Source organism: Leguminivora glycinivorella, chromosome 27 (genome assembly GCF_023078275.1).
Source record: "Leguminivora glycinivorella isolate SPB_JAAS2020 chromosome 27, LegGlyc_1.1, whole genome shotgun sequence".
NCBI lineage: Eukaryota > Metazoa > Arthropoda > Insecta > Lepidoptera > Tortricidae > Leguminivora > Leguminivora glycinivorella.
The window spans coordinates 3,559,259-3,703,437 of NC_062997.1; the positions used below are offsets into that span (position 1 = coordinate 3,559,259).

The 144,179-nt window shown below is 40.7% G+C and overlaps 3 protein-coding genes and 1 non-coding gene across 4 annotated transcripts in view; 2 read left to right on the forward strand and 2 right to left on the reverse strand.

Moving 5' to 3' along the window:
- Nucleotides 1–5,291: 5,291 nt before the first annotated feature.
- Nucleotides 5,292–76,020, reverse strand: LOC125240238 (GTPase-activating protein CdGAPr). The gene is made up of 26 exons (XM_048148068.1): nt 75,351–76,020; nt 66,549–66,646; nt 64,743–64,819; nt 63,668–63,768; nt 61,747–61,882; nt 60,656–60,812; nt 59,592–59,770; nt 42,947–43,038; nt 42,203–42,260; nt 41,633–41,759; nt 39,710–39,888; nt 38,089–38,272; nt 31,298–31,426; nt 26,644–26,794; nt 25,735–25,824; nt 24,237–24,325; nt 22,410–22,557; nt 20,598–20,658; nt 19,322–19,446; nt 17,781–17,911; nt 17,045–17,177; nt 16,276–16,385; nt 15,235–15,351; nt 13,943–14,014; nt 9,881–11,638; nt 5,292–6,183 (listed from the first exon to the last, which is right to left on the reverse strand). Exons 1-26 carry the CDS (start codon nt 75,402–75,404, stop codon nt 6,105–6,107), a joined length of 4,635 nt encoding a protein of 1,544 aa, XP_048004025.1. The 5' UTR covers nt 75,405–76,020; the 3' UTR covers nt 5,292–6,104.
- Nucleotides 76,021–104,405: 28,385 nt separating this feature from the next.
- Trnak-cuu lies at nt 104,406–104,478 on the forward strand. The gene has a single exon. It is a non-coding gene; the product is annotated as a tRNA-Lys (tRNA).
- Nucleotides 104,479–131,396: 26,918 nt separating this feature from the next.
- LOC125240324 (leucine-rich repeat-containing protein 34-like) lies at nt 131,397–132,916 on the reverse strand. The gene has a single exon (XM_048148211.1). It carries the CDS (start codon nt 132,821–132,823, stop codon nt 131,447–131,449), a length of 1,377 nt encoding a protein of 458 aa, XP_048004168.1. The 5' UTR covers nt 132,824–132,916; the 3' UTR covers nt 131,397–131,446.
- Nucleotides 132,917–137,342: 4,426 nt separating this feature from the next.
- LOC125240323 (ankyrin-3-like) overlaps nt 137,343–144,179 on the forward strand; it is a 37,541-nt gene continuing 30,704 nt past the window's right edge. The window contains exon 1 of the mRNA XM_048148207.1: nt 137,343–137,375. Within this exon, the coding sequence (XP_048004164.1) occupies nt 137,358–137,375 (18 nt within the window). The 5' untranslated portion in view covers nt 137,343–137,357. The remainder of the gene's footprint in view (nt 137,376–144,179) is intronic.

Here is a 144,179-nt window from a genome sequence, read left to right on the forward strand (position 1 = left end):
TTAAATAACAATAAATAAGAAATGTTGGCTGGGACAGTCTATCGTTTTAGATAGAATTTATGTTTTGGATGGCAGGAAATCCGTTCCAACAATGTCATGTTCATTATGTGATACGGTGATAGTAACTTACTTCATATAGGTACGAGTAACATGCTGTACAGTACAATAAACTGTTACATAGGTGCGAAGTATCCAGTTCTTTAAACCGGTATATTTTGGTAGTGTTCTCAAATTTTGTTTTAACAATAACGTTGTATGTACCGGTAGGTATATATTTCACCACACCAACTGGTAAAGACTATTTGCTATTCAAAAACAGATAGCAAAATCATCTTTGCTGTTTGAAAGGTGAATTAGTCGGGAGTGTGCTTAGCCATGGTTCATGGAAATCGGTCTACTATGTCGCGGTCGGGGTTTTTTTTTAATTTTAATTTTGTGGTTTGGTTTTATAGGCTTATGCCCGCAGCACAAGCCGTAATAGCGAAATACCTGCCCATTTTTTTTCACCACACCAACTGGTAACGGCTTACTTTGCTATTCGAAAACAGATAGCAAAATTGAATTTTATCCACGAGAGCGCAAAGTAATTTCATACAAATTTTAACTTGATATCTTAAGCTGCCTTTACCTAGGTCACCAGGTAATCCAGATCTTCGACTATCCTAGGTTTTATAGTTTTCCCTTTATGCCATTAAACCCTAACTCTGTACCAAATTTCAGCTCTCTGAGTATATGGGAAGTACTAGTTCTACTCTGATGATCATGAGTATCATAAATGCGAAACTTTGCTTTCACTTAACTTCGGGACTAAATGATCTACCGACTTGAAATTTTGGATTTCAAGTATGTGATCATAGCTTACTGGATGACAAAAATTTCTGCGTTCTGGTGGTCTTATCCAGAGGTTCTCAAATAGGGGCCCGAAAATGCGGCGAAATGGTTCCAGTAAAGGATGGTACGGCAGTATTCACTTCGCGCTCGACTTGGCGGGGCACTACACCCCCCCCTCGATTATAGATGCCAAGTGTCAAAGAATATCCAACACTTATAGTTTAGTCCGTGGTGTCCTAATTGACAGAATAAAGAAGAAGAGTAGAAAAAAGGTTTTTTTCTACTTCTCGACTATAATCTGTCAATTAGGACACCACAGACTAAACTATAAGTGCTAACTTTTCAGTGTTGGATACTCTATGGAAGTTCCGACTCAATTATAATAAGCTCATTATAGTTGACTTTAGTTAACTGTAATAAATTCAAAAATAGAACTTCATACAATTTCTATACTAATTTGCGATACCTGGCAAATTTTCCTGCATCTGAAACACATTTTTTTTTATCTGTCACGTTATCGGCCAATCAGAGGCGGTTTTACAAACAATTGGTTGCTAGGTAATTCGATGTTGATGCAACGGTGAACGACTCTATTACCATTAATATTAACTTGCATGAATGATGATATTTCCGTCCATTGAAGATGATGACTCGTAGAAAAAGGATTGTATACAATAGTGATATAATTAAGCTTTTCACTCTCATGATATAATACAAAGCTTTTCAGTCGAGTACTATGTTTAGGCCACGAAGCTTGCTGAGTGGCCTAATAGTACGGTACGAGAGTGAAAAGCTTAATTATATCACTATTGTATCAATACTTTTTCTAAGAGTCATCATCTTCATCATCAATGGACAGAAATATCATCATTCATGCAAGTTAAAATTAATGTTAATAGAGTCGTTCACCGTTGTATCAACATCGAATTACCTAGCAACCAATTGTTTGTAATAACCGTCTCTGATTAGCCGATAACGCGACAGATAAAAAAAAATGTGTTTCAGATGCAAAAAAAATTGCCAGGTATCGCAAATTAGTATAGAAATCGTATGAAGTTCTATTTTTGAAATTATTACAGTTAACTAAAGTCAACTATAATGAGCTTATTATAATTGAGTCGGAACTGCCACAGAGTATCCAACACTGAAAAGTTAGCACTTATAGTTTAGTCTGTGGTGTCCCTAATTGACAGATTACAGTCGACAAGTAGAAAAAATACTATTTAAGTAGATATATTTATAGGTAGGATTTTAATAAAATGCGATATTTTATTTATTGTCCATATTTATGTGTTTTTCGTGTGATTTTCCGTTATTTTGTTACAAAATGTGCAGATTTGATGTTATCATTATTATATACAGATAAGCTTAAATTATATAAATGACTGGCAAATTATGATATGAAAATCTAAAAATTCCCAAAAGTTGATGTAAAAATATGACAAAAGTTTAATAATGAGTACGTTATCAAGATAATGGAGTTTTCACCACACCAACGGGTAAAGGCTTACTTTGCTATTCGAAAATAGATAGCAAAATGACGTTTTATCCACAAGAGTGAAAAATAACTAATATCAGAGAGTTTTATTGTCAAAGTAATAAAGTTTGTCGCAGTACATTGACTGCCATTTTCGACATATTTTGTTCTACGCGACCATGTTATGTTTTCGCTCATTATCATTCATGGAACTAACTCCCTTACACCTAACAGATTTAAATACTGCTTACAAAAATAATGATAAATGCATTCAGTGTGTACTTTTAGAGGTAAAACGTGGGCACAGAATCCAGGCAGGCAAGGTCGCGCTATAAATGATAAATCATCAGGCTTCCTTATCAAACTTACGAATAGTGCGATAAGGACGGCCTGATGTTTTATCATTTTTTCTACTCCCGAACTGTTATTCGTCATTTACAGGGTCGTGCATAGATCTTTAAAACCCTACATAAAAGTCTATTCCCCAAAGCCAGCGTCCGCCGGCTTTCCGCGCATGCGCGGAGTATCGAAAAAACTGAAAACGCATTGTTTGGCTCTGTAACCATGGCAACGCATTGTTATAACGATAGTGCGCGCGTGCGTGGGAAGGCTTTGGGCAGCTGAGCTGACAGTGCAAACCTTTGCGTCAAAGTACAGGAAACAGTTTGAATTTCACGAAAGTTATTATTAGTGTTAGTTAGTGTTTAGTTATTTGTTTTGTTTCTTGTGTATTACTTGTAAACTATGTGAGGTGTGCAATAAAGAGTATTGTATTGTTATTCGAGAAAACTATTAAAAACTAAGTGCATGGTCGTAAAAAAAGTATTGTATGCAACGGTGTTTAACTGAGTCAAAAAGTACTCGTGGCGTCTTAATAACAATTTTCGGCTTCGCCTCAAATTGTTACCCACGCCACTCGTCTTTTTTGACCTCCTTTAAACGCCTGTTGCATAAAATACTATATCGCGCGACCATACTTGCTTGCCAGAAATCCGTAAGCTCAGTACACAGTTTTATGTTACTTCGCTTTCACGCATGACATGATTGTGTAGGTACCCGAATTTTACATTTTAAAGCACTTGCTATGATGTTTAATATGGCAACGAAACCACTACGCTACCCGCTCGCAAAACTTCAACACAATATAAGCAAAGTCATGTATTTCCGGAAAAATGTATTTTGTTTCCTAAAAGAATAACCTTTATTTTCAATAAACAGTCAGCCATGAGACCTCGTTCGGCTCGGTCAAAAAATAACTCTTGCATAGTCAAATGCGAGTGAATGACATAATTAAATAATAAACACAATAATTAATAATAGTTAATAATACTCAAGTTGTGATGCTCGTGCATTCAATAATCGCTTAAATGCAGTCGTTTTAATAATAGAGAGTAATAAATAAATTCAACATAACAATTAACCTAACAGTTAAATTGAATTAGTTTAAAGAAAATACCTCATTCATGATAATATTCAAATTCATATGCGAAGCATTAAAATTTCAACCAATTGGAACCCTAGGCCACCGTATAACTATGTCATAGTGACGTTATAAATAAGATTGTAAGAAATCTCTTACTGCTTGTCATTTAGACATGGTTGTAGTGGCTTAGGGTTCCAATTGATTGACTGTACATACGCCACTCGGTCTATGAAATTGGTTATAATCATTTGCAATACTTGCAAAGCTTTTTCTTATTCAACAAAATGTATTAAGTTAACCTTTGTATGTATTAGCCTAGTAGCTATTCCAAAATTTATATAGATTTTTTCTTTAAGCAAATTCTTCAATATAAAATAATATTTGGATACATTATTTCAAAGTCTAATCTATTTTTTTTTTATAAAACAATATACCGTAGATAGTCATTTAGAAATTCATTTTTAGCCCCCGACGCAAAAACGACGGGGTGTTATAAGTGTGACGTGTCTGTCTGTGGCATCGTAAGTCCCGAACGGATGAACCGATTTAGATTTAGTTTTTTTTTATGTTTGAAAGCTGATTAGTCGGGAGTGTTCTCAGCATGTTTCATGAAAATCGGTCCATCGGAATCGGGTTTTTTTTTATATTTTAATTTTGTGGTTTGGTTATATTTTAAGCTTTTAATTTTATATTATCAGTGTTTGTATATTGCCAGTATCTGCACATGTAGAATCAATAACCGAAACTATAACCGGCGTAATACCATACTATACATTATACATTGAATATCCAATCTAGCGAAAACTTTAAAATAATACATACAAACGTATTCACAATGAGTAGAGTATTAGTTATATTCACAGTCGCAGTATACACCGTGTTTCACTTAACACTAAAAACCTGAAAACAGTTTGTTCAGAATCGAGAGTAGAATCGATTGAGCTATATCTTGATGGGGGTAAAATTTTTATTTAAATTAGTATTATTAGTTATTTTTTACGTGCCCATTCTATTGTACTCGTAATACAACATTGTGTATATCGCATTGCTAGAGGTTGTTTACCTTTTTTTCAGTATTTAGGGGTATTAATACTGGCCGGTTACTTGGACGATTATTTTTTCCGCTACTAGTTTGACGTTGTTTGTCAGTTTAATCTTAATGTTTATCATAAGTCATAACAAATTGAACTCATACCTAATTACAACCTTGACATTTTGAATATTGAGTTTATTTGCTTACTGCGATTACCTGTCCAATTTGAAGTTTACTGTGACAAAGCTTTAAAGTGTTTTACAGTGACATCTTAGCTGTCTATTGGTAAACCTTATGTCGTTGCAGTAACGTACACAAATAAATAGTCTTATGGTTTATGATGGTAGTTAGCAATTATTTTATTGAGTGTAGAGCTAAAAGTCAAGTAGAGCTGTACAGAAAATTAAAAATTCAATTAAAAATAAAGTAACGATCAGATTAAAAGATGAATACTCTAGATGAGTTTAAAAAAATAAAAATCAGTTGGGGTGTCTGAGGTTTTGAGTGATACCGGAAACACCGTGTATAATAACATTAAACGCGCGACGCACTAGTCAAACGTATCACCGACTGTCAATGATTTATTTAACCCCATTCATGACTTGACAATAACTTATTCAAATTTGAATTTTAAAATATAGAGTTAAAAATATATGATGCATCACTATGAATTTAAGGGTTACAACTAAGTTCGCTCAAAACATACATTCGAGATTTCTTAAACGAGATTCATCGAAACCTTCGATATATCCTCTTGAGTCCCAGGTCAATTTTCCGATAGTAAATTTGAAACTTTCTTTTATTTCTATAAGAGTTCGAAACTTGAATTTAATTTGTACTTCTACAAGTACGCCGGGACTTACCGAGGCTGAAACATTGTAATGAAACAAACATTAAAATCTCTGTTAAATGCCATAGTTAATTACATCGGAGCACTTTCCACCAATATGAAATAATACCTAAGTTATATTAAACATGTAAAGTAGGGTGACTCGCGTAAAATTGTCTGAGATCGCTCGACATGTTTCGCTCACGATTCGTTTACATGTTTAATACGAGTATGTCAGTGTCTCACGGTAGATTTATTATTAAAAACACCTAGGTTCTACAGAAAGCTAGTAAATTTCTGTAATATTATATTCTTTAAGCATGTATCGATCGGTTTACATTATGTGAACCACAATTAAACAGTACAGTCGGTGTTAGGATATCACGCCGCGATGTCGCCCGTGTGTCGCCGCGGTGTGGACTGTGTGTCGACGCGAAGTCGCCGGTGTGTCGCCGCGGTGTGGACTATGTGTCGTCGGTATGTCGACGCGAAGTCGCCGGTGTGTCGTCATTCAGCCGCTGTTCTGCGTCTTCTGCTCAAAAATGGCGGCCATGTCTCGAATGTTGTACGATGGAGACATCTTCTCTTTCCTGAAATGATTAAATGCCTCAATTATTATCAGAGAAATTTATTTAGCCAGGTCCACACAGAGTGACGCACGACGCGAGCATCGGCCGAGGCAGTGTGTGCGTTTTGAGTTTTGAGCCTCTGCCGCGGCACGCCTACATAGCACGTTTGCCGCGCGAGCACATAGCCTCGCCACGTGCCTCGCTATCTGTGGGACCGGCTATTACCGAAACGATTTTGATATCTTAACCTTTCGAAACCCATACGTCAAATATGAACACTCGAGTTTTGAATGATTCACGGTTATTTTCATTAGACTTATATTGACCGGGAACCCGACGCATACAGATCGTTACTTGCATGCGAGCTCACACCATCATCCCAGACAGTTAAACTCGGTCGTAACATCACTAACCAATCGAGCACACGCTTTGTGTGACTCCTCTCATCTTGTACAGGAGTTGAACCATGTTCAGAGAGTCCTGAGGAGAAATGGTTACCGAGTTAACGTTAATAAACGGGATGCAAAACCCAAGCACCTCACTCATCGCGTAGAGAGACAACCAGCGTTTATGCCGTACGTAAAGGGAGTGACAGATAAGACCTCTAAAATACTAAACAATTACTCTGTAAAAACTATCTTCACCCCACACAGGAAAATTGCACAGTTCTTGCGGTCACCTAAGGACAATTTTCCTCTGGAAAAACCTGGTGTGTACAAAGTTGAGTGCAGTTGTGGCAGTTCTTACATAGGGCAGACCAAGCGCACTATTGCCTGCAGAATTAAAGAACACATTGCTGCAGTCAAAAAGAACGATACTCGCAAGTCTGCTATTGTTCAACATCTCATTGAGTCGGGTGCAAATCATTGGATCGAGTTGCATAGTCCTAAGGTAATTTCGACGGAACGCCACTACATACCGAGATTGGTAAGAGAAGCCATTGAGATTCACAAATATAAAAATTTCAATCGTGAGGATGGCTTCAAACTATCTAATGTATGGAATCCAGTGATTTGTTTGTGTAAAAAACCGGTGAAGTCAGAATTGAACAAACGTAGTGACACTGTGAGTGTAGTGTGTTTGGACAGACCATCGAGTGTGAACGCGACCAGTGGTAACGCTGAAAGTGAACGCAGCCGACGCGCGCGAAGGAGGGTAGATCGCGCGCTGTCTATACAACTTTAACATCCACCCGCCTTCGTCAGTTTTCCGTGATCATGATGCATGCAACTGCGTCGAAATATCGGGAGCTCGACAAAAATCAAAAAGGTAATCACGGTCTATATCCCGGTCAATATAAGTCTAATGAACACTCGATTTTGAATTATGCCAATAGTATTTTATGCAACAGGCTATTAAAGGTGGTCAAAAAAGACGAGTTGCGTGGGTAACAATTTGAGGCGAAGCCGAAAATTGTTATTGAGACGCCACGAGTATTTTTTGACTCAGTTAAACACCGTTGCATACTAGTATTTTATGCAACTGGTGGTTAAAAGAGGTCAAAAACCGGCCAAGAGCGTGTCGGGCCACGCTCAGTGTAGGGTTCCGTAGTTTTCTGTATTTTTCTCAAAAACTACTGAACCTATCAAGTTCAAAACAATTTTCCTAGAAAGTCTTTATAAAGTTCTACATTTGTAATTTTTTTCATATTTTTTAAACATATGGTTCAAAAGTTAGAGGGGGGGGGACGCACTTTTTTTTCCTTTAGGAGCGATTATTTCCGAAAATATTAATATTATCAAAAAATGATCTTAGTAAACCCATATTCAATTTTAAATACCTATCCAACAATATATCACACGTTGGGGTTAGAACGAAAAAAAATATCAGCCCCCACTTTACATGTAGGGGGGGTACCCTAATAAAACATTTTTTTTCCATTTTTTATTTTAGCACTTTGTCGGCGTAATTGATATACATATTGACACCAAATTTCAGCTTTCTAGTGCTAACGGTTACTGAGATTATCCGCGGACGGACGGACGGACGGACGGACGGACAGACAGACATGGCGAAACTATAAGGGTTCCTAGTTGACTACGGAACCCTAAAAAGGTGAGTGGCGTAGGTAACAATTTGAGGCGAAGCCGAAAATTGTTAATAAAGACGCCACGAGCATTTTTTGACTCAGTTAAACACCGTTGCATACAATACTTTTTCTACGACCAAGCACTTATTTTGAAAGAAAATTATAAATTCAACAAATACCTACTTTCAGTCATCTTAGTTATCTAGGTGGACCGCCTACCATTTTGAATATGCAGTTTGAGTGCAAACATGAAAATAAAACTGTCTATGGTATGGTTCTTTGAAGCCTGGCCACTAAGACGAATCGAGCCGAGTTGAATCGAGTTCTATACATTTGAATGCGATTCGACGCGTCGCCAATGAACGCAGCAGAAAACGAAGGAGTCTCGACTCTGCGAATTGGTTTGTTAAGTTGGTAGCAATGTATTTACTGAACTGTAAAACAGCTATATCGTGCGACTGCTACTAAATGTTTTCAGGGTATAGACTAGATAGACTTGTCCTGACATCTTTTATGTAGGGTTTTAAAGTTCTATTCACGACCTTGTAACTCACGAATAACAGTACGGGAGTAGAAAAAATACTTTTTCTACGACCAAGCACTTATTATGAAAGAAAATTATAAATCAACAAATACCTACTTTCAGTCATCTTAGTTATCTAGTGGACCGCCTACCATTTTGAATATGCAGTTTGAGTGCAAACATGAAAATAAAACTGTCTATGGTATGGTTCTTTGAAGCCTGGCCACTAAGACGAATCGAGCCAAGTTGAATCGAGTTCTCATACATTTGAATGCGATTCGACGCGTCGCCAATGAACGCAGCAGAAAACGAAGGAGTCTCGACTCTGCGAATTGGTTTGTTAAGTTGGTAGCAATGTATTTATTGAACTGTAACAGCTATATCGTGCTACTTCTACTAAATGTTTTCAGGGTATAGACTAGATAGACTTGTCCTGACATCTTTTATGTAGGGTTTTTAAGTTCTATGCACGACCTTGTAACTCACGAATAACAGTACGGGAGTAGAAAAAATACTTTTTCTACGACCATGCACTTAGTTTTTAATAGTTTTTTTGAATAACTTTCGTGAAATTCACACTGTTTCCTGTATTTTGACGCAAAGGCTTGCAGTGTCAGTTCGGCTGCCCAAAGTCTTCCCGCACACGCGCGCAGTGTCGTTATAAGTCGTTGCCATGGTTACAGAGCCAAACAATGCGTTTTCAGTTTTTTCGATACTGCGCGCATGCGCGGAAGCCGGCGGATGCTGGCTTTGGGGAATAGACCTTTATGTAGGGTTTTAAAGATCTGTGCACGACACTGTAAATGACGAATAACAGTTCGGGAGTAGAAAAAATTAATCAAGGTGTCATTTAAATGATCTAGCTGGCTCGTTGGGGAGCCGGCGGGTCTTGAAAGGTTAATGAAACTATAACTCACATTCCAAGATAAGAATAGTTATTTGTTTTACAAGGGGGCAAAGTAGTTGTTTAACCGCACGTGCCAATATTGATACCCGAGCAAGCGAAAGATTCCAATATTGAACCGCGAGTATTTTGTTCGTGTTGGTGAAAAAAATTGTGTTTCACTTGTAAAACAAATAACTATTTAAACGTCATTATGGTCATTATTGATGAAATTTGAAAGCATCATAGAGGGTTTAATATGTGTGTAGGTGAATAATATTACCTCTCGAAATGGCGTCCAGCGCTACTTTCCCCCCTTTCCGGGCTAGTGGGGGAGGGGATAGAGTCCAACTGCTGGCTACTTCTAGCAAGTGAGAATCTCATTCTTTGTCCCAAATCGACGGTGTTCCGTCTCTCAAACTTAGGACTTTCCTCTTTCTTAACCTTAACCCTAGTAAGCTGTTCCGGGTTACTCCTAAAAGATTGAGAACTATATTTCTCTCTCAAGAAGTTTCTTCGTTCTTCTTTATACTTCTCTATTCGTTCTCTACTTAATTTCTTTTCCGTGTCAAATCCTATTAAGTTTTTAATGTCTTTCTTAGTATCAAATCTTTGTATTAGAGATATTTTATTTTCAGTAGTAGGCGTGGTCGGTTGTTTGTCTTCCTCCATGTTTAAATTGAGATTTAAATCCGGTAGGAATTTGTTTTGCTTTTTAACGTCTTTCACTTCTAAACTTTTTCTTCTGTCTACGTAATTCTTTTCAGGGCCGAACTCTTTTATAAAAGCGTTTTCGTCTAAAGATCTCGCGTTGGATGAGTTTTTAGATAATTTGTAACATTTTGGCGAAGGCGGCGGTTGAGATTCCTCTTTGTCGGGATATTTAACTTCAGTTTTAAACTTTTCGAAGAAGGGGCCCTTCTGTTCTGTAGGACTTTCAAATCTGTTGGCCAGTTCTCTTACGTTTAGAGATTCTTTTGGTTTAATAATATTACCGTTTTCTTGTGTGGCCTTCATATCGACATTTTCGTATTGTCTACCGTCAAAGGACATGTTTTCATAGTGAGTTTCCTTCGGCGGCGATTCTAATATCATAGCGTTGACTTCTTCTATACTTTTCTTGAAGAACTTTACTTGGCTGTACACGTCTGTGTTATCCACATCGGAGTCGGTGGGCGTTTCTAGAATGATCAGATCTTCGGTGAAGCTGTGAGGTTGGCACGCCTGTTGGGTCGGGAGGCTCGCGTCCGCTTCCGGCACCGTAGCTTCCTCTACGATCGAGAGATTCTTCTCTAAATCTATATCTTCGTAGACAGAATCTCTCTCATTCGTCGGAGTATCATTTTCAATAGGTTCATAGTCTGGAGACTTTTTAGTGGGCGATCTGAACGTGATGCTTATTGTGCTTTTGAGCGGGCTCTTTAAAGGACTGCCGGGCGAGCTTTTAGAGCTCGATGACTGCAGATTGATATAGTTCGGGCGGCTGAAACTGTAGCACTCGTAAAGTTCGTCAGGTTTGGGGCTAATGTTGCTGTAACTGGAAGAGCTCTCGTGAGACGAAGTCATGACTTTCATATCACAGTTTTCGTACGACGCCTCCTTTTTACCTGTTCCCTCTGAAGTCGAGGAGGAGAGAGCGGAGAGCCTGTTGAGATTGTGGTAGCTGATGTTGGTGGAATTGGCGGGACTGGCCTCCAAGCTATCCTTTAGAGTGTCGGTGTAGTCTTCGACTTTGATGTTTTCGTAATCGGCCGCCTTGAGCTCGCACTTGAGGCATTTCTCATCGCAACTGTCGCAATTGTTGATAGTGATGGTGTGTTTGTTGTCGCTGAGTTCGGAGTCGCTCTCTAGAGGGTCGTAGAGGGGGGTGTTGAGAGTGGAGCTGGTGAGATTGGTGGCGGAGGCCTCGGCGGGCCAGTCCACCTTGATGAGAGTTGAGTGGTTGTCGTGGGGCCAGCTGAGACGCGCCACGGTCGCGTCCTCCTGCTGGTGCAGGTTGCTGTAGCGCGCCGATTTGCACTTCGCGGGCGATGTTCGCTCTCTGTTGAGTTAATGTGAAGCGGAAAATTAGGGTTTGCGACGTTGATTGTTAATCAACGATTTGGTTGGTGGTATGTTTTTAATTTCAGTAAAGTGTAGCAACTGTCGCGCTTTATTGAGAATGGCTTTTATTATTTATGCATTTTAAGAAATATATATCGATAAATTGGACAATCGAATTGAATGCAAAAGGGCATTTTCAGAATTTGGGACCCCCCAATTAGCGAAAGTTGTTAACAAGAATTAACTCACTGTCAGTTTTGTGATGATAATTAAGAATGAAATTTCAATAAAAATATTATTTTTGTGTTAATTACATAAACTTTACGCGATAATCTACATTCAGAATGTGAAAGAAATTTTTAAACAGATTTCATGCTTAACTGTCGTCACAAAACTGACAACGAGTTAATTTTTGTTTACAACTTTTGCTATTGGGGGGACCCAAACTCTGAAAATGCCCAAAAAAACAAAACGATTGATACTACGACACCTTTCACTCTCGCTGTATTTTAACACCAACCAAATCGTAAAGCCAATAGATAAACAAACAGATTTTATTTCGTGTGAGTTAAAACGCTTTTTTAGGGTTCCGTAGTCAACTAGGAACCCTTATAGTTTCGCCATGTCTGTCTGTCCGTCCGTCCGTCCGTCCGTCCGTCCGCGGATAATCTCAGTAACCGTAAGCACTAGAAAGCTGAAATTTGGTACTAATATGTATATCAATCACGCCAACAAAGTGCAAAAATAAAAAAACCGGCCAAGTGCGAGTCGGGCTCGCGCACAAAGGGTTCCGTAGCAGCAAATATAATAAACCAATAACTTAACCAAAATTACAGTTAAATCAACCTATCTCAAAAACTATAAGAGATACTTTGATCAAACCAAAAATCGTTGAAAGAGTTAATTAGCATGCATCACCTCTATTTTTTTTAGAATTTTATACCCCGTAGTTATAAAAATAGAGGGGGGGGGACATACTTTTTACGACTTTGAGAGCTGATATCTCAAAAACCGTTCACTTTAAGAAAAATGTTTTTTAGAAAACTTTATATCATTTTAAAAGACCTTTCCATTGATACCCCACACGGGTATGTACATCGAAAAAAAAATTTTCATCCCTCAGTTACATGTATGGGGGCCCCACCCCCAATTCTTTTTTTTTTTTTTTACTATTTAGTGTCATAATTTTGTAGCGGTTCATACAACACATATTCCCATCAAATTTCATCACTGTAGTACTTATAGTTTCCGAGTAAATCGGCTGTGACAGACGGACAGACGGACAGACGGACAGACGGACAGACGGACATGACGAAACTATAAGGGTTCCGTTTTTGCCATTTTGGCTACGGAACCCTAAAAAATGGAAAAAAATGTTTTATTAGGGTACCCCCCCTACATGTAAAGTGAGGGTTGATATTTTTTTTCATTCCAACCCCAACGTGTGATATATTGTTAGATAGGTATTTAAAAATAAATAAGGGTTTACTAAGATCGTTTTTTGATAATATTAAAATTTTCGGAAATAATCGCTCCTAAAGGAAAAAAAAATGCGTCCCCCCCTCTAACTTTTGAACCATATGTTTAAAAAATATGAAAAAAATCACAAAAGTAGAACTTTATAAAGACTTTCTAGGAAAATTGTTTTGAACTTGATAGGTTCAGTAGTTTTTGAGAAAAATACGAAAAACTACGGAACCCTACACTGAGCGTGGCCTGACACGCTCTTGGCCGGTTTTTTTTACCCCCGACGCAAAAACGACGGGGTGTTATAAGTTTGACGTGTCTGTCTGTCTGTGTGTCTGTCTTTTAGATTTAGTGTCTTGTGTTTGAAAGCTGAATTAGTCGGGAGTATCTTAGTCATCCATACTAATATCATAAATGGGAAAGTGTGTGTGTTTGTTTGTTTGTCCGTCTCTCACGGAAAAACGGAGCGACGAATTGACGTGATTTTTGAAGTGAAGATAGTTGAAGGGATGGAGAGTGACATAGGCTACTTTTTGTCTCTTTCTAACGCGTGCGAAGCCGCGGGAAAAAGCTAGTATGACAATCGGTCCACTATATCGCGGTCGGGGGTTTTTTCAAAATTTAAATTTTGTGGTTAGGTTAGTCGCACTACATCTTGTATATCGTCACTACTTTAAAAAAATCTCGTATCTCACGCTGCTCCTCAAAGTTAAAACGCAGTAAGTCTATATGCATTCCATACATACTTACTACAATTTTCTTTTCATTGACAGACGAAGATACAAGTAGTGACGATATGCTAGGAAGCAAAAGTGTGCGTAGATTGAGTGCTCACCTCATTTTGACGCTGTTCGCGGTATTCTGGAACTCCGAGCTGGCGGTGGGACTGTCGCGGTCTTTGCACAGGCTGTCAACAGAAATACGCAAACACGGTGTAATCTTTAGCGTAGGCAAGTAGTTCTGTAAATATAAGGCACTGGGTCCACCGCGAGCTAGTAAGCTATGAGCTATCGGCTATAAAAACGAACAATAGTATATTGTGCAACAAGGGGGATTTTGTCGACGAGTGTTCATAATTCGCGACAGCCGCAGACTGGAGAGAGTTATAGTCACAAGTTTACAAAATCCTTACCTCCTTGAGTTACACACAATATTTTTCATCACATTTGTCAATCAATCAATCAATCACCTTTGAAAGGAAAACACAGAGAAAAAAAATCATAAGGCAAAACAACCTTCAATGAATGGCGGTGTTGTACTGCCCGTTGCTATGGCAACGCGATTAAGCTCAAATCGAGATGGCCGTCACAATTTCCTGCCTTGCAAATTATAACGATTTATCTACGTGAAATTTACAAAATTATAGTCAAATTTTAGTTGTGCAAAAAAATCCTTGGCTGATTGAAACATGAAACATCCTTCGCCTGAAGTACCTACGGATTGTATTAATTTTTAAAACTAAATCCATTACTCCCTTGGGAATAAAATAGTACATTATTCTTCAGTACACGTGGACGCAATGAGACCTTTAAACAGCAAATGTGATGAAAAAGATAAGCACTCCCATGCAAATAACAGAGACACGGCGATATTAATAGTAATAGCTCACCGCTAGGCGGATAACTAAAAATAGCGATATAGCGTCGTAAGGCCCACCATAGTCAGTTTTCCCATTTTGAATTTGAACCTAGTTCTATAAGTAAATTGGTACGAATTTCGTTTGTTTCAAAAATCAATGTATCAATGGAAATTCTTCTTTATTTGGTTCATGAAAGATTCAAATTAGATTGCAACAATATGTACACTGGGCCTTATGAGGATAGGTAAAGTATTAGACACATTTTGCGTTCTACACACGTACCCTACACCTGAGAGCACTGTAACGTGTGAGTGCTAGTTGTTGGCACTGACTGCTTGGCGAGGTTGTCACCACGATGTACCCTACACCTGTGAGCACTGTAAAGTAGGAGTGTCGTGTATCTGTGCTACTTGTTGGTACTGACTGACTGCTTGGCGAGGTTGTCACCACGATGTACCCTACACCTGTGAGCACTGTAACGAGTCGCAGTCGATGTACCCTACACCTGTGAGCACTGCAACGCGTGTGTTCTAGTTGTCGGTACTAACCGTTTGGCGAGGTTGTCGTGTCGCGCCGAGTGTCTCTTCTCCGCGGGTTTGGCGCGCGGCGAGTCCCCGTCGATGTAGCCGATGCCAGCCAGTTGCTCCTCCAATGCACTGCGTTTCCTGTTTAAAGCAGAAAGATTCAATACTAATCAGCAGCGACTGGTCCATACAAGCCGATTTCCACCGGCTTGCCTAAAATTGATTACTAGTAAAGTACCTAATGTTAAGGTAGGTTTCTTTTTGCTTTGGTGTTGCCTAGCAGAAATTTTCACCAGCCACCACTGATACTAAAATAAATAAGAAAATACAATCGAAAACGTGATAAGTTTCTTAAATAGGAGTCATGCAAGTCCTGCATAAATCAGGCGAGGTTTTTTTTGGCACGTGATAATACACGTGAGGTTTTCTTATAAGGTGTGTGTGTGTCCTGCCTGATGTGTCGGGCGCGCTGTGAGGCGAGCATGTGTGTGTGTGTGCTGATGTCTCGGGCGCGCTGTGAGGCGAGCATGTGTGTGTGCTGATGTCTCGGGCGCGCTGTGAGGCGAGCATGTGTGTGTGTGTGCTGATGTCTCAGGCGCGCTGTGAGGCGAGCATGTGTGTGTGTGCTGATGTCTCGGGCGCGCTGTGAGGCGAGCATGTGTGTGTGTGTGCTGATGTCTCAGGCGCGCTGTGAGGCGAGCATGTGTGTGTGTGCTGATGTCTCGGGCGCGCTGTGAGGCGAGCATGTGTGTGTGTGTGTGCTGATGTCTCAGGCGCGCTGTGAGGCGAGCATGTGTGTGTGTGCTGATGTCTCGGGCGCGCTGTGAGGCGAGCATGTGTGTGTGTGTGCTGATGTCTCAGGCGCGCTGTGAGGCGAGCATGTGTGTGTGTGCTGATGTCTCGGGCGCGCTGTGAGGCGAGCATGTGTGTGTGTGCTGATGTCTCGGGCGCGCTGTGAGGCGAGCATGTGTGTGTGTGCTGATGTCTCGGGCGCGCTGTGGGGTGAGCATGTGTGTGTGCTGATGTCTCGGGCGCGCTGTAAGGCGAGCGTGTGTGTGTGCGTACCTCTCGGCCAGGTCGGCGGCGGCGTGCACGTCGACGCGCAGCTGCCGGCGCGGGCTCGGCGCCGCGCTGTCCGCGCCGGACTCGCCCGGCGTCGAGCACAGCGAGTCGTCCTGCCAACACATGCGTACGTCCCTTAGGCCGCCTTTACACCTATAAGTCACTTACGTAAATATTTCGTAAGCTTATGGTTCCATTTACACTTCAGCAGTTCTCAAAAAGTTTGTACAAAAATTAAGGAAAGAGTTAAATTTGTTTTTTTTTTTATTCCTATTTTGTTACCAAGATTTTTCTGATGAATTGAGATTTTCGTAAGTTTTGTTTCGTCATTAAGGTTCTGTAGTATCTATATTTTCTTAATTATAACAATTATCCTGTATATATCTATTTTTTCGCCTACAGTCGGCGATAAAAGCTTGTGCCTTTCTTTCAACAGTCATCTACTGCTCTCCGAGACGTTTCTAAAAACCCCTTACTCAATGCGGACACGACGTTTCATGACAGAGTTCCTATGACCACCTTTCTGCTCCATCATCATATCAGCTCCATGATACCATAAGAGTGCATTGTCACGTGATTTACATATGTGTGCAAAATTTCAGCTCGGAAACCGGGAAGTGGGTCAAATTTAGCTTCTACGTTTTGGCGCACACTAACATACTACAAGGCAGGTTGAATAAAAGCTTGTAAAAATGCTCTTAAGGTGCAAAGATGCATACGGCTCAAAGTAAGAGTAGCCCGCTGACGAGCTATACTCGCTGTAGTATAGTACCTGCGCGGGCAGTGCGTGCGTGTCGTCCTCCTCGCTAAACATATGTCTGTCCCTCTCTTGAGGAGACAGCCGCAGGCGCATGTCGGCCAGCTCGGCCTGCCACGGCTCGAAGTAAGAGTCGCACGATGACGATCTGCAACAAAACATACAGTTTAGAATTGAAGCTACTGATAAACTTAGAAATATGTGTAAAAAATACTATCTTGGGTGGAATTTAAAAACACGACCATTGGACCGTTAGCCCAGTGCTGTTTCATCTGAGCTACCGGGAAGACATCCAAAATCTGATGGCATCGAAAATGAACTGGGCTATTAGATAAAAAACCTTATGTCATGGACTTGACAGTTCGTAAACTCTTTATTACAATATATATAACCTAACCACAAAATTAAAATTTTGAAAAAACCCCCGACCGCGACATAGTGGACCGATTTTCATGAAACTTCTCTGTTTGTCTGCATGTCTGTGTGTGTCTGTCTGTGGCATCGTAGCTCCCGAACGGATGAACCGATTTAGTTTGTTTTTGTCTGAAAGCTGAGTTAATCGGGAGTGTGCTTAGCCATGTTTCATGAAAATCGGTCTACTATGTCGCGGTCGGGGGTTTTTTCAAAATTTGTATTTCGTGGTTAGGTTATAGATTCCATTGACTCTCAAATAGTTCTTACACCCATGACACGGGCAAGGATAGCAGCCGGCCCTTGCCCGTGTCATGGGGCCTCTACACGTTGAATTTACCTGGTGTGGTGTTTGAGCGGTTTCATGGCCCGCTCCGCCAGGGGCGCCACGGTGTCTCCGTCGGACGCGAGCGACTCGCACGACTTCACCGGCCGCAGGCCCGCCGGGTTCATCGGTATGTCCTGCGAACACTAACATCAATGGTTATTACCAAAGAGGATCGAGTATAATAGAGAGTTACTGTCAAAGTAAAATGTGTAATCACAGTGCATAGACTGCCACCTCTCAACACAGGCTTAAAACTTTTGAACCTCAGTTTTGACAATTTGGCCCATATTCTTAGCTTGATATGTTTTAAAATGTCAAATATGAATATTAGCGCGCTCTAGCTGAGCGTACCCCAAAGGTGTAATGCCATCTAGGCCACCGTACCTTTTTCTGTATGGTACTGAGGTACGTTTTTAGGGTTCCGTAGTCAACTAGGAACCCTTATAGTTTCGCCATGTCTGTCTGTCCGTCCGTCCGTCCGTCCGTCCGTCCGTCCGCGGATAATCTCAGTAACCGTTAGCACTAGAAAGCTGAAATTTGGTACCAAAATGTATTTCAATCACGCCGACAAAGTGCAAAAATAAAAACTGGAAAAAAATGTTTTATTAGGGTACCCCCCCTACATGTAAAGTGGGGGCTGCTATTTTTTTTCATTCCAACCCCAACGTGTGATATATTGTTGGATAGGTATTTAAAAATTAATAAGGGTTTACTAAGATGGTTTTTTGATAATATTAGTATTTTCGGAAATAATCGCTCCTAAAGGAAAAAAAAAGTGCGTCCCCCCCCCCTCTAACTTTTGAACCGTATGTTTAAAAAATATGAAAAAAATCACAAAAGTAGAACTTTATAAAGACTTTCTAGGAAAATTGTTTTGAACTTGATAAGTTCAGTAGTTTTTGAGAAAAATACGGAAAACTACGGAACCCTACACTGAGCGTGGCCCGACACGCTCTTGGCCGGTTTTTTTTTAGACTTTATCTGTCTATACGGAGTTATATATGTCTTTGTTATTACACATTTGTCTTATTCTCGTAGCGCCCACCATACAAAATTTTTTGCTAGGGAATTCTTATTGTACTTGAGATAAGAGATTGAATTCAATTTCATTTGTTCGAAAAATTTTAGAAATAAAAGAAATTATATTTGTTTACATGAAAGTTAAAATTCCATTGAAACCAAATGTACTTCAGAAAGTCCATTGGGCGCCAAGCTTCTAGATTAACTTCAATAGTAGTTAACCAAAGGAGAATTGCTGGCTTAACGGTAAGAGTGTGTGACTTTCAATCCAGAGGTCGAGGGTTTGCACCAATGAGTTTTTCTGAACTTATGTGCGAAATGTCATTTGATATTTGCCAGTCGCTTTTCGGTGAAGGAAAACATCGTGAGGAAACCGGACTAATTCCAATAAGGCCTAGTTACTCTTCGGGTCAGATCAGATGGCAGTCGCTTTCGTAAAACTAGTGTCCACGCCAAATCCTGGGATTAGTTGTCAAAGTGGATCCCAGGTGATGAGTCGTGGGGAAGCCGGGATAGCGCAAGGATTGAGATACCTCTACGGGAACCGGTGCGGGGGCTGTGACTTGCGGTCGCAGGGCTGCCTTGTGCCGTTGCAGTTTGCTTCGCGAGAACAGACCGCGCCAGCCTGACGGAGATCTCTTTAGGCCACGCTTCGCTCCTGTACGGTAATGCATTTCAAATCAAAAACTATGTAAATACAATCTCAACACACAAGAATTTAATGAATGTAATGCGTTTATAGATCCACTAGCTTTTGCCCGCAGCTTCGCTCGCGTTAGAAAGTGGCCTATATCACTCTCCATCCCTTCAACTATTTCCACTTAAAAAATCACGTCAATTCGTCGCTCCGTTTTGCCGTGAAAGGAACACACACTTTCCCATTTATAATATTAATATGGATGTACAATCAGCAAAGATATGGATATACGATCAAAATGACAATAATATGTACAGGAACTTAATGTACTTAAGTCCTGTATATATATTTTTGGAAGCTTGGCTGTATTCATATATTTAATGCTGACTGTAAATAATTCCTGCACGGGAAGCATGGTCGCGCGATAGACGATAAAATATCAGGCCGTCCCTATCGCACTTACAAATTGTGCGACCCAACCATACACAGGCTGGTACCGACTCCAAAAATAATTGATTTGTTTATAATTTGGATGTTTAGATTATTGCAATACGATAAGAAATCTGAATTCAAAGGTTTATTATTTTTTGCTTTTTAGTTTCTCCGTGTTTTGTAACGCGCTTATTTTTGAAGGCGGTTTTATTTTTTGTTAAAAAGTTAATTTATTTGTTGATTTTTAGTGGTTCCTAGTGATATTATATGTATCAGTCCGAATATATGTACAGTAGTGAAAGAATTATCCTTTAACTCCTAACCATTGAGGAGTTGACCTTCCATCATCAGCTCAGCCACATAAAATTACTACCGTCAGGCGTAAATACTGGTGTACCTTTGAAAAATACACTAAAAACATTACATGTGCCTATAACATTTGAAGAGTTCCCTCGACTTCTCCAAGATCCCATCATCAGACCCTGACTTGGTGCCAATGGGACCATCTCGGGGTTATACCCGTTCGATCAAAAAAAAATTTTTGAAAATCGGTCCACGATTCTCGGAGATATCGAGTAACATACATACAAAAAAAAAATAAAAAAAAAAACATTCAGTCGAATTGAGAACCTCCTCCTTTTTTGAAGTCGGTTAAAAAGTTAGCATAATACAACTGTTCAACTGGGAGGCTAGATTTCATGGATTTTATAGTTTTCGTTTTTCATAACCAACTAACGAACCTGATAACGGCAGATCTAATACGGTGTGGTACTGCGGAAGGTTGTCTGGCCCCGATCCGACCTGTGAAAACACAATAATTATATAAAAGTGGAAAAACTAAAAAGGAAATATCTAATAAAACATTGTTTTCTCAAACATGCAATGAAATATTGTCTTTACGTTCCTTAAAATGGGCTGGGAAGTATCGCTTTTTGGGCGCAACAACTCGAGAGGACTGTAAAGGGATTTCATATTATTTTTTAGGCCTAGGCCTGCAAAGTAACTTTTTTTTTATAAAATATTGTCCTTTAGAGCATTTTTATTTTATTTCATTGTATGTTTGAGAAAAGCACTATACATGCCTCGGCGTGAAAACGGATTCCCGGCCTCGTATCCCTATCCGTATATACCCACTTGGCCGAAAATCCTCATTTTCCCGGCCTCTGATGTAATGTACTATTTATGAACTTCGAGGTATTGAGGTAGCAGTGTGGTCGACAAGAGGTTAACTCTAAATATTATTCTTTTAAACGAGCAATTCTGTATATTTATTTATTTATTTATATATTTATTTACACTGACGATCTCGGAAACCGCTCTAACGATTTCGCTGAAATTTGTTATGTGGGGGTTTTTGGGGGTGAAAAATCGGTCTAACTTATCCTTAGGTCCCGGAAAACGCGAATTTTCGAGTTTTCATGCGTTTTTCTTCGCGCGCCATCTCGTGTGCAGTAGTTGTACTGTTAAGACAGAATTCTTTCGGTCGACGTAAGTACTATTTATTGCAAACACTAGATGGCAACACAGGTCAAGGCTAAAACGAATAGAAAAATACACTATTTGAGTTTTTGTGGCGAAATGCGCGCCATCTCGTGTGGAGTAGTTGTGTTGTTAAGGCTGAGAATTCTTTCGCTCGATGTAGGTACTATTCATTTTTGAACTAGATGGCGACACATGTCAAGGATACGAAACAGAACCGAGCGAAGCTCGGTCGCCCAGATATTAGTAATATTAAATTAGATCTTTATAAAAGTCGAATTCGAGTCGTACGGTCACTATTGGGTTAAAATTGGAACACTTGAAGAAAAAGAGTCGAAAGAAATATTTGCTACCGTCAGGATTGGCGGTGCGGTGCCCTCATTTTGAAGGCTGTCCTATGTTAAATCTTATCGAGTCTAATCTGTCTCAATGACTAAGACCGTGAACAAGATTAAGAGTACTTCTGATAATTGGCGTTTCTTTTTCACTTAGTAACTCAATATATTTGGGTCCCCGGTTTTATACTCGACCGTTCGGGACTCAAACCCTTATAGATAAGTTTCATCGTACGATTCAACCTCGTATCGCAGATCAATCCGCACACTAAAGTGACCGGGGTAAACCGGCTCTCGAGCGGAGATCGCCTCTCGGCAAGCGTAGCGTGGGACGCCGTAGGGCAAGGCGGGGATGGCCGGATGTCGCATGATAAATGGTATATAGAGGTATAGTTGTAAGTAAATTGCAGTGCCCTTTTCGGTTCAGCCACGACATCGGTCTAAGCGCGACAGCGGTGAGCGGCGGCCATACATTGGAGCGAGTCACAGTGGTGGGACTTTTCATTCGCACGTATGGCTGCCGCTCACAGCTGTCGCGCTTAGACCAATGTCGTGGCTGGGCCGTTACAGGGTTGTGTTGAAACATTATTTAGTAATAACACCTACTGTACACACAAGCAATTAAATAAATGAAATGAAATGATGCGAGTAGCCGAAGATCGAAACGGCGGCGTGAAGTCGGGGAGGCCCACGTGGAGTGTGATAGGAGTTGGCGCGGTAGGACGGCGAGGGCGGTACCTCGATGTACTTGGGGCGCAGATGCGAGGCGGGGCGCAGCTGCGGCTCCGGGCGCGCGCGGGCGGCGGCGGCGATGGCGCCCGACGGCGGCGGCAGGCGCGGCGCCGCCTGCGACGCGCACTTCTCGCGCCGCCGCGCCTCCTCCAAGCTGCAATATGACACCACTAGCTTTAGCCCGAGTTCGATGACCCCACGCTGACATTTTATCCCGCCGAGCGCCTGTGCGAGTGCGTAGGCGTGTCGCCGTCGTTTATATGTAAACAATTTTTTTTTAAATTGTCCACCCCACTTTTTTTGTAACGTGGGTATTTTTTTTCGCGGTTAATACTCAAAATCGCGAGTTCTTTCGATCCTGATAGGAAAAAAAATGTCCCAAGATTTTACATTTTTTTCGAACCTTCCATTCCGTTCCCGCCATACAAAATGTATGAAAAAATGGTAACGGAATAGGAAAAAAACCTGGGGACACTTTTTTCTCCTATTAGAAATGAAATAGCTCGCGATTCTGAATAGAAACCACATAAAAATATCCAAATCCAAAAAAATGGGAAAATCAACTTTGAAGAAAAAATGGCCCATGTGAGAAACGGAAGAAATAGTTATTTGTTATACGAGGGTGCAAACTTGTATTTTAACGCAGTGTGGAATTGAAAAACGAGCGAGTGAAAGGATTCTATAGTTGAAGTTATACTAAGTATAGGTTCGACGATAGGATCCTGAACTTGGCGAATTTTTTGACACGCGTTTGAGAAATCGAGGGAATTAAATACGTTTGCACCCGTGTGTGACACGAAACTTTTCCCCTCACTGCGAAGAAAGTACGACAACGCAAAAATCGCGTTTACCACTGCTTCCAGTAGTTCCACAGGCGGTAAAGCATCTTCATCACGAGATCTACCCACTTTTATCAATTTTGAAGCAAAAAATTTAACTATATTCAAGGTCTATCCACTAGTGGATAAAATGCGTTTTTACCCGTTTATAATAAAGGATAAAACACGTGTTTCCGAGCTAGTGAGGCGAAAAGAACATGCCATGCCCTAGCAAATTACATTATTTAAACGAAACTGAAATGACCAAATCCTTCGTATAACCCTGCCAAAAAAAATTTTTTTGAATTTTTCCCCATTTTCATATGAAAATGAAATCATTCCGTTTCACAAATTTCAATTTCCTATTTTTCTTGTGAAACTTATATGAAATGTCCAAGAACTGATAAGCTTTTTCGAAAACATTCCTCAAATTAAGATACAAATAAATCAATATCCAAAATCTTAACCCTCAAAACAAGTTGTGTGATACAGTTGTTTATCCTATAACTATGTATATATTTTTATCCACTGTCTTTATGGTACCTTGTTGTACAAATTGCTAGATTTTGTTACCCTCTTTAACTCTTTCCTCTCATTTACTCAAAGGTTAACTGGAAGAAATCCCTCTAAGGGATAAGGTCGCCTTTCTACTTCACATCTCAATGTATGTTATTTTTAATGTATTTTTGTACAATAAAAAGCTACTACTACTACTACTAAGTACAAGTAGTAAAAGACATATATTTTCAAAGATTTTCAAAGATTTATTGAACATAAAAAGCATACATACACAAAATCAACAAAATCAAAACAACAGAAATCTTTGAAAATATATATGGCCTTAGCGTCTAATTCAGACGATTTATGGTGCAATGTCCGAGAGACATCGCTTTTGATGACTAAAGAGACCTGCGAGAGCGCCACATTTTGTCACACAGCTGACAAGGGAAGCTTGCAACCGATTGCGACGTTTCGCTATGGTGTCTTCTTTCCCTTTTGTCAGCAAGTGCCGTACCTGAGTAATTTTGTAGGCGGGTTGAGCGGCAGACTCTTCGGGCGGCGACACGAATCGTGGCCGCGTAACTCCACGTGTTCCAACTGCTCCTACACAAATACATAAAAAATAATAGTTTAGTAACCTAAACACAAAATTAAAATTTTGAAAAAAAAACCCCCGACATAGCGGACCGATTATCATAAAACATGGCTAAGAACACTTCCGACTAGTTCAGCTTTCAAACAAGTGCGAGTCGGGCTCGCGCACAAAGGGTTCCGTAGCAGCAAATATAATAAACTTATTATGTCAATTTATACACCTGCCAAAATTACAGTTAAATCAACCTATCTCAAAAACTATAAGAGATACTTTGATCAAACCAAAAATCGTTGAAAGAGTTAATTAGCATGCATCACCTCTATTTTTTTTAGAATTTTATACCCCGTAGTTATAAAAATAGAGGGGGGGGGGGGGACATACTTTTTACGACTTTGAGAGCTGATATCTCAAAAACCGTTCACTTTAAGAAAAATGTTTTTTAGAAAACTTTATATCATTTTAAAAGACCTTTCCATTGATACCCCACACGGGTATGTACATCGAAAAAAAAATTTTCATCCCTCAGTTACATGTATGGGGGGCCCCACCCCCAATTCTTTTTTTTACTATTTAGTGTCATAATTTTGTAGCGGTTCATACAACACATATTCCCATCAAATTTCATCACTGTAGTACTTATAGTTTCCGAGTAAATCGGCTGTGACAGACGGACAGACGGACAGACGGACAGACGGACAGACGGACATGACGAAACTATAAGGGTTCCGTTTTTGCCATTTTGGCTACGGAACCCTAAAAAAACCGGCAAAGAGCGTGTCGGGCCACGCTCAGTGTAGGGTTCCGTAGTTTTCCGTATTTTTCTCAAAAACTACTGAACCTATCAAGTTCAAAACAATTTTCCTAGAAAGTCTTTATAAAGTTCTACTTTTGTGATTTTTTTCATATTTCTTAAACATATGGTTCAAAAGTTAGAGGGGGGGACACACTTTTTTTTACTTTAGGAGCGATTATTTCCGAAAATATGAATATTATCAAAAAACCTATCCAACAATATATCACACGTTTGGATTGCAATGAAAAAAAAAAATCACTCCCCACTTTACGTGTAGGGGGGATACCCTAATAAAACATTTTTTTCCACTTTTTATTTTTGCACTTTGTCGGCGTGATTGGTATACATATTGGTACCAAATTTCAGAGATTATCCGCGGACGGACGGACGGACGGACGGACAGACATACATGGCGAAACTATAAGGGTTCCTAGTTGACCACGGAACCCTAAAAAACTAAATCTAAATCGCTAGGGAGTTACGATGCCACGGACAGACACATACACAAACGGACATACAGACAGACAGACACGTCAAACTTATAACACCCCATCATTTTTGCGTCGGGGGTTAAAAACGATAAAAATCCCAAATAAGTAACGACAAACGTCAAAGTTATCTTACCGAATTGAGCGATTCAGGTCCAGAGTCCCAGTCTTGCTCCTCGGCGAAGAGTTCCTCCGCGTAACAGATCAGGAATTCTGTGACCACCGCCTGTAACCAAGAGGAAACTTATTAAACTAGTCTAATTACACAACAACAACAACAACAACAAAAACAACTAAAACCAACAACAACTAAAAGTGTAAACTAATGTTATAAATTTCATTTTCTACAAATTTTTACAAATATTTAGGATTTATAAATTTAACAGAATTTTCTTTATATAACAAATAATAAATACAGATAAATATATAATTGACTACCAAATGTAATAACAATTTAAAGTTTTCTTAGTTAATACTAGAAATTAATTATTGACGTGTAAAATACTATTTTTTACCAATAAACGCTATCTATCTTATCTAATTCTAATATTGTCTTCGGTTACCGCGATAGTTACTCATGAAATAAAACTATGGAAACGACGTTTCGAACTCTCATTCATTATACGCGATTTAATCCGTTTCCATAGTTTTTTTAGTCTAATTCTGTTTTAAGCATATCTAAGGCCAGATTACAGCGAAATCGATTTCATCATCCTCCTTGCATTATCCCGGCATTTGCCACGGCTAATGGGAGCCTGGGGTCCACTTTGACAACTAATCCCAAGATTTGGCGTAGGCACTAGTTTTACGAAAGCGACTGCCATCTGACCTTCCAACCCCCCTCGGGTAACTAGACCTTATTGGAATTAGTCCGGTTTCATCACGATGTTTTCCTTCACCGAAAAGCGACTGGCAAACAACAAATGACATTTCGCACATAAGTTCCGAAAAACTCAAATCAACAGCGAAATCGATTTACTGAAAGTAAATTTCTAGTGGCCGTGCGGGGAGAGCGGGGCAGGTTGGCACAGGGGGCTAGTCGTACCTGCACGGACACGTGCTGCAGCGCGTGCTGCGGGCGGGGAGAGCGGAGCAAGTTGGGCGCCCACACGATGGCCATGTTGCGCGCCGTCATCCCCGTCACGTCGCCCAGGAGCGACACGCGCCGCAGGTGACGCATCAGGTACGCCAGAGTTCTGAAATGTACAGAGAATTAAGTACTTTCGTAACTATAACTTTGAGAGTTTTTACTTCGGAAATAATGAATAACCTAACCACAAAATTAAAATTTTGAAAAAACACCCGACCGCGACAAAGTAGACCAATTCATGAAACACTCCCGACTAACTCAGCTTTCAAACAAAAAAAAACTAAATCTAAATCGGTTCATCCGTTCCGGAGCGACGATGCCACACGTGACACCCCTTGAGTTGCGGGCGTCCATAGGTTACGGTGACCGCTTTCCATCAGGCGGGCCGTATACCTGTTTGTCACCGACGTGGTATTAAAAAAAAAACCGGCCAAGAGCGTGTCGGGCCACGCTCAGTGTAGGGTTCCGTAGTTTTCCGTATTTTCTCAAAAACTACTGAACCTATCAAGTTCAAAACAATTTTCCTAGAAAGTCTTTATAAAGTTCTACTTTTGTGATTTTTTTCATATTTTTTAAACATATGGTTCAAAAGTTAGAGGGGGGGGGACGCACTTTTTTTTCCTTTAGGAGCGATTATTTCCGAAAATATTAATATTATCAAAAAATGATCTGAGTAAACCCTTCTTCATTTTTAAATACCTATCCAACAATATATCACACGTTGGGGTTGGAATGAAAAAAAATATCAGCCCCCACTTTACATGTAGGGGGGGTACTCTTATAAAACATTTTTTTTTATTTTTTATTTTTGCACTTTGTTGGCGTGATTAATATACATATTGGTACCAAATTTCAGCTTTCTAGTGCTTACGGTTACTGAGATTATCCGCGGACGAACGGACGGACGGACGGACGGACGGACGGACGGACGGACAGACAGACAGACATGGCGAAACTATAAGGGTTCCTAGTTGACTACGGAACCCTAAAAAAGACAGTCACACACACACACAAACAGACAGCCACGTCAAACTTATAACACATCGTCGTTTTTGTGTCGATGGTTAAAAGTAAGATTGTTTGCAAAAAATTCATTTTTAACCCCCGACGCAAAAACGACGGGGTGTTATAAGTTTGACGTGTCTGTCTGTCTGTCTGTCAGTTTGTCTGTCTGTCTGTCTGTCTGTCTGTCTGTCTGTTTGTCTGTGTGTGTGTCTGTCTGTGGCACCGTAGCTCCCGAACGGGTGAACCGATTTCGATTTAGTTTTTTTAACCCCCGACGCAAAAACGACGGGGTGTTATAAGTTTGACGTGTCTGTCTGTCTGTCTGTCTGTCTGTCTGTCTGTCTGTTTGTCTGTGTGTGTGTCTGTCTGTGGCACCGTAGCTCCCGAACGGGTGAACCGATTTCGATTTAGTTTTTTTTTGTTTGAAAGCTGAGTTAGTCGGGAGTGTTCTTAGCCATGTTTCATGAAAATCGGTCCACTAGGTCGCGGTCGGGGGTTTTTGATAGCTGAGTTAGTCGGGAGTGTTCTTAGCCATGTTTCATGAAAATCTGTCCACTATGTCGCGGTCGGGGGTTTTTTCAAAATTTTAATTTTGTGGTTAGGTTATTGGCACAAGTTTTTATCGCCGACTGTACCTCGGAGACGTTTCTAAAAACCCCTTACGCGATGGGGATACGACGTTTCATAACAGAGTGCCTATGACCACCTTTCTGCTCCATCATCAGATCAGCTCCATGTTACCATAATATTACATGTCACGTGATTTACATTGTGTGCAAAATTTCAGCTCAATCGGAAACCGGGAAGTGGGTCAAATTTAGCTTCTACGTTTTGACGCACACACATACTAACGAGGCAAGTTGAATATAACCTAACCACAAAATTAAAATTTTGAAAAAACCCCCGACCGTGACATAGTGGACCGATTTTCATGAAACATGGCTAAGAACACTCCCGACTAACTCAGCTTTCAGACAAAAAAAACTAAATCTAAATCGGTTCATCCGTTCGGGAGCTACGATGCCACAGACAGACACACACACACAGACAGACAAACAAACAAACAGACAGACAGACAGACAGACAGACAGACAGACAGACAGACAGACAGACGGACAGACAGACAGACACGTCAAACTTATAACACCCCTTCGTTTTTGCGTCGGGGGTTAAAAAGCTTGTAAAAACTTTTTTCTACTCCCGTACTGTTATTCGTGAGTTACAAGGTCGTGCATAGAACTTTAAAACCCTACATAAAAGATGTCAGGACAAGTCTATCTAGTCTATACCCTGAAAACATTTAGTAGCAGTCGCACGATATAGCTGTTTTACAGTTCAGTAAATACATTGCTACCAACTTAACAAACCAATTCGCAGAGTCGAGACTCCTTTGTTTTCTGCTGCGTTCATTGGCGACGCGTCGAATCGCATTCAAATGTATAGAACTCGATTCAACTCGGCTCGATTCGTCTTAGTGGCCAGGCTTCAAAGAACCATACCATAGACAGTTTTATTTTCATGTTTGCACTCAAACTGCATATTCAAAATGGTAGGCGGTTCACCTAGATAACTAAGATGACTGAAAGTAGGTATTTGTTGAAATTATAATTTTCTTTCAAAATAAGTGCTTGGTCGTAGAAAAAGTATTGTATGCAACGGTGTTTAACTGAGTCAAAAAATGCTCGTGGCGTCTTTATTAACAATTTTCGGCTTCGCCTCAAATTGTTACCCACGCCACTCACCTTTTTTGACCTCTTTTAACCACCAGTTGCATAAAATACTATAATTTTATACTATAATTTAATACTATAATACTATAATTTTATAGTATTTTATGCAACTGGTGGTTAAAAGAGGTCAAAAAAGGTGAGTGGCGTGGGTAACAATTTGAGGCGAAGCCGAAAATTGTTAATAAAGGCGCCACGAGCATTTTTTGACTCAGTTAAACACCGTTGCATACAATACTTTTTCTACGACCAAGCACTTATTTTGAAAGAAAATTATAAATTCAACAAATACCTACTTTCAGTCATCTTAGTTATCTAGGACCGCCTATCATTTTTTTAACCGACTTCAAAAAAGGAGGAGGTTCTCAATTCGACTGAATGTTTTTTTTTTTTTATTTTTTTTTTATTTTTTTTTTGTATGTATGTTACTCGATATCTCCGAGAATCGTGGACCGATTTTCAAAATTTTTTTTTTGATCGAACCGGTATAACCCCGAGATGGTCCCATTGGCACCAAGTCAGGGTCTGATGATGGGATCCTGGAGAAATCGAGGGAACTCTTCAAATGTTATAGGCTTATGTAATGTTTTTAGTCTATTTTTCAAAGGTACACCAGTATTTACGTCTGATGGTAATAATTTTATGTGGCTGAGCTGATGATGGAAGGTCAACTCCTCAATGGTTAGGAGTTTAAGGATAATTCTTTCACTACTGTACATGTATTCGAACTGATACATATAATATCACTAGGAACCACTAAAAATCAACTGAGCTGATAATGGAAGGTCAACTCCTCAATGGTTAGGAGTTAAAGGATAATTCTTTCACTACTGTACATGTATTCGGACTGATACATATAATATCACTAGGAACCACTAAAAATCAACAAATAAATAAACTTTTTAACAAAAAATAAAACCGCCTTCAAAAATAAGCGCGTTACAAAACACGGAGAAACTAAAAAGCCAAAAATAATAAACCTTTCAATTCAGATTTCTTATCGTATTGCAATAAGCTAAACATCCAAATTATAAACAAATCAATTATTTTTGGAGTCGGTACCAGCCTGTGTATGGTTGGGTGGGGCAAACAGGCAATAGCAAGCCGACGAACAGGTCTGGTACCGACTACAAAAATAATTGATTTGTTTATAATTTGGATGTTTAGCTTATTGCAATACGATAAGAAATCTGAATTGAAAGGTTTATTATTTTTGGCTTTTTAGTTTCTCCGTGTTTTGTAACGCGCTTATTTTTGAATATGCAGTTTGAGTGCAAACATGAAAATAAAACTGTCTATGGTATGGTTCTTTGAAGCCTGGCCACTAAGACGAATCGAGCCGAGTTGAATCGAGTTCTCATACATTTGAATGCGATTCGACGCGTCGCCAATGAACGCAGCAGAAAACGAAGGAGTCTCGACTCTGCGAATTGGTTTGTTAAGTTGGTAGCAATGTATTTACTGAACTGTAACAGCTATATCGTGCTACTGCTACTAAATGTTTTCAGGGTATAGACTAGATAGACTTGTCCTGACATCTTTTATGTAGGGTTTTAAAGTTCTATGCACGACCTTGTAACTCACGAATAACAGTACGGGAGTAGAAAAATTACATATAATTAACCATAGAATGTCGTTCGCTAGTTTGCAGATGACACAGCGACATCTAGCGAAAAATTTGGATATCAAAAAATACTTATAAATTTTACGACAACAAGTCGTTACCCAGTTTGCGGGGGTAACAGTGACATCTAGCGAACAGCTTGCACTACGGCATATAATTGTTTTTCACGGCCCCTGTCGTTAAGTTTCCTAAACATATCCTAAGTACAGAATTTACTATTTCCTTTGACTGAAAAGACCGTGCATATCCTGACCTGTAGTGTGGCGGCGGCAGTTTGACCACGACGTCCCTCACCGCCTTGAGCCGCCTGGGCTCCTCTGTCTGGACGGCGGACACGAAGCTCTCATACAGCTGGTACGTGCACAGCGGGTTCGGTAGCTCTCTGGAATGAGAAATTATAGTACATCATTGCCAAGGTACGGAAAGAGAGGAACTCTCTGACGAGGCACTAGTTCAGAGTCAAATTCCCATTTCCGCTGAGGTAGTGCTTTTCTAAAATATGCGCGCAAATATAATAAACGGTATAATTTTTTAACCATAGAGGCATAGACCAGACACAGTAACTACGCGCATGCACGTTGATACCAAATTAAGGCCTCGCCACACGACTGTTTAAACGCGCGGCTGTAGACGACGAGATATTATATCGTGACCTGTTTTATTGACCCCCGACGCAAAGCCCAGATCTCCAGATCTTCTAGGTAGATGCCTCTATAGCCCTAGTGTACACTATAGTCGATAGTCGACATCAGATATATTATGCCCAAGTGATATAAACTCACCTGAAGTACATCTTAAGCAGGGAAGCAGTGGCGTGCGGGTCCTGCGGCAGTTCGGGCGCCTCGCCGCTGTCGAAGGCCGCGCGGAGGCGCTGCGTGAGCCCGGAGCCCCCGGACAAACGGTAGATGCCTCTGTAGCCCTAGTATACTATACTAGGACTAAACTTGACATCAGATATATGGTAACCTACTGTTTCAGACTGACCTGAAGTACATCTTAAGCAGGGAAGCAGTGGCGTGTGGGTCCTGCGGCAGTTCGGGCGCCTCGCCGCTGTCGAAGGCCGCGCGGAGGCGCTGCGTGAGGCCGGAGCCCCCGGACAAACGGTAGATGCCTCTGTAGCCCTAGTATACTATACTAGGACTAAACTTGACATCAGATATATGGTAACCTACTGTTTCAGACTGACCTGAAGTACATCTTAAGCAGGGAAGCAGTGGCGTGCGGGTCCTGCGGCAGTTCGGGCGCCTCGCCGCTGTCGAAGGCCGCGCGGAGGCGCTGCGTGAGCCCGGAGCCCCCGGACAAACGGTAGATGCCTCTGTAGCCCTAGTATACTATACTAGGACTAAACTTGACATCAGATATATGGTAACCTACTGTTTCAGACTGACCTGAAGTACATCTTAAGCAGGGAAGCAGTGGCGTGTGGGTCCTGCGGCAGTTCGGGCGCCTCGCCGCTGTCGAAGGCCGCGCGGAGGCGCTGCGTGAGGCCGGAGCCCCCGGACAAACGGTAGATGCCTCTGTAGCCCTAGTATACTATACTAGGACTAAACTTGACATCAGATATATGGTAACCTACTGTTTCAGACTGACCTGAAGTACATCTTAAGCAGGGAAGCAGTGGCGTGCGGGTCCTGCGGCAGTTCGGGCGCCTCGCCGCTGTCGAAGGCCGCGCGGAGGCGCTGCGTGAGCCCGGAGCCCCCGGACAAACGGTAGATGCCTCTGTAGCCCTAGTATACTATACTAGGACTAAACTTGACATCAGATATATGGTAACCTACTGTTTCAGACTGACCTGAAGTACATCTTAAGCAGGGAAGCAGTGGCGTGCGGGTCCTGCGGCAGTTCGGGCGCCTCGCCGCTGTCGAAGGCCGCGCGGAGGCGCTGCGTGAGCCCGGAGCCCCCGGACAAACGGTAGATGCCTCTGTAGCCCTAGTATACTATACTAGGACTAAACTTGACATCAGATATATGGTAACCTACTGTTTCAGACTGACCTGAAGTACATCTTAAGCAGGGAAGCAGTGGCGTGCGGGTCCTGCGGCAGTTCGGGCGCCTCGCCGCTGTCGAAGGCCGCGCGGAGGCGCTGCGTGAGCCCGGAGCCCCCGGACAAACGGTAGATGCCTCTGTAGCCCTAGTATACTATACTAGGACTAAACTTGACATCAGATATATGGTAACCTACTGTTTCAGACTGACCTGAAGTACATCTTAAGCAGGGAAGCAGTGGCGTGCGGGTCCTGCGGCAGTTCGGGCGCCTCGCCGCTGTCGAAGGCCGCGCGGAGGCGCTGCGTGAGCCCGGAGCCCCCGGACAAACGGTAGATGCCTCTGTAGCCCTAGTATACTATACTAGGACTAAACTTGACATCAGATATATGGTAACCTACTGTTTCAGACTGACCTGAAGTACATCTTAAGCAGGGAAGCAGTGGCGTGCGGGTCCTGCGGCAGTTCGGGCGCCTCGCCGCTGTCGAAGGCCGCGCGGAGGCGCTGCGTGAGGCCGGAGCCCCCGGACAAACGGTAGATGCCTCTGTAGCCCTAGTATACTATACTAGGACTAAACTTGACATCAGATATATGGTAACCTACTGTTTCAGACTGACCTGAAGTACATCTTAAGCAGGGAAGCAGTGGCGTGCGGGTCCTGCGGCAGTTCGGGCGCCTCGCCGCTGTCGAAGGCCGCGCGGAGGCGCTGCGTGAGCCCGGAGCCCCCGGACAAACGGTAGATGCCTCTGTAGCCCTAGTATACTATACTAGGACTAAACTTGACATCAGATATATGGTAACCTACTGTTTCAGACTGACCTGAAGTACATCTTAAGCAGGGAAGCAGTGGCGTGCGGGTCCTGCGGCAGTTCGGGCGCCTCGCCGCTGTCGAAGGCCGCGCGGAGGCGCTGCGTGAGCCCGGAGCCCCCGGACAAACGGTAGATGCCTCTGTAGCCCTAGTATACTATACTAGGACTAAACTTGACATCAGATATATGGTAACCTACTGTTTCAGACTGACCTGAAGTACATCTTAAGCAGGGAAGCAGTGGCGTGCGGGTCCTGCGGCAGTTCGGGCGCCTCGCCGCTGTCGAAGGCCGCGCGGAGGCGCTGCGTGAGCCCGGAGCCCCCGGACAAACGGTAGATGCCTCTGTAGCCCTAGTATACTATACTAGGACTAAACTTGACATCAGATATATGGTAACCTACTGTTTCAGACTGACCTGAAGTACATCTTAAGCAGGGAAGCAGTGGCGTGCGGGTCCTGCGGCAGTTCGGGCGCCTCGCCGCTGTCGAAGGCCGCGCGGAGGCGCTGCGTGAGCCCGGAGCCCCCGGACAAACGGTAGATGCCTCTGTAGCCCTAGTATACTATACTAGGACTAAACTTGACATCAGATATATGGTAACCTACTGTTTCAGACTGACCTGAAGTACATCTTAAGCAGGGAAGCAGTGGCGTGCGGGTCCTGCGGCAGTTCGGGCGCCTCGCCGCTGTCGAAGGCCGCGCGGAGGCGCTGCGTGAGCCCGGAGCCCCCGGACAAACGGTAGATGCCTCTGTAGCCCTAGTATACTATACTAGGACTAAACTTGACATCAGATATATGGTAACCTACTGTTTCAGACTGACCTGAAGTACATCTTCAGCAGGGAAGCAGTGGCGTGCGGGTCCTGCGGCAGTTCGGGCGCCTCGCCGCTGTCGAAGGCCGCGCGGAGGCGCTGCGTGAGCCCGGAGCCCCCGGACAAACGGTAGATGCCTCTGTAGCCCTAGTATACTATACTAGGACTAAACTTGACATCAGATATATGGTAACCTACTGTTTCAGACTGACCTGAAGTACATCTTAAGCAGGGAAGCAGTGGCGTGTGGGTCCTGCGGCAGTTCGGGCGCCTCGCCGCTGTCGAAGGCCGCGCGGAGGCGCTGCATGAGCCCGGAGCCCCCGGACAAACGGTAGATGCCTCTGTAGCCCTAGTATACTATACTAGGACTAAACTTGACATCAGATATATGGTAACCTACTGTTTCAGACTGACCTGAAGTACATCTTCAGCAGGGAAGCAGTGGCGTGCGGGTCCTGCGGCAGTTCGGGCGCCTCGCCGCTGTCGAAGGCCGCGCGGAGGCGCTGCGTGAGCCCGGAGCCCCCGGACAAACGGTAGATGCCTCTGTAGCCCTAGTATACTATACTAGGACTAAACTTGACATCAGATATATGGTAACCTACTGTTTCAGACTGACCTGAAGTACATCTTCAGCAGGGAAGCAGTGGCGTGCGGGTCCTGCGGCAGTTCGGGCGCCTCGCCGCTGTCGAAGGCCGCGCGGAGGCGCTGCGTGAGCCCGGAGCCCCCGGACAAACGGTAGATGCCTCTGTAGCCCTAGTATACTATACTAGGACTAAACTTGACATCAGATATATGGTAACCTACTGTTTCAGACTGACCTGAAGTACATCTTAAGCAGGGAAGCAGTGGCGTGCGGGTCCTGCGGCAGTTCGGGCGCCTCGCCGCTGTCGAAGGCCGCGCGGAGGCGCTGCGTGAGCCCGGAGCCCCCGGACAAACGGTAGATGCCTCTGTAGCCCTAGTATACTATACTAGGACTAAACTTGACATCAGATATATGGTAACCTACTGTTTCAGACTGACCTGAAGTACATCTTAAGCAGGGAAGCAGTGGCGTGCGGGTCCTGCGGCAGTTCGGGCGCCTCGCCGCTGTCGAAGGCCGCGCGGAGGCGCTGCGTGAGCCCGGAGCCCCCGGACAAACGGTAGATGCCTCTGTAGCCCTAGTATACTATACTAGGACTAAACTTGACATCAGATATATGGTAACCTACTGTTTCAGACTGACCTGAAGTACATCTTAAGCAGGGAAGCAGTGGCGTGCGGGTCCTGCGGCAGTTCGGGCGCCTCGCCGCTGTCGAAGGCCGCGCGGAGGCGCTGCGTGAGCCCGGAGCCCCCGGACAAACGGTAGATGCCTCTGTAGCCCTAGTATACTATACTAGGACTAAACTTGACATCAGATATATGGTAACCTACTGTTTCAGACTGACCTGAAGTACATCTTAAGCAGGGAAGCAGTGGCGTGCGGGTCCTGCGGCAGTTCGGGCGCCTCGCCGCTGTCGAAGGCCGCGCGGAGGCGCTGCATGAGCCCGGAGCCCCCGGACAAACGGTAGATGCCTCTGTAGCCCTAGTATACTATACTAGGACTAAACTTGACATCAGATATATGGTAACCTACTGTTTCAGACTGACCTGAAGTACATCTTCAGCAGGGAAGCAGTGGCGTGCGGGTCCTGCGGCAGTTCGGGCGCCTCGCCGCTGTCGAAGGCCGCGCGGAGGCGCTGCGTGAGCCCGGAGCCCCCGGACAAACGGTAGATGCCTCTGTAGCCCTAGTATACTATACTAGGACTAAACTTGACATCAGATATATGGTAACCTACTGTTTCAGACTGACCTGAAGTACATCTTCAGCAGGGAAGCAGTGGCGTGCGGGTCCTGCGGCAGTTCGGGCGCCTCGCCGCTGTCGAAGGCCGCGCGGAGGCGCTGCGTGAGCCCGGAGCCCCCGGACAAACGGTAGATGCCTCTGTAGCCCTAGTATACTATACTAGGACTAAACTTGACATCAGATATATGGTAACCTACTGTTTCAGACTGACCTGAAGTACATCTTAAGCAGGGAAGCAGTGGCGTGCGGGTCCTGCGGCAGTTCGGGCGCCTCGCCGCTGTCGAAGGCCGCGCGGAGGCGCTGCGTGAGCCCGGAGCCCCCGGACAAACGGTAGATGCCTCTGTAGCCCTAGTATACTATACTAGGACTAAACTTGACATCAGATATATGGTAACCTACTGTTTCAGACTGACCTGAAGTACATCTTCAGCAGGGAAGCAGTGGCGTGCGGGTCCTGCGGCAGTTCGGGCGCCTCGCCGCTGTCGAAGGCCGCGCGGAGGCGCTGCGTGAGCCCGGAGCCCCCGGACAAACGGTAGATGCCTCTGTAGCCCTAGTATACTATACTAGGACTAAACTTGACATCAGATATATGGTAACCTACTGTTTCAGACTGACCTGAAGTACATCTTAAGCAGGGAAGCAGTGGCGTGCGGGTCCTGCGGCAGTTCGGGCGCCTCGCCGCTGTCGAAGGCCGCGCGGAGGCGCTGCGTGAGCCCGGAGCCCCCGGACAAACGGTAGATGCCTCTGTAGCCCTAGTATACTATACTAGGACTAAACTTGACATCAGATATATGGTAACCTACTGTTTCAGACTGACCTGAAGTACATCTTAAGCAGGGAAGCAGTGGCGTGCGGGTCCTGCGGCAGTTCGGGCGCCTCGCCGCTGTCGAAGGCCGCGCGGAGGCGCTGCGTGAGCCCGGAGCCCCCGGACAAACGGTAGATGCCTCTGTAGCCCTAGTATACTATACTAGGACTAAACTTGACATCAGATATATGGTAACCTACTGTTTCAGACTGACCTGAAGTACATCTTAAGCAGGGAAGCAGTGGCGTGCGGGTCCTGCGGCAGTTCGGGCGCCTCGCCGCTGTCGAAGGCCGCGCGGAGGCGCTGCGTGAGGCCGGAGCCCCCGGACAAACGGTAGATGCCTCTGTAGCCCTAGTATACTATACTAGGACTAAACTTGACATCAGATATATGGTAACCTACTGTTTCAGACTGACCTGAAGTACATCTTAAGCAGGGAAGCAGTGGCGTGCGGGTCCTGCGGCAGTTCGGGCGCCTCGCCGCTGTCGAAGGCCGCGCGGAGGCGCTGCGTGAGCCCGGAGCCCCCGGACAAACGGTAGATGCCTCTGTAGCCCTAGTATACTATACTAGGACTAAACTTGACATCAGATATATGGTAACCTACTGTTTCAGACTGACCTGAAGTACATCTTAAGCAGGGAAGCAGTGGCGTGTGGGTCCTGCGGCAGTTCGGGCGCCTCGCCGCTGTCGAAGGCCGCGCGGAGGCGCTGCGTGAGCCCGGAGCCCCCGGACAAACGGTAGATGCCTCTGTAGCCCTAGTATACTATACTAGGACTAAACTTGACATCAGATATATGGTAACCTACTGTTTCAGACTGACCTGAAGTACATCTTAAGCAGGGAAGCAGTGGCGTGTGGGTCCTGCGGCAGTTCGGGCGCCTCGCCGCTGTCGAAGGCCGCGCGGAGGCGCTGCGTGAGGCCGGAGCCCCCGGACAGGCGGTAGATGCCGTCCACGGCACCGCGGGCTTCTATCGCCTTGGCGCACTCGACTAGCACTAAGGGCACTGTGGACAAATGAAATATTATTTTCTCAAACATGCAATGAAATATTGTCTTTACGTTCCTTAAAATGGGCTGGGAAGTATCGCTTTTTGGGCGCGACAACTCGAGAGGACTGTAAAGGGATTTCATATTATTTTTCAGGCCTAGGCCTGCAAAGTAACTTTTTTTTATAAAATATTGTCCTTTAGAGCATTTTTTTTTAATTTCATTGTATGTTTGAGAAAAGCACTATACATGCCTCGGCGTGAAAACGGATTTTCCCGGCCTCTGATGTAATGTACTATTTTTCAAGTAGGCATATTACAATGCGCATTTTTTTTAATTTATTTAGGCAACAAACAGTCATACAAACAATAATGTAAAAATACATGATGTGTTAATAGACCTCGAGTGCCCTAACTTAAACATATTATATTCTTATCTAAAATATAAGCTATTTTAGGAGCGGATATGAACGTCAAATAAATTGTCAATTTGTTGAAAATTGAGAATATATTTGTGAATCCCCATGGTTGGAAGGTCAGATGGCAATCGCTTTCGTAATAACCTAACCACAAAATTAAAATTTTGAAAAAAGCCTCCAACCGCGACATAAAAGACCGATTTTCATGAAATATGGCTAAGAACACTCCCCACTTACGGCTCAGCCACGACATTGGTCTAAGCGCGACAGCGGTGAGCGGCTTCCATACATTGGAACGAGACACAGCGATGGGACTTTTCATTCGCACGTATGGCTGCCGCTCGCCGCTGCCGCGCTTAGACCAATGTCGTGGCTGAGCCGTTACTCAGCTTTCAGACAAAAACAAACTAAATCCAAATCGGTTCATCCGTTCGGGAGCTACGATGCCACAGACAGACACACACACAGACACACACACACAGACAGACAAACAGACGGACACGTCCAACTTTATAACATCCCGTCGTTTTTGCGTCGGGGGTTAATAAAATGGTGGGTTAACCCTCCATTTTCGTTGGTGCAAGTGGCCCTTAATCGCCTAAATCACCAAAATACCAACAGAGATACTCTCGTATTTTTTTCTCGGATCTCTATGCATATATTTATAAGATTTTTTTTGTCAAGGTTTACAGCTCACAAACCCACTAGTAAATGCCTAAGTAAGACCAAAGAGGATCGAGTATTATAGAGAATCACTGTCAAAGTAAAACGTGTAATCACAGTGCATAGACTGCCATCTCTCGACACATGCTTTAAACTTTTGTACCTCCGTTTTGACAATTTGGTCCATATTCTTAGCTTGATATGTGTTAAAATGTCAAACATTAATATTAGCGCCATCTAGCCGAGCGTACCCCAAAGGTGTATCGCCATCTAGCTCACCGTACCGTTTTCTGTGTGGTTTTGAGGTAGGTACGTTTTTTCCTTAGACTTTATTGGTCTATACGTAGTTATATAAGTCTTTGGTAAGAGTTACCATCATGTTCGAAATTGAGTAAATGCTCCCCGAGGTCGCAGCCAAAGACTCGCTCCCTCAGGATGCCTTGCTGCTTGAGCCGCCGTCTCGAAGGCCGGGACAGTATGAAGCTCCGGAACAGCGAGATGAGTTTCCCGTGTTTGCGCAGGACTGGCTTTATTGGGGCCACTGCTACGGAACTGTGGAAATAAAAGCTATGTTAGGAAAGAAAAATATTGATATTGTTTGAAAGCTATTGTAAATGAACGTAGAGAGTGGACTACATCATCACTACATAGTATAAAACAAAGTCGCTTTCTCTGTCCCTATGTATGCTTAAATCTTTAAAACTACGCAACGGATTTTGATGCGGTTTTTTTTAATAGATAGAGTGATTGTAGAGGAAGGTTTACATGTAGGTATAGTACCCGTGCAAAGCCGGGGCGGGTCGCTAGTTAAATAATAAACAAATGTGGGGGACACCTTTACCTTACACAGATCAACTTAGCCCCAAACTAAGCAAAGCTTGTACTCTGGGTGCTAAGCGACGATATACATACTTAAATAGATAAATACATAGAAAACATCCATGACTCAGGAACAAGTATCTCATCAGACAAATAAATGCCCTTACCGGGATCCGAACCCAGGACCGCGGCTTAGCAGGCAGGGTCACTACCGACTGAGTCAGACCGGTCGACATTATGTCTCTGGTTCGCAAAAGTAGGTAGGTGTGTGGTGGTAGGAAAATATGTGGATGAATTATGGATCAACATTAACACTAATTAGGTAGAACTTAGTAGAGTGCTGTAAAGCATTTTGGTATTGTTAACCCCCGACGCAAAAACGACGGGATGTTATAAGTTTGACGTGTCTGTCTGTCTGTCTGTCTGTGTGTGTGTGTGTGTGTGTGTGTGTGTGTGTGTGTGTGTGTGTGTGTGTGTGTGTGTGTGTGTCTCTGTCTGTCTGTGTGTGTGTCTGTCTGTGGTATCGTAGCTCCCGAACGGATGAATCGATTTAGATTTAGTTTGAAAGCTGAGTTAGTCGGGAGTATTCTTAGCCATGTTTCATGAAAATCGGTCTACTATGTCGCGGTCGGGGGCTTTTTCAAAATTTTAATTTTGTGGTTAGGTTATAACATATTTTTTACGATTTAACACTGTATTGTGCATCTTTATTAAAATATAGGTTATTTTAATAAAGATGCACAATACAGTGTTAAATCGTAAAATAGTATTTTATGCAACAGGCGTTTAAAGGGGGTCAAAAAAGACGAGTGGCGTGGGTAACAATTTGAGGCGAAGCCGAAAATTGTTATTAAGACGCCACGAGTATTTTTTGACTCAGTTAAACACCGTTGCATACAATACTTTTTCTACGACTATGCACTTAGTTTTTAATAGTTTTCTTGAATAACTTTCGTGAAATTCATACTGTTTCCTTTATTTTGACGCAAAGGTTTGCACTGTCAGCTCAGCACGCGCGCAGTATCGTTATAACAATGCGTTGCCATGGTTACAAAGCCAAACAATGCGTTTTCAGTTTTTTCGATACTGCGCGCATGCGCTGAAAGCCGGCGGACGTTGGCTTTAGGAACAGACTTTTATGTAGGGTTTTAAAGATCTACGCACGACCCTGTAAATGACGAATAACAGTTCGGGAGTAGAAAAAATATGTTATAACCTAACCACAAAATTAAAATTTTGAAAAAGCCCCCGACCGCGACATAGTAGACCGATTTTCATGAAACATGTTTAAGAACACTCCCGACTAACTCAGCTTTCAAACCAAAATAACTAAATCTAAATTGGTTCATCCGTTCGGGAGCTACGATGCCACAGACACACACACAGACAGACAGACAGACACGTCAAACTTATAACAACCCATCGTTTTTGCGTCGGTGGTTAATAAATCAGGATTGTTTTTGATGACAACACTTACCCGACTATAGGAGGCGGCTGCGTCATGTGGCGAGGCACTTTATCCCCGATGACAGCCACGCAGTGATGCGGGAAGAACCCCACTCGGAACCCGCGTTTGCCGCGCCACCAAGTGGATTCTTGAGGGCCTGAACACGAATTTCATTAATTTTTTCTACTCGTCGACTATAATCTGTCAATTAGGACACCACAGACTAAACTATATGTGCCGACTTTTAAGTGTTGGATAGTCTTTGACACTTGGTCAACTATAATATTTCATTACACTTTAGTTAACTGAAAAAATAAAAAATCAAATAGAGCTTTGCCATAGCAACGGGCAGAACAACACCGCCATTCATTGAAGGTTTTGCCTTATGATTTTTTTTCTCTGTGTTTTCCTCTCAAATGTGATGAAAAATATTGTGTGTAACTCAGGAGGTAAGGATTTTGTAAACTCGTGTCTATAACTCTCTCCAGCCTGCGGCTGTCGCGAGTTATTAACACTCGTTGACAAAATCCCCCTTACCTCCCTTGTTGCACAATATACTATTATGTGAAGTACAGATCAAGAAATAAATATTACACTTACCGGGCATGTCAATAATTGAGATCATATCTCCAACTTCGAAACTGATTTCGTCCCTCGCCTGTAAAAAGATATAATTTTAAAATAAATTTGTATTCGAATATATAATATCACTTTTGTAGGGATCATCACTTAGGTATCACTTAGGTAGTACCTCCGCTAATCAATTAATTTGAGACCGTCATTTCGTTAAAGTACAGTGGGGCAAAAATCTCGACTGGGGGCAATTGCAACTGATCCATTATTACACTATTAAGTTGAGTTGCACATGTATGCACTGAACACGCATTTCATATATAACCATTGGACACTCTAATTAATAATGCAAACATTTTAAAACATAGAAAAAAAATGGATCAGTTGCATTTGTCCCCTAGTCGAAATTGTCCCGCTGTACCTTACTCGAAACGTTTAGATAGATAGATAAATTCTTTATTCAACCACAAACTTACATGCTTTGCAACACAAAACAAAATAAAGAAAGACGAAATACTAAAAAGACTTAACATAACATTATACAATAATTGCCACACTTATTATTTTAACTGAAGTATTGGTTGTGGAATGTTAGTTGTTGTGGTATAGAATAGGCGCTGACTCAGCATACATGCTACGGAAGCCGCAGCGCTGATCTTCCGTCAGAACCTTACAAACTTAATACAAAGGGAACGACCTAGTGCAGCGCAAGTCGATATATATTATATTTATAAAGTGTACGAGTAGATAGTTTATTATTATTAATATTACCTGTGAGACATATTTTCGTACGGAATAGGCGGCGGCGACTGCCGGCGTGTTTATGGAGCTGGAATCTTCGTTGGCTACCAACAGCTTGTGGCCTGCAACCATAACAAAATTAATGTAAATTTGTTTTTTATCATGCAGAAACGTCTGCGAGCGATATTACATATATTTTCCCCTCACTAGCTCGGAAACACGTGTTTTGTCCTTTGATACCAGCGGGTAAAAAGGCATTTTATCCACTAGTGGGTAAAGTAATTTGACCTTGAATAAAGTCAAATTAACTGCTTTAAAATTGATAAAAGTAGGTGAATCTAGTAATAATGATGATTTACCACCTGTGGAACTACTGGAAGCAGTGATAAACGCATTTTCTCAAACATGCAATGAAATATTGTCTTTACGTTCCTTAAAATGGGCTGGAAAGTATCGCTTTTTGAGCGCAACGACTCGGGAGGACTGTAAAGGGATTTCATATTATTTTTTAGGCCTAGGCCTGCAAAGTAACTTTTTTAAGTAAGCTGTCAGTACTGTCATGTCACTTTTTATTTTATTTTTGTGTGACCTGGATACTTGTCACACTTGACGTTTGAGTGTATTCCAATTTGGTTCCAAAATGGATCCTAGCGTATCGTTCACAAACAATGTATTGTAATGTAATTTTAGAATAAGCTTTTTATCGTTGACGTTTGCACGTGAAATTCGTTTAATTACTAGTATTCATATGTCTATTTGTATTTTGTCACTTAATAAATAAAATATTGTCCTTTAGAGAATTTTTTTTTATTTCATTGTATGTTTGAGAAAAGCACTATACATGCCTCGGCGTGAAAACGGATTCCCGGCCTCGTATCCCTATCCGGCCTCGCTCGCACGCTCTCTCGGCCGTATATACCCACTTGGCCGGAAATCCTCATTTTCCCGGCCTCTGATGTAATGTACTATTTCATCACATTTGCTGTTAAAAGGGCTTATTGCATCTACGTGTACTGATGGACAAAGTACTATTTTATTCCCAAGGGAGTTATGAATTATTATAACTCCCAAGGGAGTTATGGATATAGTTTTAAAATTCGGACCCACCCGTACATTATTTCAGACTAAGGATACTTCAATCAGCCAAGGATTTTTGTTGCCCCACCATAACTTGACTAATTAAGTTATAAAAATGCTCTAAGTATAAAAAGTGCATTTTATTTATGATTTAGAATTATTTCTGTGTATTTTGCATTTATTTATTAAATTTCATTCGATAAATCGTTATAATTTACAATCTGCCAGAACATCTAATGTCACACGAACGAAACGCAGATCCTAGCATTGTCTGTGGTACTAGGAAAAAAAATTGACAATCGTTTTTCACGGACATAAACAAATTCTTTTCTTGTTTGGTTTAATTACATGTTTTTAGACATTGCATTGAATACATATAAGTAATTTACTGTGTGTTTGTTTAAAAAAGTGATTGCCAGCAAAAACTATGGATTCATCGGAGGAATCCGATATTACTGAAGATCCGCTAGTTGCAACGCCGCCGGAATTATTAAACGCGGCCCAAATCCTTCAAGAAAATCTATTTCCAGCTAAATCTAAGGAAAAGTACATCGCGAGTTATGAGAACTTTATGAAATGGAGGGCCGACAAAAACGCCACATCACTTTCAGAAACAATTCTATTGGCATATTTCGGCGAACTTGCCGATAAGTACAAAGCCAGTTCATTATGGGCCATATATTCCATGTTAAAAAGCACTTTGAAAGTGAAAAATAACGTAAATATTGATCAGTATTTAAAACTAAAGGCTTTTTTGAAAAGAAAGAACGAGGGCTACGTCCCGAAAAAGTCGAAAATACTAACAGGTGTAAATATTGAAAACTTTATAAATGAAGCTCCTGACGAGATCTATTTAGCTACAAAGGTAATTTTAATTTGTATAATAGATCATAAAATTTATGTTAGGTGCAAAAAATGTTAAAGGTTAGACAGACAGAACAGATTTTTCTGTGATTGCTGGATGTTTTACACTAATTCATTTTTTTTTACTAATTAATTTATAGCTTGAGTTTATTCTATAACCATAGATTTAGAATTATTAAACTAGATTGTTTAGTTAGGTCAAAAAGTGTGTCCACATGAGAGGTAATTGTTTGGGCTGGTGTCCCTCTCGCACTTGCTGACAATGTCAACATTATTCAGTGACGTCATCACTGTCATAAATTGGGGATACCAGTCAATTTTCAAAGTTACTACTAAATCTACTAACACCCAATTGAAAGTATTTTTTAATTATACAAATCTTTGATTTACTGGCATCAAAATAATCACATTATAATTATTTTCAAATTTTTTGAAATATATCGAAACCCTAGTTTGAATATAACACTAAAATAATATAAGAAGTTATAAAATCAGGTAATATACAGATAAAAATACTACTACTATGGGAACCTCATTAACACTGGCAACACGTGCGAGAAGGACACAAGCCCACACAATGCCCTCTCATGTGGACCGTTTTCGCTAGTCTAATACGATCGACTTTCTGTTTCAGTAATAAGGTTCAATTTCGTATGGCAAAAAATGTGATTGAGCTGTCCCCTGTAAAGGTCTTTGTCTATAACATAGTTTGAATTTACAGCACTATCTTTAAACTATGTTTGGTTTGTTACAGGTTGCACTTATATTTGGAATTACTGGTTGTTATTTTGGAGGGAAAAGGGGTGCCGAGAAATGAGACACGGCCAGTTCACGTATCGGTATATTTCGACTGACGATGACAGTTGCCGGGCACAGCCGGCTGGCGGGGAGATCTCATCTACCCGATATCTTAAACCTAACATCCCTCCACCAATAGTTTCAAACAAAACTAGAAGAACTTAAACTAGAAAAATTGTCTATAATCCACCAGGTTCCGTGTGCGTTTGGTCTTTCCCGGGGCCGCGCTTTGTGCCGCGGGTTCGCAGGGTATTACCGTCTCCGATGTCGATGATGGCGGTGTGCGGACCTCGACAGATTCGCTCGTGCCCGGGGCCTGTGGTTCTTGGCAATCGGGCCATTCCTCTACATCTGTCGTAGTAGTTGTCTCTGGTATCGTTGCCTGAGCGGGTTGATTACCGAGTTCCGACGCGGCCGCTGATAGAGGAGGTACAATAGGTCCAGCTGGCACTGGAGAAGCAAGAGGTGCTTGCGGTATTACAGAGACCGGAGCTACGGCTGGTACCGCTGACGCTTGTGGAATACTTGTTGGGGTAGTTTCCATGACTATAGCTGGCACGTGGTCGGAGGCCATGGGTTTTTTCCCTTGTTGGGCAACATCAGGGTTTTCCGGTTGCGGTTGCCCTATCGCATCTTCTTCCCCCTTATACTTGTAGATTTGATTTTTATGTCTTTTTATTAAACGGTCCGATTGCTCACAATGAACTAAAAATGTCGATCTTCCTAATTGTTTTTTCACTGACGCTTTAGACCAAAACGCTTTCTGTCCCTGGTACACTTTCACTATAACTACGTCATTTGGCTTGAAATCAATGTTCTTACTGCCACGGTAGTGCTGCATCTGCGAACACTGATTTTTACGAACGGTTTCATACAATGCTGCATCGGATGAATCCCGAGGTAATGGATTCATTAAGTCTAATCTACATCGCAGGTTCCTACCAAATAAAACCTCCGCCGGTGATCGGTTCGTGGATGAATGTTTAGAATTTCGATACTGAAATAAAAATTCGTGTATTTTCATTTTTAAATCCTTTTTTTGGACACCACTAAGAAGAATAGCTTTGAAAGCTTTCTTGAAAATCTTCACGTAGCTTTCAGCCTGGCCGTTGCTCGCCGGATTGTATGGAGGAATCGTGACATGAGAAATACCATTAGTTTTACAAAATGCTGCGAATTCTGTTGACGTGAAGGATGTGCCATTATCCGTGCAAATAGTGTTTATTAATCCAAACCTAGACATCAACTCGCATAAACAACCTATGACAACTCCCGAGCCGAAGCCGTTGCTAACGTCAAAGACCTCAACCCATTTGGAATAAGCATCGACGGCTATTAAAAACATACTATTATTAATAGGACCTGCAAAATCAAGATGAACTCGATAAAAAAAATCAGGTGGGAATTCCCAAGGCGTGAGCGGCGCGCGGCGGGGCGCGGGGCGCAGCTGCGTGCACACTGCGCACGCGGCGGCCGCGCGCTCCACGCACGCGCTTTGCCCGGGCCACCAGAATCGATCGCGCGCTGCCGCTTTCATTTTAGCTACCCCTAAATGGCCTCGATGCAAATCCGTTATAACTTGGCTTATAAGGGACTGTGGAACTACTAACTTAGCGCCCCTCATTAAACAGCCGTTTTCTACCGAAAGTTCCACCCTACAGTCAAAATAAGGTTTAATCTCTTTATCTGTTATCTTACTTGGCCATCCGTTTAAAACATAACCTACTACGCGAGACAAAACAGTGTCTGTTTCTATAGCACGGCGCACATCACAAACAGAAACGGGCGGCGAACCGGTTTCCGCTACGAAATGCATATAGGAGGCACGATCTGCTGGTGGCGGTGGCGCGACCGCCTGGCCACTTCGCTCGGGTTGCAATGATGACGTCACTGCCATGGAGCGGCTAAGAAAATCGGCCGTGTTATGCGCACTACTAACGTATTCGATAGTGTAATTGTACGCGGCCAAGAACAGGGCATACCGCTGAAGTCTATTAGCAGTTACTTCTGGTATCCCTTTTTGGGGATTAAAAATTGATAAAAGGGGCTTATGATCTGTTCTCAAAATAAAGGGTGTTGCTCGGCCATACAAATATTGGTGGTATTTTGTGATACCGAAAACGATTGCAGTAGCCTCTTTTTCAATTTGACTATACCTTTTTTCCGCGACGTTTAAACTTCTAGACATAAAGGACACGGGTTGCTCAACTCCATTATCCCCTATCTGTGATAAAATCGCCCCAAGACCGAAGGGTGACGCATCTACTGTCAGAATGATTCGTGCATCAGGGTTAAAATGCGCGAGCGTGTTATCTGCCGCCAACGCATTTTTAATAGCGACAAATGCGTCCTCTTGCTGCTGGAGCCACTGCCATCTAGCATTTTTTTTGTAAAAGCTCATGTAATGGATGCAAAATAGCAGATGCGTTTTTTATGAATCCCCTGTAGTAGTTCACCAACCCTAAAAACGATTTTAATTCAGTGACATTACTCGGTTGTTTTGCACTCAAGATTGCTTTTACTTTTTCTGGGGACTTATGTAATCCGTGCCTATCAATTATATAACCTAAGTAAGATACGGAATCCTGAAAAAAACTACATTTTTCTTTTTTAGGACTAGACCTGCATTTTCAAGGCGCCTAAATACTTCTCGTAATCTTGTAACGTGCTCCTCCTTCGTTTTGCCCGTTATCAAAATGTCATCAAGGAATTGGAGAACGCCATCTATTCCTGAAAGTATTTTCTCTAGAGTGCGCTGAAAAATAGACGGAGCACTCGCCAGTCCAAAAATTAGCCGCTTATACATGTATAACCCTTTGTGTGTATTGATACAGGTCATGGGTTGCGAGTCGGGGTGCAATTTAATTTGGTTATAGGCCCCCGATAAATCCAGCTTTGTGAATTGCTGACCACCGTGAAGTTTAGAAAATAACTCGTCAATCCGTGGCAAGGGATACTTTTCTATAATCAGCTGTTTGTTAAGAGTTGCCGAATAGTCCGCGCATAACCGAATACTACCGTCCGGCTTCAATACGGGTACAATGGGGCTCGCGAAATCAGAAGAGGTTGCGGGCTCAATTATACCTAACTCTAATAACCGGTTCAATTCTAATTCAAGCTTTGGTCGAATTGCAAACGGCACGGATCTAGCCTTTGTGAATATCGGAATCGCATCTGGTTTTAAATGTAATTTTACTTCCACATTTTTGCAACAACCTAATTTGTCTGAAAATAAATGCGAGTAGTTTGATAACATTTTACCGCACTCATCCCAGTTACACGCATTTATCTTTGAAGTGACCTCTAAATGGAATTTTAAAATGAAGTCCCTCCCTACCAATGGAGGTCCTCCATCTGTAACCACATGTACTTCTATAAGCTCGGTCTGATTTAAGTAAACAAATGGTAGTGTCATTACTCCAGCCAACCCGATAATACCGTTATTATAACTACGGAGTATTTTATTACTTTTGCGTAAAGGATGTTTTGAAAAATAATTAAAATACACGGATTCATTAATTGCCGTCACTGCAGAACCCGTATCTAATTCGCATGTTAAAGGGACATTATCCACGACTACCGACACCAACATTGGCTCACCTTGGTTAGTACGAATATTATATTATTTGTGCCGTTTGTATATCCGAGGTCTTATATAGAGAGTACGTCGTAGACGTCGCATCGGACCGATAGATGGCGCCATCGTTCGTTGTAAGTCGCTCCGGCGTCACACCGCCGCGATGTTGGTAGTCCCGTTTTCCCCACCTGCAACATAAGGCTCCTACGCGCCCCGACCCGCCACCAGCCACCCTCATTGTTTCGTCGAACGCCGAAGTGACCGGTTGTCGCGTATTCTGTTCGAACATTTTTACAGCATGGTGTCTCGAAATTAATCTTTTAGTTTCTATTTCCTTGTTACTCCTGGTCAAACCAGAGTTATTCGTGTTTTTATTTAAAAAGTGGCTTATAACGTTTCGGAATTATGAAATATTTCAATTTTCACCGTCAATTCTTTCTTCCCTTTTAATTTACGCTCGTTCGTCTTGAATAATGAGATATATTATGCCTCGCTAGCGATCATTATTCGTCTTTCGGGGTTCTCACGATAGAAATGAACGAGCGGTGCTTTATGATTCTACCCACTTTTTTGTAAGAAAGTTCCATGCTGCAAAAATCGTTACCGTTAATCAGTTTTCTTTTTAAACTATTCGCATTTCCGAGACTAAAGTAGGAAGTGTTATCCGCGTATTAAAAGTTTCGCGCGAGAATATAAGCGGTAACGTAGGTAAGTTGCTCCGCCGGGGACCACGTGCTCCGGGGACCACGTGCTTCGCGACCGCGGGCTGCGCGACCTGCGGGCTGCGGCGGCGGCGGCGGCGGGCGCGGTGGAGGAATACCGCGCTCCAAGGAGGTTTGAATTTCTCCGACGAATGGGTGAGCAGATTCATATTATTTTAGAAAGAACATGTTCGGTTTCCGATTCGGTGCGGAGGCCCCAAGCCACGTGTCGGCGCCGGAACTTACTGTAGCGCTGCGATAGCGCCACTGACCGCGGCAGTGTTGTCCGCCGCGTCGGCGCCGCCGAAGTTGCGTAGAAGTTGCCTCCTCGTTAACGATGGCCATCTCTGCGGTGCCGCCGAACAACGTTGTGGCCGCCACATAGGCGTCGCGTGCGACGCTGTAAGTATGTCTGCTGCTGCCCCGACGCGAGCGCCGCGCCGTTAGTGATCTGTCGTCAATATGCAGGCTACCAGCGCGGCCACCTTCTGCCCCGCCACAACGCCGCGAGCCTGCTGAAGCTGTCCACCAATATCGCTGGCCGCCACGCTTATGCTGGCGCCTCGATGGTGATGCAGAGCGTTCGTCTGCCGTGACAACGCCGCGATCCTGCTGAAGCTGTCCACCAGTATCGCTGGCCGCCACGCTTATGCTGGCGCCTCGATGGTGATGCAGAGCGTGCGTCTGCCTTGACAACGCCGAGAGCCTGCTGAAGCTGTCCACCAATATCGCTGGCCGCCACGCTTATGCTGGCGCCTCGATGGTGATGCAGAGCGTTCGTCTGCCATGACAACGCCGCGATCCTGCTGAAGCTGTCCACCAGTATCGCTGGCCGCCACGCTTATGCTGGCGCCTCGATGGTGATGCAGAGCGTGCGTCTGCCTTGACAACGCCGCGAGCCTGCTGAAGCTGTCCACCAATATCGCTGGCCGCCACGCTTATGCTGGCGCCTCGATGGTGATGCAGAGCGTTCGTCTGCCGTGACAACGCCGCGATCCTGCTGACTGTCCACCAGTATCGCTGGCCGCCACGGTTATGCTGGCGCCTCGATGGTACTGCAGAGCGTGCGTCAGCCCTGACAACGCCGCGATCCTGCTGTAGCTGTCCACCAGTATCGCTGGCCGCCACGCTTATGCTGGCGCCTCGATGGTGATGCAGCGAGCTCATCTGCCGTGACAACGCCGCGATCCTGCTGAAGCTGTCCACCAGTATCGCTGGCCGCCACGCTTATGCTGGCGCCTCGATGGTGACGCAGCGCGCTCATCTGCCGTGAAAACGCCGCGACCCTGCTGAAGCTGACCACCAGTATCGCTGGCCGCCACGCTTATGCTGGCGCCTCGATGGTGATGCACAGCGTTCGTCTGCCGTGACAAGCCTCAGTGGTGATGCGGAGCGTAATACTGTTAACCGCTGCACAGGCGTCGCAATCCTTCTGCTGCGTCTGCCGTGACATCGCCGCAAGCTACTTGAAGTTTTCCACCGGTGTCGTCGGCCGACACGCTGATGCTGGCGCCTTGATGTCGCCTCGATCGCACGAGGTAAGATTGCAGACGCGGCGACCTTCATCGCGCCACCGAGCGCAATACTGCGGCTGCCGCGAAGGCGTCGCTAATTTTCCTGCCGCGTCTGCCGTGACGACGCCGCGAACTCTGTTGATGCTGTTCACCGATGTAGCTAACTGTCATGCTGGCGCCGGTGCCTCCCGCGCTGACGGCGGCGACTTCGAGAGGGCCACCGAGCACGATACTGCGTGACGCGACAGGGGCATCGAAGACGCCTTTCGAGCTGACGACGGCCGTCTCAATCTCACCGCCGAACGTAACATCGTCTGCTGCAGTGACAAGCTGGTAAGATTGCTGATGTGGTCCCTTGGTACTGCTAGCCGCCACGCTGATAACGCCCGTCGCGCCTAAGATGTCACGCTCACCGCGAGCACTGTCTTCCCCTACAATGGTGCCACGACCATATCCGGGCTCCGTCTGCTACGGTATCGTTGCAGACTCTGTTGCTGACCAGGCTGATACTGCCCTCCAATGTGACGCCGGGCGCCGCTATCAGCTGACATCCCGTACACTATGGTATCCACTCTTCTCTTTCCAGTTCCCGTGAAGTACTTCGACAGTATTTACACTCTATTTTGACCAATGACTCCTCCGTCGCCGAAGTGAGAACAGATAAATTCTAAAGATGCTACGTCCTAACGTGGCTTGGCCACCCATAGTTGAACGAGGTAAGACGTCAATAACCGGACGAGGAGCCGCACTGCTGCGAGGGTGTCCTGACGATGTTCGCGAGCTATCTAATCGGAGAGGCGCCTCGCGAGACGACCCTGTGATTCCTGTACGTCGCTCATTGTGTAGGTCAAAGACATCGTAAAGGTTTGCGGAATTTAAAAAAAAAAAACTCTTTCAGAATGTCCAGATCTGAATTCGAGCCAGCGTGCTGCATCCTGAGCGTGCGTCTGTTTACCGGGCGGACACCAAAACCGATCGGTAATCTGGCCGCGGGGTTCCAAGTACACGACGATTTCCCGGAGGCTTGTGGCGCCCCCTGTCCATTCGAGAGATTAACTTATTCGCCGAGCCTCTAATAAACAAATTGGGAAAAATAAACCCGCTTCGCCTTAGTGAACTTGAGATTCCAGCTCAAAGCGAAAGGGGCCAGGAACTCAGGAGGACTTCAGTAGTTATCATCTGGCTCGACTATACTGAATTAATATAGTGCTTGATTCGATCGTAGAACCTGATTTCATCAATTTCACAACTTTCGTAGTCTACAGAGGGAGGTTGGTTTCCAGCATTACCTCGTACAGCTGCCGATAGCTGTAGGCCAATCGCTCCTGTTTTGCTTGCATTTGCAGCCCGATAAGACCTTCAATAATCGTAACATTGTACGAAGTAAAGCTCTTCCGATGGAAAATAATCTTCAACAGGCGGTGGCGCTGGCGACTGAAGTGACATGCAGCCGGATTAAGGTTCGCATAGCACTATATGCTATGCACAGTTCGGTTGTATGTTATGTTATGCTGTACGATGGCAGGACTACATCTCTTCTGTTACGAGTAACTACGACAGTAACTGCTGACTCCAACAGACTGTCGTACGAGGTCAGTATGCACCCCCTGGGAGCAAAGTAAGTGACCTTCGGTGACCTCGCCTTCTTCTGCTTCGCCCGTCATCGTACCTCTTCGTCTGCGAGAGCCCTGCATTACGCCGTACAACGGTACGTATTAAGCCTCCGCCACACATAAAGCGCATTCCGCTTCGCTAACGCTACGCTATCAGCGCGCTGTATGCGCGCGCATTCCGCTCGCGTCCCGCGCGCGTTGCGCTCGCAATCCGCGCTCGTTAGTTCCCGCTAGTGCCCACTGGGCGCAACGCCAGCGTTTGTGCGGTGCACCGCCATTATTGCGCTCCGCCTACGCTCTCAAAGCGCGCATGTGTGGCGGTGTTTTAATTCACCCCTTGACCTGCTACCACGACGTGTTCAGCAACCACCAGCGATGCGACACGGACGTCACCTCTCAGTCTACACTGTCGACCTTCATTGCACGAAGTAGAAATCCGTCGCATCGGGTTTTGGATTAGGTAATGGATTACCCTAAGAGTCAATGACTGACTTGAAGAAATCGACTGATACCTCCGTCCAGTGTAGTAGCAATCGACAGCGCTCGTACTTTTCATCTTCTAGGCTAGTTTTACCGAGCGATCAGTATCCTCAAATGCCCTCACTAAAAAGAGTTCAGAGTTCAGGAGTCTCGCTTGTAACCGCGCTCGCTTGACGCGAAATAGTCTGATCGAAAATACCAGTATCGTAACAAATAGCCCTCGGGCGCGTGAGTGATGACCTTTTTCCGTGTTTGATATGGACGTAAGACGTTGGACTTTAAATAGTCATATCAAAGCTAATATTGATTTAGATAATTTTTACGAAGGGTTGACAAAAGCAGTATCAATTACGTTACCCTGCTACAGTACAGATAGTTACACTACTTTTACAGTTAATTTCCACACTTTGTGTCTGAAATTGGGTTTATAATAACCTGATAAAATAACGTGTCTGTTAATAATAAAAGTGTATCTAAGGTTTTTGTATCTTGTTCAAGTCAGCCTCGCCTACAATGTATAATAATGTCATTTCTCTAACTATTCGCTGACTAAAGCTAAACGTCATCACGAAAATCTCTTTAGGCGTTTCTGGCACCGAGATATTCGCGGATCGAAGGCGATTTCGACTGATACATCTGTCAAATCGGTTCAACAACCGATTCACTTATTCTTCTATGCTATGCCAATAGGGCTACCAAAGGCTTGCGCGCCAGCTGACTCGCCACCAGGAGATAATAAACAGGTCTCTATATAAGACCTCGGATATACAAACGGCACAAATAATATAAAAATTTTACCTTCCAATAAAATTGTTATTATTTTGCCTGGTATATCCGAGGTCTGAGTGATGCCTTCCTGGTAGGCTTAATATACCGTCGGCACTTCTCCTCAACAATGAGGGTGGCTGGTGGCGGGTCGGGGCGCGTAGGAGCCTTATGTTGCAGGTGGGGAAAACGGGACTACCAACATCGCGGCGGTGTGACGCCGGAGCGACTTACAACGAACGATGGCGCCATCTATCGGTCCGATGCGACGTCTACGACGTACTCTCTATATAAGACCTCGGATATACCAGGCAAAATAATAACAATTTTATTGGAAGGTAAAATTTTTATATATTAATTGCTCACCCTCATCGGCCTCATCCGTGCAACATTGTAGGAAATGATGGTTAGATGGCCCATTTTTCGCGTTGCAAACGCGCATCAAATGGCCTTTAATACCGCACAACTTGCAAGACGCATTCTTAAATCTACACTTTTTTCCATCATGGTTAAAGTATCCACACACTGAACACTGTACTCCCTTATGGTCCCGCGAGTTGCTCGCCTGCGGAACCCCGTTATGTCGGTGCGCGGCGGCGGCGGCGTGCTGCGGCGGGCCGGCCGCCCGCGCCGACACCTTGTGCACGTCCGCTGTGACGCGCGCCGACGCCTGCTGCGCTCCTTCTCTAGCGCAGCGGATGCTTTCCGCTAACTGCAACGCCTTCGCTAACGTGAGATCCTCCAAAGGTTCTCTAAACAGCCGGTCCCGCTCCGGGCCTCCAGACATGCCCAGCACGAACCGATCTCGCAGCGAATCTTCTAAACTCGCAGCCACGAAATTGCAATGCAATGATAACCCCCGCACTCGCGCCGCCCAGTCCGCTAACGACTCGCCCGACGATTGCACAGCACTATAAAATTTATAACGTTCCGCGAACCCGCACTGCCCGGTTTTAAAATGGCCGTCGAGCAAGCCCGTTAACGTAACAAACTCGACCGATCCCAATTCGGTTGGAAGCGCGAGATTTTTTACGAGTCGATACGTCGGCTCCGCTAGACTACTTAACAAAATAGCACGACGTTTTGCACCCGATTTGTCCGTGTTTTCATTAATGTCATTTGCTATAAACCATTGTTCAAGGCGGCCCTTATATAATAACCACTCCTGTTCTTCATGATTGAACACACTCAAAAATCCGACTGACACCTTTGCCATGATTGAGAATATTGTTTTACAACCAAACACACGCGCAGTTCGTTAAATCGTCGCCACTGTTATTTTGGAGGGAAAAGGGGTGCCGAGAAATGAGACACGGCCAGTTCACGTATCGGTATATTTCGACTGACGATGACAGTTGCCGGGCACAGCCGGCTGGCGGGGAGATCTCATCTACCCGATATCTTAAACCTAACACTGGTGCACTAAGGGGCCAAGAACTTTGTGATATCACTGTTGATGACGTTAAAAACCAAGGAGAAATTATACTAGTGAATATTCGAAACACCAAAAATAGGGTCCCAAGATCTTTTGTAATTTCAGGAAACTACTGTACAAGGGTAAAAAAATATCAATCTTTACGATCCCCGAAATCAACCAGCAACCGCTTTTTTCAACAATTCAGAAATGGAAAATGTATTGCCCAAGTAATTGGCAAAAATAAACTGGGGAGCATGCCAAAAGAAATTGCCCATTACCTCAATCTACACGATGCATCCTTGTACACAGGTCACTCTTTTCGCCGCACTTCTGCGACATTACTAGCCGATTCTGGAGTCAATATTGAAACCCTCAAGCGACATGGAGGGTGGAAGTCATCTACTGTTGCAGAGGGCTATATTGATGATTCCATCACTAATAAAATAGATGTTAGCAACAAAATTAAACAATCAATACAGTTAAGTCATAATATAATGCCGGAGCCTGTCAAACCAATAGCATCTACTTCAGCTGCACCTATACAGAATGCTGGCATATCCAAGGTCTGAAAATCTCAAACCGTCTAAATATAGTAGTACCAGAGCCTGTAGCACCAATAGCTTCTTGTTCATCTGCCCCTATACAGAATATGCCAGCGCAAGTTAAGCAAGATCCAAGAATTTCAAACCGTCAAAACATAGTACTCGTACCAAAGCCTGTAACACCAATAGCAACCTGTTCATCTGCTCCCATACAGAAAATTTCAGCAACTGCAAAGCAAGATCAGAGAATCTCAGACAACCAAAATATTATACTGGAACCTGCTCTATCTCAAAACCAGCTCCTATCACAGACAATAGACCTGGATCAAGTACCACCACCGGACCAAGACATAGAACATCAAGCAACACAAAATATAACTAATTCAATTCAAACTTTTAAATACCCAGAAGAAAACATGACTTTTAATTTTTCAAACAACAGTAATTGTACAATTACATTGAATTTTAATAAATAATTTTTTTCCTCATGATTTTTTTTCGTGTGTTTTTTTCTCAAATGTGATGAAAAACATTGTGTGTAACTCAGGAGGTAAGGATATTATTTACTCGTGTCTATAATTCACTCCAGCCTACGGCTGTCGTGAATTATCCTGACACTCGTAAATAATGACCCCCTTATCTCCCTTGTTGCACAATGTACTAATTTTTGCGTTGTAGTTTCCTCGCTATAGTGAGCGGAAAAGTTTTGTGTTACACTCGGGTGCAATAGTACATTACATCAGAGGCCGGGAAAATGAGGATTTCCGGCCAAGTGGGTATATACGGCCGAGCGAGCGTGCGAGCAAGGCCGGATAGGGATACGAGGCCGGGAATCCGTTTTCACGCCGAGGCATGTATAGTGCTTTTCTCAAACATACAATGAAATAAAAAAAAACCGGCCAAGTGCGAGTCGGGCTCGCGCACAAAGGGTTCCGTAGCAGCAAATATAATAAACCAATAACTTAACCAAAATTACAGTTAAATCAACCTATCTCAAAAACTATAAGAGATACTTTGATCAAACCAAAAATCGTTGAAAGAGTTAATTAGCATGCATCACCTCTATTTTTTTTAGAATTTTATACCCCGTAGTTATAAAAATAGAGGGGGGGGACATACTTTTTACGACTTTGAGAGCTGATATCTCAAAAACCGTTCACTTTAAGAAAAATGTTTTTTAGAAAACTTTATATCATTTTAAAAGACCTTTCCATTGATACCCCACACGGGTATGTACATCGAAAAAAAAAATTTTCATCCCTCAGTTACATGTATGGGGGCCCCACCCCCAATTCTTTTTTTTTACTATTTAGTGTCATAATTTTGTAGCGGTTCATACAACACATATTCCCATCAAATTTCATCACTGTAGTACTTATAGTTTCCGAGTAAATCGGCTGTGACAGACGGACAGACGGACAGACGGACAGACGGACAGACGGACAGACGGACATGACGAAACTATAAGGGTTCCGTTTTTGCCATTTTGGCTACGGAACCCTAAAAATGCTCTAAAGGACAATATTTTATAAAAAAACCGGCCAAGAGCGTGTCGGGCCACGCTCAGTGTAGGGTTCCGTAGTTTTTCGTATTTTTCTCAAAAACTACTGAACCTATCAAGTTCAAAACAATTTTCCTAGAAAGTCTTTACAAAGTTGTACTTTGGTGATTTTTTTCATATTTTTTAAACATATGGTTCAAAAGTTAGAGGGGGGGGCGCACTTTTTTTTCCTTTAAGAGCGATTATTTCCGAAACTATTAATATTTTATAAAAAATGATTTTAGTAAACCCTTATTCATTTTTAAATACCTATCCAACAATATATCACACGTTGGGGTTGGAATGAAAAAAATATCAGCCCCCACTTTGCATGTAGGGGGTACCCTAATAAAACATTTTTTCCCATTTTTTATTTTTGCACTTTGTTGGCGTGATTGATATACATATTGGTACCAAATTTCAGCTTTCTAGTGCTTACGGTTACTGAGATTATCCGCGGACGGACGGACGGACGGACGGACGGACGGACGGACAGACAGACATGGCGAAACTATAAGGGTTCCTAGTTGACTACGGAACCCTAAAAAAATTTACTTTGCAGGCCTAGGCCTAAAAAATAATATTAAATCCCTTTACAGTCCTCTCGAGTTGTTGCGCCCAAAAAGCGATACTTCCCAGCCCATTTTAAGGAACGTAAAGACAATATTTCATTGCATGTTTGAGAAAATGTATTTTACTTCTCGTGTGTTAAAAAACTCGCAAGTTCAAGATTCTATTCTCGAACCACTCGCTTCGCTCGTGGTTCAACTATAGAATCCTTTCGCTTACTAGTTTTTCAATTCCACACTCGGCGTTAAAATACAATTTTGCCCCCTTGTATAACAAATAACTATTTAAGAATTGCCATGCCCTTATACGGGGCTCATGTATGAAATTTTTATTGTATAAGACCCAATGTACTACATGAAAGCAAATAAATTACTTGATTACTTGATTACTAAATGGTCAGGACAGATATCCCGGCAAGTTTACTACGGCCAAGCGAAGCGAGGCACGCAACTGATTTGAAAAGGGTTTCATAAACTGTTGTGTTGTTACATCACTTATGTGTTTACTCTGCACAAGGGGAGTGTACAAGTTTCTAATGGGGTGGCAACGCGCATGTGACACTCTTTGAGTTACGGTGACCGCTTTCCATCAGGATCTGTTTGCCACTGACGTAGTATAAAAAAAAATGTGACCACCTGGCGATCTAGCACAACTAGCACATTCGCCCGCGAGTCGGGTTCTTAGCCATGTTTCATTGAAAATCCGTCCACTAAATATGTCGAGGTTTTTTTCAAAATTTTGCATGGTTTAACTTTATTATCCATCTGCCAAGCGAGCAGTCTGGCTAAAGTCGACTAAGATAGGTCAGGGTTTTTTTGTTTCGGGCATCTTGCAGCTGTTCATTACTGTCCAGACGGTGCCTGGCTGATGTGATAAGGCTGGTGTTGTTGATTATCCTAGGGCACCCCGTAGGTGCATAATATCCACAAGATCCTTCCACGCCTTTCTATTTTTAACCCCCGACGCAAAAACGACGGGGTGTTATAAGTTTGACGTGTCTGTCTGTCTGTCTGTTTGTCTGTCTGTGTGTGTGTCTGTCTGTGGCACCGTAGCTCCCGAACGGGTAAACCGATTTCGATTTATTTTTTTTGTTTGAAAGCTGAGTTAGCCGGGAGTGTTCTTAGCCATGTTTCATGAAAATCGGTCCACTATGTCGCGGTCGGGGGTTTTTTCAAAATTTTAATTTTGTGGTTAGGTTATGGTTATGTATGGTTTACCTTTATTATCCATTTGCAGCCAGTTCAACACAGGCCCGCAGTTGATGGAGTCATCTGCTATGATGGACAGGTGGTGCATGTAATCCGCTATGAGACTCCGGTACTCTGTCTCGTCCTGGGAGCTGTTGATCTTCTCGGTCAGATTGGGCAGGCCGGAGACTTTGCGGTCGTATATGCATCTGGAAATTATGAAGTAACTTGTATTAGTAATATTAGTATGTCAGTTGATTCTGTTTTTAGGGTTCCGTGCCAAAAAGGTACGGATCGGATAATGTGAAAACGGACTAAGGGTTCCTGTTGTACCTTTTTGGCACGGAACCCTAAAAACAGAATCAACTGACATACTAATATTACTAACCATAACGCACCATAAGTGCGCACCATAAGTGCGACTCAGTCCGTCTGTCACTTTACTAAATATCTCGAGAACTACTAATGCTATAAACTTGAAATTTTGAATAGTTGTGAACATTGTGAAGTAGAATGTTCTAGAAAGTATAATTTAATTTGTAGTAAACGAGCAGGCAGATCGCATGGTAAGCTGTTAAACAGAATGATATAGGTTATCTCAGTATATGCAAATTTATGGTCTCAGTATATGCAAGTTTATGGCATTAGCAATTTCTCCGATTTTTAACCCCCGACGCAAAAACGACGGGGTGTTATAAGTTTGACGTGTCTGTCTGTCTGTCTGACTGTTTGTCTGTCTGTCTGTGTGTGTGTCTGTCTGTGGCATCGTAGCTCCCGAACTGATGAACCAATTTCGATTTAGTTTTTTTTTTGTCTGAAAGCTGAGTAAGTCGGTAGTGTTCTTAGCCATGTTTCATGAAAATCGGTCCACTATGTCGCGGTCGGGGGTTAAAAAAATTTCAAATTTTAATTTTGTGGTTAGGATATACATGCAGTATATTAGCAATTTGTCAGATATTATATAACAGTCCGTCGAGGCGAAGTCGAAACATACAAACGGATGATCTCAAGGGTTTTTTATTTCGTGACCTAGGAGTGTACATAGTGGAGGCCTTGTCCGGACACGTGCGTATACACTAGTCACTACAGCTGACCTGTGCAGCATGTCGTCCAGCTGCCGGCAGTGGTCCGCGTTCCTGGCCAGCGTCCACTCGCGCACGTCGCTCGCCTCCGACCAGGAGCAGTGCAGCGCGCGGGTGGACGACTTGTCTCGCCAGGACACGTGCGAACGGACCTTCAGGGATATCCAGCCTGGAACGAGATGGAAATTCATATTTTAATTTATAGAATAGAATAAACATTTATTAGTGAACACAGGCAAGACAAAATACACAAGACGGAAAGGAATGAAGTGCCACGAAATGGCCTCACCTCAGCGTGTTGCTGGTGACTTCCAGCGCTGATCTTCTGATGAGACCATCAAGTGAGAAATTAGTTATGAAAGACTAGCTTTTGCCGGCGGCCTCGCTCGCGTTAGAAAGAGACAAAAAGTAGCGTATGTCACTCTCCATCCCTTAAACTATCTCTACTTAAAAAGATAAAGACGATAAACGACGACGGACAAACAAACAGATACACAACCTTTCCCATTTATAATATTAGTATGGATTTTTTAAAACTAACGCTGTACAAATACGGCCTGCCATCAGGGCTACCAGAAGGGCTGTTTCGTGTGAAATAAAGATCTATCTTTATACTAGACTTTTTTATTGGAATTTCAAAGCTACTAGTGACATGTAAAAAACCCCTCTTGCCTCTATACTGAGGCCGCCGAAACAGACCCGATCACTGTTGAAATGTGCACATTCTTGAACTTACATCTTGGAACGTCAGGGGTCAGTTGTAACAACTTGATAGTCAATCCCTACTACGATTCACATAAATATAATAAATAAATATTGGGGACACCTTACACAGATCAACTTAGTCCCAAACTAAGCAAAGCTTGTACTATGGGTGCTATATATAGGTACGATATACATACTTAAATAGATAAATACATACTTATATACATAGAAAACATCCATGACTCAGGAACAAATATTTGTGCTCATCACACAAATAAATGCCCTTACCGGGATTCGAGCCCAGGACCGCGCCTTTGCAGGCAGGGTCACCACCGACTGAACCAGAGCGGTCGTCAGTGTCAGGTCACATGTTTCATATTATTGTTGTAACAACTTACCCTCCCCTTGCGGTGAGTCCGCGGGTTCTTGCGCCGGCCCCAGCTCTATGCTGAGTCCGCCGAGGCAGACCCGCTCGTAGTGGAAATGTGCGCATTCTTCTAGCTTGGGGAAGCGGCAGGAGGCAGGCGATGGCGGCTGAAATATGAAATTAACTATGTATTCCGTATGTAATTTAATTCATTCAGGACCAGGGGACCGATTTTTGAATTTCGAACGCACGAATTCGCAATTCGAGAGTCTTTTTAGGGTTCCGTAGTCGACTAGGAACCCTTATAGTTTCGCCATGTCTGTCTGTCCGTCCGTCCGTCCGCGGATAATCTCAGTAACCGTTAGCACTAGAAAGCTGAAATTTGGTACCAATATGTATATCAATCACGCGAACAAAGTGCAAAAATAAAAAATGGAAAAAAATGTTTTATTAGGGTACCCCCCCCCCCCTACATGTAAAGTGGGGGCTGATATTTTTTTTCATTCCAACCCCAACGTGTGATATATTGTTGGATAGGTATTTAAAAATGAATAAGGGTTTACTAAGATCGTTTTTTGATAATATTAATATTTTCGGAAATAATTGCTCCTAAAGGAAAAAAAGTGCGTCCCCCCCCCCCTCTAACTTTTGAACCATAAGTTTAAAAATATGAAAAAAATCACAAAAGTAGAACATTATAAAGACTTTCTAGGAAAATTGTTTTGAACTTGATAGGTCCAGTAGTTTTTGAGAAAAATACGGAAAACTACGGAACCCTACACTGAGCGTGGCCCGACACGCTCCTGGCCGGTTTTTTTTAAACGACCATATGCAATTTTCAATAAAGAACGGCTAGTAATTTAAAATCGTGGTAATGATCACTCGTTTTCGATTCTGTTAGTAGAATTTAAATCGTTTGTAGTGGAGATATTAATGAACGAAATTCACGAATACGAATGGTCGACATTCAAAAATCTGCTCCGCCTGCTCATTTCTCAAAACTGAAAGTTACAAGTCTCTTTCCAACTTCATAGTAGACATTGACTACCACTTGTAACTTGTAGCTTCGAGAAATGGGACTTGGCAAGAGTTCCGCGCAAAGAGTGTAGCCGATAACATGCATAATTCCGTATGTCAAAGAGGATCGAATATTATAGAGAGTTACTGTCAAAGTAAAATGTGTAATCAACTAATCACAGTACATAGACTACCATCTCTTGACACAGGCTTAAAACTTTTGAACCTCAGTTTTGACAATTTGGCCCATATTTTTAGCTTGATATATGTTAAAATGTCAAATATTAATATTAGCGCCATCTAGCTGAGCGTAGCCCAAAGGTGTAATGCCATCTAGGCCACCGTACCTTTTTCTGTATGGTACTGAGGTACATTTTTTTCTTAGACTTGATCTGTCTATTCGGAGTTATATATGTCTTTGCGTATGTTAATAACCTAACCACAAAATTTTGATTTTGAAAAAAACCCCGACATAGTACTGGTCCGATTTCCATCAAACATGGCTAAGAACAATCCCGACTAATTCAACTGTCAAAGAAAGAGAAACGAAATCAAAATTTGTTCTTCAGTTCGGGAGCTACGATGCTACAGAGAGACACACACACAGACAGACAGACACACACGTCAAACTTATAATACCCCGTCGTTTATGCATCGGGTGCTAAAAACCAAGAGCACCCAAGATAAAACCCAACTAAGAAATCCCATTTGTACTGTTTTTGTTGCAAAAGTTATCCATAACCATCCAAAGGGGTAACGCCATAAGTATTATGGGTACTTTTGCACCAGAAACGATAAGGAGCGGGGTTTAATAGTTAGTTTATTTGTAAATATTTATTTTAAGTTACCTTTTAGTCAAAGAATGATCTTGTAAATATAAAATAAATATAAAATATACAAAAAATTTGTACTGTTTATATACGTAGAATACGTACCGTGTCGACATCCGGAAAGCCATTACCAGAGGGCGCTGACTGACTCATGGCGGCCGCCCCGGACACGGGGGTCAGCGACAACGCCGTCAGCGATATCGACCCTGGAAAAAGAAAATTAAATAAGTAATAATAACGCTTTCGATTCGTAGAGGTTAACGATGTTCATAACTATTCCTTTCATATCATAACAATAGCATAAGTAGTCTTAGTTAGGAATTAGGAATATGGCAAACGGACAGAGAGATTCCATTTGCGCCTTTTTGGTACGGAACCCTAAAACCTACATGAAGATTCTTTTGGAGAAATTAAAGTTTTGCGAGCGGAATTTTCTGGCCCTATTGTATTTCAGAGCTATAACAATCTTGCAAACGCTGTGCTGATAGCTTTACCACGTCTGTTTATATGAACGTGGCTGAAAAACCTTCATAGATATATGAAGGTTTTAACAATCGATTGTCATTTCAATAGTCATATGTAATTGCTGTTCTAAATACCCGCGAGAAATCAAGGCGATCGCTAGCATGAGTATAAAATAAAATCGGACATATGGACAAGGGCCTGACGAAAAAGCTCCAAGAATTCGTCAACAAGTCCCTGAGGTCGATCTTTCGCGTTTTCTGGCCAAACACTATCCGAAATCAAGACCTGTGGACCTTTGCACCTCTGGGTTGCCTTATGGCGCAATTTCATTAGTCGATAGGGCCCGCATGCGGGGTGCGAGAGATTTCTGGAACGCACAGGGCCCGCATTCGGGGAAACGTTTTCATTGGTCGATAGGGACCGCATTCGGGGTGCGAGAGATTTCTAGAACGCATGCCACAGGAACCGCATCCGGGGAAATTAAATAGTAATAGTAACTTTCATTGGTTGTTATCTCACCTGCGGGGACTCCCCGTATGCTGTATACCGAACGAGTTATCGACTAATGAAAATGCGCCATTAGGATTACAACAGGCGGTCTAGCACAACATGCGCTTTCGCCCGCGAGTGCATACTTGAAGTCGCGCATGATGTATGTACTCGCGCGCGACAACGCAAGTTGTGCTAAACCGCCAGGTATGGACAAGTGTCTCACCCGGCGTCTCTCTCTTGCAATCCACATCGTTGGAGGCGCGCGTAGAGCTCCGGGACTCCGAACTGAACCGCACCGACCTGAAATTACATCGACGTAAAATATTAGCCAACTTTACTTACAACTGACCAATTGACCATAGTATTTAAATGATGCTTTAATAGTAATTTTTAGTTATGTCCATTGTCACAAAGCGCTGGTGGCCTAGCGGTAAGAGCGTGCGACTTTCGATCCGGAGGTCGCGGGTTCGAACCCGGCTTCGTACCAATGAGTTTTTCTGAACTTATGTGCGAAATGTCATTTGATATTTATTTGCCAGTCGCTTTTCGGTGAAGGAAAACATCGTGAGGAAACCAGACTAATTCCAATAAGGCCTAGTTACCCTTCGGGTTGGAAGGTCAGATGGCAGTCGCTTTCGTAAAAACTAGTGCCTACGCCAAATCTTGGGAGTGCCGTGGCAAATTCCGGGATAACGCAAGGAAGATGAGTTATGTCCATTGTCATCAAACTACTTAAGACCATTTCTTATCGAGTTTAGGGCTAAAGGCACAGAGAACCTCCTATAGAGTGGCAGTCTTGTATATTTGGTTCGCGATACGAGTCACCAGTGTTTGGGGTGCGAGGAGCGGGCGGGGAATGTGTTAAGCGCGCTGTGATTGGCCGTTTCAAGGACGGCGGGCAGTCGCGCCAGATGAAAAGGGACAGAAGTATGACTGTCCCTCTACTGACGCGTAAGTGGCCAATGTAAGTTGACCTATGCCGGCTCTGAATAAATTATAAATATGACTTATTTGTGGAATGTAATGCCGTCTGTTTTTAAATTTGAGCTTCTTGTTACCTTTCCACACCATTTCACACTACAGGTGGACATCTTTAAGGCATCAAAATACCCTTTTCCAATTTTTTTGTGCGAAAAACACGCGCTGCTTTCGGGTCTGTTACTTGGTCGATACTGATCGGGCACGGCGAGCGCCCGCGCTTATATCAGTGCAAATACTAGGAAGGCTGGCCACCGCGAGTCGTCTTGTAATAGATGTCTATAGGGGTTGGTCTGTGGCTAAAGGTTTCGCCGCATTGCATCGGGACGCAAGCGCGTTGTAAACTGTAAGACACATCGCAATCTCTCGATGAGACGCGTGAAACCCACACCAAAATATTCTGCTTAAACACTCTGCTCGTAGTCTCTTTGCCAGGACTACCCCATTACGGATGTATGTAATGGGGTAGCTCACGGGTAGCTCACGCTACCGTGTGAAGAATCTTTCACAGTCAATAACTGACGAGCGAGGATACAGATCTTAAACAAGGCTCACAATAATGAGCGGTGTAAGACAGACATAGCATTCACAGGGCTAAGATATCTCTGATTATGTCTCCGCGAATGGCTGGCTATCACTCTGTGAGCCGGTAATAGGTAAACGATGGTCTTGAAACATTTGCGAGCTTTTAGAATTGCCCCAATCGTGCTACACACGAGGCAACCCAGCAGGGCTGTTGGTACAAATCTAGGGAGTTAGGAATTGTTCGCGCTCCTGTCGACCTGCCGCAGGCCCAATCGAGGAAATTGCTCCTTAGGAATCCTTTAGAATCCCCAATCGTGCTAGACACGAGGCAACCCAGCAGGGCTGTTGGTACAAATCTATGGAGCAAGGAACTGGTCGCGCTCCTGTCGGCCTGCCGCAGGCCCAATCTAGGAAATTGCTCCTGTTTGCCTACACACATGGCAATTAAGGAGGCAATTAAGGGTCATCCCATCAGTCTAATACCCTAGATTGCTCCTGCGGCAGGTGTGTGAGTAGCCGGTTTTACCTGTGGAAGCCAGAGCAGTGCGCCTCCGGTTTGTCTGGCTCAGCGAACGCTCGCGCCGCCAGCGACTGGCAAGACATCACGGAGCCGTGAGGGGAGCCCTGGAAACAAAAGAACACACTATTTTTAGTACATACTTGTATTCACATCTGTATTAAGATTTAGGCAGAGCACATGAAACTGCTCCAGTTCCATTGCCTTAGCAATTAAGGGGTTGAAAGAAGATAATCATTGCAGTGACAGGTTGTTAGGCTCTCGCTTACGCCCACAGTCGACTATTTAGTCATCTTTAATATCCCTAAAACCAAGATGGCCCGGCGTATAAAAATAGGTGTTACGTTTTCATAGAAGAACGTTCGTGACCACTTGAGCCGCCTAAGATTGTCGCGTGCCGAGAGCACTCGAGATAAGACTCGTTAAACGATCATAAACGCGCATTTCCACTCCTACACTTATCTCAGCGTTTCAGATAAAAGTCAGAGATATGGCCGTGATGACTGACAGAAAATACTACCTTTAAGTGCGTCTAATAAACCTGACAAGAACATCTGAACTACGCTTATTTGAACCTGCCATAAAAGTTACTTTGACAGCGACTGCCGTAACACATACAGTTTCCATTAAATTTATGGGCAACTTTAGTCATTTATGGCGTTGAAATGTTTAAAAGACATCGCTTATGAAGTATCGTGAACTCAAAGGAGACGTCTCAGCACCTATGTTAATCTCCACGTCTCTACACCAGAGTCCGGTCACACCATGCACCTACCGTCACACTTCAAGCCCTAAATGATGATTTAGTGTTAGATGAATAATCATACAGATAATTGTAATTGCTTATCATTAGGCGATTGGCCAGTTTGCTTGCCTGATAGCATTAAACTCATAAAACAGGCAGAGTTGCCGCATAATTACTCGTAATCTACAGAACTGCATAGTCTACGTCCTCTGTCTTAGGTAATTAGTTGCACTTCGTGTTCAATATTACACATTTTATAAGCAATAAATAGCTCTTGGCTTACACTACTCGTAATTACAATGATCGACCCTCCTTTATAGTTTTACAACTACATTGCGCATAAACAACGATTTATGACGTATTCCCAGTTCGGGCTGCATCCAACTCTCTTCCTGCATTTTACAACTGTAATAAAAGTCGGAAAGCAGGTCAGTTGTCTATTTCATGTCTCGTAAAGATGCTACAAAATTGCGGAGGGACGGACTGGCGCCTTAAGAATGTATGCGATATGTACAGCGCATCAGACATATACGCTTGTATTATTGAATTCTTTTGAGATCAGAGTGGACAATTTGGTCTGGGCGGTTAAACTAAAATATTCACTTTACTAAGTAGGTATGATAAAGTTCAGTTCAACTATAATATAGGATTGTTTAAGACAAAGTGGATGGACTGTGTGAGAGATGATATGAAACGAAAGCAAGTTAATGATGAGATGAATCGGGTGAGAGAGATGTATGAAAGAGGAAGACATGCTGCTCTGACTCCAAGTGACTGGGATAAGAGCTCGCGAATAATGCAAGTTTCAATGCTATCGTTGTGAGGACTTCACACATTTAAAGCGCGATTTGACGCGGCGTCTTCAAAATTTTCTTAAGGTGCTCATTGATACTTGAACATTCACTGGAGAACATTGAGCATTCGACGTTTTTATGCAGATATTGTGATTTGTTCTACAAATGCTAGTACAATCTTCATTGCAAGTGAAAATTCAAGGGCTTTACTGTAATTGATTTTGTAATTTCATCTACTGAGGTATTTTAGGTGCTGACAGCTAAGTAGTCATTAATCAAACGACGTTATGTCTACCACGTCTCACGGATGTACTCAGCCAGTTTAATTTCTATTCCGCCTTAGAATTAGTCCGTAATTATTATGAGGCACGCGTCACCCCGCGGCGCATGAATCATGCATTGTTGAATTAATTGTTTACCAGATGTTTATTTTACTATTGATACTCAGGCATTTTACGCACTCTCTGCACACGGTAGATTACTATACTACTATAGATTCAATCTCGTCGTTCGGAAGTTGATGAGATAATATCATTTTTGGCACAAGCTTTTATAGCCGAGCCGACTGTACCTTTCTTTCAACAGTCATCTACTATACTCTCCGAGACGTTTCTAAAAACCCCTTACTCGATGGGATATGACGTTTCATGACAGAGTTTCTATGAAACCTTTCTGCTCCATCATCAGATCAGCTCTATGACACCATAATATTGCATTGTCACGTGATTTACATAATGTGTGCAAAGTTTCAGCTCAATCGGAAAACGTTTTGACGAACACTACAATACTAACAAGGCAAGTTGAATAAAAGCTTGTAAAAAGATACGATGAATACTGATTTGGTATTACTTGGATCTCAAATTATCTCCAAACCATATTAGAGTCTGTTCAAATGTATGGAATCCATCTACGACGCATCTCTTTCCAAACCGACTTTATCCTACATATTAAGATTTAGGATTATGAAAATTATTTGCACATACTTGATGTACCATTACAGAATGTAATTTACAAGCATTCTGCATGTTGGCTTTATGTCCACTGAATACCTACTGATTCAGAAACAATTTTAAAGAACTAAATAGTACTCTCACATAAACTGTATTCTGATGGCATATGAAGTCAAGTGGTTCAAGCGTAAAGGGACAACCAAAACACATTAAGGTAGCTCTTGTATATTTAGAGTACTTATTAGTAAAGATGTGGGATATGCGAGTACAATTTCTTGGGTTGGAACATGGCTAAATAACTAACTAGTTTGGCTCAGTGATCCAAAGTTAATCTTGGCCTTCGAAATGAGAGATCCCAGCCCCACCTATCCCGATCCTGTGCAGCCTCTTGCCAGTCACTGACTAGAAGCGGACGCAGATCCGCCACTACACAATCCTACCAGCGATACCTGGGTCGACCCGCCGAACGGCCACCAGCCGGTCGACCCAAGAACGCTCCCTTAGCAGCCCGATCGTTTCTCATTCTAAGTGACCGAATCAGAGAAGTCTGTGGCCTTTCGTTTCGCCGATGATATTGGAAACATGGCTATTCTATGTAAAATGTATTACTTAAATATCCCACGTTTCTACTTTCCTATATTCCTACACTTATGTATGCATTCTGCTTATACCAGTTTTACGAATATAGTAAGAGATTTACTACAGACATTTGGTTTTTAACTACCTAAACTGTCACAGGTCACCTAATAAAATTGAAGACAAGTTTTCAAGTGAATCTAAAGGCTAAATTGATCGTGTAGATGGCAATAAACGTATTATATATGACCTTAACACTGTTGTGGGCGTACGGCGGCCGTATGTTAATATGTATGAGAGTCAATCGTATGGAATACGGTTAGTCTGACCAGAAAGCTTGGTTTAAAGCAAGCGATTTTAGGCTGTCTGATTACGGTATAGTGGTGTTATAATCTTATAAACTTTGGGTTTAGCAGAAACTACGAGTACTACTGCAAAGCTATTTATAACTGCATCACTTTCATTTGCGACTTGAAGGAAAGAGATGAAACCGTAACGCTGATTAAACCCACCATATAGATATGTATGCGTATGTATATATATGTACTCGCACACTTGCTGTAATGTATGAAATTTCTTGATAGATGTCACATTGTTACGCATAGACGCAATGGAAGCGTCGTAACACTCGTGACACACAATTTCACATAGCAACACTCTCAAGAGGTAATCTGAGGATAAAATGAATATTGTATGAATTTTCGGCGAAGTGAAACATCGTGACGAAACCGGACTAATCCCGTTTCCCCAGAAGTTGGACGGTTTAGTTTACCCAGAAGTTGGACGGTCACTTGGCAGTCGCTTTCGTAAATTGCCAAGATGGTAATGCTAGAAGTCATGTGGTTTTTCGTATCACCTGTCCTCCTCTCAATATTTTCTTAGATTAGATTAGATTAGATTAGATTTATTTCTTGATGAAAATTACATGTTATTTTAAATTAAAAATAGCACCAATTCACAAAAAGATCGTCACAACATAATAATAAGAAAATAATTGATACAAACGATAATAATCATCAAATTAAACCCCCTTAACCCCCGACGCAAAAACGACGGGGTGTTATACGTTTGACGTGTCTCCCTGTTTGTCTGTCTGTCTGTGTGTGTGTGTGTCTGTCTGTGGCATCGTCGCTCCGGAACGGATGAACCGATTTAAATTTAGTTTTTTTTTTTGTATAAAGCTGAGTTAGTCGGAATTGTTCTTAGCCATGTTTCATAAAAATCGGTCCACTATGTCGCGGTCGGGGGTTTTTTCAAATTTTAATTTTGTGGTTAGGTTATTCAACTAGCTTTTTCATCGATTTCAATATTCGTGTTGGCTTTAGTGCATCTTTGCCTTTACATTCAAGTATTCTATGAAATAACAAGTGACACAACATACCATGTGTTAGCGACAAATAAGGAAAACTAATCATAGTAATTAATTGTAAGGACTCGTCAAATGTTACACACTAACAGAACTTATCATTTATACTAAACCAAACAACAATTCTTTGAATATTTGCCTCGTTAGTGTTACATGTTTGTGTTTAAGTTAATTTAAACTTGCAAGAATATGCAACATAATTATATTTCCACAAGATATGTGTGCAGCAAGGGATGTATTTTCGATAAATAATATAACCTAACCACAAAATAAAAATTTTGAAAAAACCCAGACCGCATAATAGTGGACCGATTTTCATGAAACATGGCTAAGAATACTTCGGCTAATTCAGCTTTCAAACAAAAAAAAAATCTAAATCAGTTCATCTGTTCGGGAGCTACGATGCCACAGACAGACACATACAAACAGACAGACAGACACGTCAAAGTTATAACACCCAGTCATTTTTGCGTCGGGGGTTAAATATTTAAAGCTAAACTTAAAAGACCTTAAGGTGGCTCGCTTTCCATACAAAAAACATCTACCATTTATTTAGTCACCGCACACTACAACTAAATAAAAATATGCGCATACATCTACTATACATTATCCGTCGTCGCGGTAGTGAATGAAATACATTGTTTCATACAGAAATCATGGACAAATCCATGTGAATTTTTTATTAATTTTACGTAAATGTGCGTGCCAAATTTTGTGTACAGACACAGAGCCGTCATATTTCGCGCATTTTTAATTGACATTGTCATCAGTGACACTTGGCTCTTGACAAGTAATTATTAAAGATATTGGTTTAGTTAACTCAAGCAGACTCAGAAATAATGACGCATTTTGTCAATAAAGATACATATCGTATATTTCGGCACTGCTAATGTAAATCGAAATGGCGTCTTGGTCAAATGCACCGATTATGAAGCAGGTGATTCTGAGTTCCATCCCGCAGTTTTTTTTAATCATTTGAACTTTTTTTGGATTTTTTTAAATATATTTTTTAAATGGAATATTTGACTATTACTATATTGCTTTCCTATTTTTTATTTTCATACAAAAATACAATACAATCCTTTATTATGCCTTTGTTGATAAAATAAAATATTACACGTCTGGTATAATACATTATACATAGGTCAAAGTGTGGGCATAGTATTAGTAATGTATTGCATTTACTGAGCTGGTTGACCTATGTTATTGTTGTGTGAATGTTTTTCTTCAACAACTAAATGGTTATATACAAGAATATGGGTAGCTTTTGCACATTGTAATTTTTCCTCAGTCACCCGTTGACCACGAACGCTGTAAAAGTGTTCGAAACATCGGGATGAATTTTAAACTCATTATACGCGATTTAATCCGTTTTCATAGTTTTTATTTCATGAGTAACTATCGCGGTAACTGAAGACAATATTAACTAATTGGTTACAAATAATAATTATCATCAAATTATCATCAATATAATCTGGTCCAGGCAGGCAATTATGGTCGCGCGATAAATGATAAAACATCTGGCCGTCCCTATAATCGCACTTACTAATAGTGCGACAGGGACGGCCTGATATTTTATCGTCTATCGCGCGACCATGCTACCCGTGCTGTACTAGCTTTAGCCCGCGGCTTCGCTTGCGTTAGAAAGAGACAAAAGTAGCATATGTCACTCTCCATCCCTTCAACTATCTCCACTTAAAAAACATGTCAATCTGTCGCTCCGTTTGGCCGTGAAAGACGGACAAACAAACAAACACACATTTTCTTTGGTGAAACAACGAATTCTTCCACTTCAGATTATAGAGTAACCAGCTTTTCCCATTTATAATAAACTAGCTTTTGACCGCGGCTTCGCTCGCGTAAGAAAGAGACAAAAAGTAGCCTATGTCACTCTCCATCCCTTCAACTAAATCCCCTTAAATAATCACGTCAATTCGTCGCTCTGGTTTTGCCGTGAAAGACGGACAAACAAACAGACACACACCCTTTCCCATTTGTAATATTAGTATGGATTTGACATTATTATTTATATTTAAATAATTATATATGTATAGCCCAATTTCGTCGGTAACAGCGTGTTATGTAATGGCGTCGTTGGTGAATAGTCGTCTGTCACGCCGTGAAGGTGCGTTCGATTCCCAGGATTCTATAAACTTTTTGTATTTTTTTGGATATAAATTTCGTATTTTTTATTGACCGAGCAAGAATGGAGAGCCGAAGGTATCAATTTTATCTTAGAGAACATATTGATTTTTTTATTGTCATTTTGATTTTCTATTTATTAAGTTGAGATATAAAACACAACTTTTAATACCCTCGCTAAATATAATATTTTATCGAAATCACTCCTTAGATAAAAAAAGTCCACTTGAGTTTTTAAAGCATTACGTTACTCAGTTAACTATTGCATTTTCATTTACTAATTTAAGATTTCAAAAGCGATTTGAATACCCTTGCTCCATCCAAAATAAACAATTAGAAAAAAAAATCATTCGGATCGTAGTTTAGAAACTAAAATTTATCTATACTTTTTGTAATTTTTTAAAATATCAGATTAGGATAATTATGTTAGAAATTCTGAGTTCGACGAACCCAAAAATTATTACCATGTAAGATAATAGGTTTTTAATCTTTTTTGTGGAAAACGCTCAGTAACTACTGTACGAGTACATATACATTTATGTATAATAATAAAACAAAAAATAGTGTCACATAGTGTTGTGTTCCTGCCGGTGAGTAAGGCTGCCAGAGCTCAACGAGGGTGCGGGGTGCTGACGACGGGAGGACTTACGGAACTAATTTGTTCCGTCTATTGTCCTTTGAGTCGTCGGCAATCCAAACCCTCCTTTGAACTTGTACACTCCTTTTTGCTGTGCATACGCAGCAAAGGGGAGTGTACAAGTTTCTAATGGGGCGGCAACGCGCATACGACACTCTTCGAGTTGCAGGCGTCCATAGGTTACGGTGACCGCTTTCCATCAGGCGGACCGTATGCTTGTTTGCCACCGACGTAGTATTAAAAAAAAAAAGAGAAAAAGTCCTGGATTCGAACCCAGTACTTCCATGCAAATCATGCGATGGCACGTATTTACCGCAAGGCTATTTAAACAAGCTGTCGCCGCGTGAAATTATCGACTAGAAGGAATACAAAAACACTGTTTGTATGTGTGAGTGGTACTTAAAAATAGTGTAAAATAGTAAATTTATTTACATTAAGGGGATTAACGTTACAATGAGAAGTTGAATGTTTGTTGTAATACGTCAATTTTAATATTAAATGTTCGCGAAGCATAATTGAAAGTATATAAATGCCTGTACGACTCCACAAAAAAAATAAGACTGGTAATTTGCAGATTAACGCCATCTAACGCAGCCTGAGCTTCGGGTAACCTAGGCGAGCCACCTTAAAGATGAACTGCAACAGTTGAAGGAATGGAAAGGAATTCCCAAACAAGTGGTTGGGTTACAGTCCATCTGTATAGCCCTTAGAACCCAAAATCACCTAATTTAAAAACCTATTTTTGCCAGTTGCATCGGCCACTCTGTATCGGCCTTAACAAACACAACTCTCACATCCTGGCATGTCTCTGCCTGGTTGGTGGTTACCATGCTCATGATGATGTGTGTAAGGCATCTATTCGCGTATTCCTAAAAACGATTATTCATAAATTCTTGATCAAATTGTTAGATTAGATATTCTAAACTGAATTGAATTTTAAAACTTTGTAAAAAGCTTGATGATTTAATGGAATTACATTTTTAAATCTTGCATTTTCTTTTACTGATGGAACAAGGAGCTCACAAGGTTACCCCCTAGCAATATGAACAGAAAGAGAAAATTCTTGGATTTTAACATAATGGAGTCAACATGATTCTTATTCCACATAGACTATAATAAATAATTGTATAAACAATACAATACACACGACACAAACTAGTTATTAAGCAATTTGAGCATACGGCTAGCTATTTACAAATCATAAGACTGTAAAACATGCAAAATAAATTTTCAATAACATAAATTTTGTCAAACTGGAAATTGATATAGACCAGGGGTCTTCAACCAGATTTATCCAAGAAATTCAGATATATCCGAGTATAATTTCTGAAGGGTGGATCATTACAGGTTAGTAGTAAAAAAAAATTAATGATGCAGATTGCAGACATATTAACACCTTTGCTGCAGCAATTAACTCGCTGGTAACCATACTTTGTATAAGGTTTTTGGCCAGGTACTGCAGTGATTGTGGTAATGTAGTGATTGACTATACAAAACGTAATAGCTTTCGTATTGAATATGAACCACCAAAATAATAGACGTAAAAAACAAGGGTATAAATAAATTACAACATACAAGCAACACCAACAGCTATGGCTCACATTCTGTCCGCACAGGTACCAACTCTCCGAGCAGACTCCAAACACTCGCCTCATATCCTCCAGATCATATTTAAATATATTCACTATAAATGTTCCTATGTATTAAAACTGGATTTTCCCGCTAATTTCACTTTTTTATATTTTTTTTAAAGATGGTTGTGTGGATAGAAGTAAAAAAATAGTCTATGGAAGTCTTATTGCAAAATTCACAGCCACGTTCACATTTACACTGGTTTTCAAGTTGGTTTGTTTCTTTTTACTATTTTTGGCACTAAAGTAGGACAATTTTGTACTTCAAGTTGGCAGTGTACATCGAAAGCTTGATCATTCTCATTTATTTACGCTTCGGTGAGAGTACTGAACAACTACAAACGGTAATAAATGCTACAAAACGCATTCGATCGAACATTCCGACAGAATAAATAATATATATTGTTAAACTGGGCTACAAAACAAAAATAGAAATCAGAGTTTATACACGGCACATATTTTGACACCAAACATTGCACATTTTACGCTTCTGCGGCAACCGTCGCGGGTAATTAACAGTTATATTAATGAAGCGACGCTATTATTTCGTTTTTTAAGCGTTTTCTCGTAAAATAAACGCATAATTGCAAATCAAGGGTTTTAATTCGATTTGACAGCGCCCTGCCTCCCGCCCCGCACACTGCGGTCGATCGCAGTGTTGCCCACACAGAGAATTTACCCCACCATGGGGTAATTTAAATTGCCCACTTGATTTTTAACTTAAATTTCGGTAAGGAATCAAGTTGTTTGAAAATTGGAGGATAGTTGTTGTAATGTATTCAGAGAAGGACTAGGTATACTATCGGTGAGCGACAATAATAGGCACTTTCTAGCTCAAGGATTTATTCGAGACTGTCTGAAGTGACACATGTCAATAGGTATTTCTACACCGTGTTTCACTTAACACTAAAAACCTGAAAACAGTTTGTTCAGAATCGAGAGTAGAATCGATTGAGCTATATCTTGATGGGGGTAATATTTTTATTTAAATTAGTATTATTAATTATTTTTTACGTGCCCATTCTATTGTACTCGTAATACAACATTGTGTATATCGCATTGCTAGAGGTTGTTTACCTTTTTTCAGTATTTAGGGGTATTAATACTGGCTGGTTACTTGGACGATTATTTTTTCCGCTACTAGTTTGACGTTATATTTGTCAGTTTAATCTTAATGTTTATCATAATAAGTCATAACAAATTGAACTCGTACCTAATTACAACCTTGTCATTTTGAATATTGAGTTTATTTGCTTACTGCGATTACCTGTCCAATTTGAAGTTTACTGTGACAAAGCTTTAAAATGTTTTACAGTGACATCTTAGCTGTCTAATGTAAACCTTATGTCGTTGCAGTAACGTACACAAATAAATAGTCTTATGGTTTATGATGGTAGTTAGCAATTATTTCATTGAGTGTAGAGCTAAAAGTCAAGTAGAGCTGTACAGAAAATTAAAAATTCAATTAAAAAAAAAGTAACGATCAGATTAAAAGATGAATACTCTAGATGAGTTTAAAAAAATAAAAATCAGTTGGGGTGTCTGAGGTTTTGAGTGATACCGGAAACACCGTGTATATCTACCTACATAAGTACATCACAGTTGTTATCAATCATCAAATCATTTCACAAGGGAACGAAGACGAAACCGCTGGTTGAAGCTAGTTTTGGTTTAAGTGTATACATTAATATAATTACTAAACGCATTAAATCCCGTTCAAAAGTATTAAATCGCAGCATATGGAAATGAGATTTTGATCAAATATTTGGTATACTCTTGGGTGGTCACGTTCCAAAATTTGTCCGATTCTGCTTTCGTCAGCCATTCTTTATTCGTCACAACACAATCGTCAATGGTCTTTCTCAACTACGGTCAATTTCGTTGTTCATCTTTATCTTAATTCGTCTCATTCTCGTTCTTTACTCGTCATGATCGTCTTTCGGCATATTCGCTGTTAAATCTAAGTGTTTCGTGTTTTTTCGTAGTCTTAGATAGATCATCGGTACCAACTTACAATATGACCAAATAGGAACAGACGAAAAACGATTGAGTCAAAACTAGAAAAAGGCCAACAACTCATTATTGTCAAAGACGATAATGACAGCAGACTAAGTTGACGAATGAAGAATGGCTGACGAAAGCAGAATCGGACAAATTTAGGAACGCGACGAAAAAAGAACGAGTAGACCCAAGTGTATACCAAATATTTATTTCTCTAAAACTAAAACAGCGCAGCTTATTCTATGAGTAGTAGTAGTACCTAACATAATTCTAAAGCTTTTTTTATTCAAACGACAAATCGAACGTGTCAAATGTAGGTTGAATAACATTTAATGTTTTTAAACTAGTTCCAATAGAAGCATTAGTTCGTGTATAAAACATTAACTTCCTCTTACAAGCAATAAAACGTGGATTAGTCATTGTCAGCACAATGACAGAATACATAATAGTACTACGCAAAAAATACAATTAGAGAATGACTCGTGTTGTATCAACTATTGCTTCCCAAGTAGACAAGACAAAATATTCAATAATTTGAATTCCCCAAAATCCCCACGAACACCCATAATTCAATCCTGACAACATTATCCCATGAGAAACAGCAGTCCGTGCATAGATAACCCAAGTCCGCGGCAAAATCTGGAACTAATAAATAATAATACAACATGACGCGACACTAGCGCCACTGTTAAATACCAAGATAACTTTGCAATTCTAATCCAGTTCCAATTGACGGATTACTTACGCAAGCTCTCTTCTCATTTACATGCGGTTTTGGAAACGAAGTTTTTGTTGTTCGCATAAGGAACATATTCGCACAATAAATATGAGTAGACATAGACATGAGATCCCATCAATTTCCGTTTAGAATTTTATTAGCAAACTTACTAGACTATCATAGTACATCTTATCGGACTGTGTTAAAGGTGGCAAATCGTTTGGACCAACTGTATAGTACAAGGAAGCAATACATATCTGTCATCGATTGCTATTATGAAGAGTTTAATGTTATTTACATTTCCTTTCGGGAGTAGGTACGGTAGTTATACAATTTTATTACTTTGTTGATTGAAAGTAGACGAAAGTTGTTATATTTGGTGTAGATTTCGTAAATGATGAGTAATTGGTAATTATTTTACGAAATACTTAACCAACGCGTTTTGTGCTAGCTGCGCCCCTATAATATTGTGAACAGTGCAGTTATATGTTTATTTATATGTATTTGGTAACTAATGTATTCACAATCCTTATTGTAAGTGAATAAAATCTACCAGCGGTCAGTCTTAAGTATACTGTTAGTCGTTAAGTCGTAAATCCTAAAACAACAGGGCACGACAAAAACAAAACGCATACGCCATCTGTCGTCCATGCGGTGTGACCAAGTGTGACGAAACCAAGTAAGGATGTTACAAAATTATAAGTACATCAAGCGAGAAAATGGACGACTCATTTGATAGTATAAGGCACTGGTCTCACGGCGAGCTAGTAAACTATGAGCTATCGGCTATAAAAACGAACAAAAGATAATCACTCCCGCGTAAATAAAAGAGACACGGCGATGTTTATAGTTACTCGCCCAGCGGTGAGCTATCAATATCGCCGTGTCTCTTTTTAACCGACTTCAAAAAAGGAGGAGGTTCTCAATTCGACTGAATGTTTTTTTTTTTTTTTTTTTTTTTTTTTGTATGTATGTTACTCGATATCTCCGAGAAGCGTGGACCGATTTTCAAAATTTTTTTTTTGATCGAACGGGTATAACCCCGAGATGGTCCCATTGGCACCAAGTCGGGGTCTGATGATGGGATCTTGGAGAAATCGAGGGAACTCTTCAAATGTTATAGGCACATGTAATGTTTTTAGTGTATTTTTCAAAGGTACACCAGTATTTACGTCTGATGGTAATAATTTTATGTGGCTGAGCTGATGATGGAAGGTCAACTCCTCAATGGTTAGGAGTTAAAGGATAATTCTTTCACTACTGTACATATATTCGGACTGATACATATAATATCACTAGGAACCACTAAAAATCAACAAATAAATAAACTTTTTAACAAAAAATAAAACCGCCTTCAAAAAAAGCGTGTTACAAAACACGGAGAAACTAAAAAGCCAAAAATAATAAACCTTCGAATTCAGATTTCTTATCGGATTTCAATAATCTAAACATCCAAATTATAAACAAATCAATTATTTTTGGAGTCGGGGCCAGCCTGCGTATGGTTGGGTGGGGCAAACAGGAAATAGCAAGGCGACGAACAGGTCTGGTACCGACTACAAAAATAATTGATTTGTTTATAATTTGGATGTTTAGATTATTGAAATCCGATAAGAAATCTGAATTCGAAGGTTTATTATTTTTGGCTTTTTAGTTTCTCCGTGTTTTGTAACACGCTTTTTAACCCCCGACGCAAAAACGAAGGGGTGTTATAAGTTTGACGTGTCTGTCTGTCTGTCTGTCCGTCTGTCTGTCTGTCTGTCTGTCTGTCTGTCTGTCTGTCTGTCTGTCTGTCTGTCTGTCTGTTTGTCTGTGTGTGTGTCTGTCTGTGGCATCGTAGCTCTCGAACGGATGAACCGATTTTGATTTAGTTTTTTTTGTTTGAAAGCTGAATTAGTCGGGAGTGTTCTTAGCCATGTTTGATGGTAATCGGTCCACTATGTCGGCGGTTTTTTCAAAATATTAATTAGTTTTTTTTTTATAAAAAAAAATTACAATGTTATGTGGCTGATTCTTAGCGGCCCGAAATATATTAGAAAAACACCCAAGTAGTATTTTTTTCAGCCTTCTAGCTCAAAAAATAAAGATTTTACACCCGGGTTAGATTTTTTTGAAAAAAAAAATTTATCCAAATCGGTCCAAAAAAATGTCTATATATACGAAAATATAAAATTCGTGTGGCACTATTGTGCCACCGAAAGCCCAAATCTGAAGTCCATTTTGGTCTATCTCTTATCGTTTCCGAGATATAACGTCTTGAAAATACGAAATGTACTAAACTTCTACTATTTGTTTGTGAAATTGTTGCTTTCACACTCCATCAGGCGCTCATGACTAAATTGTATGGAAGAGTCGAAATCCGACTCGCACTTGACCAATAATCATAGAAAGTTGTGTTTTAACCCCCGACGCAAAACGACGAGGTGTTATAAGTTTGACATGTCTATCTGTCTGCGTGTGTGTGTGTGTGTGTGTGTGTGTGTGTATGTGGGTATGTGTGTGTCTGTCTGTGGCATCGTATCGTGTCCTGAACGGATCTACCGATTTTGATTTATTTTTTTGTTTATAAAAGGTGAATTAGCCGAGTCTTTTTATTTATATTAGCTGTAGGTGAGGGCCTTTCTTCTCGTGGGTGTCGTAGAAGGCGACTGTGGGATGTGGGTTAAATTGTGGCGTAGGCGAGAGGCTGGCAACCTATTACTGCAATGTCACAGTTTCGTTTTCTTTCAACCCCTTATTTGCCAACAGTGGCACTGAAACCTGAGTAGTTTCATGTGCTCTGCCTACCCCTTCATGGGACACAGGCGTGATTGTATGTATGTATGTATGTATGTATTTATGTAGCTGTAGGTGATGGCCGCTGGTCCAAGATGGTCGCCGCCACAAAATTATTTATTTATTTATTTATTATGGATTACAGAGGCAAGCATGATCGCGCGATAAATGATAAAACCAGCAGGGTTAGCACATGATTGCCGCGAGAGTATGTCACCGCGAGATAGACTACCGGTTCCTATGTCACTAAATACAATTACGACAAAGACGTGTCATCTCATCTATCTCGCGGCGACATACTCTCGCGGCAATCATGTGCTAGGCCTAAAGGGGCGGCTCATTCCGCGATTCTATCGCCGCGCTACATGTACATGGCGGCAGCCGCGAGTTTCGCGGCCCGTTCACTGGTGACGACCTTCACGCGGCGCAATAGAATTCAATGTCGGCTGCCCGCGTGCGGTCCGTTTGTTAATGTAGGTAAGAATTTAGAATGGCGGCATTTTATGAACATCAAAGGAGTGAGCCTTCTGTATTTGTACTATTATAATATTCTGTGATATTTGTAGTATTAGTAAGTGCGAAAAGGACGGCCTGGCGCGACCATGTTATCGGTGCTGATTTTTAACCGCCGCCTCAAATCTCAAAGGAAGGGGTTCTCAATTCGTGTGTATTTTTTTTATGTTTGTTCCTCGATATCTCCGTCGTTACTGGACCGATTTTAATTTTTTTCTTTTGATTGATAGTATATGAATACAGATTGGTCCCATTTTTCTCAGAACCCAGTTCTGATGATGGGATCCTGGAGAAATCGAGAGAACTCCTCAAATCTGAAAGGCATACATATGGTGATTTTTGTGTTTTTAAAGGAATGGCATGCATTTACGTACGGAACAGTGACATTTGGTGCAGTGGAACTGCTGATGATGGTCAGAACGGAACTCCTCAAATCTGAACGGCACGCTTATAGTGACTTTGGTATTTTTATAAGATCAGCATGCCCTTACGTCCAGAACAGTGACATTTGGTGCAGTGGAACTCCTGATGTTGGTCAGAACGGAACTCCTCAAATCTGAACGGCACACTTATAGTGACTTTAGTATTTTAATAAAAACAGCATGCACTTACATCTAGAACATCTTAAACGTAAAAAATGTAGGTAAGTACTTAACATACATTTCGGTACTTGAATTCCAAAACACAAGAAATATGACAAAAGAAAGAGCCCCCTATAAAAAGAAAGAAATAAAAACCTTAAATTATAAATTTAAAAAACCCCCGACACAAAAAAAGGTGAATTAAATTATAAATTAAATAAAAAAGGGTGAAAAAAACTAAAAGTGCGACCTTTCAAAAAGTAATAAAATAACTAAATAAGTAGCTCTAGGAATACCTACCTTCCTTCTTACGAAATACCTACCTTCTTCTTCTTAGGAATATCTACCTACCTTCTACCTTCTTACGAAATACGTAAGATGAAAGCCTAATTCAACTACGAAATTCTTGAACGTAAAAATTTTGGTACTTAAACATAAAATTACTTGAATTCTTAAACACAAGAAATATGACAAAATAAATTATTAATTATTATTCTCTTTATTGATTTCCATTCTTAATTAATGGTAAAGTGTTGTCGCGTCGGGGGACCGCTCTTTGCCTGTCTAACTTAAAACTTAAAAACTAAATATTTACACAGCTAAACTAACTTAATAAATGTTTAACAAAAAATTCACTAGGTACATACATTAAACTAACTACCTGAACATGAACAATGTAACTATACTTACAACCAAAATGTCAAAGGAAGTATTAGAATTACAAGTAACGAAGTGTTTACAATCAAACAAACTAGATAAGTGCTGAGCAAAAATTTCAACACCCAATCTTAAAATAAGACTCTAAAGTCTGCATCGGAAACACAACCGTCAACGACGTCTGCCCTCGCGCTAATATTGAGAGCGGTCCCCCGACGCGACAACACTTTACCATTAATTAAGAATGGAAATCAATAAAGAGAATAATAATTAATAATTTATTTTGTCATATTTCTTGTGTTTAAGAATTCAAGTAATTTTATGTTTAAGTACCAAAATTTTTACGTTCAAGAATTTCGTAGTTGAATTAGGCTTTCATCTTACGTATTTCGTAAGAAGGTAGAAGGTAGGTAGATATTCCTAAGAAGAAGAAGGTAGGTATTTCGTAAGAAGGAAGGTAGGTATTCCTAGAGCTACTTATTTAGTTATTTTATTACTTTTTGAAAGGTCGCACTTTTAGTTTTTTTCACCCTTTTTTATTTAATTTATAATTTAATTCACCTTTTTTTTTGAAGGCGGTTTTATTTTTTGTTATATTTGCACGGGAGTGCTCATCTTTTGTTCGTTTTTTAACCCCCGACGCAAAAACGAAGGGGTGTTATAAGTTTGACGTGTCTGTCTGTCTGTCTGTCCGTCTGTCTGTCTATCTGTCTGTCTGTCTGTTTGTCTGTCTGTGTGTGTGTCTGTCTGTGGCATCGTAGCTCCCGAACGGATGAACCGATTTCGATTTAGTTTTTTTTGTTTGAAAGCTGAGTTAGTCGGGAGTGTTCTTAGCCATATTTCATAAAAATCGGTCCACTATGTCGCTGTCGCGGGTTTTTTCAAAATTTTAATTTTTATAGCCGATAGCTCATAGCTTACTAGCTCGCGGTGGGACCAGTGCCTAACTGTCACTGTTTGGAGGTTTTTAACCGCCGACGCAAAAACGACGGGGTGTTATAAGACTTTTAAGTTTGACGCGTCTGCCTGTCTGTCTGTCTGTATGTGTGTGTGTCTGTCTGTGGCATCGAAGCTCCCGAACAGATAAACCGATTTAGATTTAGTTTTTTTGTCTGATAGCTGAATTAGTCGGCAGTGTTCTTAGCCATGTTTCATGAAAATCGGTCCACTATATCGCGGTCGGGGGTTTTTTCAAAATTTTAATTTTTATGAAAATCGGTCCCCTATGTCGCAGGCGGGGGTTTTTTCAAAATTTTAATTTTGTGGTTAGGTTATTAATAGAATCGTTTTAACTTGTAGTACAATAATAGTGACTACGACAGTGGTAGCATGAGTCAGCAGCCAAATTGACGCCGTCATTGTACCGACTTATCGTGTGGATATAACTGTTGGATAACGGTTAGAGTGGCAATCGGTTTTCAATAGGTAAGTAATCAACTTAGCATCCGTTAAAATACAAATTTAATAACGTGAGTAATATTACAGAATTGTACGACAAATACACTTTAGTTATAATTATAAATAACCTAACCACATATATAAATTTTGAAAAAATCCCCGACATATTGGACCGATTTTCATGAAACATGGCTAAGAACACTCCCGACTAATTCAGCTTTAAAACAAAAAAACCTAAATCTCAATCGGTTCATCCGTTCGGGAGCTACGCTGCCACAGACAGACACACACAGACAGACAGACAGACACGTCAAACTTATAAAACCCCGTCGTTTTTGCGCCGGTGGTTAAAAACGACGGGGTGTTATAAGTTTTACGTGTCTGTCTGTCTGACTATCTGTCTGTCTGTCTGTGTGTGTGTCTGTCTGTGACATCGTAGCTCCCGAACGGATGAACCGAGTTAGATTTAGTTTTTTTGTCTGAAAGCTGAGTTAGTCGTTAGTCGGGAGTGTTTTTAGCCATGCGGTTCGCAATCGGGGGTTTTTTCAAAATTTTAATTTTGTGGTTAGTTTTTTTCGTCAGGGGTTAAAAAGGCCCGATCCGGATCATGAGTCTGCTAGGCCATAATGACATTAATGACACAAATCTGATCGCTCAACTTAATGATTATAGACCAGTAGGTCAATTAACATTCCTAAGCCACGTGTGTAACAGGCTTATGAATAATTAAATATGCTCAAGTCATTATCGCAAGAAATACCAATGACAAATTACTGCTCGAGAGTGAATCATAAAAATGGCCACTAACTACTTAATAATTGTGTAAGGTAATAAACACATGCTAAGACCATGTAAGATAACGAGCAAGAGTGAGTTGGAAAACACCACGCGTGAATAATACTGAGATTACCCGTGTGGTGACGGATTAGAAATATAAATATAACCACAAAATTAAAATTTTGAAAAAACCCCCGACATCGCGGACCGATTTTCATGAAACATGGCTAAGAACACACCCGACTAACTCAGCTTTCAAATAAAAAACTAAATCTAAATCGGTTCATCCGTTCGGGAGCTACGATGCCACAGACAGACAGACAGACACGTCAAACTTATAACACCCCGTCATTTTTGCATCGTATCAAACAACACACCGTAAAAACACCGTATCTAAAGATACAAGTTGGTCCATTAGCAGAGCCAGATTATGAGATTACCGATAACTCTTACGTCGCATGCTCATATCAAGAACAAGTAATAATAAAGCGATTATTCGGTGATTACCGATTACATTGTTAGAATTGGTTCGTGCAAATATTTATTCGTTGCAACTAACAAATACTACTTTCTACGCAAACATTAAACATGACATAATTCACATAATACACGAAACTGTAGTGTAATGGCATTACGTCAGATATCTCCGCCTGTGAGGGAAAGTGAGCACATCCTTACTACTATAATCAGTGATCCTCCTAGTATGTTGCGTCCTAAGGTCCTAAGGCATCCCGTGCAGTGTGCGTAGCCGAATGAACAAACGCTCACGATAATATCTCTTTCGTAGCTATCTATCTCTATCGCTCTTGCGTATCGACGCGACAGAGCAGACTACCTTTCTGCGGCGTTTCGATTTCGTTTCGCGTCGCAGAAATGCCATTCGGCTACGGGGCCTGAGGTGTAAAGGGCCTTCACGAGCTCGCACCGCGCAACATCTTCTCGTAAAGTCAACCAATTGGAACCCTAGGCCACTGTAGAACTATGTCATAGTGACGTTATAAATCAGATTGTAAGAAATCTCTTACTGCTTGTCATTTTGACATGGTTGTAGAGTGGCCTAGGGTTCCAATTGGTCGACTGTACCTCATTCTCGACCATAGAGGAATAAGTAAGGAAATAGTTGTAACACCATACATCAGTAAATGCAAGTTATTTGTAGTGACATCTAGCGTCAACCACGCGTCAATCACGCGTCAATCACGCGTCAACTAGCGTAAATTATCAGTACTGCTACTTGTCAATAGAAGTCGCGACGAACAAAAGGTCTAATGCTCAACAATTTTTAGCTCATCTTACAATAGTATCAAACAGTACTCTGTTTTCAATTCCTTCTGCTTGTAATATAAGTTGTAAACTTATTACCTAATATTAAATTTTTGGCAGACGCGACACTGTTGACACCTAGTGTCGAGTAGTGGTACTGATAATTTACGCTATTTGACGCGTGATTGACGCGTGGTTGACGCTAGATGTCACTACAAATAACTAGCAACCTAGTACATATGGGCCATCAAATACATAGAGCGGTCAAGGTATTCTCACAAATATCGGAAAGACCTTAATATCTAGACAATATAAGGCATTTTTAACCCCCGACGCAATAACGACGGGGTGTTATAAGTTTGACGTGTCTGTCTGTGTGTGTGTCGGTCTGTGGCATCGTAGCTCCCGAACGGATGAACCGATTTAGATTTAGTTTATTTGTCTGAAAGCTGAGTTAGTCGGGAGTGTTCTTAGCCATGTTTCATGAAAATCGGTCTATTATGTCGCGGTCGCGGGATTTTTCAAAATTTTAATTTTGCGGTTAGGTTATCACTCAGATATTTCCGAACACCGTATAGACTCAGACATATCTTTTGGAAACTACAATAGAGATATTTAAATATTAATCACTCTTTCTTTAGCAGTTTTAGTAATAATGCGAATGTTAGACAGCAGCTTCCGTTTGTGTGTGTATTGTGTACTGACATAACTGTCTTCACGGTCGATCGCGGACTTTATACTATTGCCGGGCTATTCCACTATGGTTCCGTAGCCTTTTTAACCTTTTTAAGAGTTTGACGTGTCTATCTGTCTATCTGTCTGTCTGTGTGTGTCTTTGCCTGTGGCATCGTAGCTCCCGAAGGGATGAACCGATGATTTATTAATTTTTTTGTTTGAAAGCTGAGTTAGTTGGGAGTGTTCTTAGCCATGTTTCATGAAAATCAGTCCACTAAGTCGCGGTCGGGGTTTTTTTCAAAATTTTATGAAACGTCATTTCAAATATAGATTTTTCCACAATTTGGGGATATGCAACATGTTTCACACAGAAAGGACAAGTTGGGCCACTTCACTGTCAGGGTTTGATGACTCGGTCGAGATATACTATGTAACACAATTGCCGAAGATAAATCCTACGGCTTATACATTACCTTCTATAGTACCTTTAATTTTCATGGTGTTTATTTTAAAAAAAGGAAGTGGTATTCGTAACCGCTATTCGATACCGGTTATGCTCTTAAATGGATCACCAGCATTAATGTTACACCCTGTATACGTCCCTGGTTGTTCTTGTAATTATAAGTTATAACCTAACCACAAAATTAACATTTTGAAAAAATCCCCGACTTAGTGGATCGATTTTCATGAAACATGGCTAAGAACACTCCCGACTAACTCAGCTTTCAAACAAAAAAAACTAAATCGAAATCGGTTCATCCGTTCGGGAGCTACGATGCCACAGACAGACAGACAGACCAACAAACAGACAGACAGTCAGACAGACACGTCGAACTTATAACACCCCGTCGTTTTTGCGTCGGGGGTTAAAAATGTACGCGGAACCCTAGCCACGGAACATTCACCATGCACCGGTGATTACTACTCTTACGAACTATGATGGCAACGTGAGCGTATCATTTGCTTTCCTACAGATCATTAGAGTGTATTCATTGTTTTTAACCCCCGACGCAAAAACGAAGGGGTGTTATAAGTTTGACGTGTCTGTCTGTCTGTCTGTTTGTCTGTCTGTCTGTGTGTGTGTCTGTCTGTGGCATCGTAGCTCCCGAACGGATGAACCGATTTAGATTTAGTTTTTTTTGTCTGAAAGCTGAGTTAGTCGGGAGTGTTCTTAGCCATGTTTCATGAAAATCGGTCCACTATGTTGGGGTCGGGGGTTTTTTCAAAATTTTAATTTTGTGGTTAGGTTATATTGTTGTCTCCTTCTGACAGTTTCGGTTTTTAACCCCCGATGCAGAAACGACGGGGTGTTATAAGTTTGACGAGTCTGTCTGTCTGTCTGGGGCATCGTAGCTCCCGAACGGATAAACCGATTTTCATTTTTTTTTTGTTTGAAAGCTGAATTAGTCGGAAGTGTTCTTAGCCATGTTTCATGAAAATCGGTCTACTATGTCGCGATCGGGGGTTTTTTTTCAAAATTTTAATTTTGTGGTTAGGTTATTAATAAATTCGACCTAACATATGATTCAACGTCTCATTCACACGCGAACAATGAAGACAATGCCACAGTCACCCAAGGTAATGGCCATCCACAATTCCACACTCGGGGTATTGTTGATTATGTGGACGATAAGTAAAACAAACGTGTGTACAGTAAATTAAATAAATATCATGTAAATAACCTAACCACAAAATTAAAATTTTGAAAAAACCCCCGACCACGACCTAGTGGACCGATTTTCATGAAACCTGGCTAAGAACACTCCCGACTAACTCAGCTTTCAGACAAAAAAAACTAAATCAAAATCGGTTCATCCGTTCGAGAGCTACGATGCCACAGACAGACACACACACAGACAGACAGACAGACAGACAAACAGACAGACAGACAGACAGACAGACAGACAGACATACACACAGACAGACACGTCAAACTTATAACACCCCTTCGTTTTTGCGTCGGGGGTTAATAAGTATCAGTCATTTGGTGTTTACGTTTATTTTAACGTAAACACCAAATGACTGGAATAAGGGCAGGTGAATGATAATGATGATGATTGATTAAAGGACACAAACAAATTTAATTTAATGTTTAAAAGATTTATATATGTCCTAGTTATTATTACTTATCAGCCTTATCGCCATATCATTTAACAGCATCACCCAGTTCCCATGACCTCCTCCTCCTTACGTTACCCCGGCATTTGCCACGGCTCATGGGAGCCTGGGGTCCGCTTTGACAACTAATGCCAAGATTTGGCATAGGCATTAGTTTTACGAAAGCGACTGCCATCTGAACTTCCAACCCGAAGGGTAAACTAGACCTTATTGGAATTAGTCCGGTTTCCTCACGATGTTTTCACCGAAAAGCAACTGGCAAATATCAAATGAAATTTCGCACATAAGTTCCGAAAAACTCATTGGTGCGAGCCGGGGTTCGAACCGGCGACCTCCGGAACGAAAGTCGCACGCACTCACCGCTAGGCTACCAGTTCCCATGACCATCAAATCTATATCCTATTCCACGCAACTTTCATCTCAATTTACGACCTATTCGACATTATCATGTCCGGTCCATAATCCAATACCAATGTCAACACATTTTCAACGCTAGTACAAAGCCAAAAAGTCCACCAATAGTCAAAATATATGAAGGTCTACATAATACCAAAGATCGCATTTTGCGTGCATCTTTCTCTATCACTCTTATTTAACGTTAGTTGAAGTAAATGAGAAAGATGCCAGCATTGCGAACATCAATGTACTCAGTAGCCCCTATGTGTTTAAACCTTATGATAACCACATAAAGTGCACTGGTCATATAGTGATACAGTATCTCACAACCGGTTGGTCGTCTGCTTTCTAAACCGGTGTGTGATGTGTGGTAGGCGGCAACCCGAAAATTACTATGTATAAGGGCTAGTGGTTACTGTTTCTCTATAGTTTCCATATTGTACCTCACTGGTTATAGGAATCTCTCTTTATCTAATAACCTAACCACAAAATTAAAATTTTGAAAAAACCCCCGACTGCGAGATAGTAGACCGATTTTCATGAAACACGGCTAAGAACACTCCCGACTAACTCAGCTTTCAGACAAAAAAAACTAAATCTAAATCGGTTCATCCGTTCGGGAGCTACGATGCCAAAGACAGACAGACAGTTTGCGTTGGGAGTTAAAAAGCAGTGTAGATGACACATACCGCGCTATAGTTAATGGTCTAAATAACCTAACCACAAAATTAAGATTTTGAAAAATCCCCAACATAGTGGACCGATTTTCATGAAACATTGCTAAGAACACTCCCGACTAATTCAGCTGTACAACAAAAAAAAATCAAAATCGGTTGATCCATTTGGGAGTTACAATGCCACAGACAGACACACACACAGACCAATAAACCAACAGTCAAACTTATAACACCCCGTCGTTTTTAACCCCCGGGCCCCGACGCAAAAACGAAGGGGTGTTATAAGTTTGATGTGTCTGTTTGTCTGTCTGTGTGTGTGTCTGTCTGTGGCATCGTAGCTCCCGAACGGATGAACCGATTTAGATTTAGTTTTTTTGTCTGAAAGCTGAGTTAGTCGGGAGTGTTCTTAGCCATGTTTCATGAAAATCGCTCCACTATGTCGCGGTCGGGGGTTTTTTCAAAATTTTACTTTTGTGGTTAGGTTACTTATATTAAATTTTTGGCAAACGCGTCACTGTTGACACCTAGTGTCGAGTAGTGGTACTTATAATTTACGCTATTTGATGCGTGATTGACGCGTGGTAGGCGCTAGATGTCATTACAAATAACTTGCATTTACTGATGTATGGAGTTACGACTCTTTCCTTACTTATTAACCCCCGACGCAAAAACGACGGGGTGTTATAAGTTTGACGTGTCTGTCTGTCTGTCTGTCCGTCTGTCTGTCTGTCTGTCTATCTGTGTGTGTGTGTCTGTCTGTGGCATCGTAGCTCCCGAACGGATGAACCGATTTAGATTTAGTTTTTTTTTTGTCTGAAAGCTGAGTTAGTCGGGAGTGTTCTTTCTTAGCCATGTTTCATGAATATTGCTTCACTATGTCGCGGTCGGAGGTTTTTTCAAAATTTTAATTTTGTGGTTAGGTTATGTTGAAGGTTATTGCGTCGGGGGTTAATGTAAAATATATAGAATAGTTGAAATTACCCACCAGTCAAAATTGTCCCCAATGTCCCCATGTACCTTACACAAAATTGAGTGTCTAACTCTGTTATTACCTTCGCCAGGCAATTGGTTACACCAGACCGCAAGACTAAGATTGTGCATGTGCATAGAGATACGTAAGGAAAGACTCGTAACTCCATACATCAGTAAATGCAAGTTATTTGTAGTGACATCTAGCGTCTACCACGCGTCAATCACGCGTCAAATAGCGTAAATTATAAGTACCACTACTAGACACTAGGTGTCAACAGTGTCGCGTCTGCCGAAAATGTAATATAACTAATCTAACCACAAAATTAAAATTTTGTAAAAACCCCCGACCGCGACATAGTGGAGCAATATTCATGAAACATGGCTAAGAAAGAACACTCCCGACTAACTCAGCTTTCAGACAAAAAAAAAACTAAATCTAAATCGGTTCATCCGTTCGGGAGCTACGATGCCACAGACAGACACACACACACACAGATAGACAGACAGACAGACAGACGGACAGACAGACAGACAGACACGTCAAACTTATAACACCCCGTCGTTTTTGCGTCGGGGGTTAATAAGTAAGGAAAGAGTCGTAACTCCATACATCAGTAAATGCAAGTTATTTGTAGTGACATCTAGCGCCTACCACGCGTCAATCACGCATCAAATAGCGTAAATTATAAGTACCACTACTCGACACTAGGTGTCAACAGTGACGCGTTTGCCAAAAATTTAATATAAGTAACCTAACCACAAAAGTATAATTTTGAAAAAACCCCCGACCGCGACATAGTGGAGCGATTTTCATGAAACATGGCTAAGAACACTCCCGACTAACTCAGCTTTCAGACAAAAAAAACTAAATCTAAATCGGTTCATCCGTTCGGGAGCTACGATGCCACAGACAGACACACACACACAGATAGACAGACAGACAGACAGACGGACAGACAGACAGACAGACACGTCAAACTTATAACACCCCGTCGTTTTTGCGTCGGGGGTTAATAAGTAAGGAAAGAGTCGTAACTCCATACATCAGTAAATGCAAGTTATTTGTAGTGACATCTAGCGTCTACCACGCGTCAATCACGCATCAAATAGCGTAAATTATAAGTACCACTACTCGACACTAGGTGTCAACAGTGACAAGTCTGCCGAAAATTTAATATTATAACCTAACCACAAAATTAAAATTTTGAAAAAACCCCCGACTGCGACATAGTTGACCGATTTTCATGAAACATGGCTAAGAACACTCCCGACTAACTCAGCTTTCAGACAAAAAAAACTAAATCTAAATCGGTTCATCCGTTCGGGAGCTACGATGCCACAGACAGACAAACAGACAGACAGACACACACACACACAGACAGACACGTCAAACTTATAACACCCCGTCGTTTTTGCGTCGGGAATTAAAAACAGTTAACAACTTAAGGAATTGAAAACAGAATACTTACTGATTAATACTATTGTAATAGTAGCTAAAAATTATTGAGAATTAGACTTTTCGTTCGTCGCGACATCTATTGACAAGTAGCAGTACTGATAATTTACGCTAGTTGACGCGTGGTTGTCGCGTGGTTGACGCTAGATGTCACTACAAATAACTTGCATTTACTGATGTATGGAGTTACCTCTTTCCTTACTTAGTCCTCTATATGCGCATGTGCAAGATAGAGTTCCATAATTATAGCAATTTCGTCTAGCCTATACGCTGTAGCTAGGATAGCGGACATAACTGTGTTCGTGGATATCTGGGTTCGAATCCCGGTGAGGGCAACTTGTAATAACAGCTAGTGTGGAACTAGTTTACAGACAGACACGTCAAACTTATAACGCCCCGTCGTTTTTGCGTCGGGGGTTAAAAATTATACCAAGTTACGAACACGGCTTATCGTCTTCACAATAGGGGCGAAATTCTACTATACTGCCCTGATAAGCCGAAAAGCGCTATCTCAAACGAAAATCCATAGCTAACTTATACTTAAGCATCTATAACTGACAGTTCCATTTTTAACCCCCGACGCAAAAACGACGGGGTGTTATAAGTTTGACGTGTCTGTCTGTCTGTCTGTCTGTCTGTTTGTCTGTCTGTGTATGTGTTTGTCTGTGGCATCGTAGCTCCCGAACGGATGAACCGATTTCGATTTAGTTTTTTTTCATTTGAAAGCTGTGTTAGTCGGGAGTGTTCTTAGCCATGTTTCATGAAAATCGGTCCACTAGGTCGCGGTCGGGGGTTTTTTCAAAATTTTAATTTTGTGGTTAGGTTATCAAAATCATTTGGTTTTGAGATCGATAGATACTCGGCTTAGCAGTGCAGTATATTATAGTTACATACGATTTTGACGCAAAAATTAAAATTTTGAAAAAACCCCCGACCGCGACATAGTGGACCGATTTTCATGAAACATGGCTAAGAACACTCCCGACTAACTCAGCTTTCAGACAAAAAAAACTAAATCTAAATCGGTTCATCGGTTCGGGAGCTACGATGCCACAGACAGACACACACACAGACAGACAAACAGACAAACAGACAGACAGACAGACAGACAGACAGACAGACAGACAGACAGACGGACAGACAGACAGACAGACACGTCAAACTTATAACACCCCTTCGTTTTTGCGTCGGGGGTTAAAAACCACAAAATTAAAATTTTGAAAAAACCCCCGACGGCGACATAAGACTGATTTTCATGAAACATGGCTAAGAACACTCCCTACTAACTCAGCTTTTAGACAAAAAAAAAACTAAATCCAAATCGGTTCATCCGTTCGGGAGCTACGATGCCACAGACAGACACACACACACAGACAGACAGACACACACACACAGACAGACAGACAAACAGACAGACAGACAGACACGTCAAACTTATAACACCCCCTCCGTTTTTGCGTCGGGGGTTAAAAATACAGGGTGTTATAAGCTTATAAGTTTATGTGTCTGTCTGTCTGTTTGTCTGTCTGTGTGTGTGTATGTCTGTGGCATCGTAGCTCCCGAACGGATGAACCGATTTGGATTTAGTTTTTTTTGTCTGAAAGCTGAGTTAGTCGGGAGTGTTCTTAGCCATGTTTCATGAAAATCGGTCCACTATGTCGCGGTCGGGGGATTTTTCAAAATTTTAATTTTGTGGTTAGGTTATTCTCTTCTTTCTAGTGTAAGACGTATTTAATTATGATTTGTTACACTTTTGAAAATGGAACAATACATACAGTTAGTAATGCGTCACAATTTTTATACCGATTCAAAAAACACTCTATCACTTGTACTTACGGACTATAACCGCATATTTTCCAAATAGAACGCCACAGGAACTGAACGTCGTCCCGATAAGCCAATTAAAATTGAACTTTTACACAATGGCATAAGGTTGCTTTTCTATCGCGAAGGACGTTTATTACAATTTGTCAACACGTAATTGAAAGCATTTCCCACGCGCATGAACGGCAGTTAACTGTTACCAGTTTAACTTGATAATTTCACTTTGACATGAACGCGACAAAAGGTACATTTGCTAGGATTTTACTGTTAACGTCGCGAAGTAAACTAAGCTAAACTAGAACAGTAGCCTTACCATGACTTTTTTGAGTTAAAAAATACGTTACGTTTTCAGTGAGAGTTACGGAAAATGTATGGAAAAACTGAACAGCGCTCCAAGCGGAAACGCTCACGTACTAAAATTTTCATCGGTACCATAAGTTATTAACGTGTTTACTCCGAGTTTTCAATACGTTCCTAACTTTACAGCTAAGGCGCTCTCTTTCTGATTGTATGAAGTCAATAGAACCAGAACTATTTGACAGTCTTTAGTGAAAACTCAATACTTTACGTGAGTAATCATTGACAGTCACTAGCGTAAAAGTAAACCACCAATTCACTGTGATGTGTCATTACTGTCAAATTATATAACAATCCCACAACATTTTCTCGATTATATTTGTAATTTTAAATACAATTATGACTAATATGTATTAATTTATAATATTACGTGAAATTCAAGAACAGCTTAAATGTAGCAGTTAGTCAGTAGTTCGATAAAAAGATAAACCAGTTATGAAACCAGTGTTTGATACTTTTACAAAGGTAATGAGTTATATTTATTCATCATTTTGTACTGTTTAGCTACAGTTGAGATGATTATATTGCTTGCTTTCAGAAAAAGAAGATATTATTGAAAACAATATTTCCATGCCAGCCGTATGGTATTCAGCAAACCCAACGTAGAAGATTGTTCAAATTGATAATGAATGAGGCAGTTAAGAATCAACTGATTACCTATACAGCAGCAGGCAGTACCAATTCATGGGCATGTTAGTTCCTCAATGCACAATACTTGTACCTGTAGTCACCATAACACCATATCTCGTGGGTATATATTAGAAGTGAACCAAAGGAAAAAACTTCAAAAAAATTATCCTATTACTGAAATAAAGTATCTCATTCTGTGACTTTGTTTATTTTGTAATATTCTTGAGTAACAGGCTAAGTATTTAATAAATTGATGTGAAACGAAAACTAAAAACCTAAAATTCAGCGTTTTCGTACATATCAAACATCAATTACAACGACATCGACATAGGTAACGACAAAGTCTAAGGTAAGGTATAGAACTTTTGAAGGCGATAAGCCATTATGGGGTGTATATGAAGATTATAATTTGATACAAAAGTGAGTAGAAAAAGCATTTTGAAACAAGTAAAAATTGTATCTAATTTTTTGGCAGGGCACGTAGCCAAATGCACAAACGATTATGATTAACATCGTTATCGTAGCTTAGCTATCTCTATCACTTTTCCGTATTGACATGACAGAGCTAGACTGAATTTCGATCGGCGTTTAGCGCATAGATTTAAAGTCCATGGTTCAGCGTCAACGATTGACATTTCAGCTAAGTCCTAGTGTCAAAGTTGACAAAGCTATTTTTTTTTTATTTATTGGGAGCATTGGCAACTTGGCAATCAGCACAAACATACAATATTTAATACAACATACAGCAGAAGAAACAATTACAGGAATAACAATTACTTTGTTAATCATAAAAGTAATATTGCACATAATTGAAATGCTAAACTTATGACTATTTAGTAACTACACAATACAATGTTTTATGAATGAAAAGTAGTATTTTTGAACAATTACAAATTATTTACAAAGCGCCAATAGTGTGCATAATAAATTCACAAATTATAGCCTTCAAGTTCATTTCCCGGTTCTTTGCTTGGCGGAAAATCCCAACAAACCCTAATAGGGATAGGGGTAGGGTTAGGGATAGGGATAGGGGTAATCGGTCGGCAATCGGTAATTTTAAGCGATAATGCGAGAAAGTACTTTTTACCCACCGACAATAGTGCTCAGATACGGAGCTATGTGAGTTCTGTTGTACAATATGTAATTTCCTCAGTGTATATAGAATACATACCTACTCGTACCTACTACCTACGCTGTGGTTGCTGTGTAACATTTGTACAACCACTGCAAGCATTTCTTTTTTAAAAACAATAGTAATATGAGTAATTGAAAAAAACGCAGACAAACGTCTGCATAGAAACCTACGGATCCAAATGAAAATTTTATTATTTGTATATGTTTGAATAAGAATTCTTTTAGTACGCGAGCGAAACCGCGGGCAAAGGCTAATTCTATATAAGATGCTATGTACCCTTTTTCTGTAAAAAATATTTCTATTTCTTTACTACTCGAGAACATCACAAATAAACAAAGTCAATTAATGAAATACTTTATTTTAGTAACAGGATTATTTTTTGGAGTTGAGGTTTTTTCCTTTATTGGAGCACTTCTATACATATACCTGTGATGATCATGGCCAATAATACCATTTAGTGCATCGCGGAACAAAAACACCTATAAATTGGTACTGCTCCCCTCTGCTGCCCTAAGGTTTTGAGTAGCGTAACTGCCAGAGTGCCACAGTATTAATATCAATTGAGCCATCTTCCATGTTGACTGAATACCATACGGGTTTGTTCGGAAATACTGATTTCAATCATAGCTTCCGTCATCTTTCTGAAACCAAAAACTGCTTTGAGCATTATAATCATCTCAATTGTAAATAGTACAATATGATGGCCAAAAATAACCTATTACCTTATTTGATTTGTTCACTGGTTTATCTTTTTATTCAATTTTAGCTAATCTTGAATTTCAGGTAATATTATAAATTAATGCAATATGTTAGTCATAATTTTATTTAAAACTGCAAATATAATTGTGAAAATTCCGTGTGATTTTTGTATAACTTGACAGAAATGTCACGTCAGAATGACTTTGCCTATGGTTTGAGGCCTACTACCGAATACCGAAGTTATCGAAATGTGGACATGCGTCTCTTTTACTCTTATCAGTATAAAGTGAAAGAGGAAGAATCCCTCAGTGCGTATGTTTCGAAATTTGCAGTAGACCCTATATTGACAGATTTCGATAGGTAAATTACATTTACTTATGATTTTAGTTCCATCGCGTAAACACCAGAGGCGTAGCATTCGCCTATAGTTCTTTCTCCGTTTATTGATAAACTTAGAAAGGGATAGAAGCAGCTTCTTTGGCGTGAAGTTAGGCACAATATATTGTAAACAAACGTAAACTCACTTACTTTCTGAGTAAAGTAATACGGCTCTCACTTGGGCAGCCCATGGTAACGGTACTGTTGACGAACGAGTACCTATGGTAGTAAGAATCGGGACAACGAAACGGAAAGTATCTAGCCTGGTAAGACCCAGGCCAATTTTTAACCCCCGACGCAAAAACTACGGGGTGTTATAAGTTTTACGTGTCTGTCTGTTTATCTGTCTCTGTGTGTGTATGTCTGTGGCATCGTAGCTCCCGAACGGATGAACCGATTTCGGTTTAGTTTTTTTTTGTCTGAGAGCTGAGTTAGTCGGGAGTGTTCTTAGCCATGTTTCATGAAAATCGGTCTACTATGTCGCAGTCGGGGGTTTTTTCAAAATTTTAATTTTGTGGTTAGGTTATACCGCTTCAAGTTGTTGTTCATAGATCTGATAGATCCAATGCTTAATATTGACATTCGAGCGATCGAAAAATTCAAAGATTGGGCGACGATCGTAGCCAGTGGTTTGAAAAGTATAATCTTTCTTTACAGTGTAAAGCATGCAAAAGCTAGCGTGCTGCTTTGGACTAATGACCACATGATATTGACCTTTAGATGAGGTCAACTAGTGGCCAATGAGCACATGCGCAGTCAACGACCGCGTGCGACCATGGCTTTTTGCAATTAACAGCGGTAATAGATGCCAACATTCATACCGTAAGCAGTGTAACCAAGTGGCTTAGGTGTTCTATAATCTAAACACAATTTCATAGAAGAGATTCACAGTCGCTTTTCGGTGAAGGGAAACATCGTGAGGAAACCGGACTAATCCCAATAATGGCCCAGCCACGACATTGGTCTATGCGCGGCAGCGGCGAGCGGCAGCCATGCGTGCGAATGAAAAGTCCCATCGCTGTGTCTCGCTTCAATGTATGGCCGCCGCTCGCCGCTGTCGCGCTTAGACCAATGTCGTGGCTGAGCCGTAAGGCCTAGTCAAGTAGTTACCCATCGGGTTGGAAGGTCAGATGGCAGTCGATTTCGTGCCTACGCCAATCTTGAGATTAGTTGTCAAAGCGGACCCCCAGACTCCCATGAGCCGTGGTGAATGCCGGGGTAAGGCAAGGAGGATGATGAGTTAAATTTGCTCAGTCTGAAGTATATTCCCCCATAAATGATTGCAGGTGACGAAATGAAGGTCCTGGCAGGTTATCATTTATCGCGCGACCATGCTTCTAATGGGTCGGCAACGCGCACATGACACCCCTTGAGTTGCGGGCGTCCATAGGTTACGGTGACCGCTTTCCATCAGGCGGGCCGTATACCTGTTTGCCACCGACGTGGTATAAAAAAAAAAAATGCTTGCCAGCCCGGGTGCGTAGCCGAATGGCACAAACGCTCACGAAACGAAACGCTAGTAGATATCTATCTCTATCGCTAGTGCGTATTGGCGCGACAGAGCCAGACTAGCTTTCGCGGCGTTTCGTTTTCGTTTCGCTTCGGAGAAATGCCATTCGGCTTCAGAGCCTGTAGTGTTTAATCTACTTCTACTAAAGAGCTGTTCTAGTATCAGAGGCAAACTGTTAAAAATATTCCTACGGAAGCCGGAAATATTGAGAGGTGGCAAAACTAGCATCCATTTTGACACTTTTTAGTTTTTTTAACCCCCGACGCAAAAACGACGGGGTGTTATAAGCTTGACGTGTCTGTCTGTCTGTGTGTGTGTCTGTCTGGTGTGGTGTGTGGGTCTCCCGAACGGATGAACCGATTTAGATTTAGTTTTTTTGTTAGAAAGCTGAATTAGTCGGGAGTGTTCTTAGCCATGTTTCTTGAAAATGGGTCCACCATGTCGCGGTCGGGGGTATTTTCAAAATTTGAATTTTGTGGTTATTATAATTTGAATCCGTGATTTCACAAAGCGAACTACAGTTGACTCACAAATATCAAACGCTACATTTAGTTTACATTTAACTTAAATACTAAAGGGCGAGACACGGTGTATGTGTAACGTAAACAAGACTTGCTATAGTTTCTATAAAAAGACGCCGAGGGTGCACCGACTTGATTTGTTACATTTATTTATATAAAAGTGGGGGGTGGAGTGGTGGACATCCATACACACATGCATAATTATACGTCTGTATTCCCATGAGGAGTAGGTAGAGCACTTGACATTTCTCAAGTTTCAGTGATACTTTACGGTGCTTTTACACGGACAACGCAATTGCCAGCAATTCACATACCATTGCTGCGTTCGTTCAATGCGCACCAACAAACTGTGGAGCAAACGCGGCAATGGCATGTGAATTGCTGGCAAATGTGTTGCTCGTGTTACCTTTAGCAATTAAGGGGTTGAAAGAAGTATATAAGGAGTAGTTTCGTTTTCTTTTAACCCCTTATTTGCCAAGAGTGGCCCTGGAGCTTTAGTAGTTTCATGTGCTCTGCCTACCCCTTTATGGGATACAGGCGTTTGGCATTGTATGTATGTATGTATAATAAGGAGTAATTGTCTCCAAAAAGGGCAAGGAGAAAATGATTGCTATAGCGACTGAGTATCATCGAAAATCGAAATTCTGAGTCTTGAGTGCATCTATAAATCGTGATTTACAAACAAGGGTAATGTAACATATATAATTAAATTTGGTCAGAATATAAATTTACCACAAATTAACAGTCTAACAATACATATTTTCGCTAAAGTTGTCCTATTTTTAACACTTGCAACATTGAACGCCTTGACTTCGAACTTTTAAAATAAGAACGTCCGTTTCCCGCCAAGTTCATTGGCACTTCCGTTAACTGTCAATTGGGTTCCGCCTCGACGGGAAAAGGACGTACCCATGTGTTTAAACAACAATTAGAATTTAGCAACAGTTTACTTATGCCTATTTCTGTTATGCGATTAAATTGTACAATTTTGTAGGCTTGTGCCGTTTCGTTCGTTGATCGGAGCGCTCCGATCTCGTTCAATCGCTCCCATGAGTTCGCTCTTTTAGGTCTTTTGCTCATTTAGTTCAGCCAGACCAGCGATCACTGCGGTCGGAAAGATCAGAACGAATGGGACCGATAGTGTCAAAATTATACGAATAGTCCACAGATAGTAACATTCCGGGCCGAAAGGTTGTAAGTAACCGAAGTTTAATATGAAAACTTGACTTTTTTTGTTGCTCTGCTAAGTAGCTCTCGCTCTCGGTCGGCGCAGTCACACATTCGTTCTCGATCCAAACCGCTCGCGCTCGCCGATCCTATACTGAACTAAATGAGCAAAGACCGATTCTCAGACCACGGAAAGATTCAGTTCATTTCGGTCATAGATGGGATTTTATTCCTAACAGTTCATAGTTCGTGAACGACACAAGCCTACAATTTTGACTCGTAGTCCGTTTCCCAATGACACCTATTGGTTTCGTAACTGTACCTACAATTTTGTAGTTTAATCATATTATTAAATACAGTTATAGAGTTAAGCGTTGTCATTGTAAGCTTTATTAGAAGTATAGGTTACTGAATTGACGGTATTTTTCAATAGCGCGTCGTAATGAAACGATGGAAGGTGATTTGCACTATCATTGTTAGCAGAAACGGTTTTTAACATTCAAGTGTTGGTATTCAAAAGTAAAGAAAAGAACGGATATTTTAACAAATTATTTATGTTCAAAAGATACGGGTGTAGTAACGGGAAAAAACCGAGAAAAACTACGCAAGCGTACACCTTAGCTCCAGCACGTAGATATGAAAAGTACCTAGTAAAGTCCAAAGGGGGGCTATGAGGGAAATGGGTAAAAAAACGCAAAATAAATGATTTTTTGGTATTATGCAGTAAACTTACGTCTTTGCCGTCGGTATCCAGATTTCACAACCTGCGTCGTTGCATTGTTGTGTATCTGAAAAAAAAAAATCAATTATTAATCAATCGACACATTTGGCATAACCTGAAGTAAATTCCGCTTGCGAAAACACCGTTTTTGCCCGATTACGGCGAGAATAAGTAAGTTGTTACTGTTGTTAGTGATTGTGTAAATAGCTGTTATTAGTGGCCTAAGTATCCAATCTAAATTATGTAACAGTCAACGAATTAGTATCTATCACTATTTATGTATATCTAAGATAGTAAAATATATACGTGGGTCTCTCTATGACTCAGACAAAGGATACTATAGACTTGACGCAAGCGTACACCCGTAAGGGACAGATATAGAATAATGGAGCGAATTTAAGAATCACTTTAAAAATGGCTGACAGTTTACCATAAACAACCTACGTAATTAGGGCGGATAATAAGCTTGACAAGTCACGTCCTTATTGTTTGCCACAAACTCGTTTGTGGCAACGGCGGAAAAGTGGAACTATGACAAAGACAAAAAATAACATTTTGCTCTCTGTCACTCTTATTATAATTTGTATGTGACCATCTCATTCGGTAGTGGTATTATTATTTGGCTGTCTAGTCTATAGTATCCTTTGTTTAAGCTCTATGAGCATATATAGGCCACTGTAGAACTATGTCACAGTGACGATATAAATCAGATTGTAAGAAATCTCTTACTGCTTGTCATTTTGACATGGTTGAAGAGTGGCCTAGGGTTCCAATTGGTTGACTGTACATTACATTTTGCCTCTGGTTCTAAGTAATTGAAGTTTCATTATTTTCACTACCACTATACTATCTTATAACTATATTTTTAAGCACTATAATAGCTCAACATGACACAATTTTAATGATTAGGTCAAATTGCATCTAAAATCACACACGGCCGAAGTGTGTCGATTTCGATGTTCGGTCAATTATTTATTCTACGACACGGTACGGCCCACAAATATCTTACAAATCGAATAACGGTACTGAACAGCCAATAATTATTGAGATTTCGTTAAATAGTCAGGCGTAGTCGGACTTGCACGTGGCGAGTATGGTTCAGTCTTACAGGATTAACAAAGACGGTTTACAAAGATCTGTAACTTTTTCAAGTTTGCCTTACGCATGCATACGATATTTGGATAATTTTAATTGAAACACAGATGAGATTTGCAGATGCAAAACAAAGAGTAAAATTGACAGTGAGAGTGGATTTTTAACAATTATAATTTAATCCTAAATCCGTATCCAAAATTTGGATACGGAACCCCAAAAACTAGCAAAACAGAATTTAAGTCGTGACGTGATGCTCTCGCAGTCAATAAATAGTGTAATCATACCATAATTAAATTTGTTAAATTAATATTTTTAAGGTTTTGAAATGTTCTACTTTTGGTGTTTTTATACTTTCTATAATATAAAGCAAATTTATATTGAAACAATACTATAACTTTGAAGATGGTAGGCATTTAGAAACAACAATTTGTCGATACGAGTATAGATTTTATAACACACTAGCTTTTGCCCGCGGCTTCGTTCGCGTCAAATTCGAAAATTGCGGAACGCTCCATACAAACTTCCACCCCCCATTCTAGGGAAGTGGGTGGGGTGGGGGGTAGAAAGAGATAAAAAGTAGCCTATGTCACTCTCCATCCCTTCAACTATCTCCACTTTAAAAATCACGTCAATTCGTCGCTCCGTTCTGCCGTGAAAGACAGACAAAGAAACAGAGTAAATAGGTATCTCATAGGTAAGCGTGATCCACCGCAGACCGCATCATCACTTACCATCAGGTGTGATCGTGGTCAAACGTCTGCCTATTCATACTAAAAAAAAAAAGACAAACACTTTCCCATTTATAATATTAGTATGGATTTAAACAATACTTAAAATTTTGAAGAAGAAACAACAATTTGTCGATAATGGTCCCGGGTTCGAATCCCGGTAAGGGCATTTATTTCATTTCATTTCATTTATTTCTTGCTTTTGTGGGTTTACAATAGATCTTACAACTAGACATCAGTGCTTAGACATTAGTGCTAGACATTAGTGCATCAGTTTATTTATGTGATGAGCACAGATATTTGTTCCTGAGTCATGGATGTATTCTATGTATATAAGTATTTATATATTATAAATATCGTTGTCTGAGTACCCACAACACAAGCCTTCTTGAGCTTACCGTGGGCCTCAGCCAATCTGTGTAAGAATGTCCTATAATATTTATTTATTTATATTTATTTATTAATGCCGACATAGGTTTTATGACACATTTATATATATGTTTTATAAGCATCTTTGCATCTGTCTATAGTTATCTACTAAAAAGCGAAAACTGCAAGTTAAGAATTTTCATAACATCTGGCAGAGGACTATGTCATTAAATCTTGAGTTCAATAAGTTTTTAACAGAAACAATATTATTTTAAAACTTGTTTAAGGCACTGGTCCCACCGCGAGCTAGTAAGCTATGAGCTATCGGCTATAAAAACGAACAAAAGATAATCACTCCCGCGTAAATAAAAGAGACACGGCGATGTTTATAGTTACTCGCCCAGCGGTGAGCTATCAATATCGCCGTGTCTCTTTTATTTGCATGGGAGTGCTTATCTTTTGTTCGTTTTTGTAGCCGATAGCTCATAGCTTACTAGCTCGCGATGGGACCAGTGCCTAACATTCATTTTCGTTTCAATAATTTATTAGCAATTATATATTTCAAAACGGAAACCATAATTCTGCTCTCACGCATTTACGGCGATATAAAAATAAATCTTAGAACTGGCAACTCTAATATTGCTCGCATTCGATATTTAAATATTAAATTTATTCATAGAAAACTAGTTAAAAAAAAATAGCAGCTGTAGGTTCATGTCAAGAGAATATAGTTCTTATCATCGTAAATATAAAGTAGACACGACTCTTGATATAACATCGTCTATAAATTACAAAAGATCGTAAGCGCCATGTAAATTATACGAAGTTACGCCATTTTATGACAAGTAGGAAAACTTGTTCTCAGAGTTGACCTTGCTCGGAAGCAGTAAGCTAAATTGGGTCACTCGTACACAGCCCGGCTAGCTCAGTCGGTAGAGCATGAGACTCTTAATCTCAGGGTCGTGGGTTCGAGCCCCACGTTGGGCGAAAACACTTTTTGTATTTTTTTTTTACAAATAAATTTCGTTTTCCTTTAATTTCTCTATTTTTAACCCCCGACGCAAAAACGACGGGGTGTTATAAGTTTGACGTGCCTGGCTGTCTGTCTGTGTGTGTGTCTGTCTGTGACATCGTAGCTCCCGAACGGATGAACCAATTTCGATTTAGTTTTTTTTTGTAGTTGTGTGAAAGCGGAGTTAGTTGGGAGTGTTCATAGCCATGTTTTATGAAAATCGGTCCACTATGGTTTTTTCAAAATTTTAATTTTGTGGTTAGGTTATATTAGTACATTACTACAGAGGCCGGGACAAATGGGGTTGCCGGCCGAAGACATATAGACTATAAAAACCGGCCAAGAGCGTGTCGGGCCACGCTCAGTGTAGGGTTCCGTAGTTTTCCGTATTTTTCTCAAAAACTACTGAACCTATCAAGTTCAAAACAATTTTCCTAGAAAGTCTTTATAAAGTTCTACTTTTGGGTCATTCCATTGTGACGGGTGGGATATTTATACTCTTTTTTGCCTACATTTTGCTTTATTTCTGCCAAACGGCAACAATTAGCGTATTAAATATGACATTATCAATTACTTGAATAATCAATGCGTACTGTACCATCAAAAAAAATATGAAAATGTCATTATTATTATGAGAAATTGATGGTATAAGTAGTGTGACGGGTGGGACTTCAAAGTGCCTCTCCTCTCCGACTTGACTTACACAATTCGCAATTGGTAAGAAACTACGAAACTTTTGTTAAACAACCATTTTTTATTTAATTCCTGATATTATATAGATTAGGTATTAGTATAATTTACGCAAATAACTCGTAAAACAAAAATAATTTTGCTTCTCAATGCTTGTGACGGGTGGGACAGCGCTTTGTGACGGGTGGGACGAGTAACATTTGAGTATACAAATATATGATAAATATAAAGACAGTTCGTTTGTATTTACTTTAAATCAGCTCTTTTATTAATTATTTAATGTTACAAGTAATAATTTCAGTAGTTTTCTTAGAGCATTAAACAAAAAAAAATATTTTTGCAACTTGAATTTTTAAAGGTTCAGAAAATTGTCAAACCTTGTCAAACAGTCTATTACCACATACTTTTATCAGTGGGTCAGAAATAATGTCAAAAATTTTACCAGTTTTAATGAAAAAGACTTCTTCCTGACTCATAGGCCTCATTGCATTCATTGTGTTCTAAAAAGTAATACCACAACCGAATTAAGCAATATTAGACATATAATTTGCTTTAATATAACCCAGTTAGGTTTAACTAAACTTAAAAGAAGGATTTTATACTCATTAACTCAAGTTTTATCAGATAACCCATTTTGCTCACCCGTCACTGTGACGGGTGGGACCTACTTTGAAAAGCGTTAAAAGTATACTTTTATTCACAAGAGCAACGCGTTTTTTAGCTAAAATAACCAACCTCAACCTAATTGTTACTTTCACAAAGTAAGACATCAAGAGTTTAGATACTTTTAGGGTAAACAAGAAAAAACTTTGTTTTATTGTGACGGGCGGGACGTGAGTTACGCATTGTGTAGACGCCCAATAAATCCTAACCATGAAACTTAATTTAAATTTACTTGCCACTGGTTTAAACAGCTTTAAATATATTTTCTTTTACACATATCACTTTCTCCATAATGTTTATTAAAAGCGCGAAATAGCGCTGCCAACTTAGGGTATATATATGCCACCTTAGACAACTGGTGCTAGGGGTACGTTTGGACACATATAAAATGCAAAAAAATGTCATAAAAAGGAAAAACTCATTGATTCATAAAATTAGGCATAATGTTCTATTCTCTAGATGTAGATTTAAATGTAAATTAAGTTATTTAATTTTTATGCCTGTGGTGTCGGTTTCGCTGGAATGACCCTTTTGTGATTTTTTTCATATTTTTTAAACATATGGTTCAAAAGTTAGAGGGGGGGACGCACTTTTTTTTCCTTTAGGAGCGATTATTTCCGAAAATATTAATACTATCAAAAAACGATCTTAGTAAACCCTTATTCATTTTTAAATACCTATCCAAAAATATATCACACGTAGGGGTTGGAATGAAAAAAAAATCAGCGCCCACTTTACATGTAGGGGGGGTACCCTAATAAAACATTTTTTTCCATTTTTTATTTTTGCACTTTGTTGGCGTGATTGATATACATATTGGTACCAAATTTCAGCTTTCTAGTGCTTACGGTTACTGAGATTATCCGCGGACGGACGGACGGACGGACGGACGGACGGACGGACGGACGGACGGACAGACAGACATGGCGAAACTATAAGGGTTCCTAGTTGACTACGGAACCCTAAAAAAACAGGCAATGAACGGCGAAATGTCACTGTCGGGCGACAATTGTCACTATTGTGAAATAGGCCACAGATATTCATTAAAGGTCAAGTGTAATAACCTAACCACAAAATTAAAATTTTGAAAAACCCCCGACCGCGACATAGTGGACCGATTTTCATGAAACATGGCTAAGAACGCTCCCGACTAACTCAGCTTTCAAACAAAAAAACCGGCCAAGAGCGTGTCGGGCCACGCTCAGTGTAGGGTTCCGTAGTTTTCTGTATTTTTCTCAAAAACTACTGAACCTATCAAGTTCAAAACAATTTTCCTAGAAAGTATTTATAAAGTTCTACTTTTGTCATTTTTTTCATATTTTTTAAACATATGGTTCAAAAGTTAGAGGGGGGGGGACGCACATTTTTTTCCTTTAGGAGCGATTATTTACGAAAATATTAATATTATCAAAAAGCGATCTTAGTAAACCCTTATTCATTTTTTAATACCTATCCAACAATATATCACACGTTGGGGTTGGAATGAAAAAAAATATCAGCCCCCACTTTACATGTAGGGGGGGTACCCTAACAAAACATTTTTTTCCATTTTTTATTTTTGCACTTTGTTGGCGTGATTGATATACATATTGGTACCAAATTTCAGCTTTCTAGTGCTAACGGTTACTGAGATTATCCGCGGACGGACGGACGGACGGACGGACGGACGGACGGACGGACGGACGGACGGACGGACGGACGGACGGACGGACAGACAGACATGGCGAAACTATAAGGGTTCCTAGTTGACTACGGAACCCTAAAAACGAAATCCAAATCGGTTCATCCGTTCGGGAGCTACGATGCCACAGACAGACACACACACAGACAGACAGACAAACACACAGACAGACACGTCAAACTTATAACACCCCGTCGTTTTTGCGTCGGGGGTTAATTTAAGTTCAAGGGTAATAAGAATAATAAGCGAATGATAACATATCTATCAACTATCTCTAGCTCAATAGGCCTATTAGTGGCGCCATCTAGACTAGACGTCGCGACAACACTAATAGTCACAGTCTCATAGGCATACTTCACATACGCTCAACCAATTGGATACTCTGGAAGTTAGAACCCTGTCGCATTTACACCGTTTTCTATTTGCCATTGAAGTCACAATGACGCTTACTGTGCAAAGGTTCTATTTCTATAGTGGCCTAAGGTTGAAATTGGGTGACTATGACTATCTATCGTATACATGACAAGACTGAAGGTTGAACATAGGATAACTTTTGATGAAGGTCATCCATAAATTAATCAACTAATTTCTTGTGTTGGGCATTAAGGTATTTCGATTTTCAAAGAAATAGTGCGTTATTCGAATATTTGGCTGCGCTAATTGTAACAAAACTTTTAAACCTATTAAGAAGGCTTACATATTACTAACCTAACCACAAAATAAAAATTTTGAAAAAACCCCCGACTGCGACATAGTAGACCGATTTTCATGAAACATGGCTAAGAACACTCCCGACTAACTCAGCTTTCAGACAAAAAAAACTAAATCTAAATCGGTTCATCCGTTCGGGAGCTACGATGCCACAGACAGACACACACACAGACAGACAAACAGACAGACAGACAGACAGACAGACAGACAGACAGACAGACAGACAGACAGACAGACAGACAGACGGACAGACAGACAGACAGACAGACAGACAGACACGTCAAACTTATAACACCCCTTCGTTTTTGCGTCGGGGGTTAAAAATTAAGACTATAAACATAGTATGTACATACTTTAATCTAAAACATTTACTTGCTACTTGAAGCATTGTAACTACCAAGGATGGTGGTGACATTTCCTCGGTGTATTGCAATATAAATACGTTGTGCGAGGAAGTCACCAGCTCTATGGCACATCTCAGACGCTGGCGATCAAATATATGAAAGAGGCGCGTTCCTAGCACACATTCTAAGCTCGTGTAGGTGAACGCGTACTATGCTTGTATGAGTGAGATATGACAGGTCGACTGTTCGCGTTTTTGACAGGCGGTAACTGTGAGGTAACCGAGAGGGGGTGGGCGGCACTATCAGCGGGGAGCGGGAGTAGCCATACTGTACGATAGTACTCTTTATTATGATGTGTCTATTGGTCACCAGGCCCCGTAGCCGAATGGCATTTCTCCGACGCCAAACGAAAGCGATACGCCGCTGGCTCTGTCGCGCCAATACGCAAGCGCGATAGAGATAGATATCTACTAGCGCTTCGTTTCGTGAGCGTTTCGTGAGCGATTGTGCCATTCGGCTAGCCACCCAGTTACGTCAACGAAAATTGATTTGTTGCGTAATAGAAATATCTAATGTTTAGAACAATATTCTTACAATAATGTCATTAAGGTTAGGCGTGAATTAGATTAATTATTTTCCTCTCACTAGCTCGGAAACACGTGTTTTGTCCTTTAATACCAGCGGGTAAAAACGCATTTTATCCACTAGTGGGTAAAGTAATTTGACCTTGAATAAAGTCAAATTAACTGCTTTAAAATTGATAAAAGTAGGTGAATCTAGTAATAAAGATGATTTACCACCTGTGGAACTACTGGAAGCAGTGATCAACGCATTTTTTGCGTTGTAGTTTCCTCGCTATAGTGAGGGGAAAAGTTTTGTGTTAACAAATAACTATTTCCCCTCACTAGCTCGGAAACACGTGTTTTGTCCTTTAATACCAGCGGGTAAAAACGCATTTTATCCACTAGTGGGTAAAGTAATTTGACCTTGAATAAAGTCAAATTAACTGCTTTAAAATTGATAAAAGTAGGTGAATCTAGTAATTAAGATAATTTACCACCTGTGGAACTACTGGAAGCAGTGATAAACGCATTTTTTTGCTTTGTAGTTTCCTCGCTATAGTGAGGAGAAAAGTTTTGTGTTACACTCGGGTGCAAATGTATTTTACTTCTCGTGTGTTAAAAAACTCGCAAGTTCAGGATTCTATTCTCGAACCACTCGCTTCGCTCGTGGTTCAACTATAGAATCCTTTTACTTGCTCCATTTTCAATTCCACACTCCGCGTTAAAATACAACTTTGCCCCCTTGTATAACAAATAACTATTGTTATACAAGGGGGCAAGTTATGTATTTTAACGCCGAGTGTGAATTGAAAAACGAGCAAGTGAAAGGATTCTATAGTTGAACCACGAGCGAAGCGAGTGGTTCGAGAATAGAATCCTGAACTTGCGAGTTTTTAACACACGAGAAGTAAAATACATTTGCACCCGAGTGTAACACAAAACTTTCCCCTCACTATAGCGAGGAAACTACAACGCAAAAAATGCGTTTATCACTGTTTCCAGTAGTTCCACAGGTGGTAAATCATCTTTATTACTAGATTCACCTACTTTATCAATTTTAAAACAGTTAATTTGACTTTATTCAAGATCAAATTACTTTACCCACTAGTGGATAAAATGCGTTTTTACCCGCCGGTATTAAAGGACAAAACACGTGTTTCCGAGTTAGTGAGGGGAAATAGTTATTTGTTATACAAGGGGGCAAAGTTGTATTTTAACGCCGAGTGTGGAATTGAAAAACGAGCAAGTGAAAGGATTCTATAGTTGAACCACGAGCGAAGCGAGTGGTTCGAGAATAGAATCCTGAACTTGCGAGTTTTTTAACACACGAGAAGTAAAATACATTTGCACCCGAGTGTAACACAAAACTTTTCCCCTCACTGTAGCGAGGAAACTACAACGCAAAAAATGCGGTTATCACTGCTTTCAGTGGTTCCACAGGTGGTAAATCATCTTTATTACTAGATTCACCTGCTTTTATCAATATTAAAGCAGTTAATTTGACTTTATTCAAGGTCAAATTACTTTACCCACTAGTGGATAAAATGCGTTTTTACCCGCTGGTATTAAAGGACAAAACACGTGTTTCCGAGCTAGTGAGGGGAAAATAACTATTTCTCATAACTGACTAGTCATTCTCTTAACTGAACAGACTTGTAAAAGTTATAACTTTATAAGTCTAGGACTCTAGGTTTATTTTTATATTTGCCCGACTACGGCAACGCAAAAGGAGGGTTATGATTATGACCGGTATGTTTAATCTTAATAATAGTTATTTGTTATACAAGGGGCAAAGTTGTATTTTAACGCCGAGTGTGGTATTGAAAAACGAGCAAGTGAAAGGATTCTATAGTTGAACCACAAGCGAAGCGAGTGGTTCGATAATAGAATCCTGAACGTGCGAGTTTTTTAACACACGAGAAGTAAAATACATTTTCTCAAACATGGTATGAAATATTGATGTTATGTGCCTTATAATTGGCAGCGAAGTATGACGTTGCAGGTGCAGCTAGGACGATTGATAGATAATGGAATTTCATACAAACCTTGCACGCCAAGGCCGGCAAAGTCTTCTTTTTAGGGTTCCGTACCAAAAAGGTACAACAGGAACCCTTATGGTGCGACTCTGTCCGTCTGTCTGTCCGTCTGTCACATTCCTAAATATCTCGAGAACTACTAATGCTATCAACTTGAAATTTGGAATAGTTGTGAACATTGTAAACCTCTACAAATAGAAAGTATAATTTTTTTAATATTAATATAATTTTAATATTAATATTAACCACAAAATTAAAATTTTGAAAAAACCCCCGACCGCGACCTAGTGGACCGATTTTCATGAAATATGGCTAAGAACACTCCCGACTAACACAGCTTTCAAATAAAAAAAACTAAATCGAAATCGGTTAATCCGTTCGGGAGCTACGATGCCACAGACAGACACACACACAGACAAACAGACAGACAGACAGACAGACAGACAGACAGACACGTCAAACTTATAACACCCCTTCGTTTTTACGTCGGGGGTTAAAAAATGCGTTTATCACTGCTTCCAGTAGTTCCACAGGTGGTATATATCATCTTTATTACCAGATTCACCTACTTTTATCAATTTTAAAGCAGTTTATTTGACTTTATTCAAGGTCAAATTACTTTACCCACTAGTGGATAAAATTCGTTTTTACCCGCTGGTATTAAAGGACAAAACACGTGTTTCCGAGCTAGTGAGGGGAAAAACATATTATATAATTACAAAACACACGAATTACACATTTACAAACTAACACTATTTAAATAATTATTAATTAAATAATTATTCGTAGAAATGCCGAATAACTAACAGGCTCATATCGTTCGGCGAACTGGTAATCTGTGAACCCCTTTAGGTAAATAAATTCCAATAACATTCGCCGTCTTCTCAAAACAAACATCATCCCCTCTCAGACACCATGGCGAGACGAGAGGGGGACTTATCCCCCTCGGGTTCCACGAAACGCTCATTTCAGAACTGACTCACCAGTGACTAACTGAAGTTCGTCTAAAAACTACGGGAATAACCTAACCACAAAATTAAAATTTTGAAAAAACCCCCGACCGCGACATAGTAGACCGATTTTCATGAAACATGGCTAAGAACACTCCCGACTAACTCAGCTTTCAAACAAAATAAACTAAAACTAAATCGGTTCATCCGTTCGGGCACTATGATGCCACAGACAGACACACACACACACACAGACAGACAGACAAACAGACAGACAGACACGTCAAACTTATAACACCCCTTCGTTTTTGCGTCGAGGATTAAAAATTAGCCAATAGTAGTGGTCTAGTAAGTAAGTTAATGGACACCACTTCCCTAAAATGGGGGGTGGAAGTTTGTAATGAATTTAAAGCGAGCGAAGCCGCGGGAAAAAGCTAATTATTACATGCAAGTATTCGTCAAATATAAAACATCATCATCCTCCTTGCGTTATCCCGGCATTTGCTACGGCTCATGGGAGCCTGGGGTCCGCTTTGACAACTAATCTCAGATTTGGCGTCGTTTTACGAAAGCGAAGCGAAGCGAGTATATGACCTTCCAACCCGAAGGGTAACCTTATTGGAATTAGTCCGGTTTCCTCCCGATGTTTTCCTTCACCGAAAAGCGACTGGCAAATATCAAATGACATTTCGCACATAGGTTCCGAAAAAGTCATTGGTACGAGCCGGCGTTCTTACCGTTAGGCCACCAGGGCTTCGTCAAATACAAAATCCGACCTTAATATGTAACCTACCTCAGTAATGAAATAATAAATTAATATTAGCTAAGTAAGACGGGTGTCCGATCGCCCGCAAATCCCGCAATGCGCAAAACCGTATATAGGTCAAGGGGACCGTTTGCTTCGGGAGTGTTTAGGAGTAAACAGGCCTTTTTGCGTGTGTGAATTGAATTAGCATTACGATACACGTGCGATAACATAACCAACAAAATTTAAATTTAGAAAACTCCCCACTATGTTGGACTGAATTTTCATGAAACATGGCTAAGAACACTCTCCCGACTAACTCAGCTTTCAAACGACAAAAAAAAACTTAATCTAAATCGATTCATCCGTTCGGGAGCTATGATGCCACAGAGAGATACACACGCAGACAGACAGACACATGAAGTGGCCTTGGCCCGCATCACACAGTTAGAAGAAGAACTGGGTGCGGCTAATGAGGAACTTAATTTGTTTAGGAAAGAGCGGGAGCACTATGATGCTTCGCAGTTACAGAATGTGTACCAAGAGTTGGTAAGCGGTGAAACACAATTGAGTAGGGACTCCAAACACATAGTATTCTTTAATAGTAGTAATAAGTTAAAAAAGTACATTAAGATTAATAGGTATATTAGGAGAACCCAAAAGCTGATCAAAGGCCAGGCATGTATTAAAAAATATAGTAAATTGAAACATACATTAACAGTTATGAAAAATAGGGTTCAAGACTGTCATTCAGAGCTGGAAGTCAAGGAATCAAATTTTCTGAAATTAAATGCCGACATTAACAGGCTGAAAGATGAGCTTTTGGCAGTATCCACCATGTATGAGACTACTAAAAAACAAGTTGAGGAGCACATACAGGCTTTTAATAAATTGCTGCTAGAAAATAGAGATTTGGAGGAGCGGTGTAAGGCATTATTAAATGGAAAACATTGTAATTGTGGCCAAATGCCACCAGCAAAGATTATTCAAGCCGATGTGGCCCACGACACAACTAGGCATGCGGCAGTAGTTAAACAGCCCCCTAGAGCAGTCAGTAAGACTGTTGTTTTTCAGATCAGATTGGGTTAGGAATGGGCCCATTATTAAGCTACCAGTTAGAGCAACAAGTGACAAATTACTGTTATCAAAACATTACTTTGTCTCATTTATGTGACCTTATTTCAAAGGGATGTTATGATAGCAGTACTACATTAGTAATTTTATTAGGAAATAGTCTTAATGTAGATAAGCTTAGCATAGATAAATTGATGTCCACACTAAATGTTATTGAAAAATCTGGTGTGGGGAAAATTATATTATGTGCACTACCTTATGCAGAAAATGTATCATATGACTATAATTGTAAGATAGCTTACTATAATTCTTTAATGTACCATGCCATAGCTGTTAATAAAAAGTACCATTTCTTTGACTTAAATAAATTCATTGAGCGCTTCATGCTAGCTCCACGGAAGGTATTTTTGCCAAAGAAATTATTTGTATATTTAGTGGAGTTATTGGCCTTCAATATTGAGCCAAATAGATGTAATAGTGTTATATATAAGTCTCAGTCAGCTGACAAAGCCAAGGACCCCATGCCTCATTTAAACTAGATTGTAAGACAGCGGAAAAACACCTGAATATGAACGTTGTTCACCAGAATATTCAGGGTTTTTCCAGCAAAAATTAGAAGTAGGATTATTTTTAGATAGTAATAATGTTGAAGTTATGTGTATTACTGAACATTGGTTGAAACAAGAACAGTTGATATTTGATTATGTTAATTTTAAATTAGCTAGTTTTTTTGCCAGAAAATCTGCTGCTCATGGTGGCTCCCTTATTATTGTTAAAAATTGTATGAAGTGTAAAGAGCGCAAAGATGTTGTAAAATATTCCATAGAAAGAACTATAGAAATTTCATGTGTTGAATTAGACAGATATATTATTGTATGTGTTTATAGACCACCATCAGCTGACTTCAGCATATTTGAATCTACAATGGAAAATGTTCTGAATTTAGTATGCAAGGGCCAAAAACATGTTATTGTATGTGGAGATTTTAATGTTAACTTGCTCGAGTCATCTAGTAATACTGTTAAAATGTTCTGTTTGTTTAAATCATTTAATTTATTTAATTTATTTCTTGAACCTACCCGGGTAGGTGTGACTAGTGCAACATGCCTAGATAATATTTTTTGTAACTGTGAATGTATAGATAAGAAATTATTTAACTGTTTTCATTCCGATCACAGCGGCCAAAGGGCAGCTTTCTTAAACGTTATTCATGATACTCCACAAACAATAACATATAGACCCATTACTGGATCTCGCTTGGAATCATTCAAAAATGAAATTCTACATAGTTTGTCTATAATACCATTTTCGCATTATGACTGTAATCATTTGTATCAAGATGTTTTCAATGTAATTCTTAATCAATTTAATAACAATTTCAAAGTGAAATCTATTAGTGGGTCAAAAGTTAAAACAAAGTTTAGTGAATGGGCTACTGTAGGTATTCACAAAAGTAGAAAAAGACTTTATGAACTTTATGGTGAGAGAGAGCTGAACAAGAATTCAGAATTCCTGGACTATGTAAGAAACTACTCAAGAATCTTCAAGAAAGTGTGTTTAACTGCCAAGAAAAACTTTATTAGTTCTAAATTGAAAGTGTCGGACAACAAAGTGAAAACAACTTGGAGTATTATAAATAAAGAAGCTGGTAAATGTAAATCACGCGATTGTCAAGTCAACATTGTATCAGATAATCAACAAATAGTGTCGAACAGCGATGTTGCCTCGGCATTCGAAGATTATTTCTCAAATATAGCCGTTAACACCACAAAATGTTTACATTCTTCTGCGGCTCAAGCCCATTCATTACTTTGTGCTAATGTTAAGAAATGTAATAATTCATTTGAATTTAGTCAAGTAGACTCTGTAAATATTGTTAAAACATTCAAGTCACTCAATTTAAAGAAAACGGAAGACTTATGGGGAACATCAGTTAAAGTAATTAGTCATGTCATAGATATAATAGCACCTTACTTGGCCGTAATATATAATATTTCAATTTCACAAGGCACCTTTCCAGATCTTATGAAATGTAGCAAAGTCATACCGCTTTTTAAATCGGGTGATTCGAGTGATATAACCAATTTCCGTCCCATATCAATACTTCCTGTACTAAGTAAAGTCTTTGAGAAGCTAATGTTAAATGATCTACTGGGACACTTCAACAGACATAGATTACTTACAAGCAAACAGTTCGGTTTCACAAGGGGCCGTTCCACGACCGATGCTGCTTCGGTACTCATTAAACATATATATAATTTTTGGGAAAATTCTTGTGATGCAATTGGCATATTTTGTGATCTTTCAAAAGCCTTTGATTGTGTGGATCATGGAACGCTCATTTTGAAATTAGAACACTATGGTTTGTCTATAAATGCCCTAAACTTTATGTCTTCTTACCTTAGCAATAAAACACAAACAGTAGTTGTTAACAAAACTCGCTCTAGCGGGACTGTAGTCCAATTAGGAGTGCCACAAGGCTCAATTTTAGGTCCATTCCTGTTTTTGGTTTATATAAATGATTTGCCATGTATAGTGAAAAACTTTTGTGAAATAGTACTTTTTGCTGATGATACCTCACTGCTTTTTAATGTTGACCGAAAATCTACGGATTACAATGTAATTAATAGCACGTTAGCTGATGTACTGCAGTGGTTTACTGTCAACAATTTACTTCTTAATTCTAAGAAAACCAAATGTATTCGATTTTCTCTGCCGAATGTTAAACCAATCGATACAAAAATACTTTTGAATGATGAATGCTTAGAGATGGTAGATACAACACTGTTTCTTGGTTTAACATTGGACAAAAATCTACAATGGAGTCCTCATATAAAGAAACTAGCAAGCAAATTAAGTTCAGCCGCATACGCCGTTAGGAGAATCAGGCAACTGACTAATGTTGAGACAGCTCGCCTAGTGTATCATAGTTATTTTCACAGTGTAATGTCATACGGTATTCTGGTTTGGGGCAAAGCGGCTGACATACAGACTATCTTTGTATTACAAAAGAGAGCCATTCGTTCTATTTACAACTTAGGAACACGTGAATCAGTAAGAGAACTCTTCAAAGAAATTAATATCTTAACTGTAGCTTCCCAATACATTTATGATAGTATAATTTATGTTGTTAAGAATTTAGACTGTTTCACTAAGAATTCTGATATCCATAATTATAACACTAGAAACAAAAATAAGCTTGCCATAAAGAAGTTTCGTGTCCGTAAAGTACAGAAGTCATTTGTTGGGCAATGCATTCATTTTTATAATAAGTTACCTGACACTGCTTTGAGATTACCCCTCCCAGCTCTTAAGAACTACTTAAAAAAATCATTGATGTTAAAGGCTTATTACAGAGTCGAGGACTATTTGACAGACAAACATGCATGGCCCGAACCAGAAACTACAAAAAACGAATAGCAATTAAAATAATTGTATTATGTATAGAGGACACAGTTCAGATAAGAAAGCACATCAAATATTTTATATTTTATGTTGTGTAGGTAAATTACATATTTAATGATATTGAGATTCATATTATCTTTTTCTTCTATGACAATTTGATATGTTTTCTCTGAAGAAGAACGACGTATTATTAAGCAATAATATAATTTATTGAAATTGATTTCCATAGAGTACCTAGTCTGTTCATATTCTTTGATGAATACTTTTGCATGTTAAATTGTATGTTGTTATTTAATGCATGTTAATTATAAGATGTAATGTTTTGAAAAGAAGTTGCCCGCCGAGTTTCTTGCCGGTCCCATAGTGGATACCCCCCTCCCAACTGAGGGGGGACTGAAATCTTCTCGAGGCTGAGGCGTAGGGTTAGAGCCGGCGTAGCTTTATTTGACGTTCATATGCGCATTGTAATATGCCTACTTGAAAAATAAATATTTCATTTTCATTTTCATTTTTCACGTCAAACTTGTAACACCCCGTCGTTTTTGCGTCGGGGGTTAAAAATGACTGCGGTTTTGCGTGACACAATTCTCGCAACAAAGTAAAAACGGGAGTGTCTATAGTTCTTTAACTGGTCGGTAGCAATAGGGGTGATATTCGTTAACGACCTGCGATGACGTCACCTGCCACCCCTTCTGCCCTTGGCTTGGCTATAACTCGCTTTTCATCCCCTAGACAATACAATAACATCTAGAAATATTTTTATAAATTATGAATAGGTTTATTCTTGGCCACAAACTAGCCACAGGCAAAGACGTGGATGGAGTGCACTGCCCCAGGAGATGCCTGTTCACCCTTGATTTGAAGGTATCATCGTATCTCTAATTCTACGTTTATAAGCTTTTTAGGTTTAAGGTGGAAGACAGAGACAGTTACAAACAGAAAGACAAAGTTACTTAAATATAATATTTACAATTAATAGATATAACCGCGCGGTTGTTTTATACGAAAGAAGCAGCGGTGAACGCGTACATACCTACATACATACATAAAGTCATGGCAGTACTCCCAAACGGGGTAAGCACTAGGCAGAGCACAGGAAACAGAGTTGGAAAAAAAACTTAATTTGTGAAACATTCAACAAAATTGTCACCGAATCAAAATGTGCTTACATTTATGTTACTTTTTCTACTCCCGTACTGTTATTCGTGAGTTACAAGGTCGTGCATAGAACTTTAAAACCCTACATAAAAGATGTCAGGACAAGTCTATCTAATCTATACCCTGAAAACATTTAGTAGCAGTAGCACGATATAGCTGTTACAGTTCAGTAAATACATTGCCACCAACTTAACAAACCAATTCGCAGAGTCGAGACTCCTTCGTTTTCTGCTGCGTTCATTGGCGACGCGTCGAATCGCATTCAAATGTATGAGAACTCGATTCAACTCGGCTCGATTCGTCTTAGTGGCCAGGCTTCAAAGAACCATACCATAGACAGTTTTATTTTCATGTTTGCACTCAAACTGCATATTCAAAATGGTAGGCGGTCCACTAGATAACTAAGATGACTGAAAGTAGGTATTTGTTGAATTATAATTTTCTTTCAAAATAAGTGCTTGGTCGTAGAAAAAGTATTGTATGCAACGGTGTTTAACTGAGTCAAAAAATGCTCGTGGCGTCTTTATTAACAATTTTCGGCTTCGCCTCAAATTGTTACCCACGCCACTCACCTTTTTTGACCTCTTTTAACCACCAGTTGCATAAAATACTATTCCCTACATTCCGTTAAACGCATGCGTTTCTAGCTGCGTTAGTTTAGTGATAGGATATTTATAGGGGTGATATCAATAACCGATGATGACGTCACCAAGCCACCCCTTTTCTGTTCTTGGCTCAAGACATGACTTGACATTTTCTGTCCCTAGAGACTGGCGTAGATAGAATAACAAGGGAATATATATCTGCATGGAATTACTACAATCTGCTAGCGTCTTCGTCTACGTCGGATGATAATAAATCCACGGTTTCATTCGTTTGTAACTTTGCATCTTGTACAAATATACACAGCTCAACAATAAGTATCGCGGTTTTATTAACCCCCCGACGGAAAAACGACGGGGTGTTATAATTTTGACGTGTCTGTCTGTCTGTTTGTGTGTGTGTCTATCTGTGTCATCGTAGCTACCGAACGGATGAACCGATTTAGAATTTTTTTTTTGTTTAAAGCTGAATTAGTCGGGAGTGTTCTTACTTCTTAGCCATGTTTCATGAAAATCGGTCCACTATGTCGGGGTTTTTTCAAAATTTTTGTTTTGTGGTCAGGTTATACCAGAAGGAATCTAAGGTTTAATATAAATAGATGAAGAGAGGCCTTAAATTTATATCACAGTTGTAATTATCGAACCCTGCAAAGAGTTCTACTAGTGTACTAGTGTAGTAGTAGTTTGTACTAGTGAGGGAATGCCAGTGGAAAGGTCATGCCATTTTGGACGAAAGGTCGGGCTGACTCATTGGTGATATTCGCGAAATCTACCCAGTATATGTAGCACAACTTTCATTATCATTTATCAAGCCATGCCCCTTAGGGACCAACAGATTCCCGGCACAGTATAATAAAGAGTACTATCGTACAGTATGGCCACCCCCGCCCCCCGGTGAAAGTGCCGCCCACCCCCTCTCGGTTACCTCACAGTTACCGCCTGTCAAAAACGCGAACAGTCGACCTGTCATATTTTACTCATACAAGCAAAGTACGCGTTCACCTATACGAGCTTAGACTGTGTGCTAGGAACGCGCCTCTTTCATATATTTGATCGCCAGTTTCCGAGGTGTGTTCCCGGTTTGCTGGGCCAAGCCAACCTGTCAGTTAATCGCCAACGGCAATAGTAGCAAATATCTGACAGGCTGATATCTTCAGGCGAACAATAGTAATTCTATGCAAAGAAGTTGCAATAGGACTTAATCAAATTGTAACAATAACCACAAAATTAAAAATTTGAAAAAACCCCCGACCGCGACATAGTGGACCGATTTTCATGAAACATGGCTAAGAACACTCCCGACTAACTCAGCTTTCAGATAAAAAAAACTAAATCAAAATCGGTTCATCCGTTCGGGAGCTACGATGCCACAGACAGACACACACAGACAGAGACAGACAAATAGACTCACAGACAAACAGACAGACAGACAGGCAGACACGTCAAACTTATAACACCCCGTCGTTTTGCGTCGGGGGTTAAAAATAACATGCGAACACTTGAAATTCTTCAGTAAAACATTTTGCTTCACATAATATTGGGACATATTTAACAATCACAAAACAGTAGTTACTTATGCGCCGGTATATGGTACTCATCACTGTTTTACTTCATCAAGATTAGAGAAAAATGTGTTTCTCGATTTCTATCCAGCGTTTTTCTCCCTTATCAGTAAATGGGTAATCATGCCATGGCTGTGGTGTGTGGTCAATATTCATTCGTTTGATATAAAGTATAATAGAAGGTTATCTATTAACAGTATTAACCGAAGAACATAAGTACCTTATTTCAACAATAGAAGACCTACCTTTAGGTAGGTTTACAAAATATTTCGTGGCCCTTTACTCCAGTAAGCAAGAATTCGCGGCAGCTGGTATATAGGTCGGATTCCCTGCGCTTCGACCCGGTTCTAAAATGGATTTTATGCTGCTATTAGTAGGGTTGCCAGGAGCAAATTAAATAAAGAAATCTGGTCAATACTAAATCTTTATGAAACGCCTTGGTAAACGTGTCAAAAATTTCGTTCACTATTCAACTTTTGCAGAAAATGGTTTAAGGTACAGTCAACCAATTGGAACCCTGACATAGTTCTACAGAGGCCACTGGCCACTGTAGAACTATGTCATAGTGACGTTATAAATCAGATTGTAAGAAATCTCTTACTGATTGTCATTTTGACATGGTTGTAGAGTGGCCTAGGGTTCCAATTGGTTGACTGTACAGCGGGGCCCATCTGGACTGGGGGGCAATATGTAACTGGTAATTTTTTTCCATGTTTTACAATGTTTGCATTATTAAATAGAGTGTCCACCGGTTATAGAGGTATATGGTAGGCGTGTTCAGTAAATACATTTAGAACTCAACATTATAGTGTAATAATGGATCAGTTATTACAATTGCCCCCAGTCGAGATTTGGTCCGGTGTACCTTACTAATAATCACGAACAAAATAAATCGTCCGTTGATCGTAATCAGCTCGAAACTTAGTATATTGTTAAACAACCTACATACATCCATAATTATGTCTCTGAACTTTCACCTACATCCAGTAATGGCAAGTAAGTCTAAATTAGCTTACAAGTTTAGACCCGAACAAACATTGCAGGTAAATACATAAATCAAACTTAAATCTTGGATAATCAAAGGCAGTTATAACCACAAATTAAATAAATTCCAAGACATGAACTTCTATGCAGTCCCAGTTCCTCATTAGCACTAAAACTGCATTTTTCGACCGCATCATTAGAGAATCCGTGCTGTTCCCATGATACAAAGAAACGTTAGTAAGTAACATAGTAATGTAATATTAGTAGAGTTGGCGACCGCAAACCGCGAAGGCAATGCGAATTGGGTGCCTCTGCGTCTAGTTAACGTAACGTGAATATTAACGGAAAATAATAAATTTAATAAACTATTTAAATGCGAAAATGACCTAACGAGGATTAGCACCCTTGCCATTATAGCACACCTCGGACAATAGCGATCAAATATATGAAAGAGGCGTATGAGGGAGATATGACAGGTCGACTGTTCGCGTCTTTGACAGGCGGTAACTGTGAGGTAACCGAGAGCGGGTGGGCGGCACTTTCAACGGGGAGCGGGAGTGGCCATACTGTACGATAGGACTCCTTAAATACTGTGTCAACAACTGACCACATGCGAAATGATAGAGGTCTGTGAGACTGACATAATCGCGAATGTACGACATACTTTCTATACACAGACCAACCCCTATAGACATCTATTACAAGACGACTCGCAGTGGCCAGCCTTCCTAGTATTTGCACTGATATAAGCGCGGGCGCTCGCCGTGCCCGATCAGTATCGACCAAGTAACAGACCCGAAAGCAGCGCGTGTTTTTCGCACAAAAAAATTGGAAAAGGGTATTTTGATGCCTTAAAGATGTCCACCTGTAGTGTGAAATGGTGTGGAAAGGTAACAAGAAGCTCAAATTTAAAAACAGACGGCATTACATTCCACAAATAAGTCATATTTATAATTTATTCAGAGCCGGCATAGGTCAACTTACATTGGCCACTTACGCGTCAGTAGAGGGACAGTCATACTTCTGTCCCTTTTCATCTGGCGCGACTGCCCGCCGTCCTTGAAACGGCCAATCACAGCGCGCTTAACACATTCCCCGCCCGCTCCTCGCACCCCAAACACTGGCGACTCGTATCGCGCACAAAATATACAAGATTTCTACTCTATAGGAGGTTCTCTGTGTTTCTATACATCTCGTTCGTTGAGGTAACTTTGAAACGCAGGGGCGACTTTGAACATTTTAAAGTCATATTGTAAGTTAATTTGAGATTTTCTATAGCAGATTGACAGGAATATGTATTGATCTAACTAGTTAAACGAACAGTTTCAGTAAATAATGAATAATGTTAATTTTAAGGACGTTCAAATAACATCAAACTAACCCAAAATTTTCATAAAGCGGTTCACCATACAGTTTCAAACAACTGCCTAACCTTACCCCTAACCGAACCCAGGCCCAATATCTTCATAGACAGGGTCACTACTAGGCCAGACCGGACTTCAGTTCCATGAAAGGATACAATTAATATCAACATAGATAAACTGCAGACTAGCCGCAGTGGGCTAATAAGTATTCTGCGGTCCTAGATGAAAGTGGAAAGTACTACGTGTCAAGTGAAACGCAGTGAGTCAGCGAGACGAGAGTCGAGACAAGAGTACAATGTTGAGCCCTAGTCTCAAATTTGCTTCTTAACGCCCTATTTTGAACTCTTAGAAAAATTAAAGAAATTTCCAAATTCAACATCGGAAAAATTGGCCTGGATCTTACGAGGTTAAGAAACAAGGTTTACAATTATTAAAAAAAAATATATTATGTGATGTAACTAAAAATTTATGGTTTTCGTAATTTTTCCTTTATCTATGCTATAAGACGTTGCTTCGTACCAAATTTCAAGATTCTGAGTTCACGGGAAGCACCCTGTAGGTTTTGATTCCCTTGCAAGTGTCGAAAATTTGCGGCATAAACGGCTGTATCTTTTGATTGCGTTGGCTTAGAAGTTTGATTTTTTCACAGCTTCAAGGGACAGTAGACCTGAGTAATTGATATAAATTTCAGCTTCATACCTCCACGCGTTCCTGAGAAAAAGGGTCTTGACAGACGGACGGACGGACGGACAGACGGACAACAAAGTGATCCTATAAGGGTTCCGTTTTTTCCTTTTGAGGTACGGAACCCTAAAAATGTCATTAGTTAAGCAAAATGTTGATTTTACAACACAATATGAGGAAGCAAGTCTGTCAACACCGACTGTGTAGTCGGTCGGTGTCGTCGCAAGAAGTCGACGCAAATGAAAGTATTTTAGTCATTGTTGCATACCATAGATCAGCTGTAGCCACTTTTGAAATGATTTCATAGATGGCGCCAGTATACCTAGATTTTTCTGCCAGAACATATGTGCCTGGATGATCCGGAAAAATGCCGAGATCGAGTATTTAGTGTACCAAACTCCCAATTGGCAAAACGAATATACATACATACATACTACTATTTCGCTAGGTTCGGTCATCTTATCATCTACTAATGATTGGGAGACGATCGGGCTGTCAAGAAAGTATTCTTAGGTTGACCGAGTGGTACGATGCAGCGATGGTGCGATAACAATTGTACTTTTGGCTACAGGCCTGTGAAGTCTGGTGGCGGATCTGCGTCAGCTCTACGTCAGTAACTGGCAGGAAGTTGAGGAGGCTCGGAATATGTTCTGGTTTCGGAAGCCAAGATTAATTTAAGCCAAAACATTAGGTCATATCAGAGTTTCAACAACACAATATGAGGAATTACGTCGGCAAACATCCATTGTCGCCGTTCGTAGAACTTGACGCAAAACGCAAGCATTTTTGCCATTGTCTCGCATCTGCATGACGACCGTGTGTCCCAAGTAAGTTTCATAAATTTTTTACAACTCCGTCATTCGATTTCTTCCATCATTCTTCGGATCTTAGGAGGTAGGGCATAGCAAATTATATTCCGCTTTGTGTGGAAAGGCACAGCACAGCGGATATCATTTCGCTCGAATCTAGAGTAGAGCCTAACTGGGGAAGTACCTCCGCCTTACAGAAGACCACAGCCAAATAGTACTAGATCCTACTCATAGTGTTGTGTTCCTGCCGGTGAGTAAGGCCGCCAGTGCTCAACGAGGGTGCGGTGTGTTGGTGACGGAAGGACCTAAGGAACTAATTTGTTCCGTCTATTGTCCTTCGAGTCGCCGGCAACCCAAACCCTCCTTGGAACTTGTACACTCTTTTTTGCTGTGCGCGCGCACGTGATACTCCTTGAGTTGCAGGCGTCTATAGGTGACAGTGACCCCTTTCCATCAGGCGGACCGTATGCTTGTTTGCCACGGAAGTAGTATTAAAAATAATATTACGCATATTAGCATATAAATAGTTCTACGGCTACTATGGATTAGGATCGGACGTGATGGGAAACCGCTCTTAATCTAGGTTATCTGGAAGCGATTACCTGTTCCCATTGACTATCAATTGTTTTCATGAAGCTGGTTACTCGTCAATGTGCATCATCATCCTCCTTGCGTTATCCCGGCATTTGCCGCGGCTCATGGGAGCCTGGGGTCCGCTTTGACAACTAATCCCAAGATTTGGCGCAGGCACTAGTTTTACGAAAGCGATTGTCATCTGACCTTTCAACCCAAAGGGTAACTAGGCCTTACTGGAATTAGTCCGGTTTCCTCACGATGTTTTCCTTCACCGAAAAGCGACTGGCAAATATCAAATGACATTTCGCACATAAGTTCCGAAAAACTCATTGGTACGAGCCGGGTTCGAACCCGCGACCTCCGGATTGATAGTCGCACGCTCTTACCGCCAGGCTACCAGCGCTTCAATGTGCATTGTGCAGTAATACAGCGTCAGCGTTTATGGAATCGATAGCTGCCTAAACCACAAATTGATATAAGTGCATACGAAGTACGAAGCTGGAACACCGTCGGAGAGCGAGTAGTCGTTCTGGTGTATAGGTACACTACAGTCAAATGGGGTGAATAGGGATGCTGGGGTGGATAAGGACGAGACTTAAAATGTGACTTATCGGACTTTTACTAAATATCTACTTACACAGTGTATCATAACATTTTTAACAATTGAATGATACTGATTGACTGATTTTTTTTTTAATTTTCATTTTCTGTACGGTAGTACTATGACTACTATTATTTATTCTACGCTGGTATGTAGGCTAGTACGCCCAATTTGTGAGTAATTAACAAAGGCCCTTTATCGGCGCGCATATCAATTAAGGGCAATTAACATAGATTAAAGAATACGCATATTACGCATGCTGATACATTACTAACCATCACTGTTAATGACCAGTGGTGGACTTTTATGAGATGTTATTTTATGTTATGTTGCGTTAAACGTTTATGCGTTCGACTACCAAAACTGGGAGAAGCTTGCGGAGAAGCGAACGGAGTGGCTAAAGGGCGTTGGAGATGGTCGCAAGTTCGTCGTTTAGGCTTGTGTCGTTCACGAACTATGAACTGTTAGGAATAAAATCCCATCAATGACCGAAATGAACTGAATCTTTCCGTGGTCTGAGAATCGGTCTTTGCTCATTTAGTTCAGTATAGGATGGGCGAGCGCGAGCGGTTTGGATCGAGAACGAATGTGTGACTGCGTCGACCGAGAGCGAGAGCTACTTAGCAGAGCAACAAAAACAGTCAAGTTTTCATATTAAACTTCGGTTACTTACAACCTTTCGGCCCGGAATGTTACTATCTGTGGACTATTCGTATAATTTTGACACTATTCGGTCCCATTCGTTCTGATCTTTCCGACCGCAGTGGTCGCTGGTCTGGCTGAACTAAATGAGCAAAAGACCTAAAAGAGCGAACTAGTTCATGGGAGCGATTGAACGAGATCGGAGCGCTCCGATCAACGAACGAAACGGCACAAGCCTATCGTCGATGAGACCTGGTTTGCGGCACTTGCTGACAAAAGGGAAAGAAGACACCATAGCGGAACGTCGCGATCGGTTGCAAGCTTCCCTTGTCAGCTATGTGGCAAAATATGTCGCTCTCGCGTAGGTCTCTTTAGTCATCAAAAACTCTCGGACATTGCAACATAAATCGTCTGAAATAGACGCTAAGGCCAGTAGTAGTAGTGCGTTAAACGCATGCCATCCATGTGATGTAGGTATAAACGTCACTTTCATTTATTTATTAATGGTCCGTCTATCGCAAAAACAGCCGCGCATTCAAAAGTCTGTCACTGTATCTGAATGAATGTCTAGTATCATATTGGCACCATTCCGAAGTAAAAATATGTATTAAATTTCTTCTTTACAACTTAACTGCTGAACCAATTAGGAAGAACAGGATGGTTGTCAAAAGCACGATTTATTCTGTTTGTCAACCTTTATGTTAGTGATTTTGTTTACCTCCATGGGCTCATCAACCTCCACATCTGGTTTAGATGATCCTGGCAATATAATAATACTGGAATCAAATGTGGCACTCTCATGTGAAAATGCTATCTCTGTTGCTTGCTTAAATGTTAACTTCTCACATTGCAACAGCTTTCTTTGGACCTCTTTACTCCGAATACCACAAACCAAGCGATCACGCAAAGTCCTCTCCAAGTCTGTGAAATTGCAATGAATACTCATTTTCCTTAAATTTGCTACATAATCTTTGACTTTTTCCCCCTCCTCTTGATTTCTTGAGTGAAACTTAAATGATTCTACAATCTCATTAGGTGTAGGGTGAAAATGAGCCTTCAAAAATTCCAATTTTTTTTTATAGGTAATGTCACCTATACTAGTGGGAGATGACAAAGAAACTATTAAATCAAATAGTTGAGAACCACATACTGCCAACAAATTCGCCTTTTTAACCGACTTCAAAAAAGGAGGAGGTTCTCAATTCGACTGAATGTTTTTTTTTTTTTTTTGTATGTATGTTATTCGATATCTCCGAGAATCGTGGACCGATTTTCAAAATTTTTTTTTTGATCGAACCGGTATAACCCCGAGATGGTCCCATTGGTACCAAGTCAGGGTCTGATGATGGGATCCTGGAGAAATCGAGGGAACTCTTCAAATGTTATAGGCACATGTAATGTTTTTAGTCTATTTTTCAAAGGTACAACAGTATTTACGTCTGATGATAATAATTTTATGTGGCTGAGCTGATGATGGAAGGTCAACTCCTCAATGGTTAGGAGTTAAAGGATAATTCTTTCACTACTGTACATGTATTCGGACTGATACATATAATATCACTAGGAACCACTGAAAATCAACAAATAAATAAACTTTTTAACAAAAAATAAAACCGCCTTCAAAAATAAGCGCGTTACAAAACACGGAGAAACTAAAAAGCCAAAAATAATAAACCTTTCAATTCAGATTTCTTATCGTATTGCAATAAGCTAAACATCCAAATTATAAACAAATCAATTATTTTTGGAGTCGGTACCAGCCTGTGTATGGTTGGGTGGGGCAAACAGGCAATAGCAAGGCGACGAACAGGTCTGGTACCGACTACAAAAATAATTGATTTGTTTATAATTTGGATGTTTAGCTTATTGCAATACGATAAGAAATCTGAATTGAAAGGTTTATTATTTTTGGCTTTTTAGTTTCTCCGTGTTTTGTAACGCGCTTATTTTTGAAGGCGGTTTTATTTTTTGTTAAAAAGTTTTTCTTGTCCTCATCCACTATATCATTTGCACTTAAACAGAATTCAAACCTTGTAATGTAGTTTTCCCAGCAGCCATTAGCCATATCAAATTCACCAAATTTAATACCCATTTTTTGCACTTTGCACTCAAAACCTCACAAAAACTCACTAACACAGTCTTTACACACGCTTTTACTACCAAATTGTCCCGTCGCCACTATTATATCGCGGAAATATCGCCGAAATTCGGGAGAGCACATGTGATTGCGTACCTGACAAATCCAGACTGGTTTTGTTGAAGTACCCTCATATTTCAATACACTACAGGAAGGAGAAATTATATGCATGGATACTCAATAATGGCTGAACCGATTTAGGTGAAATTGAATATTGAGATAGTTTGAGTTGCATGGAAGAATGTGGATTAGTTTTTATCCCAAAAAAATATTGCTTAGAAGTGGAAACAAAATTATAGGCTTATATGGAAAAATTAAAATTTTGAAAAAACCCCTGCAACATAGTACACCGATTTTCATGAAACATGGCTAAGAACACTCCCGACTAACTCGGCTTTCAGCCAAAAAAACTAAATCTAAATCGGTTCTACAATGCCACAGACAGACACAAACACACAGACAGACACGTCAAACTTAAATATTACGCCTTCGTTTTTGCATTGGGGGTTTAAAAAAAAATCTGAACTGAATTCGATGAAATCTAAGTCTACTCGTACCTACATCTTGGGTTTAGTTTAAAATAACACTAAACTTAGAACCTGAATTTAACAATTATCAACCATAGACATTGCTATCACTGAAGTTTCCCCCCACCCCCCATGCATCAAAACAGAATGGCTCCACTTCTTTCTGCAACATCGTGATATATTGACAAATTCTTACAATTTTTTATTCCACTAACCTAATTTAATTAAAAATTTGCAAACTTGATTATCATGAGAAGAATTTTGCACTCTGTTAATTGATGAGTACGAGAGATTTGGCCTCAAAACCTGTATTAAAGTAAAAATTCTTAGTAAGATGCTAAAATATGTTTATTTTCTTAAATAAGTGGTTGAGTTTTCAGAAAAAGCAACTACTTAAGGTAATTTCTTGTAACCTAAAGAAATCATTACAAGAGCTAACAAGCTCTTCATTCTTCAAAGATGTGCTTGATTTAGACTTTCACATGGAATAATTTAAATGATATTCAAATATTGCTATAAAACCCAAATGTATATTTGGAATTTTAGATACAACCACAAAACAGGTTTAGATCAGACATTTCACTGTTTAGTCGTATTTTTAATTATTTTCCAGATGCCAAGATATTTAGCATAAACACAAACATTCCTGGCAGAATTACTGGAATTTGAACAAGCAAGTAAAACCAAAAAACTTGTATAATTAATATTGGTATTTTATTTTAGATTCATGAAGGTATTTTTTACTTTGTCTCTGTGGGACTATCTTTCAAGCTAAAAATAGACAGTATTTTTAAAAGTACCTTCAATGCAGGGGGTAATCCTTGATGAATCAAAGTAAATCCATGTTTAGCACACACTTTCACAAAATTTCACTGTTTGACATGTTTTGACCACTTTTCTTCTCAAAATTCACAACACTTAAAAACAAAACTAGCTTTTTCAAATATTGGCGAAACGAGGAAATGAATGAGGAGCCAAAAGTCTAATCAAACACTTTTCAATGCAGGATGTTTATGAAAAACAAAACTGTTTTCTTTTGCACTCGCTTTAATGTTTTCGTTTTTGAAATAGTCCACGTAGACTCTCGAAAATCCTAAATAGCAAGCATTACATTTCACTGTTTAGTTTACCATAAACGCAATCTGGATTTTTAATGCCAGGATTTATTTGAATTTTAATAAATCTATCAATCTCACAGGCGCTGCGAGTTCACCCGCAACGGGAGTCAACAACCGTTTGACATTTCATTTTAGACACAACGCGACGCCATTTTGCTTCTAGTATTACCAGGTACAAGGATAGAAGCTCCCCATTTTCATCAAATATAATATTAATTTTCAAGGATCACAATGTTTTTTCAATAAAAACCAATTTTTGCAATTATTAATTACACTGAGTACATTATTAACAAATAATTATAAAAAGGACGTATTAAATTTATTTGTAGCTTCGTCATAGCGACAACTAGTGAGGACGATGTGTAACTTTACATAGAATTTCATAGTTACGCTTTTCCACCACAGATGTCGCTCATACATAGTTACAGCTATTGTCTCGCAGAGGGCGTAAAAATAAATCCACCAAATTTACTTTTCCAACTGTATTATTCATTACATCCGCAAATAAATATTTTTCCACCACAGATGTCGCTCATACATAGTTACAGCTATTGCCTCGCAGAGGGCGTAAAAATAAATCCACCAATTTACTTTTCCAACTTTATTATTCATTACATCCGCAAATAAATATTTTACATTTCCATAGCTTATATAATAAACAGGTACACTTTTAAAACGTAGGTACATTCCTATAATATATAATCTGAAAAGAATAAAATAACTTTTAATTTTCATCAATGACTAAAGCCATTAGCTTAGAGGATTGTGTGTCCTCCTGAATCCCAGGAAAAACGCATCCCTTCTTAGCCAGCTCATCGTAGGTAATTTCGTAGAGGTCAACGAACCCTGCCTTCTTGGCTGCTACTTGCGAAGCCTTGGCTGTGAAGACTGTTGCAGTCACTTTGATGCCGAGACTGCGGCAGAGGCTGATTCTGTAAATGTAAAAAACCGTTGAAAAACAGAAGTATTAACGGTCATTAGTCACAAAGATGAAAATATAAATGAAGTTATTCCAGTGACTTGACGAAAAAATCCAAAGAAATAAATAATAAGAAATCATAAAAAGAGATAAAATAGTATACTTACGCTAAGTAGAATTCAAAAGATGACTAAAAACCAAGCAGCTAAAAGATACAGTGCATAGTTGCATACCTTCCAGTAGAAACTCTTAGAGAGTCCTTTATGCGACATGTGCATAAGCAACATTCTCTGATGGAAAGCCACACATAAGTAACACAAAAGGCAAGTAATAAGGTAAAATAAACGATTCAAAAGGCAAATAATTTATTACAAATTACTAAAAAAAATCAAAATATTTTACAGTTTTAGTGCCCTAATAGTATTATACACTTTATCCAATTTCTGTCGGTGTTTACAATCAACTTTTACCGGTGCTTTCTCATGAATAACATTTCTTTTAATATGATATATCGGCTGCGCGTAGCCAAAGTCTAATTCACAATAATAAAAGTGTTTGTCTCGATTAGAAGGATTCGGGTAATATGCTGCGTGCAAAACTTCGTCCACTTCGTATACTTGGACGTCAATCGTATGTTGAAATAACGCCCCACTCATCAACATTCTCTCAATAACTTCACAGGCCACATGACCGATTTTATTTCCCCAAATATTTAAAAACCTTAAATAATAGGGTTTTTTTACCGAATTAAGCAAATCCAGAATTCCCCGCTCATTAATCCTGTTACGACTTACATCTAGGGCTCGAATTTTTGAGTATGGCAACCCGAAACTTAAAGCGCGCGCTCCAGTATCTTTTATATCGTTTCCCGCCAAATTTAGAAGAATTAGGTTAGGATTTTCGGCTAAATATTTCCCAAGTAATTCGGCCCCGTACTCACCTATGCTATTAAACCCCAAATCTAAATATAACAAAGTTTTATTGCATTTTAAACCCCTGACAAAGTACTCCATGTCGTGTCCAATGAATTGATTTTTTTGAAGATGCAATTCAATTAAGGTTTCATTTCTTTCCAATAAATATTCAATGTGATAAGCCAGCCATTTTGATTCATATGAATATCGGTTAAATAAAGGTATTATTCTACTAAAATCTAACACCTTTACTGTCTTGTTTGTTCCCTGGTCCGTTCTTAAGGCTGTGACTAGATGAGCGACGCTAGTTAAGGTCTGCCCTGTCTCTCCTATGTCACAGAACTCTACGCTTGCATTTTCTCTTAAAAACTTTGCAAAATACTCTCCACCCTTAGTGCCAATATCATTGCCGTTGATTCTTAAATATTTCAGTTTGATAAATTTGGCGTAATTAGCCAGTCTAAGCATGGATAACTCTGTTAATTCGTTGTTCATAATGTTCAAGTTTATCAAGCTAGATCGACCCTTAACCAGCAGTTTCTTTAATAATTTATAAAAGCCGACATCTGTGATCTGGTTGTAGCACAAGTCCAGCTTGGTAATTCTTCGTGGCAGCTCATTGATATAGTAGCATATTGCTCTTATATCGCTGTCTGTGATTCTCCTTGTATATCGGTCATAAATATCGTTCCCTCTTAGTACTAAATATCCAGAGCCATCAGAGTTTTTCTCCGTAAACAGTCCAAGTCTGATCTTGTTGATTTCGGTATCTTTTAAAGGCGGTGGATGACCTGTGATTTTTCTCACAACATGAGCTGTGTCGCATAAGCACTTTCGCTGAGATTTTGTTTTTGGCCCCATTTTTGATTAGGATAAAGAATAGATTCAAATAAATATAAACATTTAGCCAGATTACTAATTAAATGTAAGTAAATAAATAACTATGAAAGTGATTGTCAGTATAAGTCAAAATCTGTCAAAGTGGCATATAAACTTTTTGGTTGGCCTACTTATGATTTTTTTTCTTATCTGACATTCTGACATACAAGGAGGACGTGTACGTGTTTACTTATTTACGAAACGTCAGTTTTGGGATCCGAATAATTAATGTATTCTTAAATTCGGAGCAAGGTCCCTAGCTGACCAAAAACCCAGCAGAATAGGGGGAGATTCCGAAGGCTCGAAGTCTCCAGGTGGTAAGTGCTCAAACACACAACAAAAGTAGGTATAATAGCTGGGTCCACGCAGGGCAAGGCAAGTGTTCAGCCGAGGCACAGATTATTAATAAGTTACTAACGTAAAAAATCCTTCACTTGCCCGCAAAACGACAGATACGCTTTATTTAACTAATACTTACAAGTTACTACGTAAAATTCAGAAGAATAGTAGGTACATGCCACGCGACTACACAGGCGGGCGCGTGGCGCCTGTCGGCCACTTGTTACCTCGAGGCAACTGCTAGCGGGTAGGTCACACTTAACGCGCGATCGCGAGCGAGTGACGTAGGCCTGGCCGAGGCAACACGCACGTTTTGCTTGACTGTAGGCACGTCTACATTGAATATTTATGCCCGAGAACATTGCCTCACTCTGTGTGGACCCGGCTAAAACCTAGTTTTACGGTAACTATAAAAATGAATGGCATGATTGTCTTGTACTTTTGAAAAAAATTGTATTTATTAAATTAGTGTTAACATACAACAACATACATACAATCCTGCCATGCCAACGCCTGTATCCCATGAAGGGGTAGGCAGAACACGTGAAACTATTCAAGTTTCAGTGCCACTCTTGGCAAATAAGGGGTTGACAGAAAACGAAATTGTGACGTTTAACACTAATCACGTGTTAAATATGATCTATTAAGAAGTACATATTACATGTATAATTACTTTATTAAATGTTAAACAATTATAGCTTTAATAACAGCGGTTAGAAATCCCCACCCTAACGTAAATAAGAAAAGCTCGATGAGAGAAATGTCAAGGAATGGAAGCCATTATCTATTTATATGCTGATTGCATTCCCACTGCTATTGCAATACCAACGAGAGCCGGGAGAAGCTATACGGAACCATAGTACCGACGTTGCTTAAGGTGTATCCAAACTTGTACTGTTGTCGTTCGTTAGATACATCTACATACATTACGCCTATATTCCTTAAAGGGGTAGGCAGCGCACATGAAACTACTTAAGTTTCAGTACCACTCTTGTCATTAAGGGATTAAAAGAAAACGATTATGTTAAATTCACATAACACATATAACACATATTACGTGTGAATGGAGTATAACCCATAACCTGCATAACGCCCCTGTGTTCTTCATCTGGGTACGTAGCCAAATGCACAAATGCTTACGACAATATCGTCATCGAGACTGAGCCAGACTGCGATTCCATCGGCGTCTATCGTCAATGTATTATTATTTATTTATTTATATGTCTAGGTAGATAACCCTCGACGCAAAAACGACGGGGTGTTATAAGTTTGACGTGTCTGTCTACCTGTCTGTGTGTATGTCTGTCTGTGGCATCGTAGCTCCTGAACGGATGAACCGATTTACACTTAGTTTTTTTTTTTGTCTGAAAGCTGAGTTAGTCGGGAGTGTGCTTTGCCATGTTTTATGAAAATCGGTCCACTACGTCGCGGTCGTGGTTTTTTTTTTAATTTTTAATTTTGTGGTTATCTTTGCTACGTTACTGATTTTCTTCATAGTCTACTCTGCTCGGGACTATGCAAGCATGTAGAATAAGGAACTCAATAAAGAAGGAATTTTGTGGCGCGGATAACGCGTGAAATGGAATTCTAATCGCAAAGGAATCAATAGTAATGAGATATGGTGTCGTTCTCCTTATTTATTAAACAAATAATGCAACAAAAATTACTTATACTTAAATGAAATCTGCAATTTAAGAATAGAATTATAATATAACGAATTATTCATACCACATTATACAATTATACATGTAAGTACCCATACTAGGGGGAATTTCTTTCACTTTATTTTCCTAGAGCTGCGTTTTCACTTAGTCTTCCGAACAGTTCTGACCGAGCATTTGTTCGTTGCGCAGATGAAAACACTTGACTTCCATGTCTTCCATACATCGGTGCACGAACGAACGAATGCTCGCTCAGAATACTAAGTGAAATCGCAGCTTATGTGACATAGACAGGATCCTTCAGGATCACCTTGATACCCCCCCCCCCCCCCTCCACTCTGAGTCTACTATCAGGTCAGGTATTTTTTCACGCCGTACTTCCCTAACACGGCTACTCCTCACGACAACGTGTCGTCATTTTCATACCTAACCCTCAGGATCTCCTTGGCGACGCCGAGCCCCCTTCACTCGGGGTCTTTCACTAGGTCAGGTATTTGTCCACGCCGTGCTTCTCTAACACTACTGCTAACGACAACGTGTCGTCATTCATACCTAGCCTTCAGGATCTCCTTGGCGACGCCGAGCCCCCTTCACTCGGGGTCTTTCACTAGGTCAGGTCAGGTACTTGTCCACGGCGTGCTTCTCTAACACTACTGCTAACGACAACGTGTCGTCATTCATACCTAGCCTTCAGGATCTCCTTGGCGACGCCGAGCCCCCTTCACTCGGGGTCTTTCACTAGGTCAGGTACTTGTCCACGGCGTGCTTCTCTAACACTACTGCTTGACAACGTGTCGTCATTCATACCTAGCCTTCAGGATCTCCTTGGCGACGCCGAGCTCCCACTCGGGGTCTTTCACCAGGCCAGGTACTTGTCTACGCCGTGCTTCTCTAACACTACTCCTCACGACAACGTGTCGTCATTGATACCTAGCCTTCAGGATCTCCTTGGCAACACCGAGCCCCCTCCACTCCGGGTCTACCACCAATCCGTACGCCGTCAGATACTTGTCCACGCCATACTTCTCGAACACGTCCACTCCTCGGGTCACCAGGTCCACGGCGCCGAATAGCTGCGCCCAGATTTTATCGTCCGTCTGCAAATAATATTAAATGCTCTTAATATCTTTATTTACATGAACATATGACGACCGGTCTGGCTCAGTCGGTAGTGACCCTGCCTGCTAAGCCGCGGTCCTGGGTTCGAATCCCGGTAAGGGCATTTATTTGTGCGATGAACACAGATATTTGTTCCTGAGTCATGGATGTTTTCTATGTATATAAGTATGTATTTATTTATTTAAGTATTATTTATTTTATTTTATTTATATTGACATAATTATATAAGAAACTAAGACTAAACTTAAAAGCTAGCTGATGTCTAAAATAGGCCATTAAATTAGAAGATAGTTCATTAGACTGCTGAAATTTAAGTCTCTATAGGACTCTAGTCTCTAAAATACCTCTGCAAAGTTTTTGGGACTAAAGGATGACGTGCGGCTTGAATTCCCAATGTATTACTTGTTATATTGATTTAAACTAACACAATTCGTAATTTCAATCAAAATGAAGGGCAAGGGATTTCATCTTCGTGGAATCCAGTGATTAGCAAGTGTAAACGTGAGAAAACTTCCCGTCTCATACCATCGGATGTCGTGAGTGTTGTATGTAGGCAGAGTGGCAACCCTAGCGTAAAAGTGACTGATGACAATCAAGTGCGGGTAGTTCGAAAAACTCGTACAGCTAGAAGATGTTGATACAACTCCCAGCCAGTCTACCCGTGACCACGGACGTAATGTCATGTCCGAAACGTCGGGTTAAATATAAAACGTAAGTTTTACGCGATTAAGTCCCGTTTTAATTTAATAGTATTACTTGTTGTTATGAATAAATACCTATGTTCTCAAATCATACACTAAATAGAGTCATTTGTAAGACATAACGACTAACTTTTACTGTCTATAGGAGCAACCCTAAGCTCGTTCGTGATACATTGATACATTTATCTACATAATTATATAAAGACTGCTGTCATGCACGTTGACAACAACAACGACCTCCTCATCCATTATGCCAACGACGCGTTGTTGTTCTTTGGTATTAAGAATTTACGAGTAAGACCCACCTGGAAAGGCTCGTCCTTGTCTCCTTACAGACGACCGAAAGCTCGTTGACACCAACAACTAAGTATTCCGTAGTCCGACGACAACAACGATACGTTGTCATTCTTGGCATTAGAACCCACTTTGGAAAGGGTCCTCTTAACAGACGACCGCCACGCCAGCAAGTTGACACCGACAACGCCATGATCCGTGGCGTATATAAACAACACACTGTCGTTCGGAATTAAGTCACTAACCTGGAAGGGTTCATCCTTGTCCTCTTTACAGACGACGGCGAGCACGTTAGCGCCAACGACGACTCCGTCGTCAGTGACGCACACTAACGACACGTTGTCGTTCAGCGTCTTGCGCCACAGCTGTTCCAGCTCCTGCATCGCTGATGGGTACTTCTCGATGCCTGAGGAATTTAAGGTAAATTATTACGTTATTTTAACTTATAGCTTTTAATATACTCGCTGAAACTGTTATTTTTCGGTCAATCCTTTTTTCGGACGATCAAAAAGCCGAAAAGTACCAATGATGAAGTTTAGTTTGCACAGATCTGAAGTTAAATTCTGGACTCTCAAGGAGCCTACAAAAAGTTTAACTCATTAAGTCCAATATAACTTGTAAGGAGGTTCATCCCTAGTGAAATATGTCCTCAGCAATGTTACAACCTGAAGAGGTCTGACTGGAGTAAAATCCTGAACCCTCAGGGAGCCTATCCACTGTATAACTTAAATGTAACTTGCCAATATACTTGCAAAGAGGCTCATTCCTGGTGAAATACGACCACAGCAATGTCATGACTCATAGAAGTCCGGAAGTCAAACTATGAACCCTCGGATCCCTGAGCCCTCAAAGATCCTATCAACACTGTTTGTGGTAATACCTCTATAATTGATTAAGCTCACCAATATACTTTCAAGGCGGCTCATCTCTAATGAAATACGTCTTCAGCAACGTCACAGGCATCACATAGCCTATTCATAGAAGTGTGGAGTCAAATCATGGACCCTGAGATATCCTTACAACACTGCTCATGACAGTATAATTGATTAAAATTACCAATATATTTGCAAGGAGCCTCATCTCTAGTAAAATGTAACCCTCAGTAATGTCACAGCTGTCTCATAGAAGTCTGGAGTCAAATCCTAAACCCTCACGGGTCTTACCAACAATTAACAGTAGTATAATGATGAAGCTTGCGGAGAAGCGGACGGAGTGGCGAAAGTGCGTTGGAGATGGTCGCAAGTTCGTCGATGAGACCTGGTTTGCGGCAATTGCTGACAAAAGGGAAAGAAGATACCATAGCGAAACGTCGCAATCGGTTGCAAGCTTCCCTTGTCAACTATGTGGCAAAATATGTCGCTCTCGCATAGGTCTCTTTAGTCATCAAAAGCGATGTCTCTCGGACCATAAATCGTCAGAAATAGACGCTAAGGCCAGTAGTAGTAAGGACGAAACTCACCAATATACTTGCAAGGGGGTTCATCTCTAGTAAAGTACGTTCTCAGTAATGTCACAGCTGGTTCATAGAAGTCTGTAGTCAAATCCTGTACCCTGAGGTTGACGCCTCGGGCGGTGAAACGGTGCCACACGGTTGTGGTGCTGGGTGGGCGGGAAAACGGCATCCTGGTGGTGTTTATAGGAATTTCAAATGCGTAATGTGTAAACAAATAATCATCTTCACTTTTGATCTTACTGCATAGCGGTAGCCTAGCGGTAAGTACGTGCGACTTTCGTTCCGGAGGTCGCGGGTTCTAATCCCGGCTCGCACCAATAAGTTTTTCGGAATTTATGTGCGAAATATCATTTACTATTTGCCAGTCGCTTTTCGGTGAAGGAAAACATCGCGAGGAAACCGGACTGATTCCAATAAGGTCTAGTTTACCCTTCGGGTTGGAAGGTCAGATGGGAGTCGCTTTCGTAAAAACTAGTGCTTACGCCAAATCTTGGGATTAGTTGTCAAAGCAGACCCCAGGCTCCCATGAGCCGTGGCAAATGCCGGGATAACGCAAGGAGGATGATGATGATTTTGATCTTACTACAATACTCTGTTGAAACTTATTGCGCGTGTAATTCGAATTTAAAGTCTTATTACTGAATGTTTAATCTGCAAATAGACCACAAGAGTTATATAAGTGTCTCTAGAGTTCAGGAAATAGGGCATCTGAAGAGCAGCAGCGCGGAGGAAAGTCTCATAAGTTTAAACAGAAGAGGATTTTAGGTAAGTATGTAACTACATATATTAAGTTAATATTATTTTGAAATACTCTAAAATAAGAAATTTGAGCAAAATCTGAGGTCTCACATTAATCTCATTACACGTTTAATTGTCATAAAATATTTGCACTATATTGAATAAACTGACACAGCGGCTTTATAGCAATCGAGAAAGTGAGACGTTTTACTAAACTCGCTCACATACTTATTAGGAAATATGGGAATTGTACTCAACTTTATAGCCGTCGCGCAGTTTCCATACAAGTTGCAATCGTGTTGCAGTATGTCTAACCCATGGCACAACATCTTAGCTGAAGTTACACCTGTAAGTTATAGCTGTATGTTTTGAAACAAAGGTATATGCAAGAAAGAGATGCAGATATTCGCCACTCACTCTTACCCATAGTTGCGTCTCAAAACTTACATACATACATACAATCACGCCTGTATCCAATAAAGGGGTAGGCAGAACACATGGAACCACTAAAGCTTCAGTGCCACTCTTGGCAAATAAGGGGTTGAAAGAAAACGAAACAGAACAAAAAGAAACGTCTCAAAACTTGCAAGTGTAATTCAGCTTTTATCGGCAACAGTATTAAGTTTTGAAGATAGTTAATCAGTGTACTAACCTTATATGGAATCGGGACAGACAGACGGCAGTCTCGTTCGTAGCTCGGGGCTGAGTGAGGTGTTTAAGGGATGCTCCCGGCTTGGGCACACAGGGCCCAGTTTGTGTCACTTGCAGAAATTGAAAAATGTCTACGCTATGGTTTTTCATTACCATTATTTTTTGACACCATAAAGTCTATATACATACATAGATACAAGCACGCCCGTTTCCCAGAGGGGTAGGCAGAGATCACGGATTTCCATTTGCCACAATCCTGACAAACCACTTTCGCTTCACACTTTCATAACGTTTCTCATGTATGCTTGTCGGTTTCGAGTACTGACCTGACCTTTTTGCAATATTTCCACGATTTGGTTAAGAAAAGTTCGCCTAGGTCATCCACTTCCAACTGACCCTTACACCATAAAGTACCTATACGCTTCTTAATTTAAATTCTTAGTTATGAACCCCGATTATGCGAAAGTATGTGTGGTTGTGATAATCTTATGTCTGTCTGTGATACGTACATCGGTATTTTATGAATTCTGATGTGTACGCATTGTCTACATTTATACCTATTGTAGTCTACCGACTGCGCCATTTAAATGTAGGCTGCGCTGCGCGGGCGGCAGTAACAGGCTTCCCGGGCTGCGACCGCCAAATACCTCACGTGTTCTGAACCTGAAATGTTGTTTAGTAGATAGCTATTGTAAACTAAATCACAATAATTATCATCCCAACTCATTTGTGATTTTGGATTCCCTGGAAAGTTTTAGCCTGGGAGGCAATTTCAAACGCATTACATGCATCCTGAAAGCCCGCAATTTCACAGTAACATGGATACCTCAACTAAACTGACTGAAGGCGTACCATAATAAGGTATACATTTTATGAAACTGTATCATGTTACAGTGAGTTTTAAATTTGTTGTGTTTGAACACTTTAAACGAACGTTTAACACCGTTGCTCCTTGTAAGAAATAGTATTTTATACAATCGTGATATAATACAAAGCCTTTCAGTCGAGTACCATGTTTAGGCCACGAAGCTTGCTGAGTGGCCTAATAGTACGGTACGAGAGTGAAAAGCTTAATTATATCACTATTGTATACAATACTTTTTCTACGAGTCATCATCTTCATCATCAATTGACGGAAATATCATCATTCATGCAAGTTAATAAAATTAATGTTAATAGAGTCGTTCACCGTTGTATCAACATCGAATTACCTAGCAACCAATTGTTTGTAATAACCGTCTCTGATTGGCCGATAACGCGACAGATAAAAAAAAACCGGCCAAGAGCGTGTCGGGCCACGCTCAGTGTAGGGTTCCGTAGTTTTTCGTATTTTTCTCAAAAACTACTGAACCTATCAAGTTCAAAACAATTTTCCTAGAAAGTCTTTATAAAGTTCTACTTTTGTGTTTTTTAGGGTTCCGTAGTCAACTAGGAACCCTTATAGTTTCGCCATGTCTGTCTGTCCGTCCGTCCGTCCGTCCGTCCGTCCGTCCGTCCGTCCGTCCGTCCGTCCGTCCGTCCGTCCGTCCGCGGATAATCTCAGTAACCGTAAGCACTAGAAAGCTGAAATTTGGTACCAATATGTATATCAATCACGGCAACAAAGTGCAAAAATAAAAAATGGAAAAAATTTTTTATTTGGGTACCCCCCATACATGTAAAGTGGGGGCTGATATTTTTTTTCATTCCAACCCCAACGTGTGATATATTGTTGGATAGGTATTTAAAAATGAATAAGGGTTTACTAAGATCGTTTTTTGATAATATTAATATTTTCGGAAATAATCGCTCCTAAAGGAAAAAAAAGTGCGTCCCCCCCCCTCTTACTTTTGAACCATATGTTTAAAAAATATGAAAAAAATCACAAAAGTAGAACTTTATAAAGACTTTCTAGGAAAATTGTTTTGAACTTGATAGGTTCAGTAGTTTTTGAGAAAAATACGGAAAACTACGGAACCCTACACTGAGCGTGCCCGACACGCTCTTGGCCGGTTTTTTTTCTACTCAAAATATCGAATAAGTTCATATTATTGTGAGAAGGAAACGACAAATAGATTTGCGCACAATTTGAAAACAAAGATCTCATACATCTAAACATGACACTGTCTTGCTTCTCATGTAGTTCATAAGACAAAACAAACATGTTTACAGCAAATTCTTGTCATTCGTTGAACTCATAAAGGTATTTTTAGGTCAAATTGCTATGAAAACGTTTTCTTCTCAAAATATTGTCTTTGAATTTCTGCCGGCCTAGCCAAAATGATAATCGCTGATGCTAGACTCCAATCGAAACGCAGTATGGGTCTTTCGCACAAAGATCGATAGAGCTAGCTGCGATAATGATGTTAGCGTAAGTGTTTGTGCATTTGGCTATACATAGCTATACATAGCCGGCGAAATAAAAATCTTGCCCATTTATATCCGATAATTCTCCTACATAGTGAACAAAGTTCTGACATGATGTGTATGTATATATGGATGATGTCGCATCAGGCGCATGTACATGCGTCACAAACAATTTGATAATAATAAATATGTATATCGAAAATCATTGATCAGATCATCAATAATGAGGAAGCAAGCTGACGTTTTATCACGCCGCGCGCCATTGCCGCCATTACAACCGCCTCCTGTCACTGTCAAATCAAAACACAGGTTGGAGTTAGCGACATCTGTCGTAACCTTTCAGAGTGTCTCATTAGATCACGAATGGCCATCCCAGTGTACCCCCGGCCTAGTCAGGTGTCGTCACGATTTAATCTCCCGGATAACTGGCATAGCCAGCAGATAATTTGAGGCGGCCCCGAAGATGCCTTTCTTATTTAAGTTATTTATTCCTTAGGTTTGCTCGGCAATATAGGGCAGGTGGTGTGAAATCAATTTGATCTGCATGTTCGTACGTACATACGTATCTATATCTACCGTAATAATGTCTGTTTCACACACATATATCACATGTAACTGTCTGACCTTGACATTTTCTAGGGGGAGTTAACTGCGATTTCTAGGTTAGTCCCATTTTTACAATGTGCTGCTCAGTATTACCTTTGCATTATTATTGCAGATGACTAATAAACAGTAAACATCCTGTACTCTACTGTAGTCCAAACAAGGTATTTCCTGAAAGTGGGCTAAGCAGTAATTTTAAATAAAATAAATGTAAGCGGCGAGCAAGAACGGTAGCGGCACAAAGCATATTACGTGAGGCCGTCCTTTTCGCACTATTTGTAAATTTAATCAACCAACATTCTACTCAAAATAAATCGATAAGAATAACTAAGAAGGCACAAGTTGTTTATATTAAACTAGCTTTTGCCCGCGGCTTCGCTCGCGTTAGAAAGAGACACAAAGTAGCCTATGTCACTCTCCATCCCTTCAACTAAATCCACTTAAAAAATCACGTCAATTCGTCGCTCTGTTTTGCCGTGAAAGACGGACAAACAATCAGACACACACACTTTTCCATTTATAATATTGGTATGGATAAATTCCATGTAAAAAATATTGAAATATAGACCTAATAGCGACTCATTACTTTTTGTTCCTTGACGGTCTGGCCGTAGGTGACCCGATCCATACTAACTGGCTAGTTGGATATAATTTTAGCGATGGTCGTTCGGGGAATGGGGCCAACAAAGAATTTTCACAGTGGCCGTTCGGAGAATTGGACGTAGAAAGAATTCCAACAGTGGTCTATCGGGGAAACGGTCGGACGAGGAAACAGCCGAACCAAGAAATGGCCTATATAGGAATTTGCATGGTGGTCGTTTGGGGAAGTGGCCGTAGGTGACCGAATCCCTACCGGATTCTACGTCTACTTCAGTTTATAAATTGTGAGTGTCAGTTGATCCGTGTCTATTGTTTAATGATTGTTTACTATTTTTAAGGATCTGCGTATGAAGTTCGTTGATCGCTTGCAAGTCATAAGACTGGGATTAACACGTGTCAATAACGTTCGGAATAGACGAAATAACAAATACGAACATGGACAAGGACTTTTGGTACTACGTCGGTGGCAAACAAGCATGTGCCCCGCCTGGTGGTAAACACGCCTATGGATTCTTTGAGATGTTACATAGGCGTTACCGACCTTAACTATATTATTATGAGTCTATTGTGTCCTACTGCTGGATAAATATATCGACCAACAACGATCATCAACGGTCATCAACGATCGGTCGTTTGCGGCCCTGAACCAACGTCTTCCCGCGATATTCTCCTCTTCCCGCGATGATCTTAGATCCTAAGCTGGGGCCTTCCCACACTGGGTCTTGAACCTACAGCCTACCTCTTATGAGAATACGTGAGTTTAAGTGTGTACGAAGAAAGTAAAAGGGGGGGGGGGGGAGGGTGTAAAAAGGGAGGGTCAGTTGGAGGTGGAA

What these genes read in the sequence shown, in the direction of transcription:
- LOC125240238 (XM_048148068.1), bottom strand. Translation starts at nt 75,404, where the DNA reads ATGAGGCGAGTGTTTGGAGTCTGCTCGGAGAGTTGGTACCTGTGCGGA. An exon ending in GGTACCTGTGCGGACAGAAT is followed by an intron (nt 66,647 to 75,350) that starts GTGAGCCATAGC and finishes TTTTGTTTCCAG; the next exon opens with GGCTCCCCTCACGGCTCCGT. An exon ending in CACTGCTCTGGCTTCCACAG is followed by an intron (nt 64,820 to 66,548) that starts GTAAAACCGGCT and finishes ATGTAATTTCAG; the next exon opens with GTCGGTGCGGTTCAGTTCGG.
- LOC125240324 (XM_048148211.1), bottom strand. Translation starts at nt 132,823, where the DNA reads ATGGGGCCAAAAACAAAATCTCAGCGAAAGTGCTTATGCGACACAGCT.